Raw genomic sequence first — 144,179 nt, forward strand, 5'->3', positions numbered from 1 at the left:
TAATGTTACTCCGTATGTAATTCCATAACCGGTGGTTATTTTTAAATGCGGTTTTCGGCACATTTTTAAGCAATTTATTGGAAACAAAATGCTATACGAATGATGAATATGGGTACGCCCCTCGTATTCATAGTAACCAGTAAGACCTGAAATTCCTGTAGCATTAAGTGGGATATTATGTATTTTATAAAGACCCCCCATTTTTTCAAATTTACTTAATTTTGGAAATGCTTAAACAGTAGATGGAAGATGAAAATGCCGTATTAAATAAAAACGAGTGCAGTGCCAGGGAGGTGTGCTTTTTTTATGCTTTCATTTGTCTTAGAAACTAATGTTCTTTAATCTCACAGTATGAAAACATTCTTAATTTGAGAAAAAAATTGATTTTTCATATTGTGGCATGTTTCTGCATAAGATAATCAAAAACAATTCATGAAATTTTATGAAATTTTGAGAGAAAGACAAAACTTTTCGCGAAAAATTTAATAAAGTTTCGAGAATGTAGGAGAACGTTTCCGTTAAAATATTATCTTGATATCGTGACTATAAGTCAAAACAGTATCCAGTTATAAGTACTGCATAAAGATTACTCTTTAAAGACAACTTCTGTTTTCATGAAAAAAAAGAGATTTTCGCACGGTTTGTTTTCATATCATACATACATCAAGAAAATAATTTTCAAGTAAAGTTTAAATTTTTCGCGATATTTCTTTTATCTTAAAAGTTTATAAGGTTTTCTCAATATTTTCAAGATTATCGTGTGCAGCAAAAAAAAAACCTATTATTTTCAAGTTAATTCATTTTTCACGAAAACAAGCATGGTTTCGCAAAAAAAAATATCTTAATCGTTTATTTATTATCGTGTGTAGCAGTTGGCACAATCGTGAAGTTTTGTCACTTAGAACAAGTGTCTAATTTCATGAGAGCTTTTTGTTTTAATTTTCGCGAAAACTACACGAATTTTTGCGAAAACGATCTGCTTAAGTGGATGCAGAAATATGCCACCATACCTTCATCCTTACGATGGAGGAATGTGGAAGATACAGAAACGACTTCGGTTCCAGAAGCTTCCTATGTAATTAATTGAAAGTATGGAATGGCCTTCTGTGGCACAGAGACTGCTGTTCATTATGTCACATGTAACATTGTTAAAGCTTAAACCTGGTGACAAAGTTTAATAGGCATCGTCATCATGATGGTTGTGAAATAACACTTATATAAGGTTATGAAATGCTGTTTTCTGACAGGTTACTGGTATTCAAGTGAGAAACTGTTTTGTGCACCACTTGTCGAAAATTTATTTCATATATATACAGAGATATTGTTTACACTTGCAGATAATTTAAAAGACCTATCTGTGTACTATTATTGAAACACATAAATTTCGATTTCTCGACACCAGAATATTTTCAGTAGATGATGGTTAAATGTATCATGTGGTTGGGGTTAATTGGAACAGTGTGCGTGGGAACTTACCCCGACCAGTTTACCATAATATGCAGTTAGTTTATATGAATTTAACTATAGTTATACAGATTTAGCATTGTATTTATTTATGTTTTGTTTATATTTATATATATATTGATGAGGAATTATGTACGAAAAACGTCTAAGGGTATACCAGAAGCCAATATTCAAACAGATTTACGAGACATGTTAGTTAACAAAAACAGCTTGAATCCATTTGTAGAACGTTTCAACATATCAAAAACGACATTGCGTAGGAACTTGAAGAAATAAGGTGGTGGTGGTATAGACAATTTACAAACTAGTTATTCCAAACGCCTCCAGGTTTTTTTTCTAATGAGCAGGAGACGTCAATTGAAAACTATATCAAGTTTGCCGCAGACATATGCTTTGGACTGACACCACATGATATAAAACAGCATATGAGTGTGCCATTTCATATGGAATCAGTGTACCAGACTCTTGGCATCGTGATAGAATGTCGGGACCTGACTGGTTTTCTGGATTCATGCGACGCCACAAGACACTCTCTGTCCTAATTCCGGAAGCTGTTAGCTTATTAAGGAGTACAAGCTTCAAAAAGAAAAATGTAGGCGTATATAATGAAAAACATGCTGAAGTAATGGATAGGTACAAGATTTAGAGTCATGAGATTTTTAATGTCGATGAAACCGGCATAACAACCGTGCAAAAGCCACATAATATTATTGCCGCAAAAGGTACCAAGCAAGTACGTGCCAGCAGGGCCTGAAACTAAGTCATTGCAAAATGAAACAAGAAAGTGTGACGTTGATACAGAGAAAGAGGTGGCCACAGACAACTCAGCAACCCCAGATAAAGACACCATAATAAACGACCGGTAAATGAGAATACAGAAATGCAAGGAAGCACAAATAATCCTGCAAAAAAACAGAACCAGCGAAGCTGATATGATAACTGACAGCGTGGGATCTTATTAGACAGTATCTTGAAAAGGAAAACCTTGAACTGGAGGACGTTCCCGGAGATGGGCATTGTCTTTTGTATGCAGTACAGGTTAGTATGAAACAGAGAAACTTTGGGAACTTATCCATTGAAGAAATAAGTGACACATTTACACAAGAAATCAAAACGTGTACTCAGTTTTATAACAAATTTGCAGTGATGGACAAAGTATTGAAACGGAACTTCAAAGGTATATAACACGTAAGGAATACAGCAACAACACTGGAGATTTAGTACTGTCAGTATTGATCAGTTCCCTAGAACTGAAAACAACTGCTGTTCAGGTCGACGGAAATAAAGTAATAAGCATTGAAGTGGTGCCAGGGAGGTCAAGTGTGTTGCCGACAAAAAAAGTTACTGTTGGCCTACCATGGAGAGCATTATTAAGCTGTGGTGGATAAATCGGACATTCACAAGACAACCGAATATAAAAAAAAATACAATGTTGAAAAAGATCGAAACACGCCATATTATGATAACGATAAAAACGATCCGATACATCAGAGAACAACAGCAAAAAAAATGACAAAACTTCTGAAACTTTGACAAACGGTCTGAAGCCTAACGATGCTGAAAATGACATCACAAACGTACAAATGAAAAAGTTTGCGCCAGAGTCAGTGAGACCATTTCCCAAGGCCGCGGAAAGAAAACAAACAGATGGAAAACGTAAACGAAAATTTGCAATACTTACAAATACACCGGAAAAGATTTGGTTTGAACTTGAACAGTTAAAAAGTCGAACCAAAAGTTCAGAAAAGGTCATTATTGGCGGGAAAAAGAAAAAAGCCGGACCATTTTCTTCAACCGTAAAAAAAGAAACTTACACGCAAAAAGCTGCTCTACAGTGATTCTGACACGACAGAGAAGGAATGCTTTTGTTTAGTTTGTTTGGAACCAAATTCAAACAGTAGATCTGGAGAACGTTGGATTCATAGATGCATTGTTTGCAAACAATGGCCGTATGTAGAATGCGTAAACTCGGGTCCAATGTGTGTATGTTTAAACTGTGACTTGGACGATTCCGATTACGTCCACTGAAGATTAGAAACCACAAAACAATACCAGTTTCATATAAGATATATTACTAGTGCAACATTAGTCCGTTGATCTCTGTTTAAAAACGTTTGATTAGTATATAAATGTTCGACTCATTTTTTTTCGTTGTTTTAGGAAGGTTTTCTGTTCCTTATCAATATCTGACAACTGTATTGAATACGTACCTTCATTTCCGTACCTATTTCGATGCTAATCTGATGTACACATGCGGTACTGAAGGTATGACCCACCTAATGGCGAATATTTCAAATGTTCAAAACAATGTTAGAGCTATATAATGTATACAATGAGAGACTTGAATGAAAAATTTAAACAACTTTTACAGTGCCGTTTATTTATATTTTTTTTATAATTCATGATATTTCCTCAAGCTCAAGTAGAGATACATTTCAAAGTGATGGTCACTGTCCAACACGTTTGCAGAAAAATCATTATACCATAAATTTTGATAAAAGAAACTTCAAACTATTGGTAAACAATTATAAAACACAAAATAAAACTATGAATATCATTTTTTTCTACGGTGCCTCAAGAAAAAGGATTAAATGAGACAGAATTCTAGGCCCAACATTTAAAGATTATGGTCTAGTTCTGTAAGACTTGTTTTAAATTTTGCTCACTTCATTCAAAATTAATCTTGGGGCAGAAGTAAAACCTACATGTACCTACGTCTCTTCCACAATATGTAATCTAAAGAGTAAAGGCAACATATAGAACTCAGTATTTTTAAAGATGTCTAACTTTGTCCCCTTCTGTTTCAGATGTATATTCACTTTGACCAGCAAGAAATCACTTATCAACTGAAAATCTTTCACTTTTGTACAATAAATCAATAAGTCTCGAAAAAAGTAAAAACTTACTAGAAAAAAAGGAAAAGTATTGGAAAAAAATTGGTCCATATGCTTGAACCTATGCTCCCTGAAAAATTAAAGTCAAAATAGGTTTATTGTAGAAATTGAATACTTTTCAAAATGAGGTACACTATAACACGGGTCATACCTTAATGCTTCCGTCATTCGACGAATCATGAAGAGCATTAAAGTGTTACCCGTGTTCGTCCGTTTAATTGTCCGTCTCCACAATCAATAAGTTCTGACTGTTGTATGTGATCAATAGTCACCTTGAATGTATATACTGTTAGTTGCAGAGTACAATTCAGTTATCTCAAGTATTTTTTGTTATTCTAATTTACCCCAGCCCGTATTCCGATATGCCCCATCGACGGGGCATATTGGAACATCGCGGCTTGCTAATTTGGGCAAATATATTTTGGTAATATTCACTCAGTATTTAAAATGAGTTGATATTCTTGGAGCAGATAAAATGTCTGATCAAAATATTTATAGTATATTTGCCTAATTTCAGAGAAATACATAACACGGTTAAAACTTTATTTTATTTTCAGTTCCGATTAGCCCCGATTTCCCCTATCAAGCAACAAAAACACAGGCACATCAATGCTATTTCATATTTACCTATTTATTTAAAGATATGGCGAAATTTGCTGGTATATATTAAAGTAGATTACATTCTATGAAATTAAATGTAAAAAAAGGTTATAGGGATACAGTATTTGGGATTAACCGGTTTAAAATAACGGGTAGATTAATTCGGTATTAAAACAATTTAACTCAAAACTTCTTTTACGTAAGACACATTGAAACTATTTACACATGTTTTCATTGTATTAATTTTATGGAATGTGAAAGATATGTAATATGTAAAGTCCGTTATATGTGTATTTAAGAGATGAATTGTACAATACTGCGAAAGATGTATTTACCACTTTTGAACAGTTAAGTGACTCAGATAAGTTTATTTTCATAATTGCTTCTCTACAACAATTGGGTAGCTATCAAATAGGGATGGGAACGAATATTCGAATATGAAAATATGAAAATCAAATTCGAGTTTTAGTCAGAGCAGAATTTCTGGTATATAATGTAACATGGATGCAAATGGTTTGAATGTTATACTTGTACTGTGTCATGGAAGTGACAAGAATTGTTTCAGCGGAGTGGTTTATTGCACATCAAATAAACTTATCTCCCACTATATACATATAGGGGGAAACGTGATCTCGCCCTCTGGTGGACATCTTTTTTGACGAATCGAAAATAAATCAACAATCTTGGTAGTGTGTCAAACAAAGACATTTCTGTGAATTTTTTGGGGGAAATCGGGCAAGCAGTTTCTGACAAGACGATTTGCAAAGTTCCCACAATAAATATACATACGAGCCTTCTGGCATCCATGTTGTCGAGAAGTCGAAATAATTTTAACAGTCTTGGTAGAGGGTCACCGTCAAACCATTTTGAAATCCGGCAAGTGATTTCTGATATGCAACTTTGTTCTGTTTCCGTAGGCATAGCAACCAGAGTTTTGCATGGAATAACATTCGTTGAACAACTTTGGTAGAGGGCAATCCAAGGAACATCCAGTTTAAGTTCCAGAATGATCACAATAGTTCACCACGAGCACTTTATTTGTTTTATTTGTGAATGTAGCTTCTGAGTCGTCAATAGTTGAAATAGATACAAAAAAAAATCATTTATTGTGTCAGCCTTATCCTTACTTGTGAATGCAAGAGAATCGGTCTGTCGTTTACATAAAGGAGGAAGGCATTTGAAATTTGAAGAATTTTCTTTGACTAATAATTTAAACAATTTCCAGTATTCTCGCGGGTTCGAAGAGTTCACGTCACTTAATGTGAATTCTATATTATCTAAGAATACTTCTTTTGCATATTTAATTATGTTATTAACCTTGTTTCTAAGAGTTTTATATCCGTTCCAGTCATTAAGTTTTCCTGTGATGGTAGCTTTACGTTTTTGTCTGTCGCGCTTTTTTGAAACTTTCCTTATTTCTGAATTATACCAAGACCTATCTCGCGGTTGAATTGTTGCGATAGTGGTTGGTATACATGATTTTGCCAAATCTAAAAAGGTATCTGTAAATTTTGTAGTTGACTCATTAATATTTGTTGATTCTAAAAACGACCAGTCAGTTTTACTAATTTTGTCATTCTGTAATTCAAAATTTGCTTTTTTTATAATTCCATATCCATCGTTTGAAAGTAGGTCTGATAACTGAATTTAATATTAGCAAATGTTCCAAAATGATTACTTATTGTCAGTATTATATATACCTGAATGTAAACACTGTAAAGAAAATTCCGATAGGATCTAGTAACGTTCGTGAATGGGGACTTATTCTTGTAGTTTCATTTATTATATTCCTTATATTATTTAAGAAATAATTTATAGCAAAAGAGTGCTTTAACACTATATACGTAATTATTTCACGAGGGTGCAGCTCTAAAACAGTAGTTAAAATATAGAAGCGCTCTTTCTTGGTCGCAACAAAAACGTTGACGTCACCGCACGTTAATGTGACGTCATTCTAGCGTAAGGTCGTTTTAACAGAGGCAAGCATATTAGAATTAACAGTAAAATATCTTTAAGTTTGTGGTTGTTCGGATTCAAGTGGTATTCGTTAATGTCTCCTACCAAGATTATGTTATTACATATCTCTACCGCCCTATCAAAACAGATACAGATGCGATCCCAAATTTCAACAGTTGAATGTGGAGGTCGTTAAAGATTACATATTAAATAAGTCTTTGTTTCGTCTTTAGTTTTAAGACAAATTGATTTCGGTAAAACATTCTCTATATCAAATAATCTTTCTGAGTGAATCATTGATGACACATAAATCATAAGACCACCAGAATTTGCGTCTTTCCTATACATTTCTTTTCAAAACCGTCAAGATGTAGGAACTCATCTTGAATATCAATATATAATTTACTTTCTGTTAAACAGAGGATATCGTAATCAAGAAAATTATCCTTAATATAATCAAATTTATTTCTTATACTTCTTAATATGTTTTGATGAAATATTGCCTCGGTAATGTTCGGTCTAGGATTTTCCTCTATATCTCCTGACAACATAAGTAATAACCTGGTAATTGTGGCCATCAACTATATCCAAGTCCACGCTGCTAAACACTGATAAAACGCTGCAAAAGGAAAAGTAGTAGTTTACTGTACTAAAATAGACTGCATTTATAAGCGAGTGATAAAAATGGGTAATTAAGCGAGCAACTTCACAAATCCCGTCAAATACTAGTTGTATAAAACAAGAGTGAAATTTATATTTCATGTACAGTCGCTGTACTCTTACATGAAAAAGTTCAAAGGGCGCTCTGTATGAAACTATGTCATCACCCATTGGGATAGGTAATGTTTGATGTTAGCACACATACCGACCAGTGACCACATTGCAAAAGAATAAGAGAAAGGAAAAACTGTGAGTTACAATAAAGACATGGGGAAGCGAACAGTACATAATTGTTAAAATTCCTAAAAGAACGAGGCATTAACACAAATAAACTGTGTAACCAAAGAAAACTCCATTACAAACTAATTTCTAGATTGTACCATAGGTTGAATATTCTAGTAGACATAGTAGATTTTGATTATGTTTAAATATTGAAATCGATATATATTTAAAATTTAGTGCTAATGTTTGTTCACTGGAAACAATTAATGAATGTCTTAGAAGCAAAGCCGCACATCGATAGTATTTTATAGCACAATTTTAAATATGTTTGTAGCTAATCAATTAAGGTAGTTCTGCACGTTTGATAAACCAGAAGTGATGGCGTAACGTCATTTATCCGAAAAACGTAGAATAAATCCTGGATTCGACGAACGGAAATGAAAATCATTTTATGAATTAATCGCAACCTGTGAGTAAATTCATTGCAATGGCACTGCTGCTATATTTCTAAAGTCAAAATATGGTTTTAAAACTTAAGACACGTTAAATAATTCAAAATTATGTCTTAAAATTAGCGTGAAATGTCCGGTTCACTTTAATCATGATCATATATCTTAAAAATAAGCACACGGACCTATACATTTTATTTCATCAAATTATAGGCCATGTCTTTACTCATCACTGTGAGAAGTTTCACCAAAATCTACACTGTAGAAAAAAATCTATTCGCGAAAATGTTATGAAAGTTATGATTTTCCCATAGACTCCCATTATGAAATATTGCATGAGCTCCATATTTTTCAAAGCAGTCTAGCAAAAAATCAAGCAAACGAACCTATCTTTTTTATTTGCTGAATTTTCTAGGTATATTCTGAAGTTTTGAAAAATCAAAGTTTAATCAAATTCTACATTGTAGGAAAAATTTCGATCCAAACGTGCAGAACTACCTTAAGGACATTTATTCTATTACATTCTATATCTTAGTAGAAGAACTATTTTATATCTTAGTAGAAAAATATTACGAAAATAAAAACTGTTTAAACTATGAAATAATTATAAATGAGCAGCAGGTGATTTACAAATGATTCACTTAATCATTACGAAAAATCATCTTCGAAGACCATGCAGGTCGAAACATAACACACTCATAACACACAGTATAGTAGATATGTACAGACATCAGACAGACAGACAATGTTATATATAGAGAGAAATGTATATGAATAGATAAATAAAAAACAAGTCGCGACACATTTTAAAGCAAATAAAAAAATTTAAAAAATAAAATAAATGTCCATCAAAAACCACAAATACAACAGGACTAGTATACAAACATCATCTGAAATAACAGATATACATCTGGTTATTTAATAATTACATATACAAACACATGTATAGAAAGACGGACAAAAGGCTAATCAGAAACTAATACTTCTCATTAACACAAATAGTAATATATGGAAAGATGAATAAATCCATCAAGCTTTATATTTCGATGTTATAGTGGTGTCTCCCCTTTAATGGGTATAAGCACTCAACAAAATAACATTGTACAAAGGATAAGGCATTCATGGAAAAAGGAATACAGAATTGAGTCGTATGTAAACAGAAATGAAATGTGTGTTAATTCGTCTGATTAGAAAGTGAGACTACTTCTGTACAACAGGTATGTAATTTACCATTAAATCGGTAGAGCGAGAAAAGGATTACACCTTGAATATCATAAATCTCTAAATATAGCAATGTCAATATCTAGCTCGCTCTATATAAAAACAAAACTCACTTTTGACAGCTTCTGTCAGATTATAGATTAAAGATTTGTCATCGGCGGCGGTGTTTATTCCTGATCTCCTGGATCGATTCCATGTCCGTTATCATACGTCCCTTTGTATCACCTGTCAGCTGAACGAAAATTCTACATCCAGCTATCCGTGTTTTATTTCCCTAGCTTCATACAAGCGCTGTCCTGTCTTCGAATTGGTAAATTTAACAATCACTTTTCTGTTCACATTGTCAATAACTTAACCTCTCCTGTGGCACTTATCTATATCACTGCTGCACAGCTTGATTTTGATTTTCAGTCTCTTTGACTCTATCAGAATCTTGGCCTCAACATCCTCTTCATAGTTGCCTGTATCGCCTGGAATGACTGATATGTCCAGGTTCATGCGACGACAGTACTGAGCTAGTTCGTCTTGCTCCATTTTAGTCGATTTCAGGTCATATTTAAGGTGTGATACTTGTGCTTTTAAGGAAATTAATTCATCTTGGAGTTTCTGAGTCTCCTTTTGAACAATAGCACTAATGTCTCCCTTTAACTCAAATAAAATGTTTATCTCGGAGCTGGGCTTTCAGATCTTTAATCAACAGAAGGGCTAACTGCGAGCTCAATTCCCTCAGATCGGCCTGACTAAACTTGGTCATGTTGGTTTCTAAAGTGGGTGGGGAAACTTTATCCAGCTGTCCTTCTGACTCTAATGCTTCGAAATAATCATTGATTTCTCCCTTAGTCTTAGGGAATCGTATAGGCTTATGCTTCTTACTTACAGATGTTTGACTTGATGAGGATTTATTTTGATTTCTCTTTCGATTTTCCATTTATCAGGTAAATATCAGGTCCAGGTGCCATGTGTATTTCATTAGCCATGAATATAAACATTTGTTAGGTTAAACTACAACTCCTGTCCAAACAACTGAGACAGCCATCCTGATTAGGCAGCGAAACATCACAATTTTCTGCTCACCGTGATATTGACACAGATTTACTTTCTTTGCAATAAGAAGTCAAATACTAAAGTCACAGTGACCAGATATTAGAAAGGCTTGTAATCTCGTGTGTGTTCTCACTTGCGTTTAGTTCTGTGACAGGCTGAATCATTTCGTCCACTGGAAAAAATATTTCATAGGCCACGTATATTCTTTTTGCTATGTAATATTTGAATTTGTATAAATGCAAAATGTTACACACTGGTGTAAAGATCGTAAGAATAGCTTTACAATGACACATAGATCTGAACGCTGGCTTTCTTGTATAAGTCGAAGTGGCTTGTGGTCTTAACACCGCTTGGGAGCCCAGATAGCAAATTTTATCGACATACATACATTGATATTTGATACGGAACAGTTCATTCGCCTTGTGGCCAAACTTTAAGTACACATTAGAGGCAATGAAGTAATTACTAGCTGTATCTTGCATTTAATGATACTATGGCTTGGTTATACGGGTAAAATAACTATGAGATGTTCAGTTTTTTATATAATTATAATCCACGCATATTGGAACCGGATTTGTTTACTTTCTAGAATTTCAATAATTTGAAGACCTATTTTAAGCAAACGTTTGCATACCGGCTTCAGAAACACGGACGAAAATAAAGGTTAACCATGCAGAGAAATGCAAGAAAAACTGTAATCAGTGGCGCTCATAATATTGCTGCAGTTGAAAATGCGGTCCGCAAACTAAAATATTGGCAAGCGCCCCTTTTCGTACTTTCGGAACATTCGATTTTCTGAGATCAATTTTAGAGGCATATATATTTTACCAGTTACATGTAATTATAAATGATTTGTAAATATTACTATGGATGAGCAATAGTAAGTTGAAGTACTGAAATAGTGTATCAATTTAAGTTTCTAGGCTTCCTAGAGATGGTCGAAGCCAAATTATTACCCTAAATTCCTGATATTAGTAGTCGATTAAATTTGCTAAAACTAAATCTAGAAAGTCGATATATGATCTTGACACAAAATGAAAGAAAAAACAAACAAGTTAGAATGGTGCATATAATGGATATAGACATGCCCCTATATGCTACGAAAATGTATCTAAATTGGAAAACTTGTTATATATCGATATGGTGTAGTTTATGTTTGGTCGAAATGTAGAGCGTACAAATGATTTTCGCAAGTTACTTGCTTCGCTATTCATGTTAATTGTGAAGGAATCGTTAGGATTTTCTTTTTGGGCCTTACCAAAGATTCTTATTCATCGGTACAACGGACATTTCCTGTGTTTGTGTTTTTATCATAATTAGTTAGCATTTTACTATCGCTTATCTAGGTATAAATGCAAAATTGTAACACACTGGTGTATAGGTCGTAACAATAGCTTCACAATGACACCAAGATCATGACGCTAGCTAACTTGTATAAGTCGAAGTGGCCTGTAGTCTTGACTCCGTTTAGGAGCCCAGACTGCAAATTTATCGACATACATACTTTGATGATACGGAACAGTTCATTCGCCTTGTGGCCATACTGTTAGTATACATTATTACATTAGTATACAAGGAAGAAATTATTAGCTGTATCTGGCATCTAAGGATAATATGGTTTGGTCATACAGGTGATATAACTCTGAGATATTCAGCTTTGTATATAATCCATGCATATTAGAAACGGTTTTGTTTACTTTCTAGAATTCTACCTATTTGAAGACATATTTTAAGCAAACAATTTGCATGCCGGCTTCAGAAGCACGAACAAATGTTGGTTTAAATGGGGCGTCAATTTTTTATATTTTTTTTTCACCATTAGGTATGCTGAAACAAGTTATTACACCTTGTTTCAGAGTTACTGACAATTCTCCAGAATCAAAAGACTGATTTATAGACCTAACTAGAAAGTGACCAATATCTATCCAGAAGAATTTTTAAGAAGCTACTGTAAAACCACTTGTTCCAGGAGAACAGTCATTACGCATCTTCTTCAAACTTGTTAACTTTTTACTGTAACTTAAATAACCTTCTAAATTTTTTTTCTCTTGTTCACTCAATTTTGTTATTTCATTATTCATCAGAATGTCATAAAGTTCCACATTTTCTAATTGTTTATAATGATTTACAACCTCATTTAGAATATCGTTTTGGTTTGTTAACAAAGTACCAGATGTAGAGAAGAGAGAATTCATTATCTTTGGTGTATAGTTTCTATTTTCTAAATGGCAAAAATATTCTGTTGGCTTTTCCCCTTCTGAAACCCATTTTGCTTTTGACCTAATAAAAAACTCCTTGCATTTTTTTATCTTAATTCAGGTAACTGTGTTTTATTTTGTTTCCAGAAGGCCTAAGTTGTAATTTATAGCATTTTGTTTCTCTAATTGACTTATTTCTTTTAAGAACATTTCTTGTCTTTTATCTTTTTCTTTCTTTTTATATACTGAGTAGGGAATAGTCCTATCCCTGATTTCCATTAACAGTGCTTCAAAAATCAAATTATCATCTACATTTAATCGTAAAAAATCTTTGCTTATATTTTCGAAAGGTTCTAAGGAAACTTGTGTTATATGAGGATATCTTACCTTAATTTCTTTGACTAATTGTTTGATTTGATTTACGTTTGTTGTATCTCAAAGCAAAGAATTGTTAAATTTCCAGTAGGATCTGCCTTTTATAAATTTACCAAAATTAATACTTAATAAAATCATTGAGTGATCTGTTCTGTAACCAGGCTCAATTGCAACATTATCTACAGTAGTGAAAAGGTTACTAGAAACAACAAGAAAACAATCAAGCCTTGCCTTATTAACCGGGTTTCGCTCAAACCAGGTATATTGTTTCTCTTCCATATTTTGTTCATTCCAGCAATCTATTAGGCTATGTTCTTCTATATTTTGAAGAATTATATCACGGGGTTAGGCTTTAGGGTTATTTATACACATAATTACAACAGTCAATATCAGTGTCTAAAATCAGATTGTAATCTCCAACAATAAAAAAGTTAAAGCCTGAAACATTTCAGCCAGTGGAAATATACTTCATAAGCCTTGTATATTACCTTTTGCTACGCAAAATAACACATTTATTCACCAAAATGGAATCACAATCCTTCCCTAACGACTGAACTGATTCAGCAACAGAATACATTTAACTGTATTTCCGAAGCTTAATATTCACATATACCCGCCCGCTTAGCTCAGTAGGTAGAGCGTCGGTCTACGGATCGCTGGGTCGTGAGTTCGATCCTCGGGCGGGGCGTATGTTCTCCGTGACTATTTGATAAACGACATTGTGTCTGAAATCATTAGTCCTCCACCTCTGATTCATGTGGGGAAGTTGGCAGTTACTTGATGAGAACAGGTTTGTACTAGAACAGGTTTGTACTGGTACAGAATCCAGGAACACTGGTTAGGTTAACTGCCCGCCGTTGCATGACTGAAATTCTGTTGAAAACGGCGTGAAACCCAAAACAAACAAATAAACAAACATAATATTCACATATACTTTCATTGCAAGAGAGGAACGAAAACTAAGGTAACGGTGGCTTAATATTCACATATACTTTCATCGAAACAGAGGAAAGAAAACTAAGGTCACGGCGGCCCAATATTTCTAAAACTTGTAATATCATGTGCGATACCAAATTGTGTTGATTGGTAAACCAGTCAGTTCAGTGACAAATGAAAGCAATTCAACCAGCGTAAAATATATTTCACAGCCTATGTATATAACTCTTGCCCTGTGAAATTTCATTTTTGTCCAAATTGAGTTCACATATATACTTTCATTGTAACAGAGGAACGAAAACTAACGTCACGGTGGCACAATATTTCTAAGGCTTGTAATACTATTTGCGATTCCAAATCGTGTTGAGTGGCATTTCAGTCAGTTCAGCGACAGATGAAAGCAATTCAACCAGCGTAAAATATATTCCACAGGCAATGTATATTAACTTTTTCCCTGAGAAATTTCTTCTTTTTTTGTTCAGGTTGAGACCGTCATCCTGTCCTAACCTCTGAAATGACTCGACAGGGAAATACCTCAGCTTTAAGGTCACAGGAATAAATAAGCAGATATGCTTTCAATGCAATGGAGTGACTAATACTTATGCTTGTAATACCATGTGCGATTCCAGATCGTGTTGAGTGGCATTTCAGTCAGTTCAGCGACTGACGAAAGCAATTGAACCAGCGTAAAATAAGTAACTTTCAAATATTTCACTCATTTCTTATATTTACTTTAAATGTATTGCCTAACCTGGGAAGCCGTTGATAATAGTCGTGCTTTGTCAGAAGAAATCATACCTAATATTTATGTATTAAAGATCCCACTTAATTTGCACTAATTAGTGTTAACTGGCATTCATCGAGTTTCTGATATTGTCAATTTGCATGTAGAAAAAAGACAGAAATTGTCAGACTGGATTCCCAGGCTATATATTTCCTTTCCGTCTGTAGATAAGTTAATATTACAAATTGCGTACATTTTGTTGCATTTAACATTAAAATTAGCTTCCCGGTCATTCTGTTCATCAGATGGAACAACTGGGACGTCATCTAAGGAACGTTCATTTCAGGAGTCCAATTATTTAAAAATTATATGTAGATTTTAGAATTCTGTTTTCACAAACTTTAAGGAGTTTTACTGATACATTTATGGCAGCTCTCTGTTTTCAACATCTCATGTGATAGATCCCTGCGTAGTTTGTAATCCTTCCGATTTATTTCTCTTAACATATGAATTCCGAAAACTGAATGTCTCTTCTATATTTCTGTTCTAGAGGTCCACGTACAGCTATACATGTATTTTCTTTTGATTATTTAGATATATTAACAAGCAAACTTTGTTAACTTTACGCATTTGTTAAAAAGCTATAAACAACTTTATTTTGAGAAATATTTACACATGTTGTACCTTTGTGTTAACGGTTGCTTTTTATATTTTTGTGTTTAGAAAAATATTTAGTTATTCTGTAAATCCTCAATGCATGCTGGAAATAAATCCGAAAGTACATGTTGCAGTGATTTTGCATAAAGGCATATAACACGTTGCTGCTTAACGACGGTTCAAGGTGTCGCATTCATTAACGCCAGATCCAAAACTGTAACAATATGTAACACTCAAGATCTCATAACTGTATATTCAATCAAGACTATAACAAAGGTGAATATTACATGACTACGTTTGAGCTTGTATTCTTCGCTTATTTTACACTTTGAATGTATGATATTCGTGATATGACGATAGTTTTCCTTGAACATGAATTTTGATAACATATCGTCATTTCCTTCGTGTAAATTAATTACTTTCACAAGTACAGAAAGTGCTTTTCATGATGCTTGTGTTGTGAAGCCTACATATTGACATCTGTTGTTAGGGTCAAATGCTTGTGAGCTGAATTCCGACCAGAGGGGCAACTGTTGTACGTAGTTTGTCCCCTACTTCTGGTTCCCTTTCTCATGTGATGATGTTATCAAATACTTGCGACTAATGCCCAGTCAATATTTGTTATATTCGTGTGAAATGGCAATGTTCGGTCTTTCTATGCTGACTGTGTTGCGAAATTGAATACTGCGTATCCAAGGGAATGAAAGCGTTTCTAGTTAGGTTTTATTAATTGTGCCAGTTAAGGGATAAAAGTTAAAACACTTTATAATACATGCAATTATGTATATATTTTAAATAAAAAGGAAAAACAAACAAACAAAAAGTATTTATGGCACTATATGTATTGATACCCGGGTGTTAAAGAAGAACGTATGATCAAAGGAAATGTAGCGCTGCTTGGACCTAGAGAGGTGAAATATCATGGGGACATATTTATAGGTTAATAGATTTGTATCGCGAAACATGCATGAGGTCTGCATGAGGTCTGCAGCGGAAATATATATATTGCCCGATTTTTGGAGCGCAATATAAGTCCGCGAAAGAACGTGTGCATATTTCGCGATACAAATCTAATAATCTTAAAAAAAAAAAAAAAACAGAAATCGCTGTATGTTATTTTAGAAATAATATACTCCAAAAAGTGATTTTGCAGTTGAATAAACAAAATGTGTATCACGTTACAACTATCAAGTAAAAAGTTTAAAGTGAGAAAAAAGAATCTAATAGTACTGGAGAGATAGAACAATGAAATCGATAGAAAAGAGAACAGAGAAAGGAGTCGCTCACACAGTTGTTGACATCTGTCAAAATACGAGGACATTAACCAAATAGTTTAGAAGAAGATAAAAGCTTAGCACTTTTAGAAACATCTGACTGTTGCTCGAACATGAGGTGCAACAATGTAAAGTACGACATGCATGGAGAAAAGCTGGTACACTAAAGCTCTGCTAGATTCTAAAACACGTTCAGATATGAATGTCATGGTGGGTGATAGCATTCACTTTTGAGAGCCTTCAGTGCATAAGAACATACGTATGAGCAAAACAATATAGCGAATTCATGTTAGGAGATGATAAAATGTGTGAGCACCATAGAAAAAAAAAGGAATGAGAAAAATTGATAAAGTATTGTCATTGTTTACTAGTAGAAAGGATTGAGAAGTCGGACAAAAATTACTGAAATAGGGATACAGTACTAATAAATGCTATGAAAAATAACAGTAATACGAAGAAAGTTCAAGCCATTGAGAGAAAATATGAAACAGCCTTCCTTAAAAGTCAAATGAGCATACGACTTGTCAAAGGACATTTTTCGCAAAAAGTGAATATTTAAAACTTCTTAGCGGCCAGTTCATCAGATTAATTGACTACATATCTGAACGTCATAATACGGGGTAAGTGAAAGTGGATAATATTTACATATGTTACATATACAAAAGGGCAATATTTGAATCAAACATGGCTAAAGTCACATAACATAATGTTGCAATTGTACGTTTCTATTAGCACTTGTGTTATTAAATGTGAAAACTCAACAATCGTTTTCAGTTATAATTTTTGACTTGCATCTTCGGTAAACTGTCAGCTTGCTATAATAGTTTGAGAACAAATCGGAATAACGATTGTAATACTTAGCAAAATGGCTTTAAAATTTTTAATAACTGTAGCCACGGTAGTTTAATCTACAATATTATTTAATTGTGACGACATAACGTATTATGAAAGGAACTGTCATAATAGGTTTGACTTACATTGTACATCTAAGATTAAGAACATAATCGTTCTTTGTCTTGCATTATTTAAGGTAACAATATCAAATAGAACGCAACTAAACGCTTTGTGGTACATTATTTATGTAATTTCACTGTCAATTAACTTTTATTTATGAGACGGTTGAAAACTTTAGCGAATACATGCTGTCAAAAAAAAATATAACTATATAAGCTTTGATAACAACCTGGTTCTGATGTGGTTAAAATAAAATATTCAAGAAAACTAAGCCCATATCTTTTTACTGTGCTACCGTGCGCCATCTTGATTATCTACACCGGAATCCGGAAAAGCTATACTTGATCTCGATCGCGACCTTGAGTTTTAGCCAGTGCTTTAGCAACAGGCTATAGCTCTAAATCAGCTACCAAGTTTCAACATCGCGTCGTTTGAGTTTTCCTTCTATTTCTATGTAACAACATCACACATATATGCTGAACGTGTAAAAAATAGTCCCATATTTATTTTTATAAGCTTGGTATTTTGTGAGTGTGTGAGCAACTGAGGATTTCTGTTTTAAACAACAAAAACAAGCAGCAACGGATTCTAGAATAATTATGAACTTTATATTCACATTCGAAATATTCGGAATCACTCCGCTCACTCTGTCCTTTGTATCGGTGTTTCTACATGAACCAGCTCTCGCACATATCGTAATGCAACACGCATAAGTAAAATTCCGTGCGCTTTGATTGGTTAACAGCACGGAGACACGACGTTTTGATTGGTTAACAGCAGGAATCGATCGTTCACTCTCTTATTTTAAAGTGTCAGTTAGACATTATAACATCTATAAAAGCACTGTCTTTGTGCCACAATATTATTTAAGTTCCTTTGTTTGCTCGAAAATCTTTGACTGTATTGAACATGATTTTAAGTAGACAGTCTAAATCTGCTAAATAAGTTTGAATTTGGAATAACTTTGCTTGAGATGCATTAGTTGCTTAAATATATATGTTAGAGTATATATTCTATTCGTCAGCATAATATTAAAACTTCTGAAATATGTTAGAACAATCATTGTATTTGTGCAACGATGATAAGATAATTTATGTTTTAAAATAACGAAGCATTTTGTTACAAAATCAAACTGAGTTCAAACAACAGTACCGTCTCTTTTCAGCAACGTAATAAACAAGATGAAACGTGTTGTGCTTATAAGCAATGCTCTTTGCTACCCTGATAGTTTACAAAAGTTTCGTACACATTTTTAGAAAATATACAAATTGTGAAAGGTGTAGTTGTGTAAACAGTAATTGTAAAAAGTGTCAGATTTAACAGCATTAACAAGTGTTATGAAAATTTGAAGTTAATTGGAGCGTTGCACAAATAATAGAGGGAAGTTGTTTTGTAAAACTATAAAAAAAATACTATTACAGTATTGAACATATGGATGATTACGGCAGCTGGCACGATTTATCTTTTATTAACAATGGAAACAATGCTTCATACTATGATTATTATTTCTTCTATAAAGAATCATTGCTTGAAACTTTTTTGAAATGGTTTGAGGTCTTGTGTGTGGTTCCAATAGGCGTCCTTGGAAATATTCTTGTTCTGTGTGTCCTATTGAAAAAAAGTACCGTACGTCATCCATTGCGGTATTTTTCTCCTTCCTCGCCGTCTGGGACATAACCATACTTATAACAGGAATATACAATTTATTAACATTTACAGAGGCCGAGTACGCTAAAATAGACTGTACATGCATCTGGTTGAGCTCTGGGCAGCTGTCCTCTTGCATCCTCGCCACTATTGCAATTGAGCGAGCTGTCAACGTTCTGTTTCCACATAGAGCAAGATTCGTGTTCACAGCAAGAAATGCTAAACTTATAATGGCAACAGTAACGATTGTTGTCTTTGGACTGAATGCAGCCTTGATAACTAGTTATGACGTAGGTAACTTTTTTGAAAAAAAACATATTACCATTCGAATGATATCATATTGAATGATATCATATTGAGCTCTATCCTTCACGTCTATCCTTGGGTTGACTTCTGTCTAGGATTTGCCGTCCCCTTTGTGGTTATCGCTGTGTGCTCCATCATCATCATAATGAAGTTGAGACCAGCAATATCTGCCCAAAAGAAAGGAGACAGAAAGTTTTCTTCTGTTACAAAGACCTTACTGTCAACCAATGCTTGTTTTCTGATTACCCTTGCACCTAGCAGAATTTACAATATTATATACCCGATTCCGCTAGCTGATGAGGAGGTATTTCACACGTTCCTCGTGTTTTCTACGGTATCTCAAGTAAATGCCGCGGCGAACTTTTTTCTGTACTTTTGTAATGCGCCGTTGTTCAGAGCTGATGTGCTTGTATTATTTTGTTGGAAGTCAAAACTTAATGATGGGTCGAGAGCAACGAAAGCATCGGGTACAGGCGGACACGTCATAAGTAACGAGTAACATACGTAAACAGCAACTAAAATTCATTCGACATTAGAGAAGCAACGCAATGTCAAAATCAAACAGCCTGGATATTATTCAAGCACCGACAAATGCAAACAACTATTATAGATGTATATTCACACAATCGAAATGAAATTTATCTATTCAGCGCCAAAGGAAGGAACTAAAAATGAAATAGACTAATAATGAAGCTATTTAATTTTATATTGTAATATCAAAGGAACTAATCTCCGAACAAAAAATAAAGTTTTGAAATTTTCACGTAACGTTGCTTAAAAGAAATTGATCTACTTTCAACAATAACAGAACAGTGAAAGAACAAAAGGAGGTACAAGAGCACTTAAATTAATTTGTTATAAACATAATGTGAAAGCTCCTCCGAAGTTAACAACAGCTCTATTCCAAAACAGACGAAACAATTAATCTTGGTAGTTGCAAAGAACATTCTTGCCACCTCAAGAAAGAACAAGAACACTTTGCTGAAGAAATTTAAACTTATTATAACGGTTGACAATGTGCACAAAATTAATTCTTAATCATTAGTCGTTTAGTTTTTCAATTAATGTTCCTGTAGCATGAACATGAATGTAACTGTTGTAGAATACTGATAGTTGTGCATTAAACTTCATTCAAAATCATAAGTCTGTTTTGTCGAAAATGTAGAAACGGACGGAGGATATGGACTTTGTCTTGCAGCTTTCTTAGTCGTGCTCTTAAAAGTTAGGCTCCTGGTGCTCTGACTTCAGACAAGTTGTTGAGTACATTGGTGTAATTATACCTTAGATTTATCATAATATTATGTTTTACTTAATATGATCTGGTATTTTTTCACTAATGTTAGAGCATTTCTCAGCGGGGAATGATTTCATTTACATTGTGTTGTTTAACGTGTTGAAAACGGGGTAAGAGCGAGGTTGGCATGCCCTAAACCCGTTTAACTCCCCACCCCCCGCCCCCAGTTTCCTTGATAAAGGTTACTGACCGTTCCTAGGCCTTGCCCATATTTTCAACTTGTTTTCTGTCCGTCTTGTATTTTGTGTTACGTATGTTGTCTTGTTTGCTGTTAGCGTTTATTTCCTCTTTCTCCTCACTCCACCTATCCCCCATCCTTTCCTATTGCATTTGCGCTCCCTTACTTTGGCATCCCTCCCCTTTAAATATAAGTAAGTTATCGTGCTCACCTTAATTTTGGCTGCAGGAATCCTAAGGCAGTGCCCGATTGTTGTTTTTCCTGCTTATGTGTGCGTTTGTGTGCTTGTGCGTCTTTGTGCCTTGGGCGGTGCCCTACAGTGTTGTTATATCTTACTTGTCTGTTTATCTATGTAAGTTAGTTGTGTGTGTGTGTGTGTGCGTGGGGGGGGGGGGGTGTGTTTGTGTGTGTCTTTTGTACGGGAGTGTCTGTGCTGCTGTGGTTTACGTTGTAGGGTAACTGTGATTAAGGAAAGTAGAATTTCCTTTTGAATATTCATCCTTGTTCAACTTTCCCCTTCAACACCCCCTCCCCCCCCCCACTCCCCCACTTTCTACCCGCTACCCTTTCCTCCCCCTTTTTCTATATTTTGCATATAATTAAAATGTACTTGTGAGATTTTTGAAGCAACCCGTCTATAATATTTTTTCCGTTACGGCTTCTTTTCGTTGTGGGCCTACTTTGCAAATGCGTGGCTCTGGTGCTGTATTTGTGGTTCTCTGTGCTTCCGAGAAATCTACCCTTACCTATCATCTTTTGTAAGTGCTGTGGAGATCAAGGTTAACACAAAATTCATTCTTAGTCCAATCAGTTTTGTCAAAATGTGTTAGTAAATGCAATATTTTTTTACAAAGAATGAATGTAAATGATGCAGAAATTTTAACGTATCATGACAGTTGAGCATACACTTTGATTCAAAATCCCCAATCTGTTCAGCTATGTCAAAATGTGTGTGTGAATGTCAAAGAATTCAATGTTGTTGTAGAATGAATGTAGGTGTTGTAGAAATTTAAAAGTATCACGCTAGTTGAACATATAACTTCAATTCTAAATCCTTATGTAGAAATAGAGAATAACAGATTACTGTCTTTTAAAAAAGGGTTTCTCAGACGAGGCTAGATCTGGTCCTTTCTCAAAAGACATTTAACTGTTATTCTATTTATCATACTATTATTAACAACTTTTATCCTACCTTCATGCAAAATAAAAGGCAAAATGTAGGGGAAGAATAAATTTTGCTGTTTTGCCGGACTTCTTCTTTTTTTCCAAACGACGCCATCTTGCTTTTTAAGAATACTACTAGATCTGAAAAACATTTTTTTTATATTTTTCATTTATTATTTAATTTAGTAAAATACTTTGTTTTTGTACTTTTGTCTATATTACTTTTTGACCACAAATATTTTTACATTTTTAATATTTCTTACTATTCCCACAGTTAGGAATATAATCCTTTAGAAAAGCACTACTTTGTTAAGTTCTTTTAATTCCTACTAAGTAACCTCAAAATCGTGACGCATGAAGCCACTTAACACTTTCCTCGCTGTCAAAGGAAGTGATCAAATATTTGCTGTTTTAGCAGATGTTAAGCTGTATTGTTCTAAAAACATAGGTGATAGTTTGTCTGGCTTGACATGTATAACATGTTAAAGATTGTCACAGTTTTTTTCTAATACTTAACTAGAAATGAAATATCTCCACCTTAGGTAAATTATCTGAAATTTTGCATTTGGATTTGTCAAGTTCCGATGATCAATGGCCAACGAGAGGAACCCTCAAAATATCCCTTTTCCAGCAGGCAGATATCATTCTGCCAACTTTCTTATGAATGAGAATAAAATAAAAGTTACTGGAATAGAGGATTGATCTTTCTTCTATATATGGTCTTAGGTAAGTAAGTTCTTATGTATTTCTTTGAGATTTTGATATTTGAAATAATTAAGTTTAGAAGTCAGAATGAAAATTAAACCAAGTTGTTATCTGACATTGCTCTGACCATGTTTGTTAGAAGCAAAAATTATGTAGGTGCAAAATAATTTGTTTTACATAAACTTAAATTTCCCGAATGAACTTTGTATCTTGACTTTGGCTGATATTTCATTTTATGGATAATGAATATAGAGCTGATTATTTTGATAGTGTTATGTTGTGATTTTTATGTAAATTTCTTATATTTTATTTTTCATTTATTATTAGTAAAATACTTTGTTTTGTACTTTGGTCTATATTACTTTTTGGCCACAAATGTATTTACATTTTTAATTTTTCTTAATATTCCCACAGTTAGGAATATTATCTTGTAGAAAAGCACTACTTTGTTAAATTCTTTTAATTCTTTTAATTCCTACTAAGTAGCCTTAAAATCCTGATATTTGTAGCTAGGTATGAAGCCACTTAACACTTTCCTTACTGTCAAAGGAAGAGATCAAATGTTTGCTGTTTTAGCAGGTGTTAAGCTGTATTGTTCTAAAAACATAGATAATAGCTTGTCTGGCTTCACATGTACAGCATGTTAAAGATTTTCACAGTTATTTCTACTACTTAACTAGGACTTTAACTTCTCCGCCTTAGGTAAATTATCTGAAATTTTGCATTTGGATTGGTCAAGTTCCGATGACCAATAGCCAACTAGAGGAACCCTCAAATGATCCCTTTTCCAGCAGGCAAATACCATTCTGCCAACTTTCTTATGAATGAGAATAAAATAAAAGTTGCTGGAAAAGAGGATTGATCTTTCTTCTATATATGTTCTTAGGAAAGTAAGTTCTTATGTATTTCTCTGAGATTTTGATATTTGAAATAATTAGGTTTAGAAGTCAGAATGAAAATTAAATCAAGTTGTTATCTGACATTGGTCTGATCATTTTTTGTTCGAAGCAAAATCTTCGTAGGTGTAAATCATTTGTTTTGTACATAAACTTAATTTCCCGAATGAACTTTGTATCTTGACTTTGACTGATATTTCATTTTATGGATAATGAATGTAGAGCCGATTATTTTGATAGTGTTATGTTGTGATTTTTATTCAAATTTCTTACATTTTAGTCTTTATTTATTATTAGTAAAATACTTTGTTTTTTTGTACTTTGGTCTATATTACTTTTTGGCTGGCGTCTATTTTTAGATCATTTATTTCATAACATGATTATTTAGCAGGAGTCTATTTTTAGATCAAGCATATTCACTATATTAATCTCTATTCTACAGGATCAAATATTATATGCACGGGTTAGTACTCTATACGAATTATTGTTCCTTGTCAGCCTGCTCTTATTAACTTGCATTTCACAAGAGATTTACGTAAAGACGTACGAACACACATTGTCACACAGGCTATTTCTAATGAATATGCATGAATCCAAGATGGCGGCGCCCTACTGGTTTTCGGATGCCTTTGACAGTACCCTTGTATCCATTACTTGCTCAGTCAAGTTTGAAATGTTGACCATAAGTGTTCCTTCTCAGGAGAAGGAACAATTTCTTCTCAAGAGAAGGAACAATAAAATCATCGAGGAAACGGTAAAGCCTATTCTTTCTGTCAAGCAGTGTTATGTCGTGTGTAAATTTAAGTCACGTCTAACGTTTGCTTGGTGAGAATGGGTATCCGACTTGCAACTGAACTTTGGATAAAACTTCACTTGGCAGCAAAATAAAATTATTCGGTCATGTTTAGCAGAACAGAGATGTCGGATACAAAACTTAATTAAGGTTAGCCTTTATTTTTCCGCTTTTATTTTGTAAGATTTGGTATTTTAAAAACTATTTCAGTGCATTATGAGGGCGTATTAATTTTTAAATGCAAGGCAGACATAATCTGATGTCCTTGGACTTTATTTTAGGTTTACACAGTGTAAAGTGTTCTCAGGTCACTGACCTGAGAAAGGCTGCTTTTCTCAGACAGGCTTTATCAGGCAGTTGTTATAGTAATGGCATGATAAATATATAAGTGTTGAAACTACAATTCGTTCTGCTAAATCCTTAGTCAATTCAGTTTTTCCAAAAATATATATTCCCATTTCTCGTATTCTCAGGGTTTCTCATATTTTTTTTTTAATTTTGCCTTAAAGTTGTCAAATGATATACTCTTCTAGACAGGTATGTGACAAAACTTCAAAATTTCAAGAAATTTGAACACAAATTGATCAAAATATTGTCATTTTACTGAATTTTCAAATAAGACTTATGGCGTAACAAAGCTTGGTGTGTATCCAAGGTTACCAATTTGAGATTGGTATTTGGATACACTCGGCATTTTCTGTATCCAATAGGGCCTAATCATTACCGATTCGATAGTCGGCACATGTACAACCAACAGGAAAGATAATGGTTTCAACATATATCTGTTAACATTATAAGTTTTCTTAAAGAAAAATGTTAAGCTTGGTCAAGCATTTGTACAAAATGCTTTCAATTATCGTGAAACTGGATGTTGGAGGCGAAAACCAGGATTTCAAAGGTAATTTTCAACCTTGCAAATTTTGATTGTTTGGACTCGTAAAATTACATAAGTTTTAAAATTGATGTTAAAAAATAGCATTGCACCTAGCATAAGCAGCGGTATAAAACATACACGTGATGTAAAAGTTCTGTTTGGTAAACTTTTGAAATTGTCGATGACTGTTAATTGTTTCGTATATCACGGGACCCATTTTCTCGGTGGTCTTAATTAAATTACATTGGACACACGTCACATGTCATTTAATAGAATCATTCTACTTGCAACAATTAAGACAACGTTACATATACACTAAAATGTAAATGTCCGTGCTCGAGAAAGTGTGCAAAATTGTCATTTTAGTCGAGTTGTCCGAATATGTCTATCCGAAAACTTGCTAGGCTGATAAACACGCAACGTCTCTTTGGAAATGTCTGTTGTAGAAAATGTAGATTATTGTTCTTATGTGGAATAGGTATGGGTTATATCATCAGATAAAGTACATTTACTTATTAGGGTGTGCTATTAAGTACATTGTTATATCGATCATAAGTTGTTTTTTCTCAACAATTGTTGTTGTTTATTAAAATAACCACAGGAAAGGTAACTCTGGCACACGCTTGAAACACACTGTTCAAGCGAAGATAGTTCGCTATTTACACGGTATAAGTTTGATGCACAAAGGTAACAGTGTAAGAGCCACGTATAAATACTAAATGAATGAATTTAAATTTCATTAGGTATACACACTGTAGAGTCTGAAAAGGATTTTGGTTTTGTAATACTGTAGTAAGAATCAAAACAATTGTGATTGTCAATATAAATATCACCCATCACAGGACCCTGCCTTGGGTCAGAATGTACAACGATTTGATGTAAATATTTGTTTGTAAGTCTTGCAGTTTTATAAGTTGGTTGAAAACCAGTTTCGGGGACTATAGGAATGCGCTTTTAGGTCCGTCCGTCATTCCGTCCATCCGTCTTTCCGTCCGTTCGTCCGAAATTTCGTGTCCGGTCCATAACTCATGTCATCCATGAAGGGATTATATTACTTGGCATAAATGTTTCCCATGATGAGACGACGTGTCATGCGCAAAACCAGGACCCCTATCTTAAAGGCCAAGGTCACAACTGGAGGTCAAATGTGAACAGGGCTTTTTTCTTGTCCGGTCCATAACTCTGCCATCCATGAAGGGATTTTAATATCATTTTGCACAAATGTACCTCATAATAATAATAAGACAATGTGTCGACCCCTAGCTCAAAGGTCAAGGTCACACTTGGCAGTCAAATGTTAACATGACATGAACAGGGTCCGTTTCGTGTCCGGTCCATAACCCTGTCGTTCATGAAGGGATTTTAATATCACATAGCACAAATGTTTCCCAACATGAGACGACTTGTCATACACAAATCCCGGACCCCTGGCTCAAAGGTCAAGGTCAAAGGTAAATAGGGATTTTTTCCTGTACGGTCCATAACTCTGCCATCCATGAAGGGATTTTAAAATTACTTGGCACAAATGTTCCCCATGATAAGACAACGCGTCATGTGCGTCAAATCCAGACCCCTAGCTCAAAGGTCAAGGTCACAATTGGAAGTCAAAGGTCAATAGGGTTTTTTTTCCTGTCCGGTCTAGAACTCTATCATCCATCAAGGATTTTAATATTACTTGGCATAAATGTTCCCCATGATGAGACGACGTGTCATGTGCAACGCCCAGAAACCAGCTTAAAGGTCAAGGTCACACTTGGAGATCAAATGTCAGTGGGACATTGTCCTGTCCTGTCTATAACTTTGTTAGATAAAACAGGATTTTAATATCACTGGGCACAAATATTCCCCTGGATGAGACAATGTGTCATGCGCAAAACCCGGGCCCTTAGATGCAAGGTCAATGTCACACTTGGAAGTCAAAGGCCAAAAGGGCTTTTTTCCTGTCCAGTCTGTAACTCAACAATCCTTAAAGTGATTTTAATATCACTTGGCACAAATGTTCACCACTATGAGACGGAGTGTCATGCGCAAGAGACTGGTCCCTAGGTCTAAGGTCAAGGTAACACATAGAGGCCAAATGTCAGATACAAGAATGGCTTTGTCCGGAGCATTTCTTCTTCATGCATGGAGGGATTTTGATGTAACTTGGCACAAATGTTCACCACCTTGAGGCACCCTTGTTTTCAGAATTATGTCCCTTTGTTATTACTATAAATAGATTATATTGTAACTTATTTATTACTGGCCGTAGGAAAAAAATCGAGACCAGTTTTCTGTGGTACAACATGCATGTTACATCCAATATTTAGGTATATTTTGACCTATCTCTACCTGGTAAAGAGTTTCTTGTGGACTTATATTATATAGATTTTTTAGGATTAATTTCTCTTTGTTGTTACTATAAATAACTTATATGATACCTTTTTTGATAATCGGCCAAAAATAATGCCATATGAAAACAACTGTAGGTTTATATATATATAAATTTTAATTCAAGTGATTGTATATATAGTATACTAATGTTTATACATCATTGACAGATATCAGTTCATTATGTTATACTACAGAGAAAAGTAGGTGCCTTCCAGTAGGGGATTTTGTATTGCATGGCAGTACTTCATTCACTTGTTTTGATAAACATCCTACATGCTCTAGGCCTTGACTATATAATCAATGTGATAGTGAATATGGTGGCATATACATAAACGTAATTTCACACAGGAAAGTTACAAATACTAAATTATATAATGGCATTATTATCAAATACACATTGATAGATTAGACAACTCTGTTATAAACGAAAATAGCAATCGGACATGATTATGTTCTACAATAATCTGGCAGATAAGTACTTTTATTCTATATCTATTTTATCTATCCAATCATGAACGTTCATTTGCAACATGTGACCGTACAATATATTACCTTATTGGACGCAAGTGCGTACAAAAAACCTGTACTTTTTCCGTATTTGGACGGTTCAAAAAGTCCCATGTCAAACATACGATAAAGCTCGAAACGCGTGTAAATGTTCCGAATGTAAATCGGGTGAAGTAGACGCTCTATGTACAGTCTTGAAATGAGGAAGGGAGAACAATATTCAGTGAATCATTTTTAATTTAAACTAAAATAAAATAGATATAGAATAAAAAGGTTATGTAACATTGAACTGTACAAAACGAGATATATTTGGACGAGTACGTACCCAGCTGAGAAAACCATATTGGACTAGCGGCTCGTCCAGTATGGTTTTCTCAGCTGGGTACTCGTCCAAATATATCTCCGTATTGTACAGAACAATGTTAAATAACCTAATAGTCTTGAAAGTAATTCAATGTATTTTATGGCTGAATAATATAATATTATGTATGATAATTTAATACAGTAGATACATTTTATTTGTGGTCAGTATTTGTACACTTTAAACACTGCGATTGGTCTCTAAAAATAAAGGATTGTAATTGCGTACAGGCATTTATCTATAATTTACGTATGAACATTTACAGAGCATAGCTATTGCACGTTACCAGTAACTTTTATATAGGAAGAAGTTGGTTCACTGTTTGATTACAGTGCAAAGATGCTAAGGTATAATAAGGGTATTTTACATGGTATCAATATCAAAGTTATATAATGAAGTAAGGGTATTTTTACTTTAAAAATCAGTTTCAAGTGCCTTTCATGTGCAAACGTTTAAAGCCTGATTCACATTTAACAGGGAGGATTGTGCAAAGAATAAACTGGTTCCTGTAGTCTCCTGCTCACATTTAAAAAAATAATAATATATATTTTTTGAAAACAGGGTATAGCTTTAAGGGATACGGAGGAAACAGGTAAATTCGTGTATCTAATGTTGCAAACATGTAAAATTTCAGTCAGTTTACCAGTTAAAAATATTTCGAACAATGATTAAAATCATATTCTTGACAGGGACAAATATTCCTGAAACAGATTATAGTCTGGCACACCAATTTTAGCATTTAATATACATATTTTTCGTCAGCAATAACAAATATTCTAGTGTAACATAACATGTTGGTAACTAAGCAAAAGTTATGAATAAGGCCCACAATGTAACAAAATTAAAACAGAAATGGAGCGCAAGAAAGTTCATTCAGTGCCTCATTTATGATATTTTGTCAGGCAGTACATCCATTAGTATCACGAGAAAAACCTGCATTACGAGTATGAATATAGTTGTACAGGTTCAAGTAAATGGGCGGCATAATTGACATTGCCCTAAGGACAAGAATCTGATAATATAAGATAAAAGATGTTGATAATATACTAATCTGTCATGTGAAATGAACTGTATATTAGTAAGTCATGAGGATTATAAAAATGAATATATAAAATAGTCGAACACTGCAAGATTCCAAGACAACCTAAATTAGGCTTCTTGGTTTGTAGTAGTAGTCATTAGAATTTTGGGGGAATAAATTTTAATAGTGGCGGAAAATTCTAGATATTGATTTGGCGAGCAGGCGGGCGCATGTTCTTGTAGGATTTAATGTTGCCATCCTTCGATGGATGTATGTTGTTGTTATAGGGATGTATTCCGCAAGATCGGTTGACATTATATCAAACCATTGGTTGCTTGTCTGTTGTTAAAGTGATGTTAACCGCTAGCTCTGTTAACACTTCAGTGTGTTAACCGCTAGGTCGGTTAAAGTATGTTAACCGCTAGATCGGTGTAAAGTCTGTTAACCGCTAGCTCTGTTTAAAGTCTGTTAACAGCTAGCTCGGTTTAAAGAGTGTTAACCGCTAAGTTAGTTTTCAGTGTGTTACCACTATGCCCGTTAACTGATAAATCCTTATTTTTTCAAGTGGCTCCATCTGAAAGACAAGTAAATTTTTCAACAAAATTACACCCAAATACTCTACTGTTTATGAAATAGATAATCTGTTATTGGGAATAAAAAAACCTTTGGGCCAATGAGGATATGAAAAACAAACGGATTATGTTAATACAATATCTGTTTTGCTTTGAAATGATTAAAACTTCTGTAAAAAGTCTGTATGTTTTTGTTGTTCTTGTTTTTTTTCAAATGTATGTAAATCCAAAAGTGTTACTATAAAATGAATATAAGTATTGCAGATATTTAAACTTATGATAGTTGAGCAGTGAAATTCATTCTAAATCCTTCATCCGTTCAGTTTTGACAAATATGTGTATGTTCTGCATAAGAATGAATGTAAGCGCTGTAGATATTTAAATTTATCATGACAGTTGTACACTGAACGTCATATCAAATCCTTAATCCGTTCAGATGTCCGCCCGCTTAGCTCAATAGGGAGAGCGCAGGTCTACAGATCTAGGGGTCGCGAGTTCGATCCACGTGCGGGGCGTATGTTCTCCGTGACGATTTGATAAAAGACATCGTGTCTGACATCATTCGTATTCCACCTCTGATTCATGTGGGGATGTTGGCAGTTACTTGCGGAGAACATGGTTTGTACTGGTACAGAATCCAGGAACACCGGTTAGGTTAACTACCCACCGTAAAATAACTGAAATACTGTTAAAAAATGGCGTTAAACCCAAAACAAACAAACAAATTAATCCGTTCAGTTTTGACCAATATGTGTATGTTCTACATAAGAATGAATGTAAGTGCTGTGGATATTTAAACTTATCATGATAGTTGAGCTCTTAACGCCATTCCAAATCCTTAACCCGTTCAGTTTTGACCAGTTTGCACGTATGTTCTGCATAAGAATGAATGTAAGTGCCGTAGATATTTAAACTTATCATGATAGTTGTACACTGAACGTCATTCCAAATTCTTAATCCGTTCAGTTTTGACCAATATGTGTATGTTCTGCAAAAGAATGAATGTGAGTACTGTAGATGTTTAAACTTATCATGATAGTTGAACTATGAACGTCATTCCAAATCCTAAGTCCGTTCAGTTTTGACCAATATGTGTATGTTCTGCAAAAGAATGAATGTAAGTGATGTAGATATTTAAACTTATCATGATAGTTGAGCACTGAACGTCATTCCAAATCCTAAATCCGTTCAGTTTTTACCAATATGTGTATGTTCTGCTAAGAATGAATGTAAGTTCTGTAGATGTTTAAACTTATCAAACCTTACGTTTCTTACAATTTAATCACGGTCCTGTATTTTACCTGAAAGGTCACTATCCTTTTTCTCTTCTGCTGCAGGTTCGATCGAATCTTCGGCACACACTGTGATACATTTTACTAGGGGTTTATCTTGAACACCTTTAACTTTAATGCTGGCTTTACCGTAGAATCAATACTTATCAACTGCGAAAAGCACTGTATTACAAGAGGATTCTGTCAAAGACGTCTTCGTTTGGAACACCTTGTCAAATTTATTACATCAGCTTCACAAGTTGAAGAAATACGACGCTTTTTTATTAGCTCGACTATAAGAAGTATATGGAGAGCTATCCTACTCGATCCGGCGTCGGCGTCGGCGTCTTTCCTCGTCCCCACTTTGGTTAAAGTTTTTATGCATTTTCTCCTTTTTCTCCTTATCTCTGTTTTTACTGGATGGATTTGCTTCAAACTTAAAATAGTTGTTCCACGTCATCACTCACATCAGATGACACTAGGTCCATAACACCAATTTTTCATGAATTATGTCGCCTTTTTTACTTAGAAGTTCAGGTTAAAGATGTGTGCACTTTCACTCTATCTCAGTTTTTACTAAATGGATTGAATTGAATTCAAACTTAAAATAGTTGTTCCACATCATCTCCCACATCATTATGACAAAGGTCCATAACTGTTGTTACTAAATGGATTTTATTCAGAATTAAAACGGTAGTTCCACATGATGCAATGTTCATAATGCTGGCCGTAAAAATGTTATGAGTTAAGCCCCCTTTTTACTAGAATTTCTAGTTCAATTTGTGATGCACTTCTGTTCTATCACTTATCTGATTCAAACTTTAAATAGTTGCGCCACATTATTAGCCACATGATATGACACAATGTCCTGGTGCATTACTTTTGCAGAAATTTCCATGAATTACGCCTCTTTTATACTAATTAATGTTATGACACACTTCTCTATCCCTGTTATTACTAAATACATTTAACACAGACTTAAGCTATTGATCAATATCTTCAACCACATTGGAGTAATTAAACACTTCAGTGACAGCTCCAGCTTTCTCACATATGTCCAGTTCCACTATCCAGCATCGAAATAGTCGAGCGCGCTGTCTCCTGTGACAGCTTTTGTCTAAGAAATGCTTGTAAATAACTTATAGTATCTACTAGGGTGATTTCCGTATCTCTCTACCTGTAGTTCATCGGGTATGTATCTTTTAAAATTGCCTCTAATCTGAGAGCTTTAGTCTCTTATTGGCAGTTTCTTTTGTGTTTAGTTTGGGGTGTCACTTTAATGTAAACTTCTAATTTTTGTCAAATTTGAGACTGCCATCCTGCCCTAACCTCTGAACAGATTCGGCAGCCAAACATCTCCAATTTTAGTTCAAAGGAAAAATTACACAAATCTACTTTCATTCCAACTAAAAGTCAAAAACTAAATTCACAGTGACCAGATATTACTAGGGCTTGTAATATAGTGTACTGTTCACACTTGCGTTGAGCAGTAAGATTTCTGCAACGGGCTGAGACAATTCGAGCACTGATAAACATATTTTCTAGGCCATGTGCATAAACATTCACTTTTGCTATATGAAATTTGAACTTTTTCCAAACTGAGACCGTCATTCCGCCCTAGCCACTGAACAGGTTTGATTCACAAACTTACTGCACAGATACACAGATATATTGTCCCTCGACAAGTTCATAATTCACAGTGGGCCGATGTTACTAAGGCTACTAATATGAGGTAAATTTCTCACTTGCATTGAGCCGTATAAGGATAAGATTTGTCACAGGCACATGCGAGATATATTCCATAGACCATAAATATAAACTTTAGCTATGTCAGATGTCAATTTTTATCAAAACTGAGTCACTGCCATCCTGTCGGGTCAAGACTAAACACTGACCGGATCGGTCAAATTAACAGACTACTGACCAGTCAGTTAACAGACAGTGGGTACAATTTGAAGACCACTGGTTTACAGACCAGATTAGATAAGCAATGACTATGAAAATGGATTTATTGCTTGCTAATAAGCTAAGTTGTGTTATATATCTGTTCAGTTATTTAAGGGTAATTAATATAAAATAATGTTGATTACTAGTAGCTTATTCTTCATAAACGGTCTAGTACCTTCATTTGTTTCCAGTTAATTGATGAAAATAGTGCCAATATTATATATATAAATGTATATTGTATCATAGCTTGGTGTTTTTTCTTAACAAATTTGGTGCAGGTAATTCGTATACTCTGACTACAGGGTGCGGTAACTAAAAGTGTGCAGGTATTTAATACCCGCACTCTAGTTACCGCACTGTTGGATAGGAAAGTATGCCAGCATGTCTGGAACAGCAGACAGCGACGTGTATTTTATTGATTTTCTGCTCTAGCATTGGTTTATTTTACCTGGGCTTTACACATTTGTAAAGCAAGGATTTTAAGTACTCACTGAACTGCTGTATATGGCAATGTGGAACGCCTACAACTACCATATATGGATGGCTATGATACAAAACAGAAAGAACATTAAAACTCTCGGGTAAACGATTTATACTCGGGGGCTACGCCCCCTCGTACAAATCGTTTACCCTCGAGTTTCAATGCTCTTTCTATTACTTATTAAAAAGAATTCACAAAGATCTGTTAGATAAGATTCTATGTCTATAAAGAAATAAGTGTTATATAGATTCTGTTTTATCCTCAATATTCTGTGGAATGAAAGTGATTTTGCCTAATTTGCCAGGGAAATTGGAAAAAAGTCTAATTTGAACAACATTTTTTGTGAGTAACAATAATTCTAATATAGATTGTTTCCTCCTCAATATTCTGTCGAATGGAAGTGATATAGTTTGTATTGTAAATTGCCAGGGAATATTAAAAAGGTCTAATTTCAAGAATAATTGTTGTCTTTGTTGTGAGTGTCTCAATTAGTAATAAAAGTTCCATTTGTGTTTTTTTAAAACAAAAACAAAAACATATTAATTTATATTGATTAGTAATCGGGTGAAAACAAAATGGAAGGAAAAAAAAAGAAATTGAAACTTTTCTTAGACATAATTAAAAGTACATTTTTATCAGACTTTATATTGTTTGAATTCATTTTTAAGAAAATTCCAATGTATTCCTCTTCTTTTTATATTTAGTTGTAAACTGTCTCTTAAAAGCCAAAAAAAATTCTGAAATTATTATTTTAAGAATAAATAATAAATAGTGAAATCGTATAAATGTTCCAAAGAGATCTTACGCATTACTAAGATGAGAGAAATCGGAATCTTGCAAAAATTGAATTTATTTTGTATTCCTGAAAGGCCCTGTTTGAATCAAATGTACACAGACTGATCAACTTGCAAATTATACAAAACTGCACAAGAAATCTGTTCAAAATAACATATTCGTCATTTCAAGCATAAGATTATAATGATTTGAGATATCATTGTAGCATTATGTACAGTCAAAAGCAGCCATCCAAGAGAGCAGCAAAATCTGACTGAAGTTAGAACAAAATGAAAGTTAGTGGCTGTTTTATGCAGGTGGTCACTGTATAGTCAGGTGTGACCACAGTCAAAAGACATTGACTGTAATAATTGTAGCAAAATATAGATGATTATGCATTCTAACATGAAGTTTTGAATGAAAGATAATTAAACTGATTAAAAATATTTGTCAACAGAGAAACGTCAACATTGTATGGTACATACTGTTGTACATCCGAAAAAAATAGCATAACAAGAGGGCTATGGTGGCCCTTGATCGCTCACCTGACTTTCAGAGTTAGAGAGCACACAACTTTGTAAAAGGTACATAGAAATATTTGCCAAAAGAGAAACGTCAACTTTTATGGCACATGCTCCATGGAAATGGATTATTGAAAAAACTTCAATGTAAAAAGGGGGGTAACTTCATAACTAAAGTCCCAACAATACATGTATGCGCATGTCTACTCCATGTTGATGATTTATAACAAAGTTCATCGAAGACAGGAGCTGAGATATAGTGATAAAACTTGTATATCCGAAAAAGGAGCATAACAAGAGGGCTTTGATGTCCCTTGATTGTTCACCTGACTTTCAGAACTAGAGAGCACACAACTTTGTAAAAAGTACATAATATGCTAAGTATCGAAAGTTCCAGGAGCAGTAGAACTTAATTACATAAATTAATGTGACAGATGAAAAACAGTTCAAAGCTGTATAGTTCTTATGTCATTAACACTTAGGCGGGAAAAACACATGATGCATCCAGAGGTTCATAAGAAGATATAATAATAATAATAATAATGATAATAATAATAATAATAACTTTATTTTCTGAAGGTTACATACTAAGTGTACAAATACAGATATTATACAACTTATTTCCAGTATGGCCTTCAACTGATATACATTCACACATACACACAATCATACAGTCAATTTATAATTAAACATTTATACAAAAATACACATATCAGAAGTACTTAAATTTTCTCGACAAACACATCCCAAATAAAGAAGTCTTAAATAAACGTAATGTAACAATAACTATGTTTTAAAAGAATTACCATGCGTCATAAAGATTATACAGGACAATTAAGATGTACAAAAAAAGGAAGTCTGTCCCATAAAATAATAAATAGTTATTGGCCACGGTACTAACGTGGGATTGCCAAGACAGAGTTTCATCGATATATACATCTAGAACTTTCTGACACTTCACGTTTTCAATGACCGAACCGTCTAAAATTAACTCAAGGTTTTTAGTATGTTTTATTTTGACTCTAGTACTCAATACCATACATTTTGTTTTTGAAGGATGAAGTGACATGATATTTATTTTACACGAATTATGGACACTAATTAGGTTATACTGAAGTTCAGACTGAATTTTTGTAATACTGTTGGCGGATTTATGTAAGGTGGAGTCATCGGCATATAGATCAATGTTGGTAGTATTTGAAATTAACGCCATGTCATTGATATATATCAGAAAAAGAAGGGGTCCTAGTATGGATCCTTGCGGGACACCGGATTGTACTGTCATTCTTTTGGAATGCAGCTTCTTTACTTCTAGAGTCTGTGTTCGATTAGCTAAATAAGATTTAAATATATCCAATGTTCTGTCTGTAAAATGGTAAAGTTTCAGTTTATAAATCCGTATTTTATGATCCACCCAACATACTCCCCATTGTCAATGCCTTTAGCCACGTTTCTATTAGGTATGTTAAAGCAGTCTGACAGGAGTGGTTAGGTCTGAATCCTGATTGATTTAAATTTGTGTATTATATCTGTTCGTTTAAAGAAGTCTTGTAACTGTGTAGCAATGTGACGTTCAAATATTTTAGATATTGTATTAAGTACTGAAATAGGTCTATAGTTTCCTGGGTCTTGTTTGTCACCTGACTTAAATTTAAGAATAACCCTTGCTTCTTTTAATTTATCAGGAAAAGTACCATTGTATATACTATTATTTATAATAGATGCAATTGCAGAAGTAATATGATCTCCGCAATACCTCAACAATCTTGGTCCGATACCGTCAAGACCAGTAGATTTTGATAAGTCAAGTTTGTCAATGATATTTTTTACATCTAATGGAGTTATGTATTCAATATTAAACTGTACATGGCGTAATTTCGCATCTAAGTATATTTGAAGTTTTGTGAATTTTTTATCAACTAAAGGTATTTTTGTAATTATATGGGATACATTTACAAAATGGTAGTTAACAAGGGGCAGGACGTGAAGTGGTTGCACACTTGGTTCAAGCGAGCGAAATGGTTGCAAACTTACAAAATGGCGGATATTTTCTGAAATCATCGCTTGTTCGCTTGTTGTTTTTTTTATCAGGTAAGTGGGTTTCTATGGTATTTTGAACTCTGTGGATATGTGCATGCATCAGTTCTATGTCTACGTCACACTCGGTTTTGCGTTTCAGCGTTGTTGATTTCGAATTCTCGAAGTTATTGAAGTTATAAAATGGTCATGTTCATGTTTTGATATTTGAATTGCGTCGTTTCTTATCGTTTTTTACATTCTAATGATCAAACTAGCCTGTTTTGGGGCCCTTAAACGAGACAGAACAACTAATTGTGAAGAATTCTATAAACGTTTGGCTCTACATGTTTTCGGGATAGTAGTATACCCAAATAGATCTTGTTCAAGCTCTTTTTTTGTTGCAAACTTGTACTTCAAGCAATTTCTGTTGCAAACTTTTTCTGGAAAAATAGTGTCCAACTATCAAAGAATGTTTATTGTGCAACTGATTGAAGAGGCAAATCATAAATTTCCTCAAAGTTGCAGCAGGTAGCGCAAACTTTCATAATTCTATTTCTAATCACGTATAACGACGTTTGGGCACAAAACAGAGACTTATTTTTAGCTTTATTTGATTGGAGGATCAGTGAAATAATATGGTCGATGTTTTGCTATGGTGTGCACTAGCATTGTGGGTATCTTGCCCAAGAAATTACTTAATGTAAACCGGGTAATCTGACAAGTTCTCGTCTCAATTCTTAGTCCCAAATTCTAAGTTCCCATCTCCATTGACCTGTATTTATAATTGACAGAAAATTTGTTAAAGATATTTTACATAAAAGAAATATTATAATCGAACTAATATATAGCAAACTTGTGTTTTAGTTGCAATCGATCTGAAATCTACAGTATTGTATTTCTTTGTTCAATTTATTGTTCAGACAAAAACGAAAGACTGAGACAGCGATGGGAATTCTCCTCTGGAATGTGGTATTTGCGAAAAGAAATTCCGTTCACGGTTTGTGCTTCAACATCATTTGTCGTCACATGAAACAACAAACTACCAGGATACATGATTTGTTCATAAAAACTGTTTTTCGTAAAATATAAGTACATGTAGTTTTGATAGAAAAAAAACAACACACATTTATATACAACAACATAATAACATAATGACATAAATGCATACGTTATGTTTCATTTCTAGATTAAATGTACAAAAATATATCCCAGTCTTATTTTTTGGTTGGGTTTAACGTCGCACCGACACATTTTAGGTCATATGGCGACTTTCCAGCTTTGATGGTGGAGGAAGACCCAAGATGCCCCTCCGTGCATTATTTCATCACGAGCGGGCACCTGGGTAGAAGCACCGACCTTCCGTAAGCCAGCTAGATGGCTTCCTCACATGAAGAATTCAATGCCCCGAGTGAGGCTTTAACCCAAATCGATGAGGGGCAAGTGATTTGAAGTCAACATCCTTAACCACTCGGCCACGGAGGCCCCTCCCGGTCCTAAGATATGATTATGGTGTAAAATGTTTTGAACTCATTAGAAGTCATAGTAGTTGTTTATCCATCTGCGCAATCTTGTTTTGATATAACATGATCATAATACGTAACAAGGCTATTGAATGTTAGTGATAAGATACATGTAAAACACAGACATGCGGCATAGTTAATATTTTGTTTCTGAAACATAAATCGTTGTCTTTGAATATTTTATAAGTCATACTACTGTACATCAAAACAATAAATAATTCGAAACTAACTCTAAAACACATGGACGCTGTACAATGAGAGTAAAAACTGAGATAAAATGTTTAACTCATCTATGTTACAGTGTAACATCTGCTGAAACATGAATATAGTTCCCATCATTTTATCACGTGCTTAATTTTGTCGTTTAAAGTTTCTGATTGGAAAATTGAATGGTTTTAAACAAAAAGAAGAAGTACCACATACAACTTCGAGAAAGTATCCAAAAAGATGTAATCTTGGACACAAGCAACTGTATTAAGGCAAAATCGAAAACACTACAGTTGGCATTTAAATTTGTGCTGCAATCAACAGAAAACATCATAATTATGTTTGTTCATTTTCAGAGAAGGCGGATTTAATCGCAGCCGAACATTTTCTTGTTATAGTTTATCAATTTCAATCCACTGTATACAGTGTAACTGTTGCGCTGTATTATATTTTGTGAGTTTCTTAGCGGACTCGTCAACTCTGTAATGTGACTTAACTGGTCGAACACCTCTTGGTATATCATTCAATTTTCTTAATGTTCCATACTTTGTTACGCTTCCTTTCCTTCAGTTAAACTCGTGATCTCTGCAATAAAAAGTAATACTGGTAATTTATGTAATATATTGCAATGTAATGCAAAATTAATATAATATAAAGAACTGAACATACAACATTATACACTGTTGCACTTGACGCTTTTGTTTTGTTTCTAACAATTAAAATAAATTTTGCAAGTAAACGACATTTCAATGTTTGTCCTTGCCATTCATTTCTGTAGCAATACTTATATGTCTTCTGTATTATAGCACTACAATTAATTTACTTTTCATTACTGGTTGGTAACCAACATTGCTTGTGTGTACTATAATATTACGAAAAAATGTATCTGACTTTAGGTTGCTAAAATTGTAAAACCATTTCGCCCGCTTGAACCAAGTGTGCAACCACTTCACTTCCTGTTCCTAAAATCTCCTACTTATTTCGGAAGTAACAAATCTTGAGTTTTTAATATTAGATAATATTAATAACATTTCTACGGCCAAACAATTTAAGACAATTACACCGGAAATTTGCAATAGGTATTAAAAGTAGTCATAACTACAAAATATTACTAGTTATTTTCATTTTTACTTCCAAATGTGATAAATATATGTGTCTTAATTGTAATTGTCTACATTAAGAAAAGTTTTCTGAGCCAGTATAATTATAATTACAATATTAAATTATGACAGTAAAGTGCTTTAAAATCTCACTGGTTATTTGAACTGCAACCGAACGTACGTTTCTTTGCATTTAATTTAACACGATTGTTGTCTGGTCTGTAAACCAGTGGTCTGCAAATTGCACCCCCTGGTCTGTTAACTGACTGTTGATTGAGTGGTCCGGTCAGCGTTTTGTCTTAATGTCATCGTCCTGTTTTTACATTTAACTAAGCTGTATATAGTAGGGGTGACTGAGGCACCTTGGGACAAGAATTAACTGCAATGACAATTTTAAAACATCAACATCAGGAGTATTCAAGACACAGACAGATCAAATGTCATTTAGTTACAATGACAGACCTACCTTTAACCTGAAACAACATTTATGCCTTAGGTAAAACAATACAACAGTATTAAATAAACAAACATAATTTTATATGTTTATTAACTTCTCAGCTTTAAGTATAAACTGACTTCTCATAACTGATTTATCCAGCAATTGCATGTCAACAATATTCATGCCTTTACTCAGAAATAGTGAGTTAGGTACAGGTCAAACCTCAGCTGTTTTTCAGCTCTTGCAGTGCCTCCTTTATTACTTTGCTGGGGCAATTTCATTACAATGTCATCATATTCCATCTCCTCAGTTTCCTTGTTGTCTGGTAGAATGAACATTCAAGCCCTATTTTTCATGGGTTGGCGTTTCAGAAAACTCAACTGATAGGTCAAGTTTTACCTCTCATGAACAGACTCGATCAAGCCAAGTCTGCTATTATTCATTTTTTGGTTACATTCTGTGCTTCCAAGGGATCTTTTTACAGATTTTATTAACTATCACAACAGCAATCTTTAAGTGCCGTGTGGCGGCTGTAAAAAGTCTCCCCCTACTTGGATTCAGTGTTGTTATACTTCTGGTCCTTTGGGATCATGGAGTCCATTCAATAGATGTGTAATATAGTTCCGCTTAAGCCGGTGCTAGGGTGTGTGAGAGGTGTTGCATATTTTATTACCTGTCATGAACAGACTCAATCAAACCAAGTCTGCTATCATTCTGTTTTGGTTGCATTATATGTTTCCAAGGGATCTTTTTACAGATTTTATTCTACATTTATATGCATCAATTTACCAATGTATAATAACCTTTGGTTTTCTTCCAGCTGTACTTAACACTGTCCCATGGTGCCCAAATTACATTTTCATAAAAATATGAAGGTCATCTGCTTCACTGGGATTAAGTGTGAAATTATCAATCAATCATGTGTGCTTTATAAATAGTGATATAGAAATGATTTCAAAGAGTTATTTGTGAGAAGTTTTGTTGTTGTTTTTTTTTAAATAAAAAACTCAACTGAAGTTTTATTTTAAATCCTCCCGCCTTCAAACTCCGTATAAAATAAAAAAACAGCTTGATAAAGGCAAGATTTTTAGCGATTCAGATAGATTAGTTTATTTTCGAGAAATTATATCTTAAATCCAGGAGAGATAAGAGTAGCAAGATCAGAACAGCCTTCCTCAATTTGAAGCACGTAATTAAATGTCAAATCAAGATTTCATATAATAATTACCTTGAATATATTTTAGGAAACAAGGAAGAATCTGAAGATTTAGACAACATCAATACTAAAAAATTCAATTCTAAGAAACTTTTCAGCCTCATCAAAAATGCCAAACAAGACGCTACTGGCATCGCATCTCTTTTCGACAAATCTACTGGCTCTACTAAGTCCGATGACAAAGACAAGGTAAACATCTTGAATCAACAATTCCAATCTGTTTTTACTCCCATGTCCTCTTTAACACTCTCTCAGTCTTGCCTTTCAGCTGCCCGCAATATGCCCTCCTCTATCTCTTCATTTTTCAGGAAATTCCCAGATATGCCAGAGATTTCTATCAGTGTTAACGGGGTGCAGAAGCTACCCTCAAACCTCTCTCCTGATAAAGCAGCAGGCCCAGACAACATCAAGCCTCTCGTTCTCAAAACTCTAAAACATGAAATTTCTCCTATTTTGCAGCTCATCTTTCAGAAATCCTTAGACTACGGTAAACTCCCAGATATTTGGACACCAGCCAACGTTGTTCCAATCTTCAAGAAAGGAAACAAAGAGGACCCTGCTAACTATCGTCCCATCTCACTAACGTGTATCTCTTGTAAACTTTTAGAGCACATCGTAGCATCAAACCTTTCAGCTCATTTTAATAAACATAACATCTTATACGACTTGCAGCACGGTTTTCGAGAACGCCGCTCTTGTGAGACTCAGCTTCTGCAGCTTGTGGACCATCTAGCCAGAAACCTCATCTTTGGACAACAAACCGACTTGATTCTCCTTGACTTTAGTAAAGCATTCGATAAAGTTTCTCACCTAAAACTTCTCTTTAAACTTCATGAACATGGTGTTAACACCGTCACCATCAACTGGATTCATTATTTTCTCAAAGGCAGAACTCAGCAAGTCGTCTTGGGTGGTGAATCATCAAAACAAGTCCCGGTTACATCAGGGGTCCCCCAGGGTTCAGTACTTGGTCCTCTTCTTTTTCTTCTTTATATTAATGATCTTCCTGAATCTCTCTCTTCACAGGTCCGTCTTTTTGCTGATGACACTGCCGTTTACCTTGTGATCAACTACAAGCAAGACTGTTCCATTCTCCAACAGGATCTAGATAAACTTGTGTTGTAGGAGGATGCCTGGGAGATGGAGTTCAATCCAAGTAAGTGTGTCGTCATTCATGTATCTAAAAGTACCAAATACAAAATTCAATTCAATTACACCTTACATGGCCAAGTATTAGAATCAGTACCCAGTGCAAAATATCTTGGAGTCAATATATCTGAAGACCTTTCATGGAATCAACACATAGAGCAAAAAACATCCAATGCAAACAAAATATTAGGATTTTTACGTAGAAATATCCAGACTACAAACCAACATATTAAGGAAACAGCCTATAAGACCATGGTAAGACCGCAATTAGAGTATGCCTCTACAGTCTGGAGCCCCCACACAGATACCAACATTGATAAATTAGAAAAAGTTAAAAAAAGATCAGTTAGATAGGTTAATAATTATTATTCTAACTATGACAGTGTCACCAGCATGCGGAACGAGTTGGGTTGGCAGAGTTTACAGGATGTCCCATGGTGCTACTCTTACTCTTTTAACACATGCGTATCATGTAACATAGCAACATGTTTTAACAACTGCCCCGACCTCCCAGTTATGATCAGAAAATTGTTGGGAGTATCCCCGTAGATGTAGAGTCTATCATCCACACAGTAAGCATATAACGCCGAGGTTAATTTTGTTCGGTTAAGACAAATTCATTTCAAACAAGCATACCATGAATCAATTTCCTGTTTTTATATCTCAACAGTTCAAGAGAAGTTTGTATTTTTTTGCTATTTTCTGATTGTTTTGTAGCTTTAAAACCTAAAAGACAGTTGGAATAATCTGGCATCAGTATCGAGCGGCCGTATCGAGCAAGGGCTGGGGATCGGCCTTAAAAGAAGCACAAGGTACTGTCTAAAAAGTAAATAACCACAGGAAAGATAACTCCTGCAAACACTTGATTCAGGATTTCCAAAAAATGTGTCCACAAAAAAATGGAATGCTCGTGTTCACTTTTTAAACCTAGCTTATTGTGTTGCATATAGGGTATTTTAAATACTGTATGATTTTTAAGACAGGAAAGTGTGAGATTGGAAATTATACACAGTTTTTTCAGAGTGAAAGTACCATTTGAATGGGACTAAAATTTCATTTTCATCTTTTTCAGTTTTTGTTAGAATGGCTGCGTAATCTCTCTAAAGAAATTAGGGAAATTTTCCTTTTTTATAAATAAATAAGTCATATTAAAATATAACAAATACATATAGCAGACAGGGTTCTAGTCAGGATTATCTGAAGGCATGTTGCAGATGGATATTTTTTGACGAGCAAAGGGGAGGGTGCGGGAGGGGTGTCCCCTCCTGCATGTGGGGTATGGGGGTCACCCCAGAAAATTTTGTGTTACTACAACTCATTTTGGTGCATTCTGATGCATTTCAGAGTGAAAAACATAGTGGTATTTTCATTGATTAATAAGCATCATTTACATACATGTACAACAAGAAAAGATATTAGGTCATAAAAATCCTATGGAGTTTATTTGCTGAATGACAATTAAAAGTTCATCAATTTTAAGTTGCTAAAAATGTTCATTTACTATTTATTGTACATAAAACAACACAATTTTAGCACTGCCCACAGATCTGTTTGTATTTTAAAGTTTATGTCTTCTATTCCTGCGAGTTTATTTGCTGAAAACTTACCCATTTTAAGTTTTTGAAAATGTCAACTGTTTGTTGTACATACATGTAAAACAACACAATCCGAGACTGTCATCCAGGGAAACGCTGGTTTCCATTGTGGATCAATGCCCGTTTGGCGTGGCTGGGAGGGATTCTGAAATTGTGACCGTGGCTGAGTGGTTAAGGTCGCTGGCTTCAAATCCCTTGCCCCTCATTGACGTGGGTTCGAGCCTCACTCGGGCATTGAATTCTTCATGTGAGGAAGCCATCCAGCTGTTTTACGGAAGGTCAGTGGTTCTACCAAAGTGTCCATTCGTGATGAAATAATGCACGGAGGGTATTTCAAACTTTTCTCTACAAGTTCTATTTTGAAAGTGACGACAGAAAACATTAATTCTTGCATTGTCTTTTCGATATTCCGCCCGAGAAAACACATTTCATACATGTGAAAAACATTAATATTACGGCGATAATTGTTCAAAAGCATTTTACCGTGTTGCACAATTTTTGACTTAATTCCTTACATTGTCTTTCCTTGATTGCGAAAAACATTCGGACGATAATTGTTGAATCATCTGTCATTATATCTAATGACATGTATAATCTTAAAACTTGCGAAAACAGTCACTTTCATGTACACATCACAAGATACCGCCTGTCAAAGGATTTAAAGGCGGAGCTACGATGAAATTTACGTCACACGTTCCACATACAGGAAGCTGTCATTGGTTTATCCATTATCTTAACTGGCATCGCTTTACCTAAACTATCGGGTAGGGCGTGGAAGCTTCGAATACACTATCGAATTAATCGGGGTGTTAATTGGGATGATTTTATGACATGTCCCTTCGGCAATTAAGGGATGACGGGGGAAATAAGGGATGTTGAATATACAACTCAAAGTCTGAAGGCATGTCGCACGCGACAGGCGATAATAGCCTGGCAAGAACCCTGGCAGAAAAAATGCAAATAGCTGCAGTCACTTTTGCACAAAAACCTGAAAAATGTGTTACGTGTCAAAATCTAGGACATGACTTTAACATCCTATAGGAGAGATCGCCCTGACGTCACGCATCAACACCTGTTTATCTGGTGGTGGGCAAAACAAAATATTTTTACATGGTTTGTGTATGGGATCGGAATTTTTAATTTTTAATAACTTTTTCGTTCATTTATGGATTTTAAAAATTCAAAAAGTTTTAAAATGCTTACGATTTTTATATTCAAATAGCTTTTGAATATGAATTACCGTTTTAAGTGACGTATGATTTTAATAGCGGCGTAGCGCTGCTCCAAACTTTTAGAAAAAACACTGTAAGTTAAGCGTTCATAATTAATCCATTTTATTTCGAAAAAATAATTAGAAGTTATCAATTAATTGCTTGTTTTATATCCTTTCCATTGATCAAAAAAATTATTGATATTATATATCATGGGCTGAGCGCGAAACTATTGTAACTGTATATAAATAAAGAACAAGATACAATAGTTTCGCGCTCAGCCCTCAATATGTTTTAAGAAAATTTAAGCAGTTAGAAAAACATCACTGTTAACAAAAAACATGGTCGCTCGGCGTCTGCCCACCCGATCTTGGTCTTATAAGTTCTAAAAATACAATATACAACGGATTTGTGTACAAACACGATCTCTCCTATAAATCTTCATCACTAAATTTTATGGTCAAAAGCACAATTGATTTGTCATTCATACACATACAAGTGTCCAAAAACATAATTTTCATTTAGTAATCAAAACTAACAAAGAAGTGATGGTTGTTGCTATCTACAGGTCCCAGGACTTAAAATTTATCTAGAGAGTAGAACTCATCTGCACATAGTGAAGCATTTCAAAGATGTAACAATGCTATGGTTGGCTCTTTGGGCTGGCATAAATTCATTTGAGTGTAGATGAACGTAGGACAAATTGGGATGTTCCAGAAAACTTCCCCCCCACATGGGGTGGAAGCAGCTTTTTTTTTTTTAAAGAAAATTACTCCACCTCCCGGAGACATTTGACCCCCTCCCCCCCCCCCCCACTAACTTGCACAACCCAGTAACCTCAAAATATTAACTGTCCCCATCCTCACTCCCCATCAGTTTATCTGTAAAATACCTCTCCCTGGCTTGAGAATTGCTTCCATACTACACAAACAAATATGCCCCCTCCTTCCCTATAGACCCACACCCTGTGTTCCCTTTATCTGTAAATTACCCCCCACCCCACTCCCCCACAAAAAAAATGCTTCCACAGGGGGACGGATATTTTCAATATGCGTAAATTCATCTGACCTCGCATCGTGAAGAAGTTAACTGAAAGGGCGGGGTTACCTATATAGACTAGGTCCAAAATTAGCTTCAGTATCGCAGCTTTTGTGATGTAAAGGTAAATTCTATTGATTTAAAAAAAGGCAAAGGGGCAGTTTGATCTGCAAACAGTTAAAAATTACAGTAGTATTGGAAATTATTAAATTATATCTTCATATTTCATTTTGCCATTAAAAAAGGAAATAAATTATGAAATTATAATATCAATTTTCGAATTTTAAACATGTTAAATGAAATAGGCAAAATACTAGTCAGTGTATAAAATTGATAAATATTTTTTTATAGTGTATTCACTTCTTTAATTGCAAAATGAACTATGAATAAATAATGAATTATAAAATGTCTAAACTCTAATAATAGACATATGGCAGGCCATTTCCGATCAGGTTAGACCCTTTCCAATCAGCGCGTTTATGCACTGTCTCTTATTTTGCCTATAAATATAATTCATTTAAGAATCGAAAATTAATCATTTTATTTTCATAATTTATTTTCGTTTTTAATGGCAAAATGAAATTGCAGAAGAACTAGCCACATCTCCAACTCTAGAGGACTTCATAGGAGGACAAACAGACTGGATGTAGGACAGGCACGGGTACATATGTTTTACGACTGTTACTAGCGCTTGTTGTTGAAATTCACTTATGACCCATGTAAATTGTACGACAATTTCACAAAGGGATCATGTGCTGTATTATAAGAAAAAGAAGAAGAAAACTGAAGCTTGAAGTTAAATAATGATGATTAGATACTACATGAAAAATTACTATTTAATGAATTATGAAGTGAAAATAAGGTGGTCATACTGGCGAATAGCTGGATGGTTGCTTTTAATGCTTTAAAGGGTTAAGTGGCCATTGAAAAGTAAAGAAGAAATAATTCCATTCTGGAAAAAAGTGGTTTTAAAATGAGGTGGTCTTCATTGAGGGCTGATCATAATGTGGGGTTCTACTACACTGTGAAATAATTAATGTTCACAGGGGACTGATTTTCTTGGCTGAGTCAATCCACAAAATTAAATTCTTATGAACAAGTAAAATTCCCATTCATTTTATGTTCAAAATCAAAATCCACAAACTTATATTTCAATGAAATACCATTTTGACCAAAACCATGATATTTTATGGCTAAAAATTAAAATTAATTCACAGTACCATAGTCATATTCTTTAATCTTTTTCAGTCAAGTGTGAGGCTTTGCAATGTAAACAATATGACAAGGTTCATGGAAACTTGGAACCTAAAGCTGTTATTTCAAGACGTCTAGATCTTCGAAGTTTGGTTTTAAGTTTGATATCAGGACGAGGTTTCAGTAGCCATGAAGCTGACACATTTTGAGATTAAGTTTGACAATCCCCAGGGAGTGTTTGCTGCCGGGATGACTGTCAGTGGACAAGTACTGCTCAATCTGGCAAAACCTATGAAAATGAGAAGTAAGTAGAAAAATGTCGGGTCATAATACCAGTTAATGGTTTATATATCTGTGAATAGTTGATGGACAAGATATTGTTATGTGAATGTGTTGTTTGCTTGTTTTGTATGTTCTGGCTAACTTAACTTTAACCATTAATCAAAGAAAACATACGTCTTGCTCAGGATTCAAACCTGTAACATGCAGATTTCAAGCTTTGAACTAACTGGGCAGGTAAAACCAGTAAGCTGTCACATGAGTCGTATTTGGTATCAATGTTTTCTTTACAAAAAAGATGGTTACATACTGGTATGGATTGTAATTTACTAGTAATTCTTAAACCCTGCTAAATTTCAATAATGAACTTGTCCAACTATCAATTTGGACATTACCATTTAGTGTTTTAAGGGGTGCTTGCCAAAAATATACTGACTGAATGGTGAACAGTGCAGATCTTGATCAGACTGCACAGATGTGCAGGCTGATCATGATCTACACAGGTCGCAAAGGCAGAATCATTTGTGTCCAGCATGATAAGGGTTAGCATACACAGGGCTTAGCTTGTAATTGGTAACTATTTTTTTTGGAAATCATGTCAATTCCTTTGCATCTTGGACATTTTGAAATCCTGATACAGAATTTATAAGAAGGAACACTTGTGGTTAGCATTTCACACTTGACTGAGCAGGTAATGGATAAAAGGGCAATGTCAAAAGCATCGGAATACCATTTGGGTGCCACCATCTTGGACTCATGCATGTTCATTACAAATAGCCTCTATGCCAATGTGTGTTCATGCATCTTTAAGTCAATCTACTTGAAATGCAAGTTATTAACAGCAGGCAGACAAGAAACAATTACTAAATTTAATATAGCGTATCCACCAGTGCATTGCATATTTGGTAATGTAGACTAGAGATTAATATAACTAATATGCATGACTTAAAAATAGACTCCCGCCAAATAATCTCGTTACGAAATAATGGCTGATCACATGATGTTTGTTATATTCAGATATCCTGTCAAGATTTTTCCCCTACGTTTTGTAAAACTTCAATGTCTATATATATGCTTGCGTGTGTTAATCACATGACGAAAACATATAGGAGGGTTACTTCTGCGATTAAACCTCTGCAACATAATGTTAAAGTCAGATTTTCTTAAATGACAGAATATTGTATATCCGCTAGAAGGAACTTTTGCTATGCTAAATCTTGCTTCAGTGCTAGTATTTAAAATATATAAAATGTTATGAATGATGAATACATGTATTTCATGAACACTTAGTCTAGTCTAGTCTTAAATTACATTTGTCTGAATGACCCTTGTATTGATTTATAGGTTTGAAGATATTTTTTGTTGGAGAAGGTAAAAGTCATTGGACTAAAAGAAGTGGGAAAACAACTGTGAACTATCGCGGATCAGAAATATACATGAACGCATTAATGAAACTCTTTGAAGCAGGTAATCTATGCAATATTTTGTAGTTTAGCCTATTTGGTAGATATCTTTTAACAACATCATTGGGTAGAGTACCGGGTATGTAATATATATAATTACAAAATCCAAGTTAGATTTTATCAAATACTGTGGTATTGTTTGTATTTGTGGGGAACTATTTCTTGTTGGTTTCATGGTTGAATTTATTCATGCAACTAAATCTCAGGAATGAATAAAATAACAATCTTCATCTTTAAAAGTTTTTTGCTGTTTTGTTTTTTACAGAGTTTCGTTAATATTAAACTTTTTTTACACTTTGTTAAAGAGTCTCAAAGTGGTTCTCAGGAGCATCCAGCAGGAAGTCACGCCTATCCATTCTCCTTGCAATTAAGTGCCAGTTTACCGTCATCATTTGAAGGAAGCCGCGGACATGTGCGATATCTATGTAAATGTACGATAGACAGACCTTGGAAGTTTGATTCGCATGTGAAACGGGCATTTACGGTGATCCATCATTTGGATCTAAACCTAGTGCCTCAAGCACCTGTATGTATTATCCCTAAGTATCTTTTTTTGGCAAGTGAATGTTAAAGAAGTGCCTTACTCTGAGACTAATGATTCAGATTTGAACTTCTTTATACTCCTTTAATTAAATGTTTTGTTGGACTTTGTATAAGCTTTGTAGTGGCAATATCCATTTGGTCTTGTTGCGCTTGTTTTACTGACAATCCCATAAGTTTGCTGAATTTTTGTAAAGCAATAGTTACAGGATGCAATGTTCAGTAACAATAACTCAACTTTTTTTTTCAATGCATGTATTTATTGTCTATATCTTCTACATAACTGTTGCTGTATACTGGCTAGCGTCCTACAACCGGACACTTTTGTAATATTTTTCACGATAACTCGGGAAATAGATATATCTAATGGTTGAAATTTCACATGAACAAAGCTAGGTTCTCCTCCCAACTAAAGAGTTAATTTGTTTACTTCTAAAATTAGGTCAAGTAATTTTTCGAGGCCCGAACAAGGGCCTATGAATCACGTTGTTTTAAGGTCTAACAGTACCATGTTTCCGGACCATATATGGACAGCGAGTTGTCACTTTATTGATTTTCAATTTACGTTTAATATTGAATTAAACTTTATTTCCATCCAAGGGAAAGTAAGCGTACTGAGTCCTAGAAGTGATTGAATTACCTCTCTTGAATCGATTTTGAATGTATCTCTCCCGACTGAATCTTTTAAATTTCACTTTTCAAAGTGGATATTTTGATAAGAAAATGTGTTTTAGGGTGTATTAAAATCATGCACTAAATTATCAAAGCTGTATTTCCTAAGTTTAAGTGTTTACTAAATGTCTCGTCTGCTTACCTCAAATTTGCAGGGGGCCTTTAGATTTAATGGCGGGACCTCACGGAAATACTGCGCATCACACCATTTCAGGCCTCATCCGGCATGTAAACATGCTTCATGAGTGCAGACGAAATGAAATGTAGCATTTATTGTAAAATATTTAAATTTAACCGTTGTAACTTAGCTATGTTGTTGAAAATCATGCGTCCATTTGATCATAAACAGATGAGCAAGGTTAAAGACCGAAATAAAGCATTTATGGGACTTCCGGTTTGGTGGTCGTCTGGATTTGGTGGTCGCTAGCCAGTACAGTATTTGTACTTCAGTTCCTATGTGGAGGTAGTTATATTGACCTAGCTTACACATATCACAGTATCCTATGAGATATATACATTTTCAATGGGGCCTCCGTGGCCGAGTGGTTAAGGTCGCTGACTTCAAATCACTTGCCCCTCACTGATGTGGGTTAGAGCCTCACTCTGGGCGTTGAATTCTTAATGTGAGGAAGCCATCCAGCTAGCTTTCAGAAGGTCGGTGGTTCTACCCAGGTACCCGCTCTTCATGAAATAATACACGGAAGGGCACCTGGGGTCTTCCTCCACCATCAAAGCTGGAAAGTTGCCATATGATCTTTAATTGTGTCAGTGCGACGTTAAACCCAACAAAATAAATTTTAAAAAATAAACATCTTCCTGTAGGTTTTTTCTACCAGGTTATCCTATGAGATACATGTATATACATTTTCCTGGAGGTTTCCTAACTAATTTTCCTATGAGATAAATACATGAGGTTTACTTTGGAAAGGATGTAAAGCTAATCTAACAACTGCCCAGTGCTTGATAAATTATGGAACGGAGAACCAGTCTAGAATATAACATCTGTATCAAATTTTTATAAATTTTAGTCTGTGTATGAATTTCATTGGTTGTATTTAAGATATACAAGAAAGCATTTGGCTTCATTTCCCATGTGTAATCCTGATAAGTTGTTGCAACAGTCATTATCATCACTTCCTGTAGATTCAAAACATAATAACTCATGGCTGATTCTTTTTCTAGATCCCAGTAGATGGTCAGGTCAGACAGGATATAGAAGGCTGTTGTTGTAGTGCTGGATCTGTTGAAGCGTCGTTAAGTTTGAACAAGACGGGGTATGTCCCGGGAGAACCAATCGTATACGATATTATCATCGATAATCAGAGTGACTATAGTATAAACACAGTGGAGCTGATCCTTATACAGGTATTAATCTTATAAAGACTTTGACTAACAGTCTTTATGCCTCCTTAATCTTATATAAAATTTGATTTATGATCTGTATGGTGCCTTCATGTTTATGATGGAAGGGTACTATAGTGATACCCCTGACCATGTTTGTGGGTATGGGCATGCATATGTTTACTTGTATGTTTGTGTACATGTGAAAATCATGTCCGGTTGAGAATTTAGTCTTGCATGGTGGAATTTTGAAATAACTTGGCACAAATGATAATAACTTGACACAGGGCACACATATGTCTGCATTACATAGAAGAGGAATTCTGTAACAGATCTTAAATAAAAGACAAAAGGAGACTTTGACATCATGTCCTGTTGAGCCTAAAGTTTGTCTTGTCTTAAAATGTACACAAAAGAAAGGAGAAATTTTATCTGATGCACTGTAACAGTGGCACCTAATGTTGTTAACTTTGAATCTTTTTATGGGTACTTATATATAAATAAATAATTGAGCCGTGCCATGAGAAAACCAACATAGTGGGTTTGCGACCAGCATGGATCCAGACCAGCCTGCGCATCCGCGCAGTCTGGTCAGGATCCATGCTGTTCGCTATTAAAGCCTATTGGACTTGGAGAAACTGTTAGCGAACAGCATGGATCCTGGCCAGACTGCGCGGATGCGCAGGCTGGTCTGGATCCATGCTGGTCGCAAACCCACTATGTTGGTTTTCTCATGGCACGGCTCATATAACAATAAATATATATGCCTGTCTTAGACTGAAGTAAATCCTAGAAGAACAGAACTTTCATCAAAACCTGAAAATGATGAAAACTGCCCCACTATCTTGATTTTGTCACTTTGACCTAGCTGCTAGCTGATACAAAAATTAAGTAAAGCAGGCCAGTTATATTTTACAAGGCAATTTCTTCAGCACAATTTTATCTTTATAGGTAGTTAAAAGATTAGTGAATCGAAAGAATAAGCATAGATTAATGAAAGAGAGCTTATCTTATCATTTTTATACGCCCGTTTGAAAAACGGGATGTATTATGGGAACGCCCCTGGCGGGCGGGCGGGTTGGCGGGCGGGCGGGCGGCGTCCACAGACCTTGTCCGGAGCATATCTTCTACATGCATGAAGGGATTTTGATGAAACTTGGCACAGTTGTTCACCATCATGAGACGGAGTGTCATGCACAAGAACCAGGTCCCTAGGTCTAAGGTCAAGGTCACACTTAGAGGTCAAAGGTCAAATTCAAGAATGACTTTGTCCGGAGCATATCTTCTTCATGCATAGAGGGATTTTGATGAAAGTTGGCACAGTTGTTCATCATCATGAGAAGGAGTGTCATGCGCAAGAACCAGGTCCCTAGATCTAAGGTCAAGGTCACACTTAGAGGTCAAAGGATACAAGAATGAAAACTTTGTCCGGAGCATTTCTTCTTCATGCATAGAGGGATTTTGATATAACTTGGCACAAATGTTCACCACCATGAGGCGGAGTGTCATGCGCAAGAACCAGGTCTCTAGGTCTAAGGTCAAGGTCACACTTAGAGGTCAAAGGATACAAGAATGAAAACCTTGTCCGGAGCATGTCTTCTTCATGCATAGAGGGATTTTGATATAACTTGGCACAAATGTTCACCACCACGAGACGTAGTGTCATGCGCAAGAACCAGGTCCCTAGGTCTAAGGTCAAGGTCACACTTAGAGGCCAAAGGTCAGATACAAGAATGACTTTGTCCGAAGCATTTCTTCTTCATGCATGGAGGGATTTTGATGTAACTTGACACAATTATACACCATCATGAGACAAAGTGTCATGCGCAGTTCCCTTCTTTCGAATTACTTCCCTTTGTTGTTACTATAAATAGCTAATATTGTAACTTTTTCATTACTAGTCATAGGGAAAAATCGAGACCACTTTTCTGTAGTACAATATGCATGCTACATCCAATTTTGAGTTGTATTTTGACCAGTCTCTACCTTGTTAAGATTTTTGTGAGGACTTACAATTTTTTTTTTTTATTTTTTTTTAAAGATTAACTTCCCTTAGTTGTTACTATAAATAACTTATATTGTAACTTTTTTATAATTGACCGTAGGGAAAAACCAAGACCACTTTTCTGTGGTACAACATAGATGTTACTTTCCAATTTTAGGTGTATTTTAAGGTATCTCTACCTGGTAAGGAGTTTTTTTGTGGACTTAGAAAAACAAAACACTTAGTTATTACTAAACAACCACAAAGTTAAAATTCCATTTGCAAATACAGGTGCTAGAGTAAAGAAATTTGCTGTGACGGGCGTATATTGTGACATTCTTGCACTCTTGTTAACTCTGACTACGAGTTACATAGAGAGCTATGGTACTAGGTCCTAGCGTATGTGTCCTTCTGCATCAACACCTTGATTAAAGTTTTGAAGCACTTTCTCTATTTTTTTTATGCCCCCGAAATGAGGCATATAGTTTTTGAACCGTCTGTCCGTCTATCGGTCTGTCAGTCTGTCTGTCGGTCTGTCAGTCTGTCCGCAATTTTCGTGTCCGGTCCATATCTTTGTCATCGATGGATGGATTTTCAAATAACTTGGAATGAATGTGTACCACAGTAAGAGGACGTGTCGCGCGCAAGACCCAGGTCCGTAGCTCAAAGGTCAAGGTCACACTTAGACATTAAAGGATAGTGCATTGATGGGCGTGTCCGGTCCATATCTTTGTCATCGATGGATGGATTTTCAAATAACTTGGCATGAATGTGTACCACAGTAAGACGACGTGTCGCGCGCAAGACCCAGGTCCGTAGCTCAAAGGTCAAGGTCACACTTAGACGTTAAAGGATAGTGCATTGATGAGCGTGTCCGGTCCATATCTTTGTCATCGATGGATGGATTTTCAAATAACTTGGCATGGATTTTCAAATAACTTGGCATGAATGTGTACCACAGTAAGACAACGTGTCGCGCGCAAGACCCAGGTCCGTAGCTCAAAGGTCAAGGTCACACTTAGACGTTAAAGGTCATTTTTCATGATAGTGCATTGATAGGCGTGTTCGGTCCATATCTTTGTCATTCATGCATGGATTTTAAAATATCTACGCATGAATGTGTGACACATTAAGACGACGTGTCACGCGCAAGACCCAGTTCCGTAGGTCAAAGGTCCTAAACTCTAACATCGGCCATAACTATATATTCATTCAAAGTGCCATCAGGGGCATGTGTCATCCTATGGAGACAGCTCTTGTTATCTATGTAATTACTTGATGGATTTGCTTCAAAATAAACACTTAAACTCTTGGTAACAATATTCGTAAATGTTATTTTACAGAAAACTACATACCAAGGAAAATCCGATGCATTCCTTTCATCAGGTCATCCAAAGTTCCATCCAAAGACAGCCTCATTTTCCCTCCTGCATTTAAACTGTAACATCAAACAGCGGTCTACAGAAACCATAAACCGGGCTACACTGGTGCCATCTCTTCCACCGTCGGGTCTAGAGGGATGTGGTATAATAAATATAGACTATACTGTTGAGGTAAGTTTACTATTCCAGTTTGTTTTCGGTTTAGTGTGAAAGTAGGAAAAAATTTAATCGTAGACGAACCTTTTGTATGAAATATACGGTACTACAGTTTTTACACCTATAATAATATTTCCTCCTTTATTAAGTCATGTTTGTAATGTTGTGACACTGGGGGAGTGGATAAGGTTGTTGATCTTGAATTACTTGCCTGCCCACTAAGGAAACTGCTCTTTGAATGTATTATTGTTTTATTTGAGGGAGCTTTTCCGCTGACCTTAGGGAAGTGGATAATTCTACACACATGGCTAAAATAACATGGTTGATGTAAAGTACAGGTTTTGTCATATTGCCCAGCCCAGCAAGTAATACAGGGGAAACTCTGGTTTTAACCGGGTTTTAACTGGCAGTACTGAATTCGGTAAATTAGTACCGGGTATTAATAATGCTTGGAGGTGCTCTTGTTAAAAGTGGAAAATATCCATTCAACTAAAATTGTGATGGTGTTACTTAAAACCAAACAAGAGAAACATTTTTTGTTGTATATACTAGTAATATGAAAGAAAATATTGTTATGCTCTGAAATTCTGGTAGAATAAAAGATCTGATAAAAGTTGAGCTCAGTATATTCTTTTAAATATCTGTATGTGTCTATTGCTGGCAAGACAACTAGACTTGAAATCAGGAAAAGGTTATCATTAGTTTTAACTTAATTTGATCTTGTTCAGAGTTGGTAAAAATACTTGTATGACACTTAAAGTCACATTTTTTAGCTCACCTGTCACAAAGTGATAAGGTGAGCTATTGTGACCGCTTGATGTCCGTCGTCAGTCGTGCGTCCTCCGGGGTAAAATTGCACCCCCCTCCAGGAGTTGCTTGATTGTACATCAGAAAATCTTCCAACAAATTTCTAAAAATCATCAGTTTGATATTTGAAATATGTAGCTCATATTACTCAGGTGAGCGATCCAGGGTCATCTTGACCCTCTTGTTCTTCTTTACAGTTGAAAGTTCCTTGTAGTGGTACAAAACTGAAGATACTGAAAAAGATCATACTTGGTACCATCCCTCTTCAGCAGCCCACATTCCAGGTGCCAGCACAACCAAGTGCCCCATCACCAGCACTGTTGGCACCAGTTACTCTACAGCCTCAGTCAATCAGCCTGAATGTAGAGCCTGTAATGGTACCACCATCATATGAAGAAGGTATATTTTAATCATTTTTAATTTTTTCAAAATGGTTTTGAAAGTTCTGTGAAATTATTTTGTTTTAAGGGATTTATGTTTAGAGGTTTTTTTCAATCCTCACTAATATCTTCTGTATGAATGAAATATTTGTTTTATGAAAATGTATCTTAAAGGTTCGAAATGCACAAGTTTATGTCCTTACATATAAAGTTCTTAGGCAAAAAGTTTATAACAAGCATTTACATAATTATATAACTACACAAAAATGTACATGAGCTGTCAATGATTACCACTCCTGCAGGAATGAGGGCTGCCTCATACAACATTATGATGAAAAGCTCAGATCTTTTTAACATAAATTGATAAATCATTCCGATGCTGTCAACAAGTTTTATATTTCTCTTTCAATTTAGCCTTAGCCCCGCCTCCATCATACTCGGAGTGTGTATACGGCCGTACCACTATCAGAGACGCTGATGACGATGACAATACAACAGGAGACACGACATGGGCACCAGCCTACCCATATTATGACTGGTCCACACTTCCATACAGAGGCCACAGACCAGAAGTTGCGACTGCAGGTCCGCCTCAGTACGACAATGATTGATGCGAGATTTTTTATCGACTTTAAAACTTACTATAAAATGCAATATTGATATATACACGATATTCAGATAAGGCCAAGATTACCACCACTTCTTCCACTTCCACATTATCTCAGTGTCCATCATAATTTCATATAACCAATAGATATTATACCTTCTTTATGCTAAAATATATTTTTCTGTTACATTATGTTCATGTTTCTTTTTAGCTTGACTATTCAAAGAATTGGTAGAGCTATTAATCTCACCCATGCTTCGGCGTCTGCATCCCTATTTGGTTAACTTTTTGTTTGTAAGCTGGTATCTCAGTAACCACTTGACAATGTGAGAATGGATTGAAACTTCACACACTTATTCACTGTGAAGAACTGACTTGCTTTGCTTAGGTTCTATAACTGTTTTGCTTTTTAGCTCACCTGAGCACGAAGTGCTCAAGGTGAGCTTTTGTGATCGCTCTGTGTCTGTTGTCCGTCCGTTGTCAACAATTTGACTTTTAACACTCTAGAGGTCACAATTTTGGTTCAATCTTAATGAAACATGGTCAGATTGTTACCCTAAATAAAATCTTGGACATGTTCGATATTGGGTCATCTGGGATCAAAAAGTAGGTCACCAGGTCAAATCTAAGGAAAAGTTTGTTAACACTCTAGAGGTCACAGTTTTGGCCCAATCTTAATGAAACTTGGTCAGAATATTACCCTCAATAAAATCTTGGATGATTTCGATATTGGGTCATCTGGGGTCAAAAACTAGGTCACCAGGTCAAATCAAAGGAAAAGCTTGTTAACACTCTAGAGGTCACAATTTTGGCCCAATCTTAATGAAACTTGGTCAGAATGTTACCCTCAATAAAATTTTGGACGAGTTCGATATTGGGTCATCTGAGGTCTAAAACCAGGTCACACGGTCAAATCAAAAGAAAAGCTTGTTAACACTGTAGAGGCCATATTTATAACTGTATCTTCATGAAACTTGGTCAGAATGTTAATCTTGATGATCTTTAGGTCCAGTTTGAATCTGTGTCATATAGGGTCAAAAACTAGGTCACTAGGTCAAATCAAAGGAAAAGCTAGTAAACACTCTAGAGGTCACATTTAAGACCATATGTTAATGAAACTTGGTTAGAATGTCAGGTCAAGTTCAAATCTGGGTCAGGTGGGGTCAAAAACTAGGTCACTTGGTCAGATCAAAGGAAAAGCTTGTTAACGCTCTAGAGGCCACATTTATGACTTTATTTTCATAAAACTTAGTCAGAATGTTAATCTTGATGATCTTTAGGTCAAGTTTGAATCTGGGTCATGTGGGGTCAAAAACTAGGTCACTGGGTCAAATCAAAGGAAAAGTTAGTTAGCACTTTAGATGCCATATTTATGACCATATCTTAATGAACTTGGTCGGAATGTTAAACTTGATGATCTTTAGGTCAGCTTTAAATCTGGGTCAGATGGAGCCAAAAACTAGGTCACCAGGTCAAATTAAAGGAAAAGCTATTTAACACTATATAAGCCACATTTATGACCCTGTCTTAATGAAACTTGGTCAGAGTGTTAATGTTGATGATCTTTAGGTCAAGTTTAAATCTGGGTCAGGTGGGGTCAAAAACTAGGTCACCAGGTCAAATCAAAGAAAAAGCTTGTTAACACTCTAGAAGCCACATTAATGACTGTATCTTCATGAAACTTGGTCAGAATGTTAACCTTGATAATCTTAAGGTCAAGTTCGAATCTGGGTCATGTGGGGTCAAAAACTAGGTCACCGGGTCAAATCAAAGGAAAAGCTAGTTAACACTCTAGAGGCCACATTTATGACCATATCTTAATGAAACTTTGTCAGAATGTTAATCTTGATGATCTTTAGGTCAATAGGTCAGGTGAGCGATACAGGGCCTTCATGGCCCTCTTGTTTTGACCTTCTTGTCCTTAAGTGCAGTTATGACAGGTGACCGATATAGGGCCATTTTGGCCCTCTTGTTTACAAAATGATATCCCTTTTTCGTCTTATACTTATTCAATTTACAAGCCCGCCCACTTAGCTCAGTAGGGAAAGCGCAGATCTACAAATCTCGGGGTTGTGAGTTTAAGCCCAGGGCGAGGCATATGTTCTTCTTGACGATTTGATAAAAGACATTGTGTCTGAAATCATTCGTCCTCCACCTCTGATTCATGTGGGGAAGTTGGCAGTTACTTGCAGAGAACAGGTTTGTACTGGTACAGAATCCAGGAACACTGGTTAGGTTAACTGCCTGTTCTTACATAACTGAAATACTGTTGAAAAACGGCGTTAAACCCAAAACAAACAAACAAACAAAAAAATTCAATTTACAAGGCTGTTGAATAGCTGAGCGACGCTGTCCTATGACAGCTTTTGTTATTATGATTATTTGTATTGGACTAATATGTCCTTTTACTGAAATTTTTCTGAAATGAAGACAAAAGTGTCACAAAAATCTTATTTTAATACAATTTTAAATGAAGAAGTTTTGTTTAGATGAAGGTTATTGATTTTAAGATAGTTTAAGTCTGAAGACTAAAGTAATGTAAACCAATGTTTCTGATTATTTGCAACATTTTTAAAATAAAGAAAGTGTTTTTATATAAATGATTGTTTTATGACATTTTAAGAAAAAGTGGTTTTAAGACATTCTGAGAAATTGTACAAAAAATTGTGTTAAACACATCATGACTTCGACTCAGTATTTTTTGGTCCCAAGACAATGCTGTCTAGCCATTTCTTAAGTGGCTTTTTTCTGTTTTAAGTTCGCAAGACCTTGCTTACAACTTTTAAGTGATTCATTTGCTCATATACATCAATAGTTTTGTTCTTTTATTATTTTTCATTTTATTCAGTGAGGATCAGTTGGTCCTTTTCTTATAAATGACAACCCCTTTTTTAGACAGACTATATATTTAGGGGACATGAGTATACTGTTTTATCTGCCTAATCTGTCTCAAGGTTTTATTTGTGAATGACAACTTTATTCTGCAAGATCGGGAAATAAGTTCTGCATCATTCTAAAGGTCTTAGACTGTAGTAATAGTATCTTTTTTAATTTTTAGAATATCTTTAATAATGTCTATTTTATAGTCAAAAATTACTCTCTTTTTTTTTTTTTTCATTGTAAAAATCTGGTGAAAAAAAAACATTTTTATATAAACTTTGCAAAATGTTGTCATAAAAAATATTGCTTTTATGCTATCTAGGATATTCTTAATGTTTTATAACAATCCATTCTAAAAAAACAAAGTCGAAAATTGAAATTTTTGGGGGGGAAATTCCTGTCACAAATGGCTTGAATTTTACAATTGAAAATTTCCCAATGAAATTGTTTTGACAATATATTAAAAATTAATCAAAGTTTTTTGAAAATTTAAAAATAATTTACTACCAACCTTGGAGTTCTTTACAATGATATACACTGTCAACAGTGTTGTTTTATATCTAAATAAAAATCAGGTAAAAAAAATCTTGTCACAGAAAAGGTGGATCAAAATAGTAGGTATTTCCGTACAGTTTTTTCATATTCTGCAGCTCTCAGTGTTCATTGTATATTTCTCATATATAGCTAGTCATATATTTATTGATATCATATATATAATATGATATAATGTAGATAGTATGATATAACTTATGCTGAATACTATTGGTGCATATATTTCATACCTGTTGTCATAAAATAGCATTGATGTTAATATATTTATTTTCTGCTTGTATTCACTAGCAACACCAATGGCAAAAATAGAAACTTTTTAAGTGTTGAGTGATACACTTATCCATTAACAAAGGATAGGATGTGATTTCAGTATAAATCCCATACATAATTTGGCTGAAAATTGACACCTTATCATAATCCGATTGCTCACTAGAAGTAAATCTGTATGTGTTAAGTTTCAGATTTTCTGGTTTAATAAGGACAATTTGAAAGTGTATGGCACAATTGTATGGATGTTCGGAAGTTTGACACCTCAGATGCTTATTGAAGTAATAAAAGAAATCCTTTAAGCGTGCTTGCCCAGATTAAATGTGAAATCACAACCTTTGTGTTCATTTACCTTAGCATTTTTAAAGTACAAGTAAAACTTGTTCATCTTTCTAGAATGCTATGTAAATGGCAGTTGAAACTTTTTTATCAGTTTTTAAACATGCCTGTTTTTGTTACGCTGTTTTGAGTTTTTGTTTCACTTTGTTTTATGTGAATGAGTAGGCCAGTTGAAGCCTGTCAGATAAGTAGAGTATTCTTTTAACCTTTAGCCTGCTGGCAGCAAGTGATTCTGCCTTTGCGACCAGTGTAGACCAAGATCAGCCTGCACCTCTGTACAGGCTGATCATGGTCTGCACTGTTTGCTATTCAGTCAGTAAATTTTTTCAGTGAACACAATTCGAATAGTAAGTGGTACTGCCCAAACTGAATGATGGACCAGTCCATTATAGAAATTTAGCAGTGTAAGGGTAAAGGATCTCATCAAGGTTATATAAAATACACATCCCTATAAAATCTAGGTTTAAGTTAGATAACCAAATCAGTCCGAAGAAATACATTGAAAATTGTGACTCACAGTTAAGTCAGTTTCTGCTCCTTAATTTTCATTTGATTAATTTTCATTTGAACTGTTGTGCTTCTGTTTACATTAAAGCTTATCATCTTATTTATTTAGACAAAACAAAACACTTGCAGCTTGTATCATGTACATTTATGTAATTAATTTGTATTGACATTCTGTTGAAAGTATCAGCATTTCATCATGGATGCAAAATTCATCTTAGCCAATAGTAAAACATTGTTGTAAAGGGTTCCATTATTTTAATCATAGGTAAAATTGTTGGCAATTTTCATTCTTGTTTGGATAAATAATCATTTTGTACACCATGACACGGGGGTCCTATTTGGCTGTGTGAAAAAAGTTATTATTTTTTTAGTCACTTGCCCCTCATTGCTGTGGTGTTGTCACCTTGCTTGGTGTGTAGAATTCTTCCATGTGAGGAAGCCATCCATCTGGACATTGAGGGTCAGTGGCTCTACCCAGGTGACTGCTCAAGCCAAAAAATAATGCTCAGAGAGGCACCAGGTGTCTTCCTCTACCACAAATAGCTTCAAAGTTGCCAGATGACCTAACATTGTATTGGTTTGACTTTATAAATTCCATCAAGACAACGCCCCATGTGGTTCTGGGACGATCTATGTATGAAAAGAATTGGAACCACTGCCTTACCCTTGCATGATGGTAAGAGGTGACTAATAGGGTCTTAACACTTGGTTTTGCAGTAACATTGTGATTCCAGCAGGTATGCAAATTATGATTCCATACCTCATGTTTTTATTTCGATGTAAATGAGATGTGGAACCAAAATTTGTAATCCTGTTTGGCGCCATATAACCTATACTGTGTTGGTGCGCCGTAAAACCCAAATAAATAAATAAATAAATAAACCATCAGGACAACAAATGTACATTGTGACGTTTAGCAATATTATAGTGTTGTTTTTTATGTTTTTGCTTGAAAAGATGTATTCATATTGAGTCTTCTAAGTTATGTGTATGTCATATTGTTTTAAATGAATAAGTGCTATATAATAGGTCTGTTTATTGTACTTAAATGTTTATGTGTAATGTTATATATTACAGATAAGAAAAGATCTAAATTCAATATCACTGGGTTAATAGTGTCATCAGGGGGGAGGGGTGGGGGGAGGGCATTGCTGCAAAATAACAGAAATCATTTTTCTGTGCAAAACCTTTTTGCTGGTTTTATGGACAAAAAAAATCGCAAAACTCTGGATTTTAAAGCAACTTCACAGGTTCATTCAAGATTTTGCATTTTGGAAAAACTAACTTTTTAGTTCAGAAAAGTAAGTAAAAGTGCAACTCTGCAACCACTTGATAGATTGTTATATTATCACTCAGATTGTCAAAGGTATATTTGAAAATGTGAACAGTTACTACATACAGCTTATGTAAACATAGGATTTTACTGGTTAATGTGTATTCACTGTACTATGCAATATATTTTTGATGTAAAATAGTACATGCTTAATACATGTATAGCTAAACCCATTTAAAAAAAAAGTATTTTTAACTAATGTTTGTTACTGTTTGATTTTCAGTTGTGAATGCAGCTCTGCATACTCAATTAATTTATGTACTTAGTCAAGTTAAATACATTTGAAGTAAATATCTAAATACATTTTTGTAAAGATATTGTTGTGAAAGATGGGCAATGCATATCTACAAATGGTTAAAATGATATTATAGAATGTGTGAGATTTGATACATGTACAACAGGTACTTTTTTGGAATTTTATTATATGTTGTTATAATTGTACATAAAGAATGTGAGATGTTGAAAAAAATGAAAAATAACCAAGTTTATTATATACAGTCGACATCGTACTTGCGACCACCTCTATTAAGCGAGTTTTGTATTAAACGACCGGTCAAAATCCCTCCCGAACATTTTCAGTATATAAATTCATTCCATTAAACGACTTTTTTATTAAACGGCTAGCGACCGCATAAATGTAGTCCCGACAGGTAAAATATTCGACAGAAGTATCTAATAAGCGACCGGGTACCAAAATTCTACTGGGCATTTTTTTATCTGTGTAATTAGCGAGTACGTTTGGTACGTGACTGAAGGCACTTTGTATCAGTCAAACTGCCAAACAATCTAGCCATAATTTTCACGGTTTTTGGACTTGGAAAAGTTTTCACGGTGTTAAAACAGATTTTGAAACCATATATGCATGTTCATAATAAATACAGTCACATTAACAGTTAGAAAATAACTTTCATTTTCATCTGACTGAAATTCATTAAGAGACCATTCCATTAAAAGACCACTTCTTACCAGTCCCTTGGGTGGTCTGTTAATACAATGTCGACTGTACCTATATAAATTCTGTAAAAATATCGGCTTTTATTTCACAATTAGATATGAACAGACAGACAAAAAATCCGTATTGTACTTTTAAATTCCGTATTGTACCTTCCGTATTGTATGCTGCCGGATTATTTTCATTAATATGCATGACCCGGCACATTTCTATAAATAGCGCACATATAAACGTCACTAAGTTCCATTTAATACCGATAAACATTGAAGATTTCGTTCAAGAACAAAACAAGAATCAAAACGGTAAAGGTATATAATAAAAGGGTCATTATAACAGTAGCTAGATCTGGGACTTTGTATTCGGCTCTCATGGATTTTGCAAGGTCGGATCACACTCGGCTCTTGCGCGCCCGGTGAGTTCCGATCTGGCAAAATCCACTCGAGCAGAATACTGCATCCCAGATCAAGCTACTGTTATAATTACCCTATTTTATTAGAGACATCAGTGGTTAATCAGTTAACCATTAGAACTTCGGATTATCTGTAACTGGTTAACCTCATTTTTCTTTTAAATGATTGAACATGGAAATAACTTCAGGCATTCTCGGTCATTGGTGTTTGTGAGCGAATCAGTAAATCTGTTTAATGATTTTAAGTAAGTGCTTTATTACATTATAGAGCAATTTCCTGCAGTTTTCCTGCATGTGTACTTATATGTACATACTAAAAATTGCAATGTCTTTGTTATGCTACGTACATGTTGTCTTAATATATTTGTGAAATATTTCCATATGTTAAATGTATATGTTGTTTTTCTGTTGTTGTACTTCTTCCCCACTATTGCCAAATGTGTTTTTAGACCTATATATTGTTGAACAAAATTCAACTGGAAAGTGATCACGATTCTCTATGTGTAAAGTGTCAAATTATGAAATCATTATTCCTTGTTTGGGACTAACTCAACCCTGAAACTATGAAATCATTATTCCTTGTTTGGGGCTAAAACATCCCTGAAACTATGAAATCATTATTCCTTGTTTTGTGACAAAATCAACCCTGAAATTATGAAATCATTATTCCTTGTTTGGGACAAAATCATTTCCTTGTTTGGGACTGATCTTATGTGGGACATACTTTTGTGGATTTTATGGTCATCTCCGTCCATGAATTCCGTAAAAAATCCTTGTTTAGATTATCTTTAGAAATCTGAAATCTACGGTTTAATGCCCCCACAAACAGTGATTTTGGCTGAAGTCATAGAATTTTATGCCAATAAATTCGATGATTTCACAGTATTGGTTTCAAGTTTTTGATTGCTTTAAAGCACAGTTTTTAGTGGTCATATTTCTTGAAATAAAGATTGGTCTACCTTATTTGAAGGGTATTTAAAACCAATGCAAAGCATTGTAATATGTGAGTTAACAAAACAGTAATTTGAGGGCTGATTCAGTGTTTTATAAGTTGAAAGGAAATATTTATGAAACACTGTAGTCAGGAAGCTGTGTGAAGTGTGGGTTTGTAACATACAAGCTACAGCAAAATATTTAGATCTGGAAACAAAGTGGTGTGTTCATGTGTGTATGATCTCTTTGTGTGACAAATTGCATTTGTTCTTTTGTTTTCAGTTATTTTTATTTTTATTTAAGTTTATTATTTGTTAGTGGAATCCTCTTAAAGAGGAAAAACATTTTTAACCATTTTATGTTTTTTACTAGAATGTTTGTTTAGTTAAAATTGTTTTAACTCAGATTTTTTAAATGTGTTTTAACACCGATAAGAATTCCAGTCTGTATCTTAAAAGAACTATGCAGTCATAGGTCAACTCACCAGTAATTTATCAATGGTCACATAGTTGAATTTGAACTTATACAGTTCTGCCTTAAATGAGCAACACCACAAGGAAATGCTGTTTTGTGGGTTTGTGAGTTTGATATCTTGGTGAAGCATTTGTTTTTTGGTGACAGTTTTGGTACAAGACAGTGTGTCTTAAATTATGCATCCTCCACCTCTGATTCATGTGGAGAAGTCGACAGTTACTTGTGGAGAAAAGCTGACAGTTACTTGTGGAGAAAAGCTTAGTATTGGTACAAAATCCAGGAACACTTATTGGGTAAATTGCCCACTGTTACATAACTGAAATATCATTGATCAATGGAGCTAAACCAAAAAACCAAAACAAAAATACAGGAGATTGGAGCTCTTATCAGTTATATACAGTTTAACCTACCTAAGTAGTCACCTGTATAGTATATTAAGCAGCCACTTGCCTTAAGCAGCTGGTCAGCTGACTTCCCAGTTCAGCTTTTAGTTTCAGCTTGTCTTAAGCAGCCACCTCCCTTGGTTGCTTAATACATGATTGACTGTAAATGTTTTATGCATACAATTGTAGGAAGATATTTGCTGTTTTGAGGTGATATTTTGAGAGAAGTTATACTGTATATTATTATTCCTCCAGTGCAACTGAGATTTCTGCTACTGTATATTCCCTAATTAACGCCCCCAGTCCCCTACATTTTTAAAAGAAATATTTGTTTTTTAAGCTAATGTAGGTCATGAGTGAATACTAACTTTAAGATGATGATAGAATTGTAAAAGTTCATTAACTAGATTTACATACATACATTTAGATTTTGATAGAAAAACAAAACTTTTTAGACTCGTAATGAGTTCCCCCTCCCCCCCACTTTACAAAATGTAACACCACGCACACACATGCGCACACACACGCACGCACACACACACACTATAAAAGGACGTTAATAAGGGAATATATTATATGTTTATTTATAAGCTTAATCACCATAGTATTGGTGAATAGTTATATTTTTATCTTGCCAAGTATGATTTTGTTAACTTTATTGTAGTTTTCTGTTTAAGATCTTTTTATTGTGATATTTCTGTTTCGCATAATTTACATGCTAGATTATATAATAAACTATAATGGAAATATGTCTGTGTTTCAGTTTTTTTTTAAGAGGGACAGAATTTTTTTTTAAATTAAAGTATGTTAACTTGAGATTATGTTTGGCATAGTTCTGTTCACTCAACTAGGCATTTTATGCTGTTGTACACAAATATTAAAAGGGACTCACCTCTAGATACTATTTATCTTGCCAGTTCAACAAAAAGATTGGTTAGATTGTACTTTTATATCCCTGCGAAACAGGATGTATTATGGGATCACCTGCAGAGGGTGGCAGAGAGCAGCATGCTGCATCCACAAAAGTTGTCCACTCTCACTTTAGCAGTTCTTATCCAAAGTTCACGTCTCGGTGATATATGACCTTTCTGTGTCTCAACTCCCTCCCCAAACTTTGTTACAATGTTCATGGGCTGATCTCAGCCAAGTTCATTAACAATTCAGATCATTCTATTTACACTGGTGTTGTTTTTGAATTTCTCAAAATTGCCAAACATGACAGTGTCCACTCTCAAACTTGAGTAGTTCTAATCCAATGTTCACCAAACATGGTCAGAATGTCAATGGGCAAAATGTCTCAGACTAGATAAATAACCATCTGGATAGTCCCTTGTTGCTGTTGAGTTACAGCGCTTGAATTACTTAGAGTCACAAAATTTTACATTCCCTTACCCTGCCCCGATCCCTTATTTGAGCTGTTCATACCCATTTGTGTCTAACTTAGGTAGATCTTATCAAATGTTTGCCAATCTGGGCCAAAGCTGGATAGTCCTGGTTACTCTTGAGTTAGATCTCTGTTAACTTAAAATTGCAAATATTGATGGTGTCCGCATAATTTAAGCAGTTCTTATTTAATGCTCAACAAACTTAGCCAAAATAGGCAGCTTTATACCTCTTTTTCATTATGGGAGGTGGGGGAGGAAATGTCCGGATCCCAAAATTTAACACCAGTGTCGATGTAAACTGTGCATAATTGTTTTCAGTCTTCCTCAAAACTGACCAAAAATGTTTTTATCAGGACTTTGGGCTAATATCGGGGTTGCGTATTATATATTGGTGTGCATTATACATGGGTATCTACGGTAACCAGCCAGGTTGTATTAGTGGCTGTGGAGTTCTGGCCCCTGAATTTCTGGAAATGGTGAAAAATGGATGTCGTACAGAATTACTAGGGTATTTTTTTTTACATTAAACCGGATCTATAGAAAATTTGTATCTCTATATAAAATCTAGGCCAAGTTCATTAACAAGGCAGGTCAGAAGTTCATTAACAAGGCAGGTCAGAAGTTCATTAACAAGGCAGGTCAGAAGTTCATTAACAAGGCAGGTCAGAAGTTCATTAACAAGGCAGGTCAGAAGTTCATTAACAAGGCAGGTCAGAAGTTCATTAACAAGGCAGGTCAGAAGTTCGTTAACAAGGCAGGTCAGAAGTTCGTTAACAAGGCAGGTCAGAAGTTCATTAACAAGGCAGGTCAGAAGTTCATTAACAAGGCAGGTCAGAAGTTCATTAACAAGGCAAGTCAGATTAGTATCATAAGAGTTGTAATCCTCGAGTCGATCAAAGTTATGAAAACTGGCTGTGGCTGCTCAACTGCTAAGAGTATTTTCCTTTGAATTCATCAAAATTATGAAAAATGACCATGTCCACTCAATTGCTAGTGTATTGTTTTTCTTTAATCTATGAAATATGTAACTGTCCAGTTTGATTACCAGCCAATTTGGATAAGTATCTTCAGAGTTATGGCCCTTGAATAAGTCAAAATTAAGAATTTTGACAGCTAAGTCTGCTCAATAAGTAGTGTATTTTAATTTTTAATGGTCACTCCAGACGCCACTTTTTTTCATCTGATTTTACTATTGTCAGAATGATATCTATAACATCAAGGCCAAACTTGAAAAAGATTCATCTTGGGCCAAAAATAAGGTCTGAAAAAAAAACTTTATTAACATTCCAGAGGCCACATTTACAATGATCCAAATGAAATCAAAATGTTTGCCTTTATGAAATCTTTGTCAGTTTCAAAATTGAGTTATCTGGAGTCAAAAGTAGGTCCTTTGGTCAAATCATAGAAGAATGAATTCATATAACTTGGTACTAAAATTTCTCTAGCGAGACATTCTATTGTCTTGTTACATATTCACCAATATGTCAAGGGTCAAAGAACAGCACTATTCTTAGTAAAATTTCAGATAAATGATAAGAAAAGAAGTTTTGGTCAGATAACAAAACCAATGGTGGTAAAAAAGTTACAACAGATGAAGTAAACTGGTATGACCTTGGAGACATTTTTGACTAAGTAAATGTCATTAAAACAGGACAGCACATATTTTTTTATTGACATTTGTACTAATCATTTAGGAAAACATGGCCATTGAACAGAAAATATATGTTCATTATTCAATATGAAAGAACCAATTATTTACCAAGACAATATAACCTTTCGATGTAATGACAGATCATGTAGGAAAGACCGATGTGTTTAATCCGTATCAGTTATAAATGATAAACATGTTTATGTTTATCTGCTAAACTGCCACGTTTTCCTAAAAGATTAACAGGGTATAATCAATACTACTAGATATTATTGTAAAGAACTCTAAATACAGTGGGAACTTGATTAATAGATTTCATTGACAATCAATAGCATACTACGATTCGATTGGATATTGATTGTCAACAAAATCAAATAATGGAGTTTTCACTATACCTGATAGTATAATAGTTTGTTATCCATTAAAATAACACAATCTGACAAGTGCATTTAGGTATGACCATTATCACAATAAAATGAGACCCCAGTGGAGTTATATTAATTTGAAAATTTCTGGTTCCTTTAATCTCAGATTTATGTACCTAAGCATAAGTCAAAGATATCAAGTTTCCAGGTTTTTTGTCCCTGTATATAACATGGATAATCAACAGATTGCGTAATATTCCACCAAACCAAGCTAAATTTTATTATATGATACGAGAAACACAGTCAAGCATATATGGCTCAATCCATTGATTTACCAGTTCTACTTTTGTGTATAATAACAAACAAGGTTTATAAAAAATATGAGCTTTTCTTTATTTTCAAATGAAAATCAATAAAAATAGCATTTAACGCAACAACGTAACAAACTACCAGATTTCCCTTCCTAATTTCAAATGGTAAGTTTATATACTGATGATGTTATATATACAGACCTAACAATCAACAACAGAAATACAAAAGGGTGTACAATACAATTTAGATAACAAAAAAGACCCCTTTTTTTCAGAAATTCCAATAATTTCTAACAGCATGTAAAATATCTCACTTTTATTACATTAATGTCTACTCTTATAAAAATTGTTATATAAGCATTGAAGTCTTAGTTGCTGTTATTCTGATTTACCACAGATATTAACATTTCCCCCATTTTCTGTAAAAAAAAAAAAAAAAACGCCCATAAATCAGATATGCATATTCAAATTTCATTTTTAAAAGAGCCATCCATCACAAAATAATTTACTGTCAGTGAAAGAGTGCAAACTTACAACTCTTGAACAGCAAATTTTATGGCTTATAGCTCCTTCAGTTGAAAGTCCATATTTTGTGGTTTTTGCACACAGAATGGCATAAATGTTTATACTTGGGGGTAATTCAGAAATTCAGAAATTATTTATGTAACTGCAGCTAAATTTTAATGTTTTACACAAAACCTTTGTCAGAATAGTTATCAATGCAATAAAAGCAAGTTATTTTACATGTTTTACAGTGCAAACTTAAAACTCTTGAACAGCAAATTTTGTGGCTTACAGCTCCTTCAGCTGAAGTCCATATTTTGCAGTTTTTGTACACAAAATGGCAAAAATGTCTGTACTTGGGGGTAATTCAGAAATTATTTATGTAACTGTAACTAAATTTTAATGTTTTACATGAAACCTTTGTCAGAATAGATATCAATGCAATAAAAGCAAGTTATTTTATATATATATTTTCAGTAACTTCTGAAATTTCTGAAAACTGTAGGCCATTTTCTTAAGTAAATCCTCATAATACATACCCCTTTGATAATTATAGACAAGACATCATACTACAACTAGCATAACAGGGAAGTATAATAGTTCTTGAAACTGCCAATTCTCTGTGAAATCCTATCAAAATCAAAGTGTATTACACTAGGGTTACTTAGATACACTTGTATGTCTTTTTGTTCTTTCTGTATCAAACCTACCACTTATCCCATAAGGGTAATTAAAAAGTAGGTATATTTTCAAAAAGTTTTGCAAAATGGACAAGGGTGTGCAACAAGAATTCTGACATATCAAGAATTCATTAATTACTTATGACTGATTCTTTATTGTGATTTTTTTTTCGGTGTGGGTGTGGGGGGGTTTAGTAAATCATCATACTGTATGTATAAAATCTCTGTATATTTCATCATTAAGATATGAAAATCTATAATTTCCTGTCATCTTAAAATAGCTGTTTCGGTCGGAACCACGAAATTTAATGCCAAGAAATAAAATCATTTCACAATAATGAATGAAAAATCAGTTACAGCAAATTCAGGTTGGGTTCTGTGGTTTTTAAGGCACTGTTTTCCTAATCATGTTTTAGCAATTTTGCAACTTCCACAAAATAGATATAATGCATATTTTATTAATACACACATTTGAGTACTAGTATTCTGGTACACACTTATTGAATGGCTTGCTGATCTATAGTCAATAGTTGCCTGATGTCCAAAAACCAAGTGCAAGTAGTTTTTACTATTGTCCAGCAAGCCATTCAATTAGTATTTTACTACATAACATCAGAAATAAATTTTAATGCTTCAAGATTTTACTTTAGCTCAAACAAGTTAGAGTTGAGCTACAGACCAGTCAACAGCATAAACTATGGAACATCTGTAACATAATGGTAATTATTGTGTAACAGTTCAAACTATTACAGGAAAATATCTACCCTGGTAATAACAAAAATGATCTCAATTTAAAAAAAAATTGTAATACTACAAATCTGTAGCAAAGCTTACTATACAGCAAGCTTTTGTCAAATTGTACAAGTGTTATAGTAGTCAGTCAAACCTGTTTATACAGACCATCAGTCCTGTAGGAAAGCCAACAAATGGTCTTTATGTTAAGGTGGATTTTATTCAGAGGTTAAAGGTAATGACATTCAGCAATTTCTGTGAGATCACTCAAAACCCCAGATAACTCGAGTACTTTGATCATCACCCTGTGACCAATATTTAAATCTAAGAAGAAATCATGCAGTGATCGTAAGAGCTGTGTGGTCTCTGTACACAGGTGGTCACAATCACAGGCTTGACTGTATTTAACGAAAATACCCACTAATATAAAATGTAAACATAGACGCAAAATATATCACAGACAAAAAAAACAGGTACTCCAAACACTACAATGGACCTAATGAGCACAAACCGAGCTAAAACAAATGTAAATAATTGTGGCTGAAAAGTGACATCAAAATATAAAAATAGTGACAAACTTCTACTAAAATGTAAATATCACTAATTTTTAAATGTACATGTATATATAAACACACTTTTGGCTCTACAGCTGTTTATATGACATGAATATATAAACCTTTAAGTTGAAAACAAAACATAATTGATTTTGATTAAATTGATATCTGTTGTGCATTACTGTCTATTAAGATTTTTTTCCATTTCTTCTTTGGAAAAAAATACAGTCAGTTTTCAAAAAAAAACAGACAAAGAGTAAATTAGTTGTTTTCTTCCATCAACAAAATTTCGAAACATTTCAAAACATTTTCTGTATGCGTACAGTTATTTTTTCTTAGCTATTTTTTTTATGGGTTACTGGTACAAGTCGCTTATGGAAGACTTGATACAATGCTATATATACAACATTTAAAACAAAATAGTTCCGTCATATCTCATTTCACATAAATGCCATCAATCTTTTTGATTTACACAACACTGACACATTTGGGTTTGAAACCACTAAAAGAATTAAGTTTTTCAAAAATACATCTTGGTATCAACTCACACACCTGTACAAAACCAACACATTTTGATTTGAGTGTTCTATTTTTAAGTAACACTCCTCTTATGCGTAAAACGATACTTAGTTTTAAGAGTTCCTTATACCTACAATGGGCATAGAATGATGGACAAAAAAATCAATATGTAGTTCTTGCAGAAATAATATTTTACGGCACAGCTGCATATCATCACAGTATTAAAATTGCATAGCCAAATAATGTATGCACAATAAGGTAAATCTGTACAACACTAAAGAAAAGCAGATTTGAACAAAATTGAATATATTTCATGTACATTTTGTGGACTGATACCACTTCCGGAAAGCCTGTCAAAGAATCACTATAAGTCTACCTGTCACAATTATAGGGTATAACATACAAGTTCTGTCTTGTGTCTTATATATTTTATATCAAAATAGTTTGCATTTTATGTAAATTGCTAACTTTATATCAAAATTATAAGTTTGCATTTTATGTAAATTGCTAACTTAATTTATATCAAAAAAGTCTGCATTTTACGTAAATTGCTAACTTTATATCAAAAAAGTTTATGTCAAAAAAGTTTATGTCAAAACAGTTCGCTTCATGTCAAAACAAGGTAAGTTTCTATAATAAATCCCTTACAACTTTAATGCTCGATCACATTGAGAAATGTTTTGTCTTTCAATCAGAATTCAATAATCGCTAAGCCCAGACTCTGAGGTAATGTCATGATCCTTTGTAGACCTTCGCCGTACAAGTTCTTTTCCTTCTTGGTACGCTATTTTTAATTTTCTCAAAGTCATTGCGAGTCTATCTGCCTCGGGGCCACCACCAAAATGTTGTCTGAACCTTTCCATCTCCTTCTGATCCCTGTCCTCCTTTAACACTTTACGTTTTGTATCTATTTGCGATTTTTTATGCACATCCTGCAAAAGAAGTATTTCATATAAGTTGCAAGTATTAAAGTAAAGTTAAATATTTTGTATGGTGGACATTGTGATTTTCAGGAGTTTTATTTTTAAAAAAGTAGTAAGGGGCAAGGGACTGGGAATTATTCATAAAATTCAGAACCTGAGTAATTTCATCAGTGTAAAATTTATTTTTATCTTTTTATTTTTAGTTGTTGGGTTTAACGTCGCACCAACACAATTATATGTCATATGGCAACTTTCCAGCTTTGATGGTGGATGAAGACCCCAGGTTCCACTTTGTGCATTATTTCATCACAGGCGGGCATCTGGTAGAACCACCAACCTCCCATAAGCCAGCTAGATGGCTTCCTCATATGAGGACGATTCATTGCCCCGGGTGAGGCTTGAACCAACATCTGTGATTCCAGTGATTCAGTCAGCGACCTTATTGTGTAACTCGGATATTCAGCTCAAAATATAAATATTTGACATTTAAACATTTGACAGCTGATTGTAAAACATCTGCTCTAATAAACGTCTTCTTCGACAAAGTTAAGTTTCAAAAATAAAGAATCAGATATTAACAAAAACATGTTCATTATTAAGTGTGCTCATATACTAGTAAATACTAAAATGTATATGCATAATTTCATAATGTGATGTGAAAATAAAGCATCATTTCAGAATGTAAAATAAAAGGAAAACTGCAAGAGTTTCAACACTTACTCTCAATGCTATATCATTTGGATCACTGATGTGTATTGTTGGTTCCCTGTATGCTTTTACAGGTGAAACTCCTCGAGATCCTGCTGCCGCCGTCTTGGGTGGAGACATATATGGCTCAACAAACTGGGGCCCCATCATTCCAGCACTTTGATAAATAGTCTGTAACCTTTACAAAATTTATTACAATTACTTTACATGAATCTTTATTGGCAATATATCAAACCATAATGTCGTGAAAAAAGTGAGAAAATTAGACAATTAATGCAACATCTCCAAGAAATTTCTATAATGAACTTTGTGTATTGTCTTCACTTTTTTTATTTTATCTCAGCTCCCTGGTTACGGTAGGTATTAAGTTCTGCATGTTTGGATCGAAATTTTTTCTACAATGTAGAATTTGATTAAACTCTGATTTTTCAAAACTTCAGAATACACCTAGAAAATTCAGCAAATAAAAAGGATAGGGTCGTGTGCTTGATTTTTTGCTAGACTGATTTGAAAAATTTGGACCTCACTCAATATTTCATAATGGGAGTCTATGGGAAAATCATAACTTTCATAACATTTTCTCGAACAAAAATTTTTCTACAATGTAGATTTTGATGAAACTTCTCACAGTTGTAAATAAACACATGACCTGTAATTTGTAGAAATAAAATTTATAGGTCCGTGTGCTTATTTTTGAGATATTTGACCAAGATTAAAGTAAACCGGACATTTCACGCTAATTTTAAGACATTTTTTGAAATTTTTAACGTGTCATATGTTTTAATATCATATTTTGACTTTAGAAATATAGCAACAGTGCCATTGTAATAAATTTTCTCACAGGTTTCCATTAAATCATAAAATTATTTTCATTTCCGTACCCCGAATCCAAGCTTTATTCTACGTTTTCCCGATAAATGACGTTACGCCATCACTTCCGGTTTATCAAACATGCAGAACTACCTTAAGTAGGACTAGCAGAGGGCCTCCAATCTAGAGGTCATGAGTTTTACCCCACGACCAAAGGTTACAAAAACTGGGTTTAAAGACCAGAATGCAGCCTTGCTAATAATAATATTTGGCTATGCTGAGAAACAACAAATCAGATGCTAGAAAATTGATAAATATATCTCATCTCATATGTTCTCTACCTTAAATTCATGTGGACAAGTTGTCATTTACAGAGCTTAAAATGGGGGGGGGGAGGTATATTTTAAAGTAGCAACATGAACATACTTTTGATTTCTTTCTTTCCGTCTTCGCTGTACTTCGTGCCAGCTAGGGAACATGGAATTTCCCGATATAGGTGGACGTCTATCAGGCTGTTTAAGTGGCATGACCTCTGTGTATTTAACCATAGCACCATGACCCCGGGGAACATGGAAGTACCTCTTTCCATTGTATATCCCATTGTGAGTAGAATTTACTGTAAAATATAACAAGATTATTTAAATTCCTGACATTTCAAATAACACAATATCAAGTTTAAATTTTATTTTAGCAATTAAAATTTTCTTTCATTTTTTTGAGCTAACATAGACTGATTTAGAAAAAGAATGCATGTAGTGTACTTGTGTGTAAACATAATACACTTTCCTGAACTTAATAAAAGAGTCCTATAATTATTGTTTTAAAAGTTAAATATGAATTAAAATATTTAGGTAACTGAAAATCTACTGGTATGACTTTTTGTGAGGGTCATAAATCTGTGTTTTGAACACCTAAACTTTTTAATAAAACAATTAAGGGCATTTCTGCGTGTTGTTACTGCGCAAACTTTAGCACAGTTTCTGGTCTGTTTACTTACTGTCATTCTCGTTTTTGGTTAAATATAAAGCTAAAAGTTGCAGACGGTATGGGACACTTTGAATAAATTTAAAAAAACTAAGTGTAAAAATGTGAAAATGTTTTTAGTTGGCAAAAATCAAAAAGGTTTGTTTCTATTTAAAGGCAAATGCAATAAAAACAGAGATGCTCTTTACAAGAAACTGGAAAGTAAAGAAAATGCAGTATTATGGTTGTAACTATTTATTTTTATGCAAAATGTATCCATTTTATTTATAATGTTGTTATGTGTAAGAAATCATAGGTCACAATATAGGACATCAGAGATAAGCAAAAAAATATTTGCAAAATATCTGATCTAGAAATGAATTCAATTTGTTGTGGGTTTTTTTAGCCTAAATCAGAGAAATTAATCTTCTCTACAAAACTTATTTAATCAGAAATTAATATACTTTTTGCAATATATATTAATTCTGTTAAATGAAGACTCTGAGACCTCATAATTCTCCCCCACTTACTGTTATCATCAAGTCTTACACCAACATACAACTCTGGCGCTATGGAATCTTCATCTAAAACTCCAACCCATTTAACAGTACCTGTAAATAAACAAAGTGTATTTTAAATTAAACCTCATTTCTATGTAAAAACTATAGCAAACTAGGAACAGACAAGTTGGTTCTAATTCAAAAAACTGTATATGGACCTTTTTTGGAAAAATGTGTCTTTTTGCAAAGTGACATTACATTAGCAGATTTTATCTGAATTCTATATCAGAATTTACTTCTTTTTTTATAAAGTCCATAAATGCCATGTATATGATTTTCTATATAAAAATATCTTAACCAGTAAAAAAAATCAAATGGTCAAACCCTATTTACAAAGGTAAATTAAAACATTTTATCGAAACTGAAAGCTAAAATGACAGCTTCAAAACTGCATGGTAAACTGACACTTGGATATGAAAACAAACATGATCATCCTGCTAACCATAAAATTCTTACTTTCAAAATGGACAATTAACTGTTCATTATAAAATCTACTGTACAAGAAATCAATATGACTAAAAATCTAGAGTCAATAAACATTTACAACAAGAACAAGTAACCAAATAGCACGGCAAAGAAAAGTTTTCACAAGGACTGGTGCATGTTTCATCTTACACAAATAAAAAAAAAGATTGAATGTTTTCTTCCCAATGATTTATATATTTAGAAATACTATGTATAACAAAATGTTCCGCAGTAAGGGCTATAACGTAGTTAATTTATTAATGTTCATACCTTGAATTACCCAAAATTATAAATTATAATAATTCTCTACACTTTCAAAGACAAAAAGTTGCAAAAGATAAACATGTATCATCGCATCATCATACACAGTGCTGTAGAACTATACTTGCTTTTGTATGTCACACTTTATACAGAAGAACTGTAATATACCTCAGTTCAAATAAAGACTTACTCTTTGATCCACCAAATCCATAACAGGGTTTTATGTGAATTTTAGCTTTATTTTGCAATATCCAGACATACATTGTATTTGATTCTAAATCTCTAGTCATTTTTGTATTTCAAGATATCTTTAAGCAATACATGTACCTTTTAATTCAAATTGGACAGTAACCATTAACTGTTAAAAGGGGTGCTTACCAAAAAGATATTGACTGAATGGCAAACAGTGCAGATTTTGATCAGACTGCACAGATGTGCAGGCTGGTCATGATCTACACTGGTCGCAAAGGCAGAATCAATCGTGTCCAGCATGATAAGGGTTAATTATGTCAATTTTATGACAAACAATAATTAATTAGTTTTCCCTGTTGTGTAAAATTCTGGCCTATGAACAATTTTGAATTTTTTTTTCTTTCCAAATTTTACAAACATTTTACATGGAAATGTGGCTTTCATACTAACTTATAATGATATCCTGGTAACAATTAATTACAAAATAAACTCAAAATTGAATTTTTAAACTTTTTACTAGTAGTGTTCAAAATAGTAAAAATTTACTATGGAAAATACCCCATCAAAATTATTTTAACACTTTGAAAATTTAAGAAGATCCTATTACCTCACATTGAGTTCTAGAAAATTGTGTAACATCTCAATGGTTGTGTCTTATACTTAACCTGTAGCCTGCTGGCGGCAAGTGATTTTGCCTTTGCGACCAGTGCAGACCAAGATCAGCCTGCACATCCGTGCAGTCTGATCATGGTCTGCACTGTTCGCTATTCAGTCAGTAAATTTTCAATGAACATTACTTAATGAATAATAAGTGGTTCTGCCCAAACTGAATGCTGGATCAGTCCATTTTAAAAATTTAGCAGAGTAAAGGTTAAAGAGAAATCATGGAAAAACTGTGTTAAATATTGGATAAGGTGAATCAAACAGAAAGAACAAAAGTTATTGTCGGAAGAACTGAAATATAAAATCCATAGATCAGCTAGATCCACATACCATCTGATCCTTTGATGAAAGAGATGCATGTGAAAAAGAAATCACAGAAAATTTTAATAATGTCAAGCTGCTATACTAAATTTAAAAAAGGTTTAAGATTCATTAGTTTTAGATTTCCCATATTAATGAACATTCTAGAGCCTAAAATGACTTAAACCCAACAAGTATTTATTTCAAATTGTATCTATTTTCAGAATATGCCTATATTGCTGAAATTTTGCAGTGCTTTCTGAGGTTTTAAGAGCTACATTGTACATTAAGATAATGTTTCATTAAAGAACTACAAATTATAGCCAATAAAATTTTTGGTATTTCAAAATTCAAGTCTAGTATCACAACAAACACTGCTTATTCTTTATATTATAAAAACTGCTTGACTGCTTGATTCTTAGTTATCAACATTTAAAGTCTGAAACCTTGACATAAAAGTGGCAAATATTCAATTTGCCATATCTTTTAACAAATTTACACTAAGAAATACGGCTTAACTTTTTGTAATTGCATTTAAATGCACATTCATGTAAAGTTTCATTACAGTCTATTCCTATTTAAAGGGACTGGACTCCAGATTTCTGCTAAAAATGATATTTTTTTTAAAACCAAAGTTTGATCATACCGGTATTACAAACATTAGAACATATTTTTTGTTTCTTAACTATCTTAAAAATTGCAAAATTGAGAAAAAACACATGACCATTTATAAGTCAGCAATCGAACCGGCGGCCTCCTTGACAATAAACACTTTCCTGCATCCTAGACCAATACACCATGGAGGAATTAGTATTTAACGGGCAGTAAATTTAAAGCTTTATAAATTAAGGCAGTTTACCTCTGGTACCCGGTTACAAACGCTTTTCAATTTTGAATGGAAAATTTTGTAAAAACAACTACGGTAATTCTCATGTGTTTCCATTACATATAATCTGTCAGTAAACAATTTAGTTTCAAAGCCATATCTTAAGAAATATAGCAATAATTTTCTGATATCTAGAAAAAAATATCTTTTTTGTCGCACAATCTGGAGGTCAGTGCCTTTAACACTCCTAGAGCAAAATGAAAATTCAGCACATTGAATTGTAAGATTGAGACTTAAAACTTTGGTTTAATACATGAAGCTAAGAAATTATGAAGTAAGAAAATTTAGGAACATACTGTCATGTATACTGCAGAAACAAAACGTGATAAACCTTATTAACCAGAAAAACATGTAAAGCAAGAAATCTGCAAATTGTAGAAAAATACCTGATTTTCCATTAATGATTTCTATTGATGAAATGAGAAAATGGAAAGCATGATATAATGAATTGAAACGTCTGAAAATTACAATTGACATATGAATGCTGTGTAGCATACAATATATATACACTTACTGAATGGCTTGCTGAACTGTTGCCAGAAGTCTGAAGGATTAAGGGCCAATAGCTTTGACTACTGACAATAAGTGCTTTATTACATGACCTTAGAAATAAATTTTCATACTTTTTTCTTTAAGTTTTCAGCCAAATTTGGTGATGAACTCCAGTTAATTATGTGTGGTTTTAAGAGTCATGTAATAATATATATAATATTTATTTACAGTACTGATGTGAAATAAACTCCTCTTTTCAACAAGACTCATTCTACCATGGTATGCTGCACTTTGACATGGAACTATTTTGATACCTCATGAAAATGATACTGACCATTGACCAATGACAGTCACTACTTCCGATAAATGAAAATACTTGCTCTTAAATGGACAGAGGAATGAGATAAAGATGAAAATACACGTATGTTATAAACAATGATTGTGAAATTATCAAAAAATTATGTTTCATTACTTAACAAAATTTACACAAATTTTTAAAATGTTCATTGGAACAACATACCTGGAAATTTGTTTTGGACAATAACTCTGTCTCCAACTTTGACTACCTTGCTCTCTGCAGACAGTATTGCAGTATGCTGATGCCGACATGTTGGGGGCTCTCTTAATAAATCCCCACTTTCACTGAAAGTGTCTCGCCAGAACTTCTTACATGGACCACAGGTACATAAGAATGGGTCCCTCTCAGGCTGTAAATGTGAAAGTGGTACAATAAATTTTGTGATAAAAAGATATTTATTTACTTCAATTTAAAATCCACCTTTGAATGTAAATATGTTCCTCTTTTACAGCGAAAATCTGTTTCTGAGTTAAAAAAAAGGCTTTGCTTTATAACAGGAACTCCCTGCATCATAATCTGCTGTGCAGTTTTGCTGGAGAAAATCATGACAGATTAATATACAAAATCATCCAGTTATCAAACAAAAAATCTATCTAACCGGTATTTAAAATTAAGAAACTCTGTAGTATTAAAACTTAGTGACAGTATCAAAGATATTTTATAAATAGAAATCTAGTAAATCATGAACGTAAAAATATAAGTAAACTTTAAATGAATTTTCTCAAAAAGATTAATGTTAGTGTTACAATTTTCTTAATTATATTCAACCAATAAAACAATTAAAGCAGTTAAGTATTGTTCACTTAATCTGAATGAGTTAGTCAAATTCAAGGAAAATGCGATATAACTAGTAAAACTGATAAGCCTATTTCTTGTCCTTAAAGAAATCTGGTTAGATGCTAGCTTAGGGTTTAATGCAATCAACAAATATCACAGCGCAACAATTAATGAAACAGCACACTCACTGTGAGGCTTAATATTTATCAAACATAACTTTGCTGTATACTACAATCAAAATTACAATCATTGTGTGTAATTTGTCAGATTCAACAAAAATTTAACTCACACAAACTGCATGGTTATAAGTATACAATTTACAATAAAACATGATGAGCTACAAACAGAATGTTTTTACATGACACTGAGACAAGAAGAAAATCCTTCCAAAACAAAGAGTACACATATGAATATCCACTTAAGCCAAAAAACTGAACTTATATCCTGGTCACATTTATGTACATACACTGTATATTGACTTAAGATCTCGACTCCCAAAATCCTTCGTACTATCTATATCACTTTTTTCACTGAAATAAACATAATTAGGAGTAATTCATAACATTGTGATGCTCTAAAAGTAATTAAACCTGGGGCATGCATGAGGTCCCACTCTCTTCTGATTAAAAGCACTGACATTTTTTTGACAACTGTTGCATGCTTAGGTGCTTTAGTTGCATCCAGCATGCTAGAGGACCAAGTAAGCTTCCAATTATCAGATCATCGATCTCCTGTATCTTGCACTATCTTCTAACTTAAATAATAACATTTTTCACCCAAAAAGGGATGCATTGGCAACTATAATTTAAATTAAATAACACTATGTTAATATACCATTCTTCACACTTCATGCAAAAAAGGCATTTTTGATCATGACTGTACGTAAGCATGCAAGAAACTGTTACTGGCATTCTTTCTCTTACCTTCCTAAGCCTTTTCCTCTTAGTTTCAAATGCCATGATGATTAAAATTATCAGATTAACAAATTTCTTATCAAGCTAAAAATTTGCAAATATTGAATCTGTTAAACTAGAATTAACTCCATGCTTGAATTTAACAGCCTTCAACATGTTTATCAGGTACAAAAATGTTTTGTTATTAGGAAAATACACCTGTTTACTCCTAAGGTTATTTCTACTCTATACCATGCTTGATACTGATACATCTGTACCTTCATTTTTCGTACTATAAACACGGAGTCGTCAGCTTTTTTAGGAAAATATTCACATGATACCGACACTGGAGTAAACATGATCAGATATGAAAAGATAAATTCAGCATAATCTGAAACATAATCAGTTAGATCACAATCAATTTAATCACTTCAGTGACTTCATTGTTCTGCTATTTTACAAAACATCATTGAACTGGATAAACAACTGAATGTTTATTGATTTTTAATTGATAGTTAATTGGCAAATTTTAAGAATTTTCGCAGTCAAAAATGGAAACTGATGCAATGAAAGCAAATCTACTCACCTCATTGTCCTGACTCCTCATGACTACGACATTGTCTTACTATTCAGCAGTTTTTTAAAGAGATAAATTTAGAAAAAATTCGATGAAATTGGATAGAGCGTCCCCGTTGTCAGGCAGAGTACCTGTTTACTTCCGTTTGCTGACATCAAAGAAAATTTTAAACAATGCTGAAGATAATGATTTGCAAAAACGATGATAATAAATCATTATTGAAACCATATATATTTATTGTTTTTTAAATTATTTATAAAATATGCTTAAAACTGCATAATGGTACGCGAAAATGACTTCATTTTGTTAGCGCGTTAAGCGACAGTGTCGATGGCGGAAGAAAGTTGCAAAATCAATGCCAGCAAATATATTTTCTAGGCATAGAGGCGGATACCTTCGTGTTTCTCGAAGATCTAGGTGATTATGCATTCATAAACGTTTTTCCGTTAAAGTAATTAGTATCAGGATATGACCATGTATTTTAATCGAAGATGATGATGGAAAATATTGATGATTTTTCATTCCCCACCCACTATGTACTGTGACTATGACTCATAGGCTATGTTCCTTTGACTTTTAGAACAATGTTCCAAGTAATGAAAGAAATATTGTATGAACAGAGAGTGAGATTTTTAACAAGATGATATTTCCCAATCCAGGGTTCTGCCGAGGCTGCGATATTGTGGGAATCTCGTGTCGCATGCGAGAACAGTTCACATCTTTTTCGTAAACTATACACAAAATAATAATTTACTTAAAACTTTCCAACAATATCCTTAATTTGTATAACTGGTGGTGGTAAGATACTCAGTTAACCAGCTGTGTAGATTATTCCTATTATCTTCCCAGCTTATTGGATGTTTTTGACTCCTACTGCAACTATACAATTTTCAGATAATTACACAATTCGGACAAAGAGTTGCTGGTTGGTATAGAATCATACTAATCCAGCAAGGATGGAACTAAGGCTGACATTGTTATGCCTTGTCATCTTTATAGTTGCACATTATATTTTTCCCTGCTCAGCAAATCAGAGTAATTTACTGTGCGACCATTTCCCTCCAAAATCCAGTATTGTTGGTATCTCAGTTGCCAACGTCCTCAAAACAGTAATTCCATCTAGAAAGCACAAAGAGAAACCCAATGCTAGTAAGACCTCCTTATTATTTCTTTTTTGTCTTCTGGCATGTCAGACCCCAGACATTGAACCAAACCCAGGCCCGCCAGGCGCTTCCTGTCCTACCCAGTACCCGTGCGGGAAATGTTCCCAAAATGTGTCCTGGTCACAAAAAGGTATCCTGTGTGACTACTGCGAAACTTGGTTTCACACAGACTGCGAAGGCATCGGCAGTCATACTTATGATAAACTCTCAGACTCAAAGTTCAGCTGGTACTGTCAACAGTGCGGCTCTCTTAACCACTCAAGTTCACTGACTGAATCCCTACATACTCTCAGTGACACTTCTTATTATTCCCCTTTAAGTAACGACCACAGTAAAGCAAGTTTCAGCTTAAATAGCTTTTCTTTTCTCCATGAGCCCCAAGAAACCCCAAAGGCCTCATCTACCCCAATCCCTAAAAAGAAAAAGGTTACTCCCAAAACATAAACTAAAAACATCAGAACGTCTCGCAGTCCTTAACATTAATTGTTGCTCTGTCAAAAACAAAATCCCTGAATTACACCAAGTCATTGACCAAACTAAACCAGATGTTATATGCCTTACTGAAACATGGCTTAAGCCAGACATCAGTTCCTCCGAAATATTTCCTGATAATCTTAATTATAAGGTATATAGGGATGACAGGAGTGAAGGTCAAGGCGGAGGAGTGATGATAGCTATATCTAACTCACTGATCAGCCAAGAACAACCAGACGTCAAGACTTCATGCAATATAACCTGGGCCAAAATTACCATCACTGGCCTTAAAGATATCTTTGTTGGAGCCTACTACAAACCCCAAGAATTAGACGCCGACTCCCTGTCCCAACTTTGGTTATCCCTTAGTAAAATACCCAAGGGCAGCATAGTATGGCTACTTGGAGACTTCAACCTCCCTGACATTGACTGGTCAAAAGAGTCCCCTAAACAAACTTGTAAAAACAGATCCTTTTATGAAAAATTTATTGAAAGATATTCCCATTATAATCTTGAACAAATAGTTAAGATCCCAACTAGGTTATCCAACACCCATGATCTCTTCTTTACAAACCATCCATCCCATGTCCACTTGGTCAAATCCCTACCGAGTCTAGCAACCTTGGATCATGATATAATTTTTCATGAATTGAATCTTAATAGGGGCCGTCCAACCCAACCTAGATGCCCTATAAAACTCTATACGAAGGCTAATTGGGAAGGGCTAAAATCTGACATGAAGGTTTTTGGTGCTAGCTTTCTCACCGAAAACCATTCAGACCCTGAAGTAGCGTGGACTTCATTCAAGGACTGCCTTAATGAATTACAGTCAAAACACATTCCATCTAAAATGTCTAAACCCCGTGCCGACTTGCCATGGTTAACCCCAAGAATTATCAGGCTTATACACAAGCGTGATAAATTTTACCAGAAACTACACAAATCTCCCTCCCCAGCCCGCCAACAAAGATTCAGATCCCTTAAGTCTTCTATCCAGAAGCAGATAAGAGCCCAATACTGGTCATATATGGAAAGTATCATATTTGACCATGACTCACAACCTTGTAAAAACAAAAAGTTCTACAGTTTCATCAAGCACAACAAAAAAGAAAATGTCGGCATCGCCCCCCTCAAGTCAGATGGTCTTACCTACACGGACCCCATCCAAAAGGCTGCTATCTTAAACAAACAGTTTGAATCTGTCTTTTCCCCTCCCCAGCCCCTTAGTCTGAAGCATATATGTTCCAACGTTCTCTCATCCCCAGTCTCCAAGATGAATAAGATCCAGGTCACCACTGAAGGTGTGGAAAAGCTGCTCCATGGCCTATCCCCACATAAAGCCTCAGGACCTGATGAACTATCCCCAAGCATCCTAAAAGAACTCCACCATGAAATTGCTCCTGTACTTGCCCATATATACAGGTTATCTCTCGAATCTGGCCTAGTACCCAGTGATTGGAAAAAAGCCACTGTAGCCCCCGTATTTAAAAAAGGTCTCAAGTCTAAACCTAGTAACTATCGCCCAATTTCCCTAACTTGCATTGCTTCTAAACTCCTTGAACACATTGTTGTTTCCAATCTTATGACCTATTTTTTGACAAGCATAAGCTACTTAGCCAGTTCCAGCACGGCTTTAGATCAGGTCACAGTTGTGAGACTCAGCTCATTAATTTCACTCAGGAACTTTACAATAACACTGAACAGGGTCAACAAACAGATGTTATTGTCATGGACTTCTCCAAGGCATTTGACAAGGTCGATCACATAAGACTAATTTATAATCTACAAAGCCTTGGTGTCAACCCACAAATTACCAATTGGGTCAAATCTTTCCTGTCCAACCGATCCCAGAAAGTCGCTGTTGATGGTCATTTTTCCAGTGAACTTCAGTACTGTCTGGAGTTCCCCAGGGGTCTGTTCTTGGGCCATGTCTCTTCCTGGTATATATCAGTGACTTACTAGACTCGGTCAAATGCAATGCAAGAATGTTTGCAGATGACACCATAATATACCTTACCATCAACTCCATTTCAGATAGTGTATCTCTGCAACAAGACCTCATTAACTTAGAAACCTGGGAGAAGACATGGTCCATGGAGTTTAACCCGGACAAGTGTGAAGTCCTTAGAATCTTTAGAAAGAAAAATCCCGTGGTCTACCCCTACAAACTTCACAACATAGAGTTAAAAACTTGTGAGGCAGCTAAATACCTAGGCATAACCATTTCCAAAGATCAAAACTGGTCCAAACACATTGACAATATCACTTCCAAAGCAACTTCCACTCTTCGCTTCATACAACGGAATGTGAAAACTGACAATAGAAAGGTCAAAATTGCTGCCTATAACACCTATGTCCGCCCTCAACTTGAGTACTGTTCAAGCGTCTGGCATCCTTGGCAAAAAACCCTCACTAGCAAAGTCGAAAATGTCCAAAGGTCAGCTGCTGGGTACGTCATGTACGACTACAGTTACACCAGTAGTGTTACACAAATGCTGAAAACTTTAGAATGGAATACACTCCAATATAGAAGGTTACACAACTCATTATTAATGTTTTATAAAATAAGGACCCAGACAGTTGCAGTCGACCAATCTCATCTTATTCCAACTAGAAACCTAAATTACTTAATCCCCATGTCTCACACTCAGTACTTTTCTAACTCCTACTTCCCAAGGACCATCCGTCTCTGGAACTCCCTACCAACTTATGTTAAATCTAGCCCCAGTCTCGGTATCTTTAGAGAGAGGCTGGCGGTGGTCAGTATGTAATTCTATTGCCTCTGCCCCATTTTAACTGTAGCATACTGTCTTTTTTAGCTTTTATTATTTTAACATTGTAACATATCATTTCTTTAACAACTGTTTCTCTGACAGCGCCGCCCAGTGATAGTCAGAAATCGACGGTTGGGTGAAAGATGTAGATGTAGATAAAAATTATGAATATCGCACTAAAATTGGTCTAGAAGCCTCAGTTGTCATGTTACGATAATTTTGGGGACGAATGTGCCAATGGGACGACCGGAACTGAGTACCGATCGTTCATTTTTCTCTACTGTATCCAAATAGAAGAGTTAATATTCCCTCTAAAAACATCATTTTGATCAGCAATGAACAATTTTAAGCTACATTCCTGTATCTGCAGAGCAGCAGACAAGAAAAGGATTCAGTCTAATGATTAATGGCCTAGTACTTCATGTCGCTTCATGAAAAGCCCCATAGACCACACAAACCCGAATCCCTATGATGCTTACCATTCTCCACCCACTGTCTTAATGGCAGGTGAAATTGAACGTGTGTCTGTTGACTGATTAAAATATGTCAACCATTGATCCCGCACTAATTGTCTCCAAAACTGAAAATGCGTCACAAAATAAAACCTTAAAGGGGATGTAGTTTTCATCACAGGGATTGCATTATTGTCCAAGAAATGCCCAAACTTCAATCTGAGTGAAGACCAGGTAGAACTTGCAAATCCTTAATAACGTATAATGGGTATTTTTTACTTGCTGCTAATTTTTTACTATTTTTTACGACCGAATCAGATTCGTAAATATTGGCCTCGAATAAATTCGCCAAGCAGCGAACCGGTATACATACCTTGTGATTTCATAAATTTTAAAATCTTATATAATAAAATCGTGTGTTTTTACCCCAAATCCGTAAACTTTTACAGCAGTAAAAATAACCCATTATATGGAAATAGGTCCATACTACAAACCCCCTGTGCAGTGCACAATTTCTGGCAAAGTTTAGGTAACTGGGGATCTGAATTTACCCAAGATAGACTGGTATAATATGAGCCCATTCCCTTGACTTGTAACAGCCAACCTACTATGACCCTTAGTGATGCATACCTCATGCAATCAGTTAATCTACCAACTACATGTAGGTAAATCTGCATTTTTGAAGCTTTAATGTCTTTGTTTTTTAATATTTAGTTAAAGTTCTGTTTATCATAACGATACATTACAGAAAGGGCATTATGCTGAAGTGACATTTAAAAAAACATGGCTCGAACTCTGAGAAGTCGGTAAGAATGACTCGCAGCATGCACTTTTCTTAACATTGTCACAGCATTGCACAAGCATGTAGTTCTATTCAGATATTGTCCTGCTTCATACACATGTACATTATGTTATGATATTAACTAACTCATCTCTTAAAATGTACTGTTCCTGTACAGTTTTCATCTTAATAAGTTAATTAAATGGTTTTAGAAACAATTTCGCTTTTTATGTCCCCGGCATCTACTGATGCGGGAGGCATATAGTGACTGTCCTGTCCGTTCATTCGTTCGTCCGTCCGTATGAGGTTAACCAAATGGGACCGTTTCGTCTAGCATCAATACCCCTGACTAGAATGATGCAGATGTAACCTGTGACCATTCCTCATCTTGAGACATCACCTGACCTCAGTTTGACCTTGACCTTGAACTTGACCTCGTTTTGGACTTAGGTTGTTTTTTATCGACAAGGATGCCACCGGGGGCATCAAATGTTTATTGAACGCTGCTCCTTGTTGCTTCCTTTATTGCTTTCCCATACCCATCATATTTACCCGAGTGTATAACTAGGTACTTGTAGCTCTTTAGGCCAACCTTAAAAGTATCTTTGTTTCCCCACTCATGACGCGTACAGTATACTATTAAAGGCTGGGTAGGTAATAGGAAAATTTTTGTTTGATACTTTTCTTTTTTGTTAATCAGTTCCACGTAACAAAGTTGACACACTTTATGATATAATGTGTGATCATATAAAAACCAGTCTGAGCATCCTGTATTATTTATGTTGTTCTTATTTTCAGCCGTAATCAGTTTGATTTGAAAGTAAGAAAACTGTAGTGGTAGTTTTCCTTTAGACAGTGAACCAAACATTAAAAAAAGACATTTCTTTCATATTTGTGATAAAATGTTTGGGGTAGGGACATTGTTTGTGGGTAGGTAGTGGATGGGGACACAAAGAAGATTTTATTTCTGGCCTTACCGTCATGTGATATACTATATATGTTTGATAAATTGATTGTACATGTATATAATGATAGAGTCAATCCTGAAAGAATCATGATAGTTCATAATGTGTAGTATACTTAAGAGAATTATTTTTAGAAACATAACCCATATTTAGTGCAGTCCTGAGATTGCGAAGTTTCAACAGTATTTAGTTTTGTTGTATCATATCCCATTCAAATAACTGAAAATGCTCTTTTTTCGATAGAAACATTCTGTAACAAGAATTTCTGTTTATTTCATACAGGTCAAGTGATGATGAATCTCTAGATAATATTCCATTGATGTCCAGTGAACGTTTTGAGATGGAGGAAAACGAATCTCTCGTACGACGCCGTAGACAGAGACCACTTGGTCAGTCCAGATTGTCATTCTGGTGCTCAAACATCTGGGAAAGCTGCTGTACATGGTAATAGTCATGTATTCCTGTGTTTAGTGTCATAAATTGAGGGTGGAACGGGGAACTGCTTGTATTGTATCTTGTTCTTTATTCATATATACAGTTATATGTAGAAGTTATAACTTTTATGCTCAGCCATTGAAATATGTGAAATGTTATAGTTTATGCCGTGGGTACAGAAATTTCTGGATTCCATATTTAAAGTGAAACATAAATGGAACTTAAATGTGTTTGCTGGGTTTGTATTTTGTAGATATTGGACCAACCAGGAAATCCAGAAAAATTAACGTAAATTTTCTCCATAAGACTTTACTGTTAAGCTGAAATGCTTCTAACAAAGGCATTAATTCAAACATTCAAACATTTGAAGGGTTACTAGACACAAATTTGCATATTTGAAAATATGAATGATTTCTACATATAGTTTTGTGTATTAACAGTACTATGCATAAGAATAAAAATAGTACACACTTAAGATATGTATAACTAAAACACAGCATAAATGTTTACTACCACTAAACCCAAGAAGTATTTTTTTTAAAACAGCTGTTACTCCATGGCATTTAATTATAAATATAGCTATATTTGATGAGGATTTCTGCATTTAAAGTAAATATCTAAAGATAAAATGTTTTGGTTAAAGTTGGGTATAAGACATCTTTTAGGAAGAAATATTGCAATGACCATCAGATTTTTAGGTAAGCTACTGTAGTTTATAATGGCTTGAATTTCATGTATTTGGAGAAATCCATTTGCAGTATGCACATTAGAACAGGAAACATGGCTTCTCAATGAAGAAAGTACTTTCTGAAAGAATTTAACTTTGTTCATTGTTGAAGGAATTTAATATAGCATTTCTTAAAGTAATGTGTCAAAAAATAAATATTTACAGATGAATTTTTGTTTTGAATTATAGTTGTATCAGATGCTGCTGCAAGAAAAAAGAGTTTAAACCACGATCAGTGCCATTGGGTCTTGAACACCTCACAGATGAAAAGTACCCCAAAAATGTGGTTCGCAACCAGAAATACAGTATCATCACATTTATACCTAAAGTAAGTGCTTAAAAATGTATTTGTGTATTTCAAATTTTGAACATAAAATGAATGGGAAATTTACATGTATGTTGGATTTTAATTTCTTGGATTGATTAAACCAGAAAATCCATGAACTTTAGTCCCCCAGGAATATTTGTGACTTTGCAGTATGTATGAATTTATATATGAGCCGTGCCATGAGAAAACCAACATAGTGGCTTTGCGACCAGCATGGATCCAGACCAGCCTGCGCATGCGCGCAGTCTGGTCAGGATCCATGCTGTTCACTAACAGTTTCTCTAATTGCTATAGGCTTTGAAAGCGAACAGCATGGATCCTGACCAGACTGCGCGGATGCACAGGCTGGTCTGGATCCATGCTGGTCGCAAAGCCACTATGATGGTTTTCCCATGGCACGGCTCATATATTTTTCTGCTATAGTTATTCATTTAAATTGGCTTTATTATGATAGCTACATGTATTCGTTTCATGTATCAGGAATGAAATATTTATTGCTTGAATATCTTGGAGAGTCTTCATCTATAACATTTACATTCAAGTTTGATTTGTATTTTGGACATTTCCAGAACTGTAAATTTCTTGTCATTTCAGGTATTGTTTGAACAGTTCAAATTTTTCCTCAATTTATATTTCCTTGTCATGGCCTCTTCACAGTTCATCCCAGAGATAAGGATTGGATATCTGTATACATACTGGGGACCACTCGTAAGTGTAACATTTTCAACAGAATATGACAGCTTAAGTTTCATGGATAGAGTAAAAAGATATATAAAAATCATGTAGTGAAAAACTTACTGTAAAATCAGTTAATTTCGTGGGCATGAAATTTTGTGGTTTTGGTCAAAACGGCAATTTCATGGGGATATGAATTTGTGGGTTTCAACTTCTGAACATAAAATGAATGGGAATTTTACTTAATTGTTGGGATTGAATTTCGTGGATTGACTCAGACACGAAATCCACGAAAATTAGTCCCCCACAAATATTGATGATTCCACAGTATCACTTGAGCATTGATAAAGTCTCAGGCTCTCAAACAGTTTATATGAACCCGAGCTGTTTTATATTTTTTGTGTTTACATCGCTCAAATCTCTAGATATAATGTGAGCATTTTGCTTATCTCCTTGTGACCTTGAGTGATCACGGTTTTAATGCACTCGTACAAAATTGGTCTTTATTCACGAAGAAAAACCACAGTCATTTAGGAGTGGTGTTTATGGGTTTCAATCTTTAAATGTATTTTTTTATGCAAATACCATAATGTTGAATTTGATCATAAATTAAGAAAGGTTGTGATGGATTTTAGCTATTTAAACTTGAATTTGATCTGAAGTTGGATACTTTAAAAAAAGTAATTAAGTTTACCTGTTTAATCACACAGTCTGTCTTCTGTGTAACTGAAGTTTCACTTCCATTTAGAAAAAATGTTTATCGGTATATGCAGGGCCTCCCCTGGGCCTCAGAAAGTTGTAGCCACATTTTGAGAGAAATTGCCAAATTGAAGCTGAATTGCTGAAATTTGGCCACATTTTGATAAAATTCTTGTAGCCACTTTAAAAATTTGTAGCTAGTTCTTTGACTTTGTAGCATATGGCTACATTGGCTAATAGCAGTGGAGGCCCTGATATGGTTAGGGCCACTGACTTAGAATCACTTGCCCTTCACCAATGTGTGTTTGAAACTTCGCTGTCTTGTAGAATTCTTCAAGTGAAGAAGCCATCCAGCTGGCTTACGGAAGGTCTGTGGTTCTGCCCAGATGCCTGCCATGCCCGAAACAATGCCTGTAAGGTCATATGGGGTCTTTCTCCACCACCATAAGCTAGGAAAGTCGCTAATGAGCTGAATTTTGCTGATATGACTCTAAACTCAACAAAGAAGGATCCCTTTAGAAAAATCTTACTTATTGTGTGCTTGTACTTGAAAACTGCACTGAATGGTTATGCTATTGTTCAGAGTTAAAGCTTAAGTGTTTCTACTTTAAATTATAGGATTTTAAAATGAGTTTTATATCATATTCTTATTTTTATGTTTGATAGGGTTTTGTGTTGTTTGTGACAATGTGTCGTGAAGCCCTAGATGACTTCAGAAGGTATAGGCGTGATAAGGAAGCAAATTCTCAGAAGTTCAAGATCTTCACAAACAGTGGTATTGTACATGTACCAAGTTCAAGTTTAAAAGTTGGAGATCTCGTCTTTGTTGAAAAGGTTAGTGTGGTTGGGATTTTAGAATACTAAATTGTAGGCAATGCTTTGGTTATATATAGCCTGTCAGTAGACTAAGAGTGAACGTTGCGTTTTGCCTTTTATTATTGCAATCCTGACATAAGAAACAGTACCGGTATTTGAGTAAGATACATGAATGTCAAAATGATAGCGTTCTGGTATGTAATGAGAATATTTAGATACAGTTTCGGTAATTTAAGCATAAAACGTTTTTTAGCTAGATGCACATTTTATATTGGTATGATGTATGTTTGATAATAAAGCACACAAGTATACAGCTCAGTAGTGACAGGGTGAATGCATCATATTACAAGTTACTTGGTCATGAAACTAACTTTCTGTCAATTTGTCCCTCGTACAATACATTCTGTAGAATGTCATTCATTTTAATTTCTAATTTTGTTTAGTTACTCTAATGCATGTTTAGCAATTTGAAACAGCATGAGATAAAATTTACCTGATAAACTGATAATTTAAATTGAAAGTACCCAGTAGCAATAAATAAAATCTAACTGATTTTCTAGGACCAAAGAGTGCCAGCAGATATGATATTTCTGCGGACCACTGAGAAAACTGGATCATGTTTTATCAGGACAGACCAGCTTGATGGTGAGACAGATTGGAAACTGAGATTAGCTGTACAAGATACACAACATCTCACATCCAATGTAGTAAGTTCTAGATTTAATTACAATGGTGCTAGCCTTGCCCATAAGTAAATTGTCTTGCATACAATATAAACCATATAAATCAAATAGGCTAGTCAAGAACAAAATGAATTGGTTAGTTTACAATATAACTCTAACTGGCCGGCTTATTTCAGATATGCCATCATACGCCAGTCAAAAATGCCATCATAAGCCAGTCTAATAGGTCATCATCAGCCAGTGTAATAGGCTAGCTTACACTACTAGTCTTGACTACAGCTCAAATAGCTTATGCCCAAATGAGTAACTAATTAGTACAGATAAACACACCTACTTAAAGTCCAAATGGTTGTACTAAATTTTCTAATCACTCTGAGGATTTAATTTACATATCGGTTTCTAGAGTTATAAGAAGTCTTGCATTTTATGGAATGAAAATATTATACTCTATTTTGTATCATGTTGACTTTATTATTTAAATTTTTCAAGAACACATATTAACAAGAAATCACTTTTTTCAGGAATTGTTAGACATAAGAGCTCACGTTTATGCAGAAGCTCCACAGAAACAGATACACAGCTTTGTTGGTACTTACAAGAGGGTAAGGAGAATAACTTTACATTGATTTATTAAAACAAGTTTATAGATAAAAAAAAATTTAATAGGAAGACTTTATAACAATTTCTACTAAACTTAAGATGTCAGAGATTTTAAGAATATTAATGGCGAACTTAAGTTGCAATGAGGGACTTGCATTGTTAAACTGAAAGAAAAACTTGTGGCACTAGAGCAAAAATTGCTTCATGACGGAGTGGTAAAGAGTGCTGTCTTCATTTGACCCTCAATTCAGTAGGTTTGGACCCTGCTTAGGTGATCATTGAGGAAGACATCCAGATGGCTTGGGGAATGTTGATTGTTCTACTTTGGTGCCTGTCTGTACCTGAAATACTGCCTTTAGGGGCATCTAGGGGTGGGGGTGGGGGGGGGGGGGGGGGTTTCTTTCGAAACCATTTGAAGCAGGAACATTGCTGTGAGACTTACTAGTATATTGTGTCTCAATGACTCAAAATCCAATAATCAAATTGTATATAATAGTTTTTTTTATATTCTCCATTCATTACAACAGACAGACGGAACAGGTGGAGATGAGTCATTGAGTATAGAAAACACATTGTGGGCCAACACCGTGGTTGCCTCGGGCACTGCGCTCGGGGTAGTTATATACACAGGGTGTGAGAGCAGAAGTGTTATGAATACATCACAACCGAAAAGTAAGGTAGGTAATATGTACATATAGTTTGTTTTATAGATAAGAACAAACTAAAATCGATACTGCAGAGATAATGCACTAGAACTGTTCTTTTCAATAATTGTCATAAAATATAAGAAATTTCAAGTTTCCACCTGTTTGATGATAAAAAGTGAAAATTAATTTGAAAATGTAACTTGTAAGAGTGACTTGTTCTTTATTGCCTTCTTTTATAAAATGAGCTGCACCATGAGGAAACCAACATAGTGCGTTTGCGACCAGCATCCGCACAGTCTGGTCAGGATCCATCCTGTTTGCTTTCAAAGCCTATTGCAATTAGAGAGACCGATAGCGAACAGCAGGGATCCTGACCAGACTGCATGGATGCGCAGGCTGGTACAGATCCATGCTGGTCACAAATGCTTAATGTTGGTTTTCTCATGATGCGGCTCAAATACTTTGCTGATGCAACATTAGTACAATCTAGAATGTAGATTAGCTGCCAAAAATCCATGAATTTAAAGGTATTTATTAATTGATAATATAATTGATCGTTAAGAAACTTCTGTGTGTAATGTCAGCTTGAGATTCTTCTCAAGTCCAGATAATGGTCCTAACTAGATTCTGGACAACAACCTGTATGTTTCATAGTTCAGACTGAAGTGCGTAATACTGTGTCTTAAATGTCACATGCATCTTATAGGGAAATTACTTTGAAATCAATCTTTAATATTTGTGGGAGACTAATTTTCATGGACTTTGCGGTTGCATCAATCCATGAAATGCAAACAAACAAGCACAGTTTCCATTCTTTTATGTTGTCAAGTGGAACTCCACAAATTGATAACCCAATAAAATAGCCATATAGGGCAAAAACCAAACAGTTTTTACCTACAAAATTAAATTTTTTCGCAAAATTACATTATTTCACAATAAGTGAAATAGCCTAATGGTAACAGAAATTTAGAAAACTGAAATTGTTGTTTACAGGTTGGATTATTAGATCTGGAAGTGAACACATTAACCAAGGTGTTGTTCTTTGCTGTTGTTGTTCTTTCAATTGTTATGATGATACTCAAGGTAACATAGTTAGAAATTAATCTTACCTTCTGTTTATAAAAGTACCTATTTTTAGCTCGACTATTCGAAGAATAGGGGAACTATCCTACTCGCCCCGGCGTTAGCGTGAGCATCACACAAATGTTAAAGTTTGCATACCACGCCAAATATTTTCAAAGTCCATTCAGATATTGCTTTCATATTTTGCATACTTGTTTACCATCATGACCCCAGTCTGTAAAAAGGAGGAGGCAACTCTATCGAGCATTTTTACTGAATGATGGCCCATTTTCGACTTAGAATATGCTTATTGTAATGTTAAAGTTTTACTCATTGCTTATATTATACTATCAAGCACTGAGAATAGTCGAGCGCGCTGTCCACTGACAGCTCTTGTTAGCTCCCCCGAGTACAAGGTGCTCAATGTGAGCTGTTGTGATCACCCTGTGTCCGTTGTTTTGTATCAACAAAACTAGAGGTCAAATTATTAAAAAGAAATTGATGAATACATGTAAAATCACATGTTTATGCTGAATACATGTAAAATCACAGAAATTTTCCTTTTGTGACACTGACATAGTTTCAAAATAATTTCACAGATATTTTCCATGTGTGACCCTCTATCAGAATAGTTCAAGCAATCTATGAAACTCAGGTGAGCAATTTAGGGCCATCATACCCCCTTGTTTCAATGTGTTAATGAAAAAAGTAATGATAATACATGTATTTCTGATTATTTTCATCTAAATGTCATAAAGTTTTGTTCTTGGCAAATATAACTGTAGTTTCAGGTTTTCAGTTTAGGAAAATTTTAATAAAGATGTTGTTTTCATAATTTCAGGGCTGGGGAGGACCATGGTACAGATACTTGTTTAGGTTTATTCTGCTGTTTTCATACATCATTCCTATCAGGTAACATTGAAAGTTTTGAATGAATTAGTAGAGGAGCCCTTTAAAACAGCTCATTCACATTTTTTTTGCTAACAGTACAATTATTTGGCAGTGTTAAAGAGTCTTTTTCTACTTTTACAAATTGGTCTTATGCAATATTTTGTTACAAAGGAGTTAATGTAACATGGCATTGATATTTAATGCCCCCCACCCCCCCCCCCCCCCCCCCCCCCTCCCCCCCCCACCACCACCACCACCACCACCTTTTAGGTATTGCAGAAATAACTGAATATTAACAAAATATAATATATTGATCATTTTGAAGAACAAAAAATCACAACAACTTCAGTCAACTATGACATTGTTCACAAACATTCGATCAACGTCCTATAATTTTGTGTCGATGTTCTTGTATTGATGTTTTATCATGTCAATGTTTTTTAATGTCAGTTTTTATCATAACCATTTTGCTAAGTGAAGGTTATTTTATAGTGAGCTTATTTACTTAAATCATCTAGTGGATACTTCAAAGGTGCTTTCCAAACTTTCAGTCTTGAAATTGTCCACATGTCTTTTACAGTTTACGTGTGAATCTTGACATGGGAAAGGCCTGGTATTCCTATATGATAACGAGGGACAAGAATATTGCTGGGACTGTAGTAAGAAGTACGACCATACCCGAGGAACTGGGCAGGATTAGCTACCTTCTTACAGATAAAACTGGTACACTCACACAAAATGAAATGGTATGTGTATATTGTGTTTCTTGTGTCAAAGTTTATACCAGTTATTAGTTATGGCCTGATTAATCAGTGCTTCAGAAAATCATTAGTAAATGGTTTACAATATGATCGTTGATGAAACTTCTAATTGTTGGCAAACTTTAATATTCCACTTATCTTTCAGAATAAGCTAAATACAGTAAAACCTGCTTTAGCGGTCACTTCTATTAAGCAGCCAACCTGTCTTAAGCAGCCAAGTGTCTCATTTCCTTAAATGGTCATTCATTCTATAAATTACCTGCTGTAACCATCCACTTTTTCTCACTCCCTTGGCTGGCTGCTTAAGACAGGTTTTACTGTATAGTAATATTGCAAGACTCACGATTAATTTGCTTGTAAAATGATTAGATGTAGGTAATTTTGTCAAAGTGACCAGTTTTAGGTATTATGTTGAAATTACTGAAATTACTTTGCCAGAATTAAAAAGTATACTCATACATCAGGTTTTCATCAAGATATTTTTTGCACTGATTAATCAGCATGGAATTTTTGACTGATTCCCTAAGGTAAGGTAAAGGTAGATTTTATTTACCATCACATTGTGAAACAGTGAACATAAGCTCTGTTGAGGTTTTGAATGACAAGAACAGTTGAAGCCAGTTATATTTTACCTCTAGCAGTTCACTGGCTGGTTCTGTGTGTTAGCCCACTTGACCAGTGCGTCGACCAACTATCATGAAAACTATCTAAGTCGAGTAGTGTATAATATTGAGGACACCTCAGATACTTGCAGAACTGTTTTCATTGAATTATTATGATATTGCAGGTGTTCAAGAAATTACATCTTGGTACAGTAGCATTTACCCCGGAGACTGTAGATGAGGTATTGTTGTCTATTTTATAAAAAAAGTTAAATTACATCTATAAAAGACCTAAAAGTTTCAAAATTTCATAGTTTTTGTATATTTCTCTACCAGTGTTAGAAGACTGTTGGTTTAGGGAAGTCAAAATTGAAAATGTAACTTGTTGCCATTAGCATTTCAGACTTGTTCAATATTAGAAAATCTTAGACACATGTAAAAAATTTTGTTATGAAGGAAAAGGATATAAACTATTATATTGAAAATCAACTAACTGTCGTCTGCTTGTTTGTTTTAACAGACCAAATTTATGAATCCTTGCACACTAAAAATGTGGATAGTTGGTGATTATGGAAGCCATCAGACTGGCTTGTGAAAGGTCAATAGTTTTACCCAAATGCCTGTTTGTGCTGAACATAATGCTTTAGAGGGGCGTCTTGGGTTCCTCCACCGTTGAAAGCTTGACAGTTGCCATGTATCTTGATACGGGTTGATGTGACTTAAATCCATTAAAGCTATAAAAGAAGTTGAACCAAATCATTAGTGATTTTTAGCATCTTTGTTTTTTTTTACAGAAATGGAAATTTACAATTGACTATTTTATTTGCTCATTACTTCACAGCATATTGATTGTTTTATGTCCTTTTCCAGGTGACTGCTCATTTAAAAACAGCATTTTCCCAGGCAGCCACTGCCTCTGTTCCTTCCAGAGTTGGCACCCCAGTTAGACGTACCGTGGTAACGAGGGTCCTGGAGGCAGTACAAGCCCTCGCGCTGTGCCACAATGTGACACCAGTGTACGATGATGACAAGTCTGAGGAGACATCATTACAGGTGGAGGCAGACCAGCAAAGTCAGCAGACTGTCGTGTACCAGGCTTCTAGCCCAGATGAGGTATTTTTTGTCATTTCTTTCTCTAACAGCAGACAGTTATGATACAAAATTTCTGTCTTTCCTATGAATATAAGTTTAATCCTCAAGCTATGAATATTGTGAAATCATTGGTTTTCATGAGGAAGTGTTTTTCATGGTTGAATCAGGCCATATTATTCAATCCTTATAAAGCAGCAAAAGTCATTACTTGTTCTAAGGTCAAAATCCACAAACTTACAATCCCTGCAAAATAGCAATTCTGGCCAAAACCACAAATTTTAGCACCAAGGAAATTAAATGATTTCATGGTAGTATGTAAGTACTGTATATCCTCTTTTTTATGACCCACTTAAGGAGCGAATTTCTCCATATAATTATTTTCCTGTTGTCGTTACCATTTTGTTATTGAATTGATATATGTGTACCAACAACCTCAGTAAGGCAAACACATTTCAGGTTGGACAGGGGTTGTGCTGTATATCACTTAAAGGCATAAACTTTGACTGGTTTTTTCAGTAACTTGTTGATTGTGTGATTTTGAATAATTATAGTCATAAATCATTTATTGGAGACTTTTTCATTACAAGAAATTAATTTCCAATAAATAAACAAATTTTAGAATATTCTTTTAAAATTTAAGAGAACCATTGGAAAATTAGTATTCAGTTGAGATGAATATTGTTTCAGGTAGCATTGGTGACATGGACAGAGAGTGTAGGTCTGACACTAGTCAAGAGAGACTTGAACTCTATGCAACTTAGGGCTCCAAATGGTGCCATTCTGGCCTATACCATCTTACATATATTTCCTTTTACCTCAGAATCGAAAAGAATGGGAATTATTTTGAAGGTGAGAATATTAAAATTTGTTTGATGAAACAGCTTTCCAAATAGAAGTTATATGTACTTACATGGTTAGAAAAGCACTACTTTTAATACCGGTATTGCACATGAAGTGTTATAGTGAGAGCCATAAAGGGAGATAATAAAAAAATTAGATTCAATTAAACATTCTAGTATATTCAGCAATATTCAAACCTTTGACAATTATTAGTAATTGTCAGAAATAGGATTTAACAAGAAGTTATAAATATGGCAACCACATTTTATACAAACACATAATGAACCTTTAATGAATACTGTTAAACCATTAATATTCATGATGGACTAATTTTCCTGGATGACTCAGTCTGTGAAATTTCAACTTTAATTTCAATGAACAGTCATTTTATGAAATCATATCCCATCCAAATTGCAGTTCATGCCTAAACCACAATATTTTTTCACAAGGAAATGAAATGATTACAAAGTGTCTAGAATAGAGCCACTTTCAACTCAATAGGCTCTAGACTAAAGCAAGAGGTTTTGAAGTTTCATTCAGACAAGCAAAATTTAAGAGAGGTTTTAACATGTATTTGTTAGATAGTCAAGGAAAACAAACTATTATCTGATTGTTTACTCTCGATTGAGTACGTTTTTGTACGCCCGAGCGGGGCGTATTATGTGAACACCCATGGCGGGCGGTCGGCGTCCGAAGCATGTCCGCTCTCTAAGTCGAACAGTCTTCATTCGATCTTCACTAAACTTGCTGACAATGTTTGTGGGCATAATATCTCAGCCAAGTTTGATGACCACTCAAATCGCCCCAGGCATTCTTGGATTATGGCCCTTGAGTATACTCGAAAAACTACGAAATTAGCCTTGTCCGCTCTCGTAAGTCGAACAGTTTTCATCCAATCATCACCAAACTTGCTGACAATGTTTGTTGGCATAATATCTCTTTTGTCACATTAATTTCATGATGTCGAAAGTCTTTTAAAAATTCAGAAGCCATATATACATTTTTAAGATTGCGTCTTGGAGCAGATTATGTTTTGAGAGATATTTCACTTCTGTATTCATTATGGGCTTTCAATTGTGAGTTGCACCATTTGCACATGTAAGTTGAAAATAATATTATGAAAACTGATACTTCCATGTTAGTGTGAAAATGCTCTTATTTTCAGGATGACCAGACAGGAGAGATTATATTCTATCTGAAGGGTGCTGATGTTGTCATGCAGTCTATTGTCCAGTATAATGACTGGCTGGAGGAAGAGGTCAGTTTTCATTCATTTTGAAATACAGTGCATTCGCGATGCTACGAATCGCAATTTAACGAAATACTGGTATACTACGAAAAGTTGTTGTGGTCCCGGCTGCTTTTCTTCTTATTTCTATGTTACAAAGTCGCAGTTTTACGAAAATGCAATTTAACGAAAAATGCGCTCCTACGAATGTATTGTTATGCCCTTAAAGACTGTTTTCAACATGTTTTAGTTGCGATTTTACGAATACCTGTATTGTCTAAGTTTTCACACCTTCCATAATGGCGTGAAAAAAATCTTTAGAGTGGGAAGTGTCACTATCATTTAGCTGGGCGTAAACAGTAATTAATGTGTGAAAACGTAGTATTAATTTCGAAACACATAACTGTACACTACGACACAAGTTAGTGGTTAATTTTTTCTCCTATAACTATTAGATTGGATGGTATACCAGTCACACTTGCTTCAATATCTATACGTCTCAAACAATCACTGCATAAGAATATTTAAGTCCTGATCGTTTGTATATTGTCGTTTTATTATTCAGAACTATTCAGTAAAGGGTAGCTGAGGGTATCGGAATATACAATTGAGATTTTTGTTCTCGTGCAACAGTGTACTCTGCATATGTTTTATGTACAGTGAATAAAAAGTAAAGAAAAGAACGTTTAATATTCTAGATACCTGATTCGAATAAGATTTGTAGTAAACCCAGATGTTCATTGGTATAAATGTACTCTGATACGAAAATCACATGTTTAAATACTTCCGGTTACGACTTGTAGATATTAAGGTGCTGTTTAATGAAATTTCCTATACTACGCTCGAACGAAAATGCGATATTACGAAAGAAAAGGCCGGTCCCTTGGCTTTTCGTAGGATCGCGATTGTTCTGTAGTTTTGTTTATGTACTTATTAAATATTTTGGACACACCATTGATTTGTCATTGAACTTCCATACTACAGTAGATTGGATAATTTTTGTGTCAGATTTATTTGGCAATTTCATTGTCAACAGCGTTACTTGCAGTGTATATAATTAATGAAATTTGAGTGTTTGCGCTGAAGGACGTGATGTTGATCTAATGAACAAATAAAGTCCCCATTTATTTTATATTCTAAATCAGAAATTGACAAATTCATATTGTGACCAAAAAATTAGATGATTTGACAGTGTTAAAAAAATATGATAAAACATTCTAAATAAGAAAATAAAACCTTGATTTTATGACTACTTTAGGTTTTAAAATCGGGCAAATATAGATTATTGCTAGTGAGGGGCTTAGAGCACAGCATTTTGCTAAAATTTTTTAGTGTGGAAATGCAGTGGAAGTAAAATATTCTGTCTTTTTTTTTTCAGTGTGGGAATCTAGCTCGGGAAGGACTGAGAACATTAGTTGTTGCCAAAAAGGTTTTAACTGAAGAACAGTATCAGGAATTCCAGGTATGCGTGTCAGTTTGTCAGACGGAATTGGAACATTTTCTCAGTTTATTTTCTTCTTAAAATTAAACTTTCAAAACCTGTTGCGTTTGAAATAAGGACAATGGAAATAGTGATATCACCTTTGAGCAAGGTCTAGTGCATGATAGGTAACTTTTTCATGTAAACACAACAATGGCAAGATTAAATCTCTCATGAAAATTTCTGACTTTACGGTGTCATTTTTGTAGAATCGTCACCATCAAGCCAAAATGAGTGTACAGGACAGGAATGTGAAGGTTCAAGCTGTCATTGAGAGTCTTGAGAGAGATATGGAGTTATTATGTATGACAGGTGTCGAAGACAGGTTACAGGAAAATGTTCGACCAACACTTGAAATGTTACGAAATGCTGGAATAAAGGTAACTAGTTCTTCAAAAAAAGGTCAGGTAAATTTCAAATTAACTTTTCAGTACATCTTTAACCATGAAAAATTGGCAAAAAAAATATATTGGGTAGCCTTAGAATGTTTTTAAGGTATTGAAATGTCATTTAGTTTTACTAGTAAGAGCCTAGAGAAAAGTAGAAATCCAATGCAGCAAAATTCTGCATAGTTTATGAAGAACATCTCACAGCTTTTGACTTGCTGATCAAATCTATTTAGAATGGAAAGAAAATCCCAAATTGTCAAAGTCAATCTTTAGCACTTTTCTATTATCAACACAAGATATTTATGTGTCTTTCTTCAAACTTAGATCTGGATGTTAACTGGTGATAAACTGGAGACAGCAACCTGCATAGCCAAAAGTTCTAAACTTGTGTCCAGGAATCAGGACATTTATACGTTCAAGAAAGTCACTGGCCGGACAGAGGCCCATCTAGAGTTAAACAACCTGCGAAGAAAGCAGGACAATGCCCTAGTAATCACAGGTGATAGCTTACAGGTAAGCAAAACCTAGCAAAAACAGGGTCACAATGTCAGCAGGCAGTGGTTGTTACCCAATGTTCACAAAATTTAGAATGTTTATGGGCATATTATCTGGGCCATGTTTAATAACCAGTTAGATATTTTGTTGCTCTAGACAACTGTTTTACTGTTATGGCCTTTGGATTTGTCAAAATTGAGAAAATTGACAACTTGGTTGCTCAATAAATAGCATAATTTAAACTGGTCAAAAGTAACTGTGATGGGCATATAAAGTCACTTTTTGGAACTCCAGTTGCAAGGTGAAAAAGATATGCTTTTTGTTACACATATATATTACTTTATCCATGATACTGCATATATTACCAGGCTATTGTTGTTTAAAAAAAACTGTTAAAAGGTTCCAAAAATAAATTCTCAGACATTTTATTTGTTCATTCAGGTATGTTTAGAGTTCTATGAACACGAGTTTGTTGAGCTGGCTTGCCAATGTCCCTGTGTAGTCGTCTGTAGGTGCTCTCCAACACAGAAGGCTGATATTGTCAAGCTACTGAAGGTTCACTCCGGGAGACGAACATGTGCAATAGGTACGGTAATTATTAATAAATCTCCACATTTAACCCGAAGGAAAGAACATGTGCAACTGTTTAATTATGTATAAATCCCAGTGGTCCACTTAGGGAAAAGAACTTGTACAAATAATCCCCACAGTCCTTTTGGGTGAAAAGAACATTGCAAATAAATCCCGAAGGTCCACTCAAGCAAAAGAACATGAGCAAATGAATTCCTTAGGTCTAGTCAGGGAAACGAACATGGGCAGTAGTCAATCATATTATAATTTTTTAAAGAAATAAGTAACAGTACTTGGAATGAGTTACATTTAAGTGAAGCATGAGATTCTGAATTATTCAAATTTTCAGTTTTCTCACAAAAAAATAAATCATTGTGTGAATTTTAGCCTACAAGGACATTTTCTTTCTGGTCTTGTAAAAATGACAATCTTTTTAACCACAAAATAAGGAATTGCTTTGTTTATACTTTTAACAATACATCAGACTGTTTTAAGAACCCGACTTTGGAAGCACGAAAAAGTCAATATACAGGGATCTTTTAAAAACATTTTTTTTTTAAACGAGACGCTGGTTTCAAAATTTTCCCAAATTAAAGTCAGAATATCGGATACTTATATTTTGGGCCCCAAATGGAAAAATTAAATACTATTTCTTTAATTGCTATTGAAAAAACAAAAAAAAAAAAAAAAATTGCATCATTCGTAGAGTGAAAAAACAAATTTAAGCTCATGATCGGGCAAAAAAAAAAGGGAGCAGAAAAGTATAATTTTCCCTTTTTAAATTTTTTTTCACCTGGGGTTTTATAAAATTTTATTTTTGTGTACTAATTTTCATTACATTTATTGTTTATTGACTGCTCTTTAACTGTTTTTTTTTCGTCGTTCCCTTTTAAATACCACCAATTTTTTTTTCACCGGGAAAAAAATTTTTAATTTATCCCGACTCCGAAATTTTTCAGCGACTATCTATTTTCCCAGATTTTTTTTATACGCTGGTTTTCCCTAATCGAAAATTTCGATGCCTTAACAGCTTTTTTTAATGTCGAAACATTCTTTTTTAGTTTTTATCACCATTTTTGAAAACGAATAATTCCGTCTCAAAAAACGCACCGAGAAAAAGAACGCTAACTCTTATCTGTAAAATTTTTGGGGGGGGAGCTCTCAAAGTCCGAAAACTCTAAATATCGATTCGGGAGCCTGATTTCACAGTCGCTTGTCCGTAAGGCGGGGGTTGTTTAATTCAGCTTTTATAGTAAATTGGTCGGGAGCATAAAAGGGTGCATATGACGGGGAGCGAAAAATTCAGGGGCGTTAAAGGCAGTCTGAGGTTTCTATTAACAAACAAGTCGGTTTTCAAAGTTTTATCAGAAACCCAACGTAAAAACACGTAAGATAAAAATTTTTTAGCGAGGCTAAGGTTCGCTATGACAAAAATTAAATTTTGTTCAAAAGGGTAAATATTTGTGATGTGTGGCCATTTATAAGATAGGACTATTGCCTTGATATTTTTTTTTCTTACATTCGGGGGGTAATAACGGAATTCTGATTTTTAAAACAGGGGTTTTTTATAAATGTAACCTTTGGTGTGTTTTTTCCCCGGTAAAATGGACTTTTGGGGAAATTAAATCCTTTGACAAAATTTAAAGATTTATAGTACATTTAAACCTGATTTTAAGGTGATGGGGAAAAATTTAGTATGAACAAGCAGCTGATGCGGCCCTTGGATTGTTGGGAAGGTATTTTTTTCATTTTTCCAAATGTTTATTTGTTTTTTGAAAAAAAAAAAGATAGTTTTGTCATCACTTTACTGCGTTGGGATCAGCGTTCCTGGGCACTTTTCTCCTAAACACAAAGCTATTTTCTTTAAAAAATTTCAACTCTTGTTACCATCAATACCGGACTCTGTAACAAGAAACTAACTCCATCCTGCTTTTTTCAAAAATTTTTTGCCCCTTTTTTACTTAAAAAATACAATTTTTTTGGTTAAAGGTCCAATACTAAGGAAAATGAAAATTTTTAATTTCTTTTTAAAAAAAGAACTATTTATTTTATGGAAAAAAAAGTTTGGGATTAAAATTCGAAATAAAACGCAGTATTGTACAAATATTTTTCTATAATATGAAAAAGTTAAAAGACCTGGGGGGTCTTCTGTCGTTCATGAAATTTTAAAATAAAACACATACATTTCTTTGAGTTCCAAAGACCTTCTGTAAATTTTAACCTGCCAATCTTCGTTATTTAGTGTCTTGCAGAAGTCTATGCACTGGCTATGAAAAAGATTGCCAACTCACTTTCCCTTAGTAATGGACCTTTAAGTTATGCATTTAGGTCAACTTTTCTCTTTAACGGTCAAAGCTATTGCTTTAAAACTTCGAGCAGATATTTGCCATTAAAAGCTGACTCTGCACAACAAGTACCGTAAGTCTTCATTGCTTTTTGCAAGAATTATGGCCCCTTTTGGACTTAGAAAATCATGGGTAGGACAATATTTCTATTATACAGGGACAAAAAAATCAGATGAGTGTCTCCACCCGCAAGGCGTTGCTCTTGTTATGCATACTACTTTTGTGTCCTCAAAACAGAACATTTGCCATGCCTTGTGTGTTTCTCAGGACCCTTACACTTCTAACTTTTTTTTTTGACATCTCTCTTTTCTCTTCAAACAGAAGGGTTTATATTGTGTAACTTTAAGAATTTAAATTATAATTTTTTTGTTGAAAATTTGACTTGAGATGATGTACCTATCTTCTTAAACAGTTTGTTGTACTGTGTATGATTACAGGAAGGTAAACAGGCTTCTATGGCAGCAGATTTTTCCATCAACCAGTTTAGTTATATTGGTAGACTGCTTATGGTACATGGCAGAGACAGGTATAGTAAAACTTACACATTGTTCCTACTTTGAACCATTTTATTTAAAGGAAATATACTGGTATTCACAAATGGTAAGAAATTAAGGAGAGATATGGATAAGGCATCAAGTGCTCAGCCTGGAGATCACAGGTTCAGGCCTTCATGCTCTGTATGTCATAGGTTTAGGTCCTCAAGCCTTATATCATAGGTTCAGGACCTCCCGGGGCCGTAATTACATGTACATCTCTATACACCAGGCAGACTCGGTAGTGAATAAAAATGGAGAATTTTTGTTGTCACAGTCGGGTTGGCCCTTATAGATAGCTCCATAAATAGAGCACTAGATTCATGAAGAATCAAGAGGTTTTGAGTTCAGTTCCCAGGTACGATGTATATTTTCATCATGGCGAATTGATAGAAGACATCTTGTCTAAAGTCATTCATCTTCCACCTCTTTAGGGGAAGTTGTCAGTTTTTTGTGGAGAACAGGTTAGTACTGGTACAGAATCCAGGAACACTTTAAAGTTTACTGACTGCTGTTGCTTAACTGAAATACTGTTGAAGAACATTTCGTAACTCATCAAACAAACAAAAGGTGGCTGGGCTAAAATAGGTTAATCTACAGTCACTTAACTTAGAGTTAGTACCTTTGTTTCTTAGGTTTTCTTTACTACAAAAACATCAGACTGGTCAAATATTATAAGTAAGTTGAAAATGTATGAGACAGCAGAGTTGGGTATTGATTTACATTTATTATTTCAGCTATAAGAGGTCTGCAGCCCTCGGGCAATTTGTGATACATCGAGGTCTCATAATCTCAACGATGCAGGCAGTGTTCTGTTCTGTGTTCTATTTTGCATCCATTGCATTATTTCCGGGCTTCCTTATGGTAGGGTAAGTATTCTACAGCTGTATATTTATTCCTAAAACCTGATGGAGCCATTGAGACTGAGTGGTTAAGATATGTGATTATGTATCCCTTGCAACCGTCAAATTAAAACTTGCAAAGATTGTAGCTTTACTTTTTCTAAGCCATTTTAGTTGGCTTACTGAAAGATGATGATTTTACCAAGGAGCCCAGGAGCCAGCTGTTGCCAGAAAGGTTGACAAGAGGAACAATGCCTGTCTTCTGGTCCCTTCATAAAAGCTTTAAAATAACCATGTGACCATGTCATTTTTTCATAAACAGAAATTAATATATAAAAGGCGATCAAACAGGCTTTTGGTAGGTAGCGGTTCTACCTGTGTTCCAACCTTTGCCTGTAATAATGTGTGGAACACCATCTTGTGTCTTTCTCCTACATTAAAGCTAGGTATCACCAAACCTTAACTTAAGTGGAAGGTTTATTTTGGTGCACATTTTTGTGTAAACTTTGGTGCACATTTTCAGTAAACTAATGTATGATTCACATTTTCTTTGATTTCTTTTCTTTGACTATACTATTGATTTTGTACAACATTCTAAAGAACTCCCAAGAGTGGAAATAGGAACTTCTAAATGTTGCATTTTCCATTACTGCTCATGAACAGACTGAATCAAACCGAGTGTACAATTTTCACTGTTTGCCTTGTTCTCGGTGCTTCTGAGGGATCTACTTTCCAGATTTTATTTCTAAAAACTTCAAAATACCTTGATTAGTTTATCTTTTGAATTTGTCAAAAATCAATTTAGATTTCAGTCATTTTTGTCTCCAAAGTTTGACATTGTTATATAACTTTCAGGATATTTTAAGTTGGCATAAAAGCATCATTTCAATGTAAAAGAGAGAAAAAGTTTTCAGAATAAGTGATTTTATCCAATTTTTACATTGGAAAAAATACATTTTTGGTGATAAAATTGACATTACTAAAGATATCTTAAACATTCAAAAAGACCCCTACTACTGTCCTCAGAAACCTTAAAATGATGTTTGTTATGCGATATTTATTATATATATCTGGGTCTTGGAAAATGAAGCTGCAATTCACAAAATTTAATAACCCTGTTACGGATCATTAGGTGGATCAAAGAGTTGTGTTATTTGAAGCCACCTTTAAGGTAGTTCTGCACGTTTGGATCGAAATGTTTTCTACAATGTAGAATTTCATTAAACTCTGATTTTTCAGAACTTCAGAATATACCTAGAAAATTGAGTAAATAAAAAAGATAGGGTCGTGTGCTTGATTTTTTGCTAGACTGATTTGAAAAATTTGGACCTCACGCAATATTTCATAACAGGAGTCTATGGGAAAATCATTACTTTCATAACATTTTTGCAAATAGAAATATTTCTACAATGTAGATTTTAATGAAACTTCTCACAGTTGTAAATAAACACATGGCCTATAATTTGATGAATTAAAATGTATAGGTCCATGTGCTTATTTTTGATATATTTGACCATGATTAAGTGAACCGGACATTTCACGCTAATCTTAAGACATTATTTTGATTATTTTAACGTGGCATATGTTTTAATGTCATATTTTGACTTTAGAAATATAGCAATATTGTTATTGTAATAGATTTACTCACAGGTTTCAGTTAATTCATAAAATGATTTTCATTTCCGTACGCCGAATCCAGGCTTTATTCTACGTTTTCCGGATAAATGACATTAGGCCATCACTTCCGGTTTATCAAACATACAGAACTACCTTAATATAGCTTAAATGACTTAACCCTGAAAAAGGCTGATTATGACTTCCTATATCATTTCAGATATTCTACCGTTTATACAATGTATCCAGTGTTCTCACTTGTTCTGGATAAAGACGTCACGCCAGAGACTGCTCTCATGTATCCAGAACTTTATAAAGAATTGACGAAGGTAATTTCAAATCATATGATTTTGTGGGAAGATTGTTAATCAGGGAAAATTGAGTATTGTGTTTACTTTACATAGGCAACAAGAATACAAAAATTAAGAAAAAAATCATTTCATGTAGTTTAAATATCATGTCAAATAATTGTGTACATAACTTGCGTAGGAGTGAAAAGATGAAAAAAAAGTATCTGACATTTTATCATTTGGCGATCTTGATATGTGCATTGTCTTCTAAAAGAGCTACAAGTATCATTGATACTGAAAAAGAGAGCATAATGATATTTTGTTAAATTGTTGAAAATAGAAAGGGGCACAATCCAACATGTCTTGTTTGATTACATTTCAGGGGAGATCACTATCATTCAAGTCTTTCTTCATGTGGGTGCTTATAAGTATATACCAAGGTTTGTATTCATTATTGTCAGTAGTATTGTATTTCTGACTTTTAAAAGAAACTGGCTACCTGACTACTGTTGGAATTTGTTTAAAACCCTTTAAAACATCAGACTGCTGAATTATCACATGGTCCACTATAGTAAGCCCTTTAAATTGCAACTAGTTGCAGATTAACATTGTGTTTTGTCTTATACTTCAATGCATACACTGATAAAATCTATTCTGAGAAACCTAATATTTGCACAAACAAACAAATTTAGGTTACCCTTGTAACCTAATTCATAGATTTGATAGATTTGACCAGAAAAGCTTTTAAATTTATACTGTATATGAAAGGAAGTTTAAAGTGTACTGGTATACTCATTATGTGACATTTAGAATATAATTGGCTTTCTATGGAAAAAAATTTTCAATGGAAAATTTTACGTATTTGCAGGTGGGATTATAATGTATGGTGCATTTTTGTTGTTTGAGGATGAATTTATCCATGTTGTTGCTATCACATTCACTTCACTGATTCTAACGGAACTACTGATGGTGGCGTTAACTATACGAACGTGGCACTGGGCGATGATTCTCGCTGAGGTGTTCAGTCTGGCCATATATATTGCATCACTAGTCGTTCTTAGAAATTATTTTGGTAGGTATAAGACGAGTGACTGTTGCAAAACTAAATTTTTCATCATGTTCAATTTATAAGCAAAATTTTACAGAAAAAATCACTCGTTTCATTACTCCTGATAGGCACAGCTGCTGTAGATTTGGTAATATTTGCAGTATTTTAAATTTATTTAATTATTTAAGAAACATTATGTCCAGCAGTACAAACAGTCTCAAAATGCAAACTCATTTCTTCGCAGATATGATTGTTGTCCATCGAATTGTGAAATTCAGAAAAAAATGTGAAAGTAAACACATCTACAGAATTGTTAGAGCTTAGAGCTGTTCTGTTAAATATCCAAACTAATTAAAGAATTTCAGGCTGTATGTAAGTCCAAATAATGGTAGTCCTTCGCCCAAGAAAGAGCCACAGCAGGTTAAATTTGCTTGTTAAAGCATCTGTTTTGTAGCTGTGTACTACATAAAACTTTTATTTGTAATCCAAGTACACTGCAAAAACTACTGAATCACTTAAAAAGTTGGTTAATCAGATTTTGGTCAAGTAATAGATTTTGACAACTGAACACTTGCACTTATTGTCTTTAGGGGCCTCCGTGGCTGAGTGGTTAAGGTCACTGACTTCCAATCACTTGCCCCTCACTGATGTGGGTTCGAGCCTTACACAGGGCGTTGAATTCTTCATGTGAGGAAGCCATCCAGCTGGTTTATGGAAGGTCGGTGGTTCTACCCAGGTGCCCGCTCGTGATGAGATAATGCACAGAGGGGCACCCGGGGTCTTCCTCCACCATCAAAGCTGGAAAGTCATCATATGACATATAATTGTGCCGGTGCAACCTTAAACACAACAAAATAAATAATAAATATCTGTGTTCATTGTCATTGAGTATGTTAGATCTTTTTGTTCCATTAATAGGAACTGTCAATACTGCTCAGATGTGTTTGTCCACTTTTAAGAAACAAAACATAAAATGAAAAAATTCTTATGTCAAACTTCCCAAACCTTAAAAAAAGAATGGAAGTCACATTTTATGTTTGTAAATTTTTAAAGGTGAAATACTAAATTGCATAATGTCACTTCTGTTATTATTTTTGATTTCAGATCCAATGTTTCTCAAAACATGGAACTTCTTCTGGAAGGTGATCGTCATCACATCTGTCAGCTGTATTCCGTTATACATTGCCAAATTTTTGCGGAAAAAATTTAATCCGCCCGTTTATGCCAAATTGACATGATAACATTTCAAGTTCTACATTCATATGATGTTCATTGTACATTCCGACATGAATTTTTCATGTATTCTCATGTGATATATGGATATTGATCACTGTCAACATTGTGCTTTTTGTGCCGTGTTGAAATGGGGATTTGGGTCACACATATACCAGTACATTTTCCCTTGTCCATACATACATCACAAAAATACTGTGTTGGTTTAAAAAAAAAAAGGAATTTCTGAAGGGACTCTTAAGTGTTGGAGTTAAGGCCCTTTGTTGTATTTTATTATGGCTTAGTGCAAAATCTTTGAAATAAAGGAGATGCAGCCGTCTTGCAGGCCTAGATATATAAATATAGTGCGACAGTTAGGTGGGAGAGGGCACCAGTTTCCTGTACAATAATACATCTATTTATTTCATTGTTATCATTATCACACATTTTATCAGAGTTGGTGTGTACAAAGTTTTATTCTTTAGCTGCCAAAAGATTTTTTTTATGTTTTTTAGGTTCTGTATGTGTACTCCTGTTTGTAGACGAGTTTATGAAGCAGTATTAGTGGACAAGATTTGTTCACAAACTAGAAAAGTACATTTTACAGTTGTAAAAGATGCTGATTCTGTTATATCAGAGAAAAGATTCTTCAGAGATCTACTTTAAGGCTTTTTGTTTATGAAATGAGTTTTTGACAACTTATTTCTGCTGTCTTAACTATGCTACTGGTATTCTAGGAAAGTACTCCTTTCATAATTATTTAGAAATCCATTTTTAGCTCGACTATTGAACCATAGTCAGCTATTGTACTCACCCTGGTGTCAGTGTCACACCTTGTTTAAAGTTTTGCATGCAAGTACGTAAAGCTATGATTTAAAGGCATATAGCTTTGAAACTTAATTTTTCTTTATTTAGGTCAGGATCAGGTCTCATAACACTAACATGCATTTTTGCTCTTTAGACTTAGAAAATCCAGGTTAAAGTTTTGCATGTAAGTTACTATCTCCAAAACTGATGCAGATATTGAATTGAAAATTCATATGCGTCTTCAGGGTTATAAAACTAGGTAATAGCATCAAGTCCCATAACTCTGACATGCATTTTGGCCAAATAATGCCCCCTTTTGGACTTAGAAAATCCTAGTTAGTTTTGCATGCAAGTTACAGTCTCTAAAACTAATGCAGATACTGGATTGAAACTCTATAAATATGTTAACATTTCGGGTAAAATTCCTGTTTCTGTAACAACCATTTGAATAGTCGAGCATTGTCTTACGGACAGCTCTTGTTTGAATTTAAGAATTTTGTACTTTGCCCACAAGTTTTACCACATGCCTGAAAAAAACGAATCTGGCAGAATATTTTGCCACAAGGCTTGTACTGCTTTTCATAATAAATGATCACAAAACATCATTTCATATGTGAACTGTAAAAGAGTAATCCAGCATCTGTTCCTTAATTATATGTGAGGAGGCACCTGTAGTATTTAGCCATAAAAGCTGGAAGGTTGCCATATAATCGTAATTGTTTCCATGGAATTTAATATAAAACAGAGATACAGCAGACCTTTTAAGTGTTATTTTGACAACCAAATGTTGAGTTTCTCCCATGATTCAGTTATTGAGATTCTCATATTATTCAGTTTTAACAGTAGGCAGATTACTATTCATGAATTCGTGAGTAGCATTATTCACGAATATTTGCAAAAATAAAACCACTGCATATATTTTCTGATTTACAATAACTGCATTTATAAATACGCTCTTAATACATGTACTTGTAACTGAAGTCTGGTTGTGAAGTTGTTTATTATGTAGATCAGAGTTTTGGTTTGACGGTTAGAAGTATTTTCAGAAGAATACTTATGCTGAAGTTACATAAGGGCTGGTTGTGGTGGGGTTTTTTAGAGGAGGTATTTATGAAGTTACAGAAGGCGAGCATTGATTTCATGCTTTTTTGGAAGCCATATTTTAGGAAATGGTAACATTAAATACAATAGAATGAAAAAATTTTTTTAGTAAATAGGGGTACATTTCTAATAGTTCTATTTATAGATGATCCTTTATAATGTCAGACATGGGGAAAATATTACTGACCGTTAAGTTACATTGAAATGCTTTTGCTTAGTTTTTCTCCCCTCCCGTAAAACCTGAGGTTTTTATTTTTCATAGTACGACACATAATTTATTCTTTTTTATTTGTTACATATTTATCGTTATCTTAAGTGTATTTTTTTGATGTCTTGTTATGTTTTTAGTAGTTCAGATTAATTCATTTGGCAAACAGTTTTTAGTATTCCTACAGGATCAAGTCCTATTAATCTTATTAAAGTGTATATGAGCTGCGCCATGAGAAAACTAACATTGTGGGTTTGCGACCAGCATGGATCCAGACCAGCCTGCGCATCCGCGCAGTCTGGTCAGGATCCATGCTGTTCGCTAACAGTTTCTCTTATTCCAATAGGCTTTAAAAGCGAACAGCATGGATCCTGACCAGACTGCGCGGATGCGCAGGCTGGTCTGGATCCATGCTGGTCACAAACCCACTATGTTGGTTTTCTCATGGCGCGGCTCATATGAAAACACATTCAAAATACTGAAATACAGTCAGCATTCGCACAGTCATTATACCCCTGCCAAACAAAGTTTGGTGAGGGCTGTATTGCAATGACTTTGTCCTGTTGCATTTTTCTTCCTTGAGTAAGTTTGGCACTGATACAGATACTGTTTAAAACTTAAAAGAGGCTTTAGATATGAGAAGTTTACATACCAGGTTTCATAATTGAAGTTACTTTTAAGTCCACTGAAAGGAATATATTGATAAAACTTGAAACGGTTGTAGATGGCAATGAGAGGAAGTATAGAGTATAAAACCATAACTCTGTTTTGAATATTATTGAAATTGTCTCCCCTGATTTTCTTTTTTACCACATTTTTAACATCTTTGACAGAAATTTTCATGGCTTCAGTGAATGTAAAGTTTTATGTAAGTTAATACAGTGATAGACAACATTGAGGGAAAGTAAATGCACAAGAGTCATAATTCTGTCTTGACTATTTTCATAACTATATTCATATTTTTAGCTCACCTGTCACGTAGTGACAAGGTGAGCTTTAGTGATCGCCTGTCATCCGTATGTCCACAATTTCTTGTGAACACGATAGAGACCACATTTTGGAATGGATTTTAATCAAACTTGCACACAACTTGTATTGGCATAATATCTTGGTTCCTTTCGAAAACTGGCCATATCCCATCATGGGTTCCAGAGTTATGGCCCCTTAAAGGGCCACAATTTGCTATTTTGGCTTGTGAACATGATAGAGACCACATTTTGCAATCAACTTAAATCAAACTTGCACACAACTTGTATTGGCGTAATATCAATGTTCCTTTCGAAAACTGGCCAGATCCCATCATGGGTTCCAGAGTTATGGCCCTTTAAAGGGCCAAAAATATGCTATTTTGGCTTTTGCAGCCATATAAAGACTTCATTTATAGTTTGATTTAATACAAACTTGCAAAATATCTTTAACAACAATAGGTCTTGGATTCCATGATGATTCCATCAGATCCAATTATAGAGAGTTACAGCCCCTAGCTGACCCCTGAAAGAGCCAAAATTTGTTAATTTTTACCTTGTGAACACGATAGAAGTGACATTTCACATTTGATTTTAAACTCACTTTCACTTAACTTAAGTCTTAATAAGATCTGGGTTCCTTTCGAAAACCAGCTAGATTCCATCATGGGTTCTAGAGTTACTGCCCCTGAAAGGGGCGAATTTTTCAATTTTGGCCCTTTAAGCCATATGGAGGTTTCATTTATGCTTTGATTTGATAAAACTTGCACAGAATGTTTACCTTGATGATCTCTGGGCCAAGTAAGAAACTGCGTCATGTGAGGTCAAAAACTAGGTCACCAGGTCAAATCAAAGGGAAAGCTTGTTGACACCATAGAGGCCACATTTATGAGCCTATCTTCATGAAACTTGGTCAGAATGTTTATCTTGAATATTCCTAGGCCAAGTTCAAAACTGGGTCATGTGGGGTCAAAAACTAGGCCACTACTCAAATCAAAGGAAAGCTTGTTAACACTCTTGAGGCCATATTTATGACCCTATCTTCATGAAACTTGGTCAGAATATTTATCTTGATGATTCCTAGGCCAAGTTAGAAACTGTTTCATGTGGGGTCAAAAACTAGGTCTCCGCTCAAATCAAAGGAAAAGCCTGTTAAAACTGTAGAGGCCACATTTATGACCCTGTCTTCATGAAAATTGATCAGAATGTTTATCTTGATGATTCCAAGGCCAAGTTTAACAGGTGAGCGATATAGGGTCATCATGACCCTCTTGTCTATTTTGTTAAACATTTTAAACTTGTGGAGCCAAAGAATTTAGTCATCACCTGTACTGTGTTGATGCAGAAAAAAAACTTTTAGACAGTAACTTCCAATTCTCTGAAACTTTATACATTGCTAGATTAAAAAGAAAGATAGTAAAAAGCCTAAACTTGCATGATTGTAACATTTTCTCCTCTTTTTTTTACTATTTTTTCACCTTTTTGAAAATACAGGATTATAACATTGGCTTAATTGAAGAAAACTGAACGAAAACTGATTATATCATAGTGATAAAGATTTCAGCGCTTTTGAACGTTTATTTTATAGATGAAATGAGCACTATAAAAATCTGGTAAATAATAATAATAATAAATGGTAAAAAAGGGATTTGAAAGCCTTAAGAACCATAACTCCCTTGAAAAGATTTATTCATGTAATGTGTACTATAAATTGATACGCAAAATCATGAAATTTCTTATTAGCAGTTTTCAAATGTTGTGGGGACATGAATCACCTGAGTGTACTGATTGCTCTAGTTTATTTTGTTTTTTTCTGTACTGTTTTTCTATTTCATAATAAAATGATTTGTTTTTAACATCCAGCCTTTTGTTGAATGTCATATTTAAATATTGACTTATATTTGTTTTGTTTGTTTTTCCTGTTGAAAATTATGAAATTATGATGCCACATTAAACAAAACATAAAATGTAGAGCCATGTTTACTCTTGTATTTGGAGCAGACTGAACAACTTTTCCATAACATTGCTGCACTTAATTTGAAAGATCTAGGAATAGGTTATACATCATTTTAAAGGTCTCCAGGGTTGGTTCACTTGGTTGTATGATATTTTTGGATTTTAAGTTATCTATAAAACTTTAATTTTATGGCCAAAAATATTTTTTTTCTTGTGTAGAATTCTGGTCCTTGTCATGAAAATGATTTCGAAATTTAAGAAAAGTTTTACATAGAAATGGTGCTTTTATACTTACTCTATATCAGAACCTAGAGTCATCAAACCTCACAGGGTTGTTATTAAGCACGAAGTTGTGAACCTGGTGTTTTAATTGAGATCTCACACAGTCAGACCAGAGTTATGGCCCTTGACTTAGTCAAAATATGCATAAAAAGAGCCTAAAAGTTTGTGTTGCATTTATCTCAAAAAGTATTTGACCTAGGATTATGTTACATTACAGGGTATTATTCAGCATGCAGTTATGCTTCTTGGGTTTTGTTGGAGATTTCACTTGGCTAGACCAGAGTTATAGCCCTTGACATAGTCTCAAAAAGTAATTGACCTAGGATTATATTACATTACAGGGATATTATTCAGCATCCAAAGTTATGCTTCTTGGGTTTTGTTGGAGATTTCACTCAGCTCGACCAGAGTTATAGCCCTTGACATAGTCAAAAATATACTTAAAAGGGCATAAAAGTTTGTGTCGCATGTATCTTAAAATATGTTTGACCTGGGGTCATGAAACACAGCATGTGAAGTTGTGCAGCTTAGGTTTCGTTTAGGATTCCTGTAGGTCAGACAAGACAAAAGAGGCCCCGCCCTGGGGATCACTTGTTATAATTATGAGTTATATAGGAAAAAATACTTCAAAAATTATCAGGTCATATTTCCTAGACTGTTTAATTATAATTACCTGATGACCCCAAGCGATTAGGGATCACTTGACTGTGACCTTGACCTACTGACCTACTTTGTTGTTTCTGAAGATACAGCCTTGAAATTTGGATGACATGCACAGTTTTGCACACCGATCTCAAAACTGAATTTCAGTTTACCGTGTATGTGACCTACTTTTTAGCTCACCTGTCACATAGTGACAAGGTGAGCTTTTGTGATCACCCTTCGTCCGTTGTCAGTCGTCCGTCTGTGCGTCAACAATTTCTTGTCTGCACGATAGTGGTTTCATTTATGATTATTTTAACCAAACTTGCACACAACTTGTATCACCATAAGATCTTGGTTCCTTTCTTGAACTGGTCAGATCCCATTATGGGTTCCAGAGTTATGGCCCCTGAAAGGGCCAAAATTAGCTATTTTGACCTTGTCTGCACAATAGCAGCTTTATTTATAATTTGATTTTTACCAAACTGGCACACAACTTGTATCACCATAAGATCTTGGTTCCTTTCTTGAACTGACCAGATTCCAATATGGGTTCCAGAGTTATGGCCCCTGAAAGGGCCAGAATTAGCTATTTTAACCTTGTCTGCACAATAGCAGCTTCATTTATGATTTTATTTTAACCAAACTTGCACACAACTTGTATCACTATAAGATCTTGGTTCCTTTCTTGAACTGGCGAAATTCCATTATGGGTTCCAGGGTTATGGCCCCTGAAAGGGCCAGAATTAGCTATTTTGACCTTGTCTGCACAATAGCAGCTTCATTTATGATTTGAATTTTAATCAAACTTGCACAAAACTTGTGTCTCCATAAGATCTCGGTTCCTTTTTTAAACCGGCCAGATCCCTTAATGGGTTCCAGAGTTATGGCCCCTGAAAGGGCCAAAATTAGCTATTTTGACCTTGTCTGCACAATAGCAGCTTCATTTATGATTTGATTTTAACCAAACTTGCACACAACTTGTATTACCACAAGATCTTGGTTCCTTTCTTGAACTGGCCAGATTCCTTCATGGGTTCCAGAGTTATGGCCCCTTAAAGGTCCAAAATTGGCTATTTTGGCTTTTGCAGCCATATAGAGACTTCATTTACAGTTTTATTTGATACAAACTTCCAAAATATCTTCAACAACAATAAATTTTGGATTCCATGACAAATCAGATCCAATCGTAGGTTCCAGAGTTATTTTTTATCTGATTACCTCCCCTTATTGTAATCAAAATGGATTTGTATCAGTAAGTACTTATAGGACTTATTTGAAATTTCATTATTGTCATTAGCTGGACTGAGCCAATCAGGGTAGATAACTATGGACTGATTTTATGTCAAATTACCTCCCTTTATTTCAAATTAAAATGGGTATATCTCCGTAACTAATGAAGATACTGATATGAAATTTCATTTATGTCAACAGATTTATTTAAGAGATCCTTCTTTTGTTCACTTAAAATAATTTTTCTTTAATTACTTCCCTTTTACGTTACTATAAATAGCTTATTTTTAGTAACTTTTTTATTATTGGCCGTAGGGAAAAACCGAGACCACTTTTCTGTGGTACAACATGGATGTTACCTCCAATTTTTAGGTGTATTTTGACATATCTGTACCTTGTAAGAATTTTTTTTCTTTTTGGTTAAATTTCTTCTCTTTGTTGTTCCTGTCCTTTGTGGACTTAGATATTTTTTCTGAGGACCTTCTTGTCCTCAAGTGTAATGATAACAGGTGAGCGATATAGGGCCATCATGGCCCTCTTGTTAATATTTTAGCATCAGTTTGCCATTTGAAACATGTGGCTAATACTACTCAGGTGAGCGATCCAGGATCATCATGACCCTCTTGTTTGTAGATTTCACTCCTCAAGGGCATAAAGGTTTGTGTCCCATGTATCGCAAAATGTTCTTTACTTAGTCATAAAACAATTTAGGACTGCTATGTAGCATGTGAGTGTTCTGTCTGGGATGTCACTCAATCAGACCAGAGTTCTGGTCTTTGAATTAGGAAAAAATACACAGAAATGGTTGTATTTTCAATCCCTGAAAATACCCGGTACAAGTTTGAATTCATTTGTTGTTGGATCCTTTTGACACTTGTATATATTAGACAGCATAAAAGAAAGATTTATAGAATATTTTGTAAATGTTGAGTGGGTGGGGCGTGGAAGAACATAACACAAGGGTTATGCAATGAAAGAATACAAAAGTTTCAACTACCACACCGGTAGGTCTTACATTTAAAATTGTCTAATTGAAAACTTACGCACTTCATAGGTTCCAGTGCATTAAAGGATAACTTTTTTTGGACAAGTTGGTGCAAAAAATAACATGAGTGGTCATCTATTAAATTTACCTGTATTTATATACTGACAGAAAATAAATTAGAAACCATTAATTTTTCCCTCTTGTTTATGCTGTTATAAAATAAGTCTGTTTTGTGGTAAATAAAAAAGTCTTTAAGTGATTAAATTGTATACTTGAAATAGACCATCAGTTAAATGCATGAACAAGTTTCATATAAAACCAAAAGACATTCTGTACAAAAATAATGGCAAAATTATAATATGCTAGATCAGTTTCTATTCTCAGCCCTAACATTAACCGTTACCCTGCTAAATTTCGAAAACAGTGGACTGGTCCATCATTCAATTTTGGCAGTACTACTTATTATTCACGGAGTGTTCACTGAAAATATACTGACAGAATAGCGAACAGTGCAGACCATGATCAGACTGCACAGATGTGCTGGCTGATCTTGGTCTGCACTAGTCGCAAAGGCAGAGTCACTTGCCCGCAGCAGGCTAAGGGTTAAGACCACGCTTTGGAAAGATTAAATCCGGGTGAATGCTCAGAGCAGACACAATGGTCCACTGTCTCACGGAAAACAGGGGTTTTGAGTTTGAGCCCTAGCTCCTGCAGCTAAAATTACTAACATTGGGCTGGGAGTCCTGTGTGTAACCTGGCAGGCTAAAGATCCAAGGAAGCTCCTTGAATTGTTTCTGTATCTTGAACTCTGCCACACCACCAACCACCCCACTCCCAAATGTCGAAAATACTAACAGTTTTCTGCAGGAACCGACCATACCGTTGGTGACTATAAAGCTCTACTAACACAGCCAGTTGCTATTTAAACATAGCAGATCGGAAATGGAACTATTTAAACAGGTGACTGGATTATTTCACACCTACTCGTTTCTGCATTAGGCCAAGGACGTAAATTGTTAAGTCCTTGATTAGTCTATAATGGTATAATGGACTGTAACTGATATATAACAATGAGCTCATTTTAACTGTGGGTCGGAAATTCAGTACAGAAATTGGATACTGTGGTTTGTAATACAGTCCAGTACATAAGTTTATCAAGTTTTTTGCAAATGATAAATTTAAAATCTTAGAAACGATGATTTTTCTCTCTTTTTTTTTTCTCTCTAACTTTTTTAACATGTTTAAACGTAGTCAGTCACAATGCTCTAGTTCATAACGATAGTTAATAGGTTAAACTTGACACCAACAAGGGAGCATGCAGAGAACGCATTATTTATTTATTTAGTTATTTATTTTTGGGGGAGGGGGGTCTAAAGCTGTCAAAGTGATACTGCAACAAGCACTCAACGCTACACGTTGGGCAATTTAGACGGGACTGTAACCAATATAAGCATTGCATGGCCTTAAAATGTTCGCTGTTGTGTAAACCATTTGAATGCTTATGAATCAGTGTCGTCAAAACAGACACAAGATACCAATCTTCACGCTTCCCCGCTGAAAATCAGTGAATACAATTAAGATCTTTCATGTACATCTGTTATAAACTAGGTCAATGTAAAAAGACGTACATCTAGCTATTACATGGTTTACAGTGAATTATCGAAATATTAGAGTGAAATATATCTGGTTAACGTGACGTCATTCTGTCGTAAGAGTGTTTTAACAGAGAAAAGCATATTAGAAAATATTTTATCTACTGTTATAGATTAAGGGCATATTAGAATCAAAATAATGTATAGAAAACCCGTGTTTTAACGTTATTAATACACGGAAAGCGGTGATACGTCCGCGGAATATATTCATTGAATTTATTAAACTCGTTGAATCAGACAGAAAAAAATGCTTGGTATGAAAAGACCCTTGAGAATTATCCTTTATATTTACGTCATTGTAATGCACTTACTGGGAACATAAAGCTTTCCGGGAATATTTAAGTGTTTTCACTGGTTTTAATCAAGTAGTTTTAATCAAGTTGCAATTTGACAATGTGGACTTTGATAGTTCATGTGTAATTTTAACCTTAAATTCTTCGGTGACCTTTATATTTTATATTCTTAAAAACCCGTTGAAATAAAACGCTTGTAAATTCCTTTACAGAAAAATATAATCAGAAATTACCATATACAGTAATGTGGCTGGGTCCAAGTACTACAAGTTTTAACATGTGCGAAATATTTGTTTTTCACTTGGGTATTAATAATATTTTACTCGGACTTCATCAGAGACTTCCTGTATAAAATCTCAAAAATTAAATTAAAATAGAGTATTAAATTAATATAGCTCTTAATTTAATACTTAGATAAAAAAAAATCATAGTACCATCTAGGACTTCTAAATTACATTTGAGGTCACTTAGTATTTAACCCAAACCAAAGAGCTATAAAAATAATTTCATACTTCTTTGCCCAAACTGAAGATAGCAGGTAGTTGAAAATGCAGCTTAGTGCCACTGAGACGTTTTAACATTTTTTTTTAGTTCTTTTTACAAAAAAAAGAATGACTGCAGTTAGTATTTAATGTTTGTTTCTGAGGAGTACAGACCTGTAAAAACGAGTTAGGCACCTGAAGAAGTTCATATTGCTTTAAGCATTGTAGGACCACATTCGTAACAGATCGCATTTGTAACAGATTTCGTACGTATGCGATCGCATTCGTAACAGGTAATATGTGTTACGAATGTGTTTGTCCAACATGGGGGTTGGCATGAGAAGCACATATGTATCATGTTGAGTTTTATACTGCAAATGTTCGATCAGTTGGTTGTCATCGCAACATCATTAAATGCATATCCGTTGTATTCGATTTTTTTAATGGGCAATATTAAATATAAAAGGTATACCTTCCACTGTGAGACAGTCGCACGTGGCATGTCGAATCGTCAGCTGCATTCAAATGTTTTTATACCTGAAACTGTTTTTTTTTCTGCTAAAACATAATGATAAATGAATTATTTTTTAAATGACTAGGTTTGAAGATGTCTTTTGGCCTAGTTAATGACAAAAAAAAAACGGAAATAAAAAAAAAAGAGACTGACTTCTCTTGAACGCCTCGCTTGTCCTGATTGTACTATTTTACCAATTGTAACTGATCCAATTTTTTTTCACACAACAGATTGAAGTGCTATGTATGCCGTAAACTAAATTGCGGCAAACAGTTGGTAAAAATAACACTTCCAATCTACTTTCCAAAACAATAAAGATCAATAATCAGTACATTTTTATGTTATGTCGTAACCTGATCTTATAAGTCTAGGTTAAAAAATGTCTCAAATAAGTGCAATTTCGATAATTATTTACATGAAAAGTCAATTGTACGGAGACCTTTCAGTGACATATTACTTTTTGTATTTCCATTTCAGTCTGTAAAAATATTTTACGGGTTTTATTTTAAAATATAAATTCGTTATAACGAAATTATTTCGTTTTTAATCTCAATATTTCATAATGACAGAAAACTATTTTGAAAAATAAAATAGCTTCAACGGTATTGCTAGACGACAACGATATTTCTTTAAAAAATAATTTGATTTTCAGAATAGAAATCGAAGTTAGATTTAGTTCTTTTAATGTATCCAATCAACATATCGAATTTATCAAAATAAGATCTTTTATAACGAATAAAAAATATATATATATAAAAAATATTTATAAAAGCAGGATCAAGGATCTAACAGGTCACATTCAATAATGATAAAGATACAAACGATAGAGGGAGTTTATTCTGAGTAGAATAATTTATAGAAATTTAATTTCACAAGAAGTTTGATCTTAAAACTTCCACTACAGATAATTTAAAGGTTTGTCCAAAAAATTGGCCATGAGAAAATGGGTAACTGAGGTCACGAACCTGTTTTGTGTCCTTTAAAGGATTCAAGGTCAAACTTTTTACACCATATGTAAATAATATGGTACGTCATTTGTGCGGCAGGCATGATAAATAGCTGGTGTAATAATTTGTCGTTTTTTCAACAGGATTTAGGTATTTTATCTTCATTTTTGACCTTGTTCCAAATGTGCTTACATCTGATGTTAGTCATCAAGAAATTTTGACATACAGGCAAGTTCTTTCCACGTCCAGTTAAGAGTATGGACCTGCTCAATTAAATGTCTCAAGAGATATTATAGTCAATTCAGAGCGAAATACCTACCTATTACCTGATTTAGTATTTTAAATTAACAAATAAACAAAGCCTTCGAGTAGTTTGTCACCTGATTTATCACGGTTCAGACTTCAGATGCACAAGAATTGAACGATGAACCGTGGTAAATTAGACGATAAACCATAAGAAGATCTTGAGTGGCAAAAATATAATGTCTATTCTAACGATCTATAGATATTTTATGAGTTCTCCACGCATGTTTTAATCAGAAAAAAAATCAAGGACCGGGCAGGGAGGACAAGTAATTACGTGCACAAATAGCAGCATTTGAAATAAGGTTTAAAGGTTTGACAATAAAAAACAGTCTATAAAATGGGCCAAACCTTAACGCCAAATGAATTATATAGTCTGATGATTGCTTCGAAAAAAATAAAACACGAAAATTTGGGTTTGTTGACAAACAATTGCCGCCTATAACATAATATTGAAAGCGATATTACCTCTACATTTACATTCAATATTCACAAAAAAAAACGACAACATTTTATCACGAACGTGCAACCATTGTTTTATTCAAATGTTACCTAACAGGATTAAACCAAATTGTTTTTCATCTATACTCTTATAAGAAGTATGGAAACTGGAAACAAGCACAGGCAGTCCCGGTAAACACAGACACTCAGGGGTGTAGAACACTTGCCACACTCCGCCCCCAACCTCGTTCGTACGCACGTGTAAAAACCGTTTTTCATCATTATGTAACTCGGCGCATTAACACGTGTACTTAAGCTAACTTTTTAAAAACTAGTTCAGATCAGTTCTACCTTTGTTGTATGATTAGTATACAGTGATCATTATAGTGGTGGGTAGAAGTTGGGGCCACTTCCCAAGTGATTTTGTGCCTGTAACGGTATATACCATTTTTGGTGGAGTAGGATGCCTCGTTGTTTTCACACTCGAGTAAACAGATCTGTGTCCCTCCATCATTATGTATAAACAAAATGATTCATGTATTAGTCATTCATATGTTTCATTGTTTTGTTCAAACAATGAGGTTTCAAGCCTGGCCGGAGCGTACGAGGGTCCTCCTTTATGTAAAGGTGGGTAGTTTGTATTAGAAATATTTAGGCCATACTAATGTCTTTAAGACGCTACCGTACATTTTAAGGCAATGAACGGCAATTTCCGTTCGAGTCACTTATTACGTGTGTGGGTTCGGTATTACCCGGCTGGCAAACGGAAAACTGCGTATACATGTGCTAGTATGAACTACATTACTGAACAACCGAAGCATGTCGAAACTGCTTACGAGAACACGTAATCGAACGTTTTTAATAATGTATGTTGTACGTAAGGCCTAAAAAAATCTTTGTTTCCAGTAACATGCAAAAAAAAAGTTAGGGTCAGAATTTTTTTTTTTTTTTTTTAATTCTTTTTATTAAGTGAGACTTTTCGGAAATTATTTTTGTGTCAAAAAATAAATATACAAATAAGGGGGTTATGCCTTTAGAGCATCAGTAAGTTGATTTCTTGTTTAAAGCATAAAAAGTTGAGAAAAAAAAATCTCCAAGGCATTCATCCAAAGCATTAAGAGTCGGGCCAAAAATTTAGGGTAGGTCGGGATACGGAAACAAACAATTTTTTACGCCTAAGATTCATAACCGAATGGCTTTTCAACATATTTTAAGAATATCTGCATATTAAAGTGCAATTTGGCTTGTTTTCGCATCCAGTTGTCATTGACTAGGCCATAACATATAATTTTATCTCTAATAAATTAATTCATTCTCTGCATTTTACCATTCAAATTTTTAATTCTATGAAGTAATTATCAAACAGACGACAAGGTTAAGTAAGATCAGACTAAGGAGATATGTGGGTATGCAGACGTAAACACAATTGGTAATAATCAGTTATACGACGTGAAGAGTCGTCTGACCTAGTAACACGCTGAACGCTGACCGAGCATGACTGGTAATCGATCCGGTGCACCGATCCACTTCGCATTCTTCGGGGAACGTACAGAGAGGTAGGTAGCACTTTTCTTCATGTGTGTCAGGATTGTAGAAAATGGAAAAAAAATGACGAGAATAAAATGTTTATTTATTGTCTTGATTTATTGTTGTTGTTAATTATGTTCAGTTACATCAAACAGTCGTATGAATTGATTATTTTGAAAGACAATTTCGATTTTGCATTAATCAGTTACACGATTTTTTTTTTATTGTTGTTTGATATAAAATTGCTTAGATATTGTGAAAACCAGTATCGGGTTTATTTTAAATATTTGAAATATGCAATGAAATGAATATGATTTTTTTTTAAATTTTTAAATGATTTCATTCTCTTCCAAAAATGTTTTCAAGAATTATAAAATCGTGTCCGGTACCAGTTTTATTTAAGTTATTAGTTATTTTTAATTACAAATCTGCAGCGCCTAAAGTGTCCATAGTGATAAAAATGATTTAGGTAAATATTTAATTTAAAAATTCTCGGAAAGGAAATCGACTGTGTTTTTGTCTTTAAATGTAATCGGATGAGCACTAAGATGGCGTGACTTATTTTCTCCAAGTCGCCTGTTTTTACGTAATATTTATGGAACTTTTTAAATAATATAAACCGATACGATTTATGTTCATTTTCAATCTGTATTTTACATTTTTGCTTTCTTAAAACAAGAGTGCATACTTGTCTAATAAACACTTTTTTTTTTAAATATTAGGAATTGTACGTGAGAGGCGAGGGAAGAAGTGCGATTTAATCCAGTTACTTTAATCCGCCTCGAAATGTATATGTGTAGAATTACAATTTATGAATACATGTATATGGAAAAACCCCGGTTACCATCAGATTAGCATATCGTTGTTATGTCTGCGGTAAGACTAGCCACTCGACTGATAATAAACATATTTCTACATTTTTCCCCTTTTTGTCTAAATCCGTTTCATGTCTATTTTAGTGATTTTCACAGAGGAATGATGTTAAAATTGGACATAGGATATAGATACTCAGTTCACTATCTTCAATCGTAAAAATGTATAAAGATATATCATAGTCTAGGAGCTAGTCTAGTCTGCGGTTTGAATAGGATATCGTACATTAACCTCGCACGCTAAAGAACCAGAGAAACTTTTGGAATTGGATTGTTTTCTGCTTCTTTAACTTACCTCCCACATCAACAGTAGGAAGCTGCACATAAACATTCGGTTGACTAACGTGTTTAGCGCATGTATATAACATGTGGCGGTTGCATGTTTTGTGGCCGGGTGAGATCTGATCGATATCATGAGTAAATGAAACCTCGTCTGCTTAAAAATATCGATTTATATTTGAATATACTGTAACCCTTAGACGTTGGCCTTTCTAAAATTTTAACGATTAACAAATTATTTTCAGATAACATCTAAAGGTTAAAATGGTTATTCGTGTCGGTGTGATCGGGTGCGGGGCAGCTGGACTAGCGGCGCTGCGCCATCTAGCGGCCAGGCCAAGTACGTTCCAAGGTGTGGGATTCGAAACCTCCATTGGTGTAGGCGGAACGTGGAGGTACACGGACAAGGTCGGCATCGACACAAACGGCCTGCCTGTTCAAACTAGCATGTACAAAAACCTACGGTAATTTTTTTAAACCTTCCCATGAGGCTAGTGGGTGATTTCCCCTGCCCTGCGATTCTTTTGTTTTTATTCACTTTCAGTAACCGAATTCAGGACTTTTATTATAGTCGATGTCCTGCAAAGAGATTGTCCTATCTATTAAATTAAGTTATTCGGTTCAATGAGCCGAATTTTCCCTATTTTTAAAATGTATGTTAATTTTTATAGCCGTGACGGCCCGGGTGCGATTCCCCGTCGATACGGGCATGTTTTTCTCTCTCTTGAATTTGCATTTTTAAGATATAGAGGATATTTGTTTGTTTCAGTGAAATATCAATTTTATTTCACAAGTGAGCATCAAAAACTGATATGTACACGAGTGACGTAGCCACGACACGGCTACTAAACGCTAGCGCCACCACCATATTGTGGTGATAAGGAAAAGAGCTATCGACATTTCCGTGGTGCAGCTATCGCCCGTTTGAAAATGTAAACACGTGAGTAAAATTTATATTTTATCTTATATTTTTATTGACAGAACCTTTTTCAAAAATCGGAGAATGTAGTTCCGTGTAACAACACTTGAACTAGCGTTTGGCTGTGATTTCATCAAAATAATATGCAAATTGTGGTGTCAGGAGTTTTTCTCCCGAATCTGACGGTGGCACATTTTCATATCGGCCAGTATTCGAACACCATTCCAATTAATGGACACATTGTTAGAACATACCTGCGCATGCAAACTGTGTAGAAATGATAAATAACTATATACGTACACACCATGAATAATAGAATCTCGGGTTAGAAGAAATATTCCAGGAATTTTTAAAAGTGGTGGCGCTATAACTCTAGTGATGGCGCTATACAGTAGTGGTGGCGCTGTTACGACAGTCAGTAATACAAAATGATGGCGCATCCGGAACAAAACAAACACCAACATTCTCTAACTGATAATATTCCTGCAAGGAATTATGTTATTAAAGAATTTCAAAGAAAAACTCGATCATAGTTTATTTGCCTTTATGAAACATTCTCTATCCAAGAAAACAAAAGAAAATACTCACAGACCCTTGGGACTCTTGTAGTCAAAATAAATTTCCTTTGTTTAATTAAAATGTTAATGTATAATTATTTCTAACCTTTAAATATTCTACCTAAATACAAACGTAAGTGTACTTTAAATTCAGGTCATGAAAAATAGTAGCAATACTTTTATTTCAAACATATTATTATATTAAGATTCTGAAAGTTACTTGCCTTTGTATTTTTACGTCGTTTGCATGCATTGTAAACAAAAGACCCTACCTTCACAATTCTTTCTGAAAAGTACAGTACATTTTCAATTCCCATCGATTAAATATGATTAATCAATGCAGCTTAGATGTACAATCTGAATCCATATATACATGTAGATTATTTTACGATCATGTACAGGTTACTACATGTATTTTGTTGAGTAACGTAATTTGGGTGTAGTGTGGGATAAGTTGATAACATCAATTATTGTAGAAATTTCCGTGGCTTGCAGTCAGACATTTTCATATTTTAAAATTGAATATATCAGCCACTAATCATATACAACAGCGCCACCACTACTGTATAGCGCAACCACTTGGGTGATAGCGCCACCATTTTCAAAAATAGTCGTGTTTTAACTTTTTACTGTGTTTTTCGTCATTCTTTGGTGTATGGGAATACGTGTTATTCAGTTCTACACGATTTGCATGCGCAGGTATGTTTTTACAGTGTGTCTTATCATCGGAATGGTGTTCGAATACTAGCCAATATGAAAATATGCCACTGTCAAATTTGGTAGAAAAGCTCCTGGCACCACAATTTGCATAATATTTTAATGAAATTACAGCCAACCTCTAGTAAAAATGTTGTTACACGGAACTACATTCTCCGATTTTCGAAAAAAGTTTTATCAATAAAAAATAAGATAAAATATAAATTTTACTCACCTGTTTACATTTTCAAACGGGCGATAGCTGCACCACGGAAATGTCAATAGCTCTTTTCCTTATCACCACAATTTGGTGGTGGCGCTAGCGTTTAGTAGCCGTGCACGAGTGAAAATGACTTTTTTTGGTGCTCACGACTGAAGTAAAATCGATATTTCACTGAAACAAACAAATTTTCTTTTATTTCATGTGTAAAACTCTATTTTTGTTGCGTAGTTTATAAAAATGTCGAAAATCGCGGGAAAGATCAACAGAAAGCATAACACAAACGACGTCATTTTAACGACGTCATCGTCATTATGGTCCCCGGTATTCATAACGCCCGGTATACAATTTGACTTCAATTGCGACGGAGGACCGGAACAAGTTCGGCAAAAACAGTGAAAATAAAAATGATAATCTACTGTTTCAAAACTGTGGATTAGTCACTTTTATTTTACTGAGAAAACTCTATAATTCACTGGAAAACATAAAATAAAGCTTAGAAACAAACACTCATGTTCTAATGTCCATAATATGACCAAACTTCAATTTTAAAGAAAGATATTGTTTGCTAAAGTCTGTAATTCATCTCAGTAAAGACGATGTAGACCTACGTAACTGAAGTGAAAGTATAAAGTTTGGAACGCGTTAAATATTGATACATTAAACATTCCGATCTTTATGGTCGAAGATAGCAAATAAAATGGTTGCTAAGCAACGACAATGTTATTGATTTGCGGGAGAAAATCAGTGTGGGTGAATCTAATAATTATGTACATTCTATACGTTTTATATAACAGTGTAATATGTTATTTAGAAGCTGATATATAAATTCAACCCTATCCTGCTAAATTTCTGTAATGAACTTGTCCATTTTTTTAAAATTTGGACAGTACCATTAGCTGTTTAAAAGGGGTGCTAACCAAAAAGATACTGACTAAATAGTGAACAGTGCAGATTTTGATCAGACTACATGGATTGATTGCAAAGGCAAAAGTAGATGAAAATTAAGTTGTGAAGAGACTTATTTGAATAGTTTTCTGGTTTGCTTCCGGTGCCAGTATCATATTGGGAGTTGCACAGTTTCGAACCCACGTCCGACCGGTTAAAGGACCTATGCCCTATATTCTCAGTATTTCAGAACATCATAGGTTTATGTGTTGAGATACATCTCCTTTAAACCGTTCATGTTGATCTGTTATTCATTAATCAGTTTGGGCAAGAACATCAATGACATCATCGTTCCATGCTTACACGAGTATTGCCATATACGTTTGTTTATAATGATGATGATCATCATCATCATAAGAATAGCGTTTTTTTTCGACAGTGAAGCCAAATTTAGTGTTGAATATAGACCGGTCATGTTGCACAAACTATTTATGGACTGGCGTGTTACAGAAGGAGCCCTGTAATAACTAAAGTTTGTTCATTGTATTCATTGAAGAGGCGCATGTCTGCACAGCACGCCCGTATTTGAGTATTGATACGTATTTGATATCGTTGCAGGACCAATATACCGAAAGAAGTGATGGGTTTCCCAGGATACCCGTTTCCAAGTAATTTACCGTCATTTCCGGATCACAAAGACGTATTAAAGTACTTGAAGGACTACTCGGATAACTACGAACTGCATAAACACATCAAGGTAATTTGAAGATTCTAATTATCATTATTAAAGCTTACAGGAAGAGACACCAGAAAATATTCCCAATCTCCCATGTTACACTGACACAAGATGCTAGAACTGGAGCTCAATCATTAGCTGACTTCAAATCAAATTAAATGTATGTGAAATATTGCCTAAAATTGAGAAAGCGTGATAAATCTTTTTTGAAATTTTCAATTGTCAACACTTTGCTGTTCTTTAGTGTTTGTTGACGCATGTATCATTAAAAATGTTTTCCTTTACTAGAAACTCCGCTTTACATCCGTGTTCAGCCTTTTACCTTTGCTTTCTTATGCTTAAAGCATCTTCTCACGAACTAAAGAAAAAAAAAACCAAGCTTAGATCGATACATTATACACAGTCTGTTACGACGCCACAGTCTCTATCGACATGCAGTACTTCATTTCCCAGCTGAATTGTGGGGAAAAAAAAGAAATCAATGAACAATGTTATCGGTTAGTAAAGGTTAGAATGCATCTCACTTGGTTCTTGTTGTGAGATGGAAGTAATATCGATCCCTCTTTTGTTCAATGGCGAAGGCAGTGTAAAATGGAGGAAAAACGTCATTTCTTTTCCCATATCATTCGCCTTTTGAGTTGTATTGTGCTATTTTAAAAAAGAATATTTTTACTTTATGCTTTTGATCGGTATTTTGTCAAAGAAGATGTATTACATTTTTATACGTTTTTTTAAATATTTATTTAAGGATAGAATGTCTCACAAATCTGCCATGTGATAAATCGTTAATAGACTCCGCCTCTCATCGACGTCTTAAAACGTTTATTCAGTGACTGCAGAAAAATATAGCAATATCTCTTAGTTAGATATCTGAATTCTTAATATGTGATAGCTCTTTTCCCAAAACGGCCTTTTGTAGATGTATTGTTGTGATATCTCTGGAATGTATAATAGTTTCCCTGGCATTGAAAATATTTCTCTTTGTTTTAAATCTTTGAGATATCTCTATATAATGTTAGTGTTTTATGTAGCCACTGAATAAACAGTCCTTGCCGATTGTTAATAAAGATAGAGAATGCTGCATGCGTAACAGATGGTGTTGTCATAATATTTCTACTAGAGGTTCATCCATGATCGAGTTTGTTTAGCATGTAACATTTTGTATGAAAGTTTTTTTGTTTTTTTTTTCTTTTATATTCTGGCTCGGAAAGTTCTGGTCGTGTCAGTGTAACAACTCAATAGCAAACATCATACCAGAATATGTAACGGTTTTATATACAATTGTACTGTAATAACTTTTATTTTCAGCAGACGTGAGATCTACTTTTATTTCAGGTATTTGCGAAAAACATTTTCATCAGCCGTCTTTCTAACCGCATACTTAAGCATACTACATTGTTTAAGTGCAGTTGGATTTCATTTCAGGATTTCTCAACAATATTTTCTTCTCAAGGCATATTATGAATCATCTAGAAATAAATAGTTTCCCAGTGGTTTTTTGGTTTTTTGACTGTTTCTAAGCTGCAGTCACGTTGTTAAAATTTTGTATGAACACTACTTTCGCTTGTTTTGTAATGTGTTTCTCGAATGCTTTCATGATCCGGACCGTGTGGACTACATGTGTCTCGGGGGGGGGGGGGGGGGGGGGGGGGTAGGTGTTTGGTGGAGAGAGAATTTGAGTCTAAACTCGGCTTTGTTTCTCCACTGGAAGACTGAATCCTTTTTACTCGAGTGTGTTTATCCGGATTAGCAGAAAACTTGTACCATATTTTTCTTAAAACTGTTTTCATGGAGGTTGTTTTCCCTTAGCAAACCCGGATACTCTAGTCTACCTAGAGCTATTTTAACTTTAACCATTTCTCAACTATACATAAGCACAGATATGTTCATAATTTCGTGAGGTGGCATACTTTAATCACTTCGCCCGGCTCCAGTGATTCTTTTCAAATCTTCGAGTCAAGATTTAGTTTCCCTCATAATGTTCTGACTACCTTTCCAGATAAAGTTGCTATTGGTCTCTGAACCTCATAAAACGGGAGGCCCATATTCCTGGATCAGCGGATAAAGTTGGTATTATATAGACATACAACGGATAGTAGTACCTATCTCGAGTATTGATACCGAGGATAAAGTATATATTAGTCTCTAAGTCTCATAAAACGGGAGGCCCACATTCCTGTCCAAAGTATTGATACCGCGGATACAGTTGCTATTAGTCTCTGGGAGGCCCACATTCCTGTCCAAAGTATTGATACCGCGGATACAGTTGCTATTAGTTTCTGGGAGGCCCACATTCCTGTCCAAAGTATTGATACCGCGGATACAGTTGCTATTAGTTTCTGGGAGGCCCACATTCCTGTCCAAAGTATTGATACCGCGGATACAGTTGCTATTAGTTTCTGGGAGGCCCACATTCCTGTCCAAAGTATTGATACCGAGCATAAAGTTGCTATTAGCCTCTGGGAGGCCCACATTCCTGTCCAAAGTATTGATACCGAGGATAAAGTTGCTATTAGTCTCTTGAAGGTCCATATTCCTGTCCGAAGTATTGATACCAAGGATATAGTCTCTGGGAGGCCCACATTCCTGTTCAAAGTATTGATATGGAGGATAAAGTTGCTATTAGACTCTAAGAGGCCCACATTCCTGCCCAAAGTATTGATACCGCGGATACAGTTGCTATTAGTCTCTGGGAGGCCCACATTCCTGTCCAAAGTATTGATACCGAGCATAAAGTTGCTATTAGCCTCTGGGAGGCCCACATTCCTGTCCAAAGTATTGATACCGAGGATAAAGTTGCTATTAGTCTCTTGAAGGTCCATATTCCTGTCCGAAGTATTGATACCGAGGATATAGTCTCTGGGAGGCACACATTCCTGTTCAAAGTATTGATATGGAGGATAAAGTTGCTATTAGACTCTAAGAGGCCCACATTCCTGCCCAAAGTATTGATACCGAGGATACAGTTGCTATTAGTCTCTGGGAGACACATATTCCTGTCCAAAGTATTGATACGGAGGATAAAGTTGCTATTAGTCTCTGGGAGGCCCACATTCCTGTCCAAAGTATTGATACCGAGGATACAGTTGCTATTAGTCTCTAGGAGGCCCACATTCCTGTCCAAAGTATTGATACGAGGATACAGTTGCTATCATAGTCTCTGGGAGGCCCACATTCCTGTCCAAAGTATTGATACCGAGGATACAGTTGCTATTAGTCTCTGGGAGGCCCACATTCCTGTCCAAAGTATTGATACGAGGATACAGTTGCTATTATAGTCTCTGGGAGACATATAGTCCTGTCCAAAGTATTGATACCGAGGATACAGTTGCTATTAGTCTCTGGGAGGCCCACATTCCTGTCCAAAGTATTGATACCGAGGAAACAGTTGCTATTAGTCTCCGGGAGGCCCACATTCCTGACCGCGGATATAGTTGCTATTAGTTATATATAATGCCAGAAAAGAAGAAAGATATAGAAGAGTTAGATCTAGGTTGAAAGTTCATGTGTACAACAACTTTACTGAACTTATACTGATGTATAGTTATAGTTAGTGTACATCAAGGCAAGGAGAGCGACTACCACGGACAAATGGATTGTCGGGTCGGTTGAACTAGACGTATTTGCGATGCTTGAAAAGTGTTAAAAATAAGATCTGAAGCGAGTACATTCCGCAAAGAGGGTAACATATTGCACTGAAAATGTCAAATACATGCACTCTACCTTATACACTGAAATTGTTTCAAAATTGGTTTCGCTAAAACTGAAGGGACAGATCACAGTAAACAAATGTGAGTCTAAAATGGTGAATTATTACTATGAAAAAGTAAGCAATTTAATTTGCACCGAATAAGTCTGCACTGAAAATTTACATGATACATGATTTGTTAATTTTGACAAGGTGAGTTGGGCTGAAAAAAGGTAAACATTTGCTGCAAAGGTCAAAATTTTGAACTGAAATTATTCACGTTATAATATTTTGCACTGAAAATTTAACTTGTTTTTCACTGAAAATATTATTTTCAGGTCGATCGGGTTACCAACACGGGGGAAATTTAATGCAACTGATGTTGCTCTTTAATTACAATAGGTCTTTCTTACAGGCAAGAATCAGTGGTTTTTATATATGAACACAATTTTGCGATTCCAGCAGTAATGCGGGAAATCTCCGTGCATGTTATTTGAATAGATGGACATGTGCTCCATTACATTGCAGTTTAGTACGAAAGTCGACAGTGTGGCGCCGCTTACTTCAGACAATAAGACAGCTTGGAAGGTGTCCTACTCTTCCGTTGGCTGCCCGTCAGAATCTGAGAGCTCGATCTTTGACGCTATCATAGTCTGTAATGGGTAGGTTAAAAGCTCACCAGAGCTCACAAAGCTCAAAAGAGCTGAGGGTAAAATATGGTTGGTACACAGAACGATGTGTAATGCTGCTGTTCGGATATTTATATGAAAAAAAAACTTTAGATAGGATCTAATACCTAATATATCAGGAGATAACCCATGAGGTTAACATGGGATTTTTTAACTTTCATTTTGTTTTGGAAATTTGAGAAACTCAACTAACGCCATTAGTTCTATTTAGCTCCAGTCACTACAAAGATATATGCGTATGTTTCTATGTACACAGTAGCCTGAGAAATTATTAAAGGCTTTCAAGACTATTATTTAATTTTATTTAAAATGCTTCTTTAAGGAAACTAACTGCTACACTAAATCTCAGAGATACCTCAACTCTCGGAGGCTTCGACATTTCCCAAATTCGTGTACATAATTGTATTTGTGGTAATTTCCATTAAAATAATTAGCGTTATTGCTTTTCCCACATCTTGATAACTTTATTGCTATTTTAATTGCCTTTAAGGTACGAATTCATACAGTTTTATTAGGGGAACTAAATATTTTTCACATGTGAGGATTTTAGCTGTACAGATTTATATAGTTCCATTACTTCAAACTTATGCTTTTTTTTGCAATGTTTGAAAACAGCCTAAAGCGTTTTATTTTTGTCTTTCTTCACTAACATGCAACTGCTCTTTGGTGTGTTATTAAAAGCCAGAGCTTATTTCAATTTTATAAGATTTGTAGGAGAGAATGCACCGATATTGCTATGCTTTGTTCCATATTGTGCTTTACCTAAACGTCCTTTTTACATACATGTACATAATATTATGCGTTACCGAAACGTCCTATGTATAATACACATGTACATGTATATATGATACAATTATTCGTTTTATCAGCTTAAGATAAATTGGCTTGTCTACATCCGGGGCAGATATAAATTAAATCGTTATTAATCTTTTTAAACGTACAAGTAGGCCAAAAAATATGTTTACTTGCACATGGTTTGTACATTTTGTATAAGATTTACTTTAGTGTCATATTAATTCATTACATTTATAGCTATGATAATATTATATTATCATTAATCTTAAATATACAATTAGGAAATAGTTATTTACAATTAGGAAATAGCCTATCATGCATAAAGCTAGAGTAGTAACATGATCTTAAGTACAGTATATCCCTGTCATTGATAGTAAACTTTGAAATATTCCGAAGGAATTGTTTAAAGTCGAACCATGAATGACTACTAGCATAACAGTGGCAGCAAACTATTGTGTTCATTTGTCATTATTAATCGTACAACAAATCACACATTAATTTGTATTTGAAGATTTTATAAAACAAAAGCGGCCTTGTTCCTGTCTCAAGCCTATCCGAATTTTGACCTTTTGTGTATTCTACGGAAGCGTAAAAGTGCCGTTCTTGATGAGCATTAATAGTAGAATTAGGGGTAAACTTCGGACGTGTGCTGGGATATCAAAATCTTTTTTAACATACTTTCCTGTCATACTTCGACTCCTTTTCTTTTACTAGAATAATATGACTGATTCATTCGAACAATTCGAACAATTATATTTTGCAAACGGCAACCCGCAGTGTTGCACTGCTGCAGGTTTTGAGGAGGGATAGTTCTAATATAGTCTGGATAACATATTTTTACCATCATTAATGCTTCATTCATGGGAAGGGTTGGCATATCTTTTGTTAAATTGAAAAGATTACAAAATGCCGTTTTGGTATTAATTAAACGAATTTCCAGCAAACATATTTTCTTTTTCCTTGTTTTTCATTGCGGGTCGAAGGGGATTAGTTGTTTGGTACTTCCTGTCTAGATCTTGGTACTTCCTGTCTAGATCTACTAGTGTTTATCATTGCAAAATAGCGTTTCCTAATGAATTTAATTGCGATGAAAAATTCCCTTGAGAGCAAGAAAAGCTCATCAATCGGTGTTTTGGTAAAAGAGGCTGATGAGCCCTTCTGGCTTTCAAGAGGCGTATACTTGTCTATCATACCTGTACATAATTAAGATTCGTTAGACATCATTAATAACTAATCATAATTCATTACTCAAGTTTGCTGATAAGAGGAAATGTGGCTTTGTGATGAATCAACATAATATTATATACGAGTGAACCACTGGCCTACCATAACATGCATAAGTACCTTTCAAAACCATTATTTTGCAGACATGAGTATGTGAGCGGGGTTCGAACCAATTTTTATATTTTTAGATGTATATATCATTGTTTTTTGTACCCTCAAACAAATTTCATGGGGTGCACTTTGAGTTGCCCTTGTCCGTCTGTCTGTCCGCCTGTCCGAATTTGTGTCGTGCATATCTCAAAAAATATTTGACCCAGATTCACCAAAACCTCACAGGATTGTTATTCAGCATGAGAAGTTGGGCACCTGGTGTTTTAATTGGAATTTTGCACAGCCAGACCAGAGTTAGGGTCATTGATTTAGTCAAAACATGCATAAAAGGGCCTAAACGTGTATTTATGTATCAAAAATGTATTTGACCAAGGATTATGAAACGTTATAGAATTATTATTCAGCATGTGAAGTTGTGCACCTCGGGTTTTGTTTGAGATTTCACTTTGTCAGGCTAGAGTTGTGGCCCTTGACTTAGTCAAAAATATGCATGAAAGGCGTAAACGTTTGTGTCGAACGTATATCAAAACGTATTTGACTTTAAGTCATGAAACGTAATATGAATATTATTCAGCATGTGAAATTGTGCAGACTAGAGTTATGACCCTTGATTTAGTAACAATATGCATAAAGGGCAAACAAGTTTATATCGCTTGCATCTCAAAAAGTATTTGAATTAAACATTAGAGAATTGTTATGTAGCACGCGAAGTTGTGCAACTGGTGTTCTGTTTGATATTTCACTCAGCCAGACCAGAGTTATGGTCCTTGACTTAGTGAAAAATGCACATAAGGTGCTCAAAATCTTTTGTTGCATGTTTCTTAAAAATACCTGACCTAGACTCAAGACACTACATAGAAATATTTCATCTGGAGTCATGAAACCATGTACAGTAACAGGAAGAGGGGGCACCAGTGTCCTATGGACACACATCTAGTTTTATTAGCCCACCATCATCAGATGGTGGGCTATTAAAATCACTCTGCGTCCGTGGTCCGTCCGTCCGTCATTCCGTCCGTCCGCCCGTTAACAATTTCTCGTTATCGCATCTCCTCAGAAACTACTGGGGGGATTTTGACCACACTTTGTCAGAATGATGTATTGGTACCCTAGTTGTGTCCCCCTGAAAATCAGACTGGTTCATCAATTTATAAGTGAGTTATGGCCCTTTGTTTATTTCTATATTTTACATAGATTTATATAGGGAAAAGCTGTGAAAACCTTCTTGTCCAAAACCACAGAGCCTAGGGCTTTGATATTTGGTTTGAAGCATCATCTAGTGGTCCTCTACAAAGATGATTCAAATTATTTCTCTAGGGTCAAATATGGCCCCGCCCTGGGGGTCACATGGTTTATATAGACTTATATAGGGAAAAACTTTGAATAACCTCTTGTCCAAAACCACAGGGCCTAGGGCTTTGATATTTTGTATGTGACATCATCTAGTGGTCTTCAACTAAGATTGTTCAAATTATACCCCTAGGGTCAATATGGCCCGCCCTGGGGGTCATATGGTTTAACATAGACTTATATAGAAAAAACTTTGAAAATCTTCTTGTTTAAACCACAAAGCCTAGGGCTTTGATACTTGTTAATGTAGCATCATCTAGTGGTTCTCTACCAAGTTTGTTCAAATTATCCCCCTAAGGTCAAAAAATTGCCCCGCCCCGGTGGTCACATGGTTCATATAGACTTATATAGAGAAAAGCTTTTAAAATGTTCTTGTCAATAAGTACAACATTCAAATTTGGACCACATGTATATTTTTGAGTGGCAAGATGAACCTTGACATGAGTTGACCTTGATTTTGACCTCGTGACCTACTTTCACATTTCTGTAGCTACAGCCTTCAAATTTGGACCACATGTATATTTTTGAGTGGCAAGATGAACCTTGACATGAGTTGACCTTGATTTTGACCTAGTGACCTACTTTCACATTTCTGTAGCTACAGCCTTCAAATTTGGACCACATGCATAGTTTGTGCACTGGAAAAAACTTTGACCTTGATTTTGACTAGTGACCTACTTTCACATTTTTGAAGGTACAGGCGTCAAATTTGGACCATATGCATAGTTCCGTGTTTCAAAATGAAATTTGACATTGATTTTGACCTAATGACCTACTTTCACATTTCTCAAGCTACAGCCTTCAAATTTGGACCACATGCATAGTTTTATGTACCGAAAAAAAACTTTGACCTTCACATTGACCTAGTGACCTACTTTCACATTTTTGAAGGTACAGGCTTCAATTTTGACCACATGCATAGTTTTGTATTCCAAATAAAATTTGACCTTGATTTTGACCTAGTGACCTACTTTTACATTTCTCAAGCTACAGCCTTCAAATTTGGACCTCATGCATAGTTTTGTGTACCGAAATGAACTTTGACCTTTACATTGACCTAGTGACCTACTTTCACATTTTTAAGGTACAGGCTTCAAATTTAGACCACATGCATAGTTTTGTATTCTGAAATAAAATTTGACCTTGATTTTGACCTAGTGACCTACTTTTACATTTCTCAAGCTATAGCCTTCAAATTTGGACCACATGCATAGTTTTGTGTACCGAAATGAACTTTGACCTTTACATTGACCTAGTGACCTATTTTCACATTTTTGAAGGTACAGGCTTCAATTTAGACCACATGTATAGTTTTGGATTCCGAAATAGAATTTGATCTTGATTTTGACCTAGTGACCTACTTTTACATTTCTAAGCTACAGCCTTCAGATTTGGACCACTTGCATAGTTTTGTGTACCGAAATGAACTTTGACCTTAAGATTGACCTAGTGACCTACTTTCACATTTCTGTAGCTACAGGCTTCAAATTTAGACCACATGCATAGGATTGTATACCGAAACAAAGTTTGACCTTGACATTGACCTAGTGACCTACATTCACATTTCTCAAGCTAAAGCTTTCGAATTTGGACCACATGCACAGTGTTGTGTATGGAAATGAAATTTGACCTTGAGCTAGTCAGTAAGTCTTGAAATTTGGAACACTCAAAAATGGCACATTGGTGGGCGCCAAGATCACTCTGTGATCTCTTGTTTATGATAAATTGATTTTGCATTTTCTGTTGATTTAATTAAAAGCTAACAATTCATTATTTTCAGGCACTATTCCGTACCACTGATGCCCAAACTTGAGGGCATGGAAGAGTTCAAAGGTACAATAGTTCACAGTCACGATTACCGGATACCAGACCCATTTAAGGACAAAGTTGTCGTCTGCCTTGGAGGCGCGGCATCCGGTCAGGATATATGTTTGGATATAGCCTCTCAGGCAAAGAAGGTGAGTCATATATATGCAAACATATAATTGTTCAGCATTGGTAAATTATCATATAAAATACATATCAAACATGAATATTTTTGTCCAATTCATACGTCGAATCGGAAATACTTGGATTTTATTAGCCCACCATCAGATGGTGGGCTATTCAAATCACTCTGCGTCCGTGGTCCGTCGTCAGTCCGCCCGTCCGTCCGTTAACAATATCTCGTTATCGCATCTCGTCAGAAACTACTGGGGGATTTTGACCAAACTTTGTCAGAATGATGTATTGGTGCCCTAGTTGTGTCCCCTGAAAATCAGACTGGTTCAACAAATTTTGAGTGAGTTATGGCCCTTTGTTTATTTCTATAATTTATATAGATTTGTATAGGGAAAAACTTTGAAAATCTTCTTGTCCAAAATCACATAGCCTAGGGCTTTGATATTTGGTACGTAGCATCATCTAGTAGTCCTCTACCAAGATGATTCCAATTATTTCCCTGGGGTCAAATATGGTCCCGTCCCGGGGGTCACATGGTTTATATAGACTTATATAGGGAAAAACTTTGAAAAATCTCTTGTCCAAAACCACAGGGCATAGGGTTTTGATATTTTGTATGTGACATCATCTAGAGGTCTTCTACTAAGAGTTTTCAAATTATTCCCCTAGGGTCAAATATGGCCCCGCCCTGGGGGTCACATGGTTTACATAGACTCATATAGGGAAAAACTTCTTGTCCAAATCACAAAGCCTAGGGCTTATATATTTGTAATGTAGCATCATCTAGTGGTTCTCTACCAAGTTTGTTCAAATTATCCCCGTAGGGTCAAATATGGCCCCGCCCCGGGGGTCACATGGTTCATATATACGTATATAGGGAAAAGCTTTTAAAATCTTCTTGTCAATAACCTACAACATTCAAATTTGGACCACATGTATAGTTTTGAGTTGCAAGAAGTTGACCTTGATTTTGACCTAGTGACCTACTTTCATATTTCTGTAGCTACAGCCTTCAAATTTGGACCACATGCATAGTTTTGTACACCGAAAAAAACTTTGACGTTGACATTGACCTAGTGACCTACGTTCACATTTTGAAGGTACAGGCTTCAAATTTGGACCACATGCATAGTTTTGAGTGGCAAGAAGCTGACATTGATTTTGACCTAGTGACCTATTTTCATATTTCTGTAGTTACAGCCTTCAAATTTGGACCACATGCATAGTTTTGTGCACCGAAAAAAACTTTGACCTTGACATTGACGTAGTGACCTACGTTCACATTTTTGAAGGTACAGGCTTCAAATTTGGACCACATGCATAGTTTTGTGTTCAGAAATGAAATTTGACCTTGATTTTGACCTAGTGACCTACTTTTACATTTCTCAAGCTAAAGCCTTCAAATTTGGACCACATGCATAGTTTTGTGCACCGAAAACAACTTTGACCTTGACATTGACCTAGTGACCTACTTTTCACATTTTTGAAGGTACATGCTTCAAATTGGACCACATGCATAGTTTTGTGTTCCGAAATGAAATTTGACCTTGGTTTTGTCCTAGTGACCTACTTTTACATTTCTCAAGCTACAGCCTTCAAATTTGGACCACATGCATAGTTTTGTGGACCGAAATGAACTTTGATCTTGAGATTGATCTAGTGACCTACTTTCACATTTCTCAAGCTACAGCTTTCAAATTTGGACCACATGCATGGACCATATGCACAGTGTTGTGTACTGAAATGAAATTTGACCTTGATTTTGACCTTAAGCTAGTCTTGAAATTTGGAACATTCAAAAATGGCTCAATGGTGGGCGCCAGGATTACTCTGTGGTCTCTTGTTATTAGTATAGAGACTTCACGATAGCTGTGGAAACGGAATAAAACCTATATCAGTATGGGTCTGCTGTCTAACCGTCTGCGAAGAATGATTCCCTAAAAGCGTTGGTTAGATTGTGATGGTTAGTTTAAGTTTATAGTATAAATTTTATATTACAGCTGACAATAAGCCACGACAAGCCGAAGATCGAATCTACATTGCCAGAAAACATGAGCCAGCAACCAGGTATAGCTAAACTCACAGCCGACTCTGTCATCTATAAGAACGGCGTGGAAGAGAAGGCGGACGTTTTGTTACTGTGTACAGGGTATAGATACAGTTTCCCATTCCTGACGGAAGAATGCGAGCTGAAAA

General features: G+C 34.7%; 4 protein-coding genes across 9 annotated transcripts in view; 3 read left to right on the forward strand and 1 right to left on the reverse strand.

The window, feature by feature from the left end:
- Positions 1–43,605: 43,605 nt before the first annotated feature.
- Positions 43,606–67,390, forward strand: LOC123550193 (arrestin domain-containing protein 17-like). The gene is made up of 8 exons (XM_053546753.1): positions 43,606–43,775; positions 48,056–48,305; positions 49,625–49,766; positions 50,011–50,269; positions 52,138–52,320; positions 55,624–55,833; positions 56,823–57,024; positions 57,420–67,390. The coding sequence occupies exons 2-8, from the start codon at positions 48,191–48,193 to the stop codon at positions 57,614–57,616; spliced, it is 1,308 nt and encodes a 435-aa protein (XP_053402728.1). The 5' UTR covers positions 43,606–43,775; positions 48,056–48,190; the 3' UTR covers positions 57,617–67,390.
- A 3,017-nt stretch (positions 67,391–70,407) lies between these two features.
- On the reverse strand, positions 70,408–83,335 carry LOC123549203 (dynactin subunit 1-like). Of its 6 annotated transcripts, none has more exons than XM_045337106.2 (8): positions 83,177–83,316; positions 82,869–82,936; positions 81,083–81,269; positions 80,457–80,477; positions 77,274–77,354; positions 76,207–76,396; positions 74,983–75,148; positions 70,408–74,271 (listed from the first exon to the last, which is right to left on the reverse strand). In XM_045337106.2, the coding sequence occupies exons 2-8, from the start codon at positions 82,872–82,874 to the stop codon at positions 74,038–74,040; spliced, it is 885 nt and encodes a 294-aa protein (XP_045193041.2). In that variant the 5' UTR covers positions 82,875–82,936; positions 83,177–83,316; the 3' UTR covers positions 70,408–74,037. The 6 variants fall into 6 exon arrangements, with proteins under 6 accessions (XP_045193041.2, XP_045193037.2, XP_045193035.2 ...); XM_045337102.2 differs by lacking the exon at positions 82,869–82,936 and adding an exon at positions 82,621–82,638 and having other exon boundaries at positions 83,177–83,313; XM_045337100.2 differs by lacking the exon at positions 82,869–82,936 and adding an exon at positions 82,164–82,227 and having other exon boundaries at positions 83,177–83,307.
- Positions 83,336–83,436: 101 nt separating this feature from the next.
- LOC123549201 (probable phospholipid-transporting ATPase IIB) lies at positions 83,437–117,732 on the forward strand. Its single transcript, XM_053546754.1, has 25 exons — positions 83,437–83,584; positions 90,059–90,220; positions 91,128–91,266; positions 91,861–91,974; positions 93,307–93,474; positions 94,017–94,163; positions 94,661–94,741; positions 95,267–95,416; positions 96,380–96,469; positions 97,290–97,360; positions 97,920–98,085; positions 98,888–98,944; positions 99,573–99,815; positions 100,482–100,643; positions 101,800–101,892; positions 103,241–103,324; positions 103,552–103,722; positions 104,056–104,244; positions 104,668–104,817; positions 107,579–107,667; positions 108,412–108,543; positions 110,351–110,459; positions 110,803–110,860; positions 111,289–111,492; positions 112,573–117,732. The coding sequence occupies exons 1-25, from the start codon at positions 83,523–83,525 to the stop codon at positions 112,704–112,706; spliced, it is 3,225 nt and encodes a 1,074-aa protein (XP_053402729.1). The 5' UTR covers positions 83,437–83,522; the 3' UTR covers positions 112,707–117,732.
- Positions 117,733–126,896: 9,164 nt separating this feature from the next.
- The window catches only part of LOC123549204 (uncharacterized), an 18,837-nt gene continuing 1,554 nt past the window's right edge, over positions 126,897–144,179 (forward strand). The window contains exons 1-6 of the mRNA XM_045337107.2: positions 126,897–127,047; positions 128,415–128,633; positions 132,068–132,206; positions 136,402–136,535; positions 141,823–142,000; positions 143,984–144,179. The exon at positions 143,984–144,179 is cut by the window's right edge and continues 1,554 nt beyond it. Of these exons, the coding sequence (XP_045193042.2) occupies positions 128,434–128,633; positions 132,068–132,206; positions 136,402–136,535; positions 141,823–142,000; positions 143,984–144,179 (847 nt within the window). The 5' untranslated portion in view covers positions 126,897–127,047; positions 128,415–128,433. The remainder of the gene's footprint in view (positions 127,048–128,414; positions 128,634–132,067; positions 132,207–136,401; positions 136,536–141,822; positions 142,001–143,983) is intronic.

This window comes from Mercenaria mercenaria, chromosome 6 (genome assembly GCF_021730395.1).
Source record: "Mercenaria mercenaria strain notata chromosome 6, MADL_Memer_1, whole genome shotgun sequence".
In the NCBI taxonomy this organism is placed as follows: domain Eukaryota; kingdom Metazoa; phylum Mollusca; class Bivalvia; order Venerida; family Veneridae; genus Mercenaria; species Mercenaria mercenaria.

Excerpts from the sequence above, each read along its gene's own strand:
- LOC123549203 (XM_053545611.1), bottom strand. The coding sequence starts at position 82,949 with ATGTTTACTCCAGTGTCGGTATCATGTGAATATTTTCCTAAAAAAGCT. Across the intron at positions 81,270-82,868 it reads TTATAGTACGAAAAATGAAG|CCTGAGAGGGACCCATTCTT; the intron begins GTACAGATGTAT and ends TCACATTTACAG. Across the intron at positions 76,397-77,273 it reads TGTAAGACTTGATGATAACA|TAAATTCTACTCACAATGGG; the intron begins GTAAGTGGGGGA and ends TATATTTTACAG.
- LOC123549201 (XM_053546754.1), top strand. The coding sequence starts at position 83,523 with ATGCCAGCAAATATATTTTCTAGGCATAGAGGCGGATACCTTCGTGTT. Across the intron at positions 103,325-103,551 it reads AACAGTATCAGGAATTCCAG|AATCGTCACCATCAAGCCAA; the intron begins GTATGCGTGTCA and ends TCATTTTTGTAG. Across the intron at positions 108,544-110,350 it reads CCGGGCTTCCTTATGGTAGG|ATATTCTACCGTTTATACAA; the intron begins GTAAGTATTCTA and ends ATATCATTTCAG.
- LOC123550193 (XM_053546753.1), top strand. The coding sequence starts at position 48,191 with ATGAAGCTGACACATTTTGAGATTAAGTTTGACAATCCCCAGGGAGTG. Across the intron at positions 52,321-55,623 it reads TGGAGCTGATCCTTATACAG|AAAACTACATACCAAGGAAA; the intron begins GTATTAATCTTA and ends GTTATTTTACAG. Across the intron at positions 55,834-56,822 it reads ATATAGACTATACTGTTGAG|TTGAAAGTTCCTTGTAGTGG; the intron begins GTAAGTTTACTA and ends TCTTCTTTACAG.